The sequence below is a fragment of the Manis pentadactyla genome, chromosome 14 (genome assembly GCF_030020395.1).
Source record: "Manis pentadactyla isolate mManPen7 chromosome 14, mManPen7.hap1, whole genome shotgun sequence".
In the NCBI taxonomy this organism is placed as follows: domain Eukaryota; kingdom Metazoa; phylum Chordata; class Mammalia; order Pholidota; family Manidae; genus Manis; species Manis pentadactyla.
Window position 1 is genome coordinate 30,855,264 of NC_080032.1, and position 141,417 is coordinate 30,996,680.

The window sequence follows — 141,417 nt, forward strand, 5'->3', positions numbered from 1 at the left end:
TGTCTACTTTTGCTTATCAGCTGAAGAATTTTCCCCTCCCTTCTTGGCAGTCCAGAAGAGTTAAAATTTAATTTAAGGTTTTGCTTCAACATGGGGACAAGGACCCAGGGATGATGAAGCAGACCTGTGGGCACCCCCAGGAGAGCACCCCTCCCTGGGTGGATTGAACTATGTTCTGAGAGGCCCCCTACCCACTCTGCTGCTGTGCCTTTCGATGGTCCCCAACTCCGTGACGTCCTGGGGTCCCCACACCCTCCGCTCTCACGTGTGCATGCCGTCCTCAGGCCCAGAAGGCCAGCCTCTCCTTGCCTGGGGGGTTCCTTGCCACCGACGACTCAGGCCCTACGCCCTTGTTACCAGCTCGTGCAAGGCATGTGCTGCTTTGCTTTTCTCCACTCTGCATTCAAAGATTGAAGTACTAAGGGCCACGTCCTGGTCCTGCTCACCCTGGGAACAGCTCTGGGTCTGAGCTCATGGGCTGCATATAACAGATGCTCAAAAAGGATTCTGTAATATACTAATTCCACATGTCCATGTCAGAAACCAAAAATTCTTGGTGCCCTTTGCTCCAGTTATCCCCATGGCAAGGAATTTACCCAAAGGAAATCACTGAAGAGGAGAAAGGAAATTGCACAGCTAGAAATGCTGTAAAATATGTATTTGCTAAATATTAGAAACAAGTGAAATACTTATACACAGACACTGGTAAGTAAATAATAGTATGTGATCTTGACGGAACATGATTCATTTTCTCATGCACTGAGCAGGCGCACTGCCAGGAGGTATCAGATCTACAGCCATGAGTCAGCTGCCTTCAGCGAATACAACACCTGGCAAAGCCTTCTGGAGCCATCTGTAGTAAGAGAGAGCTATTTTGGCCTATGATAAGAAAAACAAAAGCAGATCACACAACTGTGCATTATGGTTACAGCTCTGTGGGCATCTGATACAACTCCAAACATTCTGAGTGGGAACAGGGTCTGGGTGGACAAAGGCAAAAATTGCATGGTTAGATTATATATAGATGACATTTTCTTCAGCACTATTACAATTATTCTTCAAGCTTTGAAGTGTTAGACCATCCGAACATTTACTGACAAAAGAAAGCTGCTCCAGTGACCCTGGGGCTCCAGGTTGGCAGGGATGTGAAGGACGGGGGGTTTCTCCAGATGGGCAGGGCTCTGGGGAGGGAATGTTCATGACAGCCTGGAGCAGTGGGTGAGGAAGGCTTACTAGGACCCCCGCCAGGGCCAGCTACGAGCCAGCCTCCCCCGTGTCTGAGTGACATCAAGCATCGGGGCCTGCAGCATCTGCCAACATCCCACTTAAGCACAGTGCCAGGTTGGGGGACAGCTGGACACCAGACATGAGGTTCGGGACCTGTAGGAGCTGGTGGCCAGCTCCTCATGCTGGAAGGGTTGCTGCCTTTGTGAAAAGTCCCATTACCTCCACTCTACAGATGAGGCAACTGAAGCGCTGTTGGCCCCAAGCTGCCCAGCAAGCTGGTGATAGAGCTGGGATTGGAGCCATCCCTTCTCAGCTGGGGCCAGAGTTCCCTCTATGTGTCCCGTGGGGCCCCTGGGTTCTGGGAGCAGGTGGTGATGTGTGAGGCCAGATGGAAGAGCCTGGGCTAGTGGGGCAGGTTGGGGAGGAGAGACAACAGGGAATCTGCTGGTGTGACCATGATGGAGGGTCTCAGGGGCAGGCATTGGAGTTTGGCCTTGATGCAGGGGGGCACAGGGGAACCCTTGTAGGTTTGGGGACACGAGAGCAGGGGTTTCAGGAAGAGGAGGCTGGTGGTGTGTGTGTGCTGGCTGGTGTGACCAGTGGGGAGGCTGAGCTGCTTTGCCAATGGAAAAGTTCTCTCTGATCAGAACAGTACCTGCCCACCCCCTACCAAGCTTCTTGGAACTATGTCCTCCGGCATCTCTACCCGTGAGGTTGGAATGGAAGCTTCACCTTGTGGACCCCTTCCCTGTGGATACCACCACCTGGCCGGAGGGGATCAGATACAAACTTGGTCAGTCAGAACCCTCCCTGGGAATTCTGACCTTGGGACCAGAGAAAGGGATGGGTCTCACTCGCTTTCAATGACAAAGCTGTGTTATTTGAGTCTGGGAGCTCTGTCACCTCTCAGAAACCTGAGAGTCAGAGAGGAAATTCTGGCTAGATGCAAGCCCTCATTTCCCCTCATGCTGAGGGCTCAGCCACACCCTTGCCCATGCCACTATGTGAATGATTCTCACCACCTCCCTTTTAGCTAAGCTGGTCTGATTAAATTTTTGTCCTTTGTAAACAAAAAAGTCCTGACATTTGCAGTAAGAGACAAGCCTACCCTTTAGCTTTCAAATTTTTAGGATAATTCTCAAAAAAACCTTAGGGCTGCGTTTTGGGCACCGGGTCCATCCTTTCTTGCATGTAAGAAATAAAGTCTGTCCCTGTTACCCGGTGTGCAACTCAGGAACCGCAGGCTCTGTAGGGATGAGGCTCTGGGGCCTTTCAGAGAAGGATGGATGTTTTTCCTTCACTGGTGTTGTGAGTGAGACTGCTGCTCAGCATGCTCTCCCGCCTGCTGCTCTGGGATTCCCACGGGGTGAAGCTGACGTGGGCAGGGTGGCCACGCCGGCCAGCCAGGCACCTCTTGTGCAGGTGCAACAGGTATCTTCTGAACTTCTCCCCAGCAAATGCATAGATAAGGGGGTTGAGGCAGCAGTGGGTGAATGCAATAGTCTCGGTCACATTGATGGCCAGCCTCAAAGTCCGCTTCACGTCGCAGCTGGGAAAGAAGTCATACAGATCGAGTGTGTCTAAGAAAAGCATGACATTGTAGGGTGTCCAGAAGAGGAAGAACGTGATGACCACCAGGAGGATCAGTCTGATGGCTTTGGCTTTCTTGTGGTTCTTGCAGGAACACAGTGTGCGGATGATTCTGAAGTAACAGTAAGTCAAAATGATCAGGGGCAGCAGAAAGCCAATGGAAACGACCTCCATGTTGCGGAGCACAGGCCAGATTTCCTCCAGGGCCTCGGGGAAGTTTCCAAAGCACTCATTGTCGGCTTCTTTTGTGAACATGAACTGGGGCGTGGCCAGCAAGGCTGCAGCTGCCCAGACACTGAGGCTGACGGTGACGCCGTGCTGCACGGTCCGGCTGTTCATGGAGTTGGCAGCCAGGACAATGGCCTGGTACCTGTCAATGCTGATGATGGTGATGAAGAATATGCCTCCAAAGAAGCCCACAAAGAAAAAGGCGGTGGTGAGTTTGCACACAGCGTTGTTAAAGCCCTGCTGGCTTATCAGATAGTGAGTCCAGAAGGGCAGCGTGGCTACAAAGAGTAGGTCTGACAGGGCCAGGTTCAGGAGGTAAATGTCGGTGATGCTCTTGGGCCCCCGGCTGTTGATGAGAGCAAACACCACCAGCAAGTTTCCCACCAGCCCCAAGGCAAAGACCAGGCAGTAGACTATGGACAGGAAGATATTCCTGAAGGCCACGATGTCCCCCATGTCACAGGCTCCTGCAAGCTCGTAGAACTCAAAATCTTCCAAAACCGAGTCAAGGGATTGGGTGGGCATGGTGAAGGCCTGGCGCAGAGAGGAAAACAAGTCACCATGTTAATTCTCAGGGAAACGGGGAATTCTGATCACATAGGCAGACTGGAAGACAAGCCCTGGATGGGTGCCGGCTGAACACGTTTCCCAGTGTCATGCACCCCGCCCTGTTTGACCCCCCAGTCCTCTGATGGAGACAGTGATATCCTTTGACAGAAGTAAAAGTCTCACAGGTCCCTGAGAGATTCAGCGACTTGCCCAAAGCTATCAATAAATGGCTGGGCTACCGTTTGAATCTAGGCCTTTCAAAATTTGAGACAGATCTTTTTCTCTTTGATTTTCAAAAGTCTACCCAAAACATAGCTAGCCTGACCAGCGTGTGGCTAGGGGGAGGGTGGGCTGTGGGCAGGAAGGGGTGGATGTGGGGTACAGCCATAGTTCACGCCTGTGGTCCCAGCCTCCCAGGGCAATCCATCAGCCCCCTTTATTTCCTCTTCCTCTGCCTGCTGCACCCCAGTTTCTCCTCTGCATGAGGCAAGATGGAAGAGAGAGGTCTCAGACATGCCAGAGGCCAGCCCAAACCTGCACCCAGAAGCCCTCCTCTTAGTTTGAGCCTGTTTATTTCACTCTTCCTCTCAGGCCCATCAAGTCCTTGTCATCCTTAAGGGATGAGATGGTCACAACTGTCTTGTCTTGGTTTGCGCAGGACTGTCCTGGTTTTGGCACTGGAAGTCTTACAGGTCAGAAACCCATCAGATCTGAGCAAACCGGTAGCCAGCCATCCCAGGACACCAGGTGAAAGCCAGAAGTGGTCTTGTGTCACGAAGGGGCTGACTGGTCCAAGATGGGGGGACTGGGCTTGGCCTGGGCCTGGGGGCTAACTAACCCATCATTACTGGTGACACCCCCACCACCCCACTTCATGTTGCCCTGGCCTTCCCCCCTGTTATTTCCTGTTTCCCTCTGGGCAAAAACTGAAACAAGGTATTTCTGCCCAGGTTGGAAGCAGCCCTGGTCCCCAGCCTCCCAGCCAGGACTTGCTCGTCACCCGCTCCAGGGGCAGCCCTTTGCCCTTTGCCCTGGCCCCCGGCCTCCTCCTTGTGACACCACTCACAGCATTCAGAGCACACACATCCTTGTCGCAGCCTCCCGCCCGACCACGACTACAGGCAAAGCTCACACTTCTCTGGCCAAGGGAGTTTCCACACCCTGGGGCCTCTTTTTCATGCTGGTTTAACCAAGGCCACGTCTGGTGAGGGCCCACCCAGCCAGGCCCTCCCTCTCCCTCTCCCTTCCCAGCCTCTGCCTGGTGTCCTGGCCCATCCTACCCAGACTCCCAGGAGGGCGTGGGCCCAGGCTTTCTGATGGGGTGCCCCGGGCTGAGGTGGAGTTCTCACCCCCAGGGAGAGCATGTACTTTCTCTGCTTTAGGCTGAATTGATAATATTTAGATTTAACCATATGAAACAGGAGCTACACAAATGCCAGTTTAAAATAGCTCAAGCTGAGATGTGGGGCAACAGGGGAATGGCTACCTGGAGCAGGTGGCTTGCTGCAGAGGCCTTTCTGCCCTGACATGCTGCGTAGGAGTGGGAAGAGTCAAGCCCTTGGTGGTTGTGCAGGAGGGCCAGCTGACTCTCCCCACCCTCCTCCCCGTGTCCCGGTGAAGGACACTGGCAAAGCTGACCTCGGCAGGCCGAGGCCGTTGAAAGTGATGTTACCTGCACTCAGTCCTGCAGCTCAGGCACTCTGTGCTATTGGATTAGCTTGATTTTGCCCTGTCTGCATAAGGTGGGTGTGATTTCACTCTTGGCCCTATGTGTCCACACAGGGACCTCTGCACACTTCCCAGCAGGGGTGCCTGGGTCGTGGAGGAAGGGGAGCAGGGAGGAGGGAGGGTAAGGCTGCAGTAGGCCTCTCCCGCGCCTGCATCCCGGCTGTCCTCTCTGGCCCAGGGACGGGTGAACTTGGGGCCTCAACCTGCTCATCTGCAAGACTGCGATTCACTCTCATGCCTGTTTGCAGGGCTGTTCTGAGGTGCGTGCCTGGCAACCTGCGTTGCACGCAGCGGGCACTTAATAAATGCGTGGAGTGAGGAGACAGAGGCCTTTGGACTTCAGGAATCATCCAGGCTGCCTGTGGACTGCACTGTTTGTATAGTTCCCTCCCACCCTAGGCATGTGGGCATTTGGTCTCTAAAGGTTGTTTCATTTCTTTTCCCCTGAAATATAAGTTTTCTTATCAGATTTTTTTTTTTCGTGGAGGAAGGGGGAGACAGTCATCCTTTACTGAGCTTTTACTGGATTGTCAGGCCCATTGCTAAATACTCCACCTTACCTGCTCGGTGCTCTTGACAATCCTGAAAGGACAGTCCTACATCCAATTCCCCTCCCTGCTGAATGGCTCCAGGGGTACTGGTGACAGGAGACGGGAGCTGGGACAGAGGATGGGGAAGGCAGGGAGAATCAGAAACAAACCCTTGCTGGGCCGAGTGGCAAGGAGGTCCCAGGTCAGCCCTGCCTTGCGAGTGCCCAGCCCAGGGTTGCCCTGGCACAGCACCCCCTTATCCAACTTGCACCAAGACCCCAAAGGAGCCAGGGTGGTCCTGGTTGGAGGGGACGAGTGACAGCCCCACAGCTTTGGGCTCAGCAGGGCAGGAGGGCACATGGAGACACCTGTTGGGAACAGTCTCAATCACAGAGGCCATCATCTCAATGGTAGGAGTCCAGACAGATGCGGATGGAGACAGAATGAGGGGAGTGTGTCCACCTGTCTTCTGCAGATGGGTGCAACCTCAGGTGGCACTCTGGGAGGGTGATTTGGCCTGACTGCTGACCTTATTTCTTATTAAGAGCAAATAGCTGGTCAGGGGGTATGGTCCAGCTTGGGACCACTACCTGTCATCCAGAAGGTCTGCTCAGGGCAGCTCAGCAACATCTGGCAGTCTCCTCCTGGCTACCTGCTGACCGGATTGCCCTGCAAAGACCCCTGAACTGTCCCCTTTTCCTGAGAACTTTGCATGCACACAGTTTGATTCCCTGGATGAGCAATTCTCCACCTGCCACAGACAGGAACAGGAGGGACACAGCTGTCAATGAGCTCCTACGTGAGTCAGGAACCACACTGGCCACTTCTGAGACCTGTTGTTCATACCATCCACAGCTCCATTGCACACACTCTGGCCACAAGAGGCACGGCAAGGGTTAGCACCTGGCTGTTCTCATGGCCGAAGTGGGGAGCGGGGTGCACACTCAAGTCCTGCTTGTCCACCTGAGAGGAGGGAGATGGGCTGGCACAGGGCCAAACCCAGCGGGGAGACGACAGAGCCAGCACAGAGCGAGGGGTGAAGCAGCTAGGGCAGCCGGCTATTCTGCCTCTCATGGCTCCCCCTCCCTGCCCCACTGCACTGAGAGCACGAAAATAAAAAGCATTTCAGTGGCTTACAGGAGATGGTGCTAGAGTCAGGCTCACACATGTGCTCAAGGGAACACGAGTGCCGCGGTCACTACAGTGAGGAAATGTGACGAAGGGAGACAGCCCATGTCCGTCAGCGGGGACTGATAACAAATACTAAACATCTGTTTTTCAAACAAACAAACGAATACACAAACAACCAATTTGTATGTTCTGTGATGAAACAATTAAGACATACTGGTAAGTGAAGAAAGCCAGGTGAAGCCCATGTGTGCAGTGTGTGGGGTGTAGGGTGCATGTGTGCATGTGCTTATATAAAGTCTGTGTGTCTCCAGAGGGACACACTACGAAGCGACAGCAATGCCCCTGAACAGGGGTCCTGGAGACCACAGCACAGCGGGAAGGAGACTTGGTTTTCACTGTAAACCTGTGGCATTTTTTTTACCATGTACACCTACTACCTATCCTGGGATAATTTTTCATTAACTGAGTTGAAATTTTTAAAATAAAAGTATAATATGAGTCATATGAAAAATTAAAATAAACCAGTGAGCAAATAGCCTTAGCCAGTCAGTCACTGGCAGCATGCGAAAGCTGCTCCATACACTGTGGCCAACACATGGAAGGATTATTACCTCTACTTCAAGGGCAGGTTGAGGCATCCGAGGGGCGGATAACTCAAGGCCACAAGCTGGCAGGTGACAGGGCGTCAGTCTGGGCCTGGGGGCTGCCAGCTTCAGCACATTCCTCCCATTTTCCTTGCATTCCCTGCCCCAGACTGGGGATTCCCAGACAACAGTGTCCCATCTGGCTCTGCCTGCCAGCGTTCACCAGAGGGATGGGCTGGCACAGAGCAGATGCCTCAGGGTGTTTGTTGAGTGAATATTGTATCTAGACCTTTGTTCAAAGGCTTCCATGGAGGAGGGATGACAGCAGCCTCTTTGCTGACAGTTCCCCAAGGTGCCCAGTAACGCCAATGTCCTGCCCTTTCTGCCATGGGCCAGGGCTCTTGAATTCTCTGAACTTCGTGGAAGCTGTGAGTTGGATGGGTGGGTGAGGAGAGGCTCCATCACCGAGTGAGTGCAGGCCCTCCAGCTCCCCAAGAGGGGCCCCGGGCACAGCGCCCTTCCCTGTTCCCTGCAGCTGTTGAGCACATCTGATTGCCACAGACACCAGCTCCCATCTAAGCAAAAGTGGAGGTCTGGTGGCTGCCCTGACTCCCTATTCTTGGATGGATGGGAAGGGGATTTACAGTGGGAACCCAGCCTTGTCAGCCAAGCCCTGGGAGTGTGGGCTGTTTATATCAGGAGGCTGACCTCTGGCAGGGCTTCCTCCACCGCTAATTATTCTGCTAAACCAGGCAGCCTTGTCTAGGTGGGCCCGAGTGGGAGGACCTTTCAGTTCTGGGTCCTCTGAGATGTGCCAGGACCATGAACAAGGCCAGAGGGTGAGCCTCCAGGGAGGCCAAAGGGCTGCTAGTGCCCTGACTGGTTGTCATGTAGGTGGACACAGGCTTTCCTGCCTCCGGGGCTCCAGGAACCAAGCGCAGGTGTCCAAGGAGGAGCCGCAGCAGCATCTAGATGGAGGGGAGCAGCTGCCCGCCGACGGGCCACACAAGGGACCGTGAGCCGAGGAGCCCTCTGCACAGCCAGGGCCTCCCACCCTGCATTCCACTAAGTCAAGGTTTTGCTACACGGTGTCCAGCTGGGCAGGTGGAGCTGAGCCCCAAACAGCACCGTGAGCCGCAGGAGCACATCCCATCCCCACCAAAAATCTCCACCAGCTCCCGATACTGTTGTGCTTCCTCCGTGCACTTCCTCTTCTCAGGCAGCTCATTTCTTTTTTAGCTTCTTCTGGTCACCTCACCCGCTGCTCCCTCAGCTTCCCTTTTCTGCACTTCCCACCCTCTTGGTCATCCAGACCCATTTTCTTGTGTCCCACAGCCTGTTCACGCTGCTCCCCTCTCTTTGGCTTCATGTCCACTGTTTTCTAGATCCAGGGCAGCAACTTCTGGTTTTTACCCTCCTTGGTCTCTATTTACGGCTTTTTAAGCCTTGAGGGAAGACCAGGTTTGAGGTGCAGTTTAATGCTGAGAAAACTGAGGGGTTTAATTTTTGTTCTTTGGATCAAAGAACCCCAGGGTAGGGCTTGAACCCTGATGCCTGTGTCACCTGGGAGATGCCTTTGTTCACTGACCACCCCAGCATCCGAGGTCCTCCCCAGAAAGCCCTGGGGTGGAAACACAAGAGTGCATGCCTGCTGAGGGTCATGCACAGAAGATCCTGGTTAATTCTCTGCATGATGCCAGTGAGAAATGACCACCGCCCACACAAATTAAACCACAGCTCAGAGAGATTTGGAAAGCCCAACCCAGGGGCCAGCAGAGCCAGAGGCAACTCCTCACAAAGCCACGGTCCCTGCACCGCACCACGCTGTCCCTCCTGCGGGGAGCCTGCAGCCACTTCTCCAGAACTAGATAGAACTGAACAGCGCAGGCACAGCCCACTAAGGGGAGTGGGGCCCAGGGTGCAACCTGAGCACTCTCCCTGGGCTTCTCCTCCCAGACTCAGGACCCCACAGGCTGACCCTCAGGGAGACAGGGGTGGGGCACAGAGGGGGTGTATTATTCTTCAGTCACAACTTGGTGCTCTTCACTGCCAGCCCTCCAAATCTAGCTCCCATCACAGTGGTGACAGAACTGGGATCCTTTCTTCTGGAGAAGGAAAAGGCTGCAGGGTCCTGCCTCCAAAGATGTGGGGAGGCAAGCTTTTCCAGACCCTGTACTTCAGAGGGGCCCAACCCATCATGGGCAGCTAGGAGACCCAGGCAGCTCACGCCCAGCTCTGCCTCAGTTTCCTGAGTGTGAAATGAGAGCATCAGACCAGAGCACTCCTAAGGGCCAGCTCTGGCACACTCAGCTTTTCAACAAGGATGGAAGAGAAGGAAGCATTTTTAAAGAGCAACACAGGTCCTGGGTCAGCTCCAGGGTGGCCTCTAGTCGACAGAAGTGTTCTCCTAGGGAACACGAGGCTTTGGTCTTGCAGCCGCCAGCATCCAGGTGAGGTTCAGTCTGGAGACAGAGCCAGAGCAGCTGATTTCGAGACCCGATCGACAGCCCGTGAGCCTCACCTTACAGTAGGTGGGAAGGTTCTCAGCGTGGCCCCAAACCCGACCTCACTGTCTGGGCCCCAAGTTTACCAGGGATTACCTGATGGGATTCATTTACAGTGGAACCTGTTTAATGACACCCCTTGGGGTGCAGGGAGAGTCACAGCTGAGAGGGCAGAGGCGGGGCCAATGGGGGCTCGAACCCCATGCCAAGGACCCTACGTTCCACCACTCCTACCCAGGGCCTGCGTAGGCAAACCAAGTTTCTATTCCTCAGCAACAAGCCCACCTGGAGCAACACGGAATTACCCCCCCATCAGGGGAAACTGCCCCTCTGCAGACCCTGCCGTGTTCTGGGTCTGAGCGCCTCCCTTCCATTCCTCTTCAGGGCGCTTTACAGCATTTATCTCTGTCAAAGTGACCTGAGAAATTTTGAAAGGAAATGCTTTGCCTTTTTTTTTTCAATAATTGGGGGAGAGATCAATGTTGCTCATGTAATTGTATATTAATGATACCAAAATAAAAATAAAAATAAAAAATTTTTTAAAGGAAAAAATTAATAAATAATTGGGGGAGAGATGGGCTTGTTTATTAATTAGTAATTAAGTCAACATCTTTAAATGTCTATCATGTGCCAGTGTAAGGGCAAACAAAAGTAAGGGGTGTAATTCTCCATGAAAATAAAGGAAGAGATTCCCTTTGCCTTCTTTTTCTGGGAGCATTTGCTTTAGCAAGCTTGTCCTGGAAAATATTTCCTCCTCTTTGAAACGTGGGTTTAATGGCCTTTTGAAAATAATGGTAGCTTCTTCTGGCAGCTTTACAACTTGGGAGTGTCTTTCTCCAGGACTGGGGAGCCATCTGTTTGAAATGGAGTCACCCAGAGCCCCTGATCGTAGTTTCTGTGGGGCTCAGAGCCTGCCTGGGAGGGTGCCTTGCCCCAGCTTCCTGGCTGCATCCCATCATGGACATGGAAGTTGATTTCTTCTTGGACGAAGTGCATCTGCTCATACAGACGACCCCCCAGCTGCCGTGGAGGAGGTAGGATGACTCTGTGGGACTGTCCAGCTCTCCTGAGCACCCGCCACAGGTACGCTGGGTGAGAGGCTGTATCTGCCTGGCTGTTCGAACATGGGAAGGCTTTCTGGCTTGGCCCTGCCTTAGCGAATTGCCTACAATGCACAATGCATTCCACTTTAATGTCTGCTCAGTAAGAAAACGGTTTTCTTGACTGTCTTAATGGAGAGGCTTTTGCGGGTTGGAGATTTTATTTTTAATTTTATTTCCCCAATGCTAGACACAGTGCTGAATCCTGTGGAGGTAAAAGTGGCTAAGATAAAGTGTCTGTAAATTGTTATTGTTTAGCAGGAGAATGTAAAGAAAATTGTGGGGAACGCAAGGTTGAGAGCGTTTAAGCAAAGTCTGACAGGCGGGGAGGATCTTCCAGGTAGACAGCGGTGGGAGAGGAAAGTGGGTGGGGTTCGGAGCCAAGGCACCAAGGGTCTAAGAACGGGGAGGCTTCCTGGGCTGTGAGGCCAGGCAGGGAGGGTGTGAGTGTGAGGGAATGTGCTAGAAGCAGAAGGAAGAGAGGGGGCTGAGTTGGGAGGGGCTGAGACATTCTGGAGCTTCCTGGAGATTCCAGTTAGTCTGAGTGGAGGTTCAGAAAGACGCAGAGAAAGCAGACTGGGGTAGACAGAGGGGCCTTGAATCCCACGCATAAGGAGCTGTGAGAAAAAGTTATAAAAGGCTTTGAAATAGGCAAAACTTAAAAATGACTGGGTGTTCTATCTGGCACACCCTCCGAGCTAGCTCCCCCTTTCACCTTCTAGGCTAATTTGCAACTTGAAAGTTTTGGAGGCTGACAGCAGTGCAGTAATTCTTGTTCATGGACACAGAAGTTGTGCCTGGTGGAGATGCACTGGAGGACCGCCCTGCAGACAGGGCTGACTCAGCGCTTGTCTGTGAATCAGCTCAGCATTGCTGGGAGTATCTCATCCTGGTTGCCACTGTGGTTCAGTCAGTTCCTTGTCGTTGCTGCGTGGACCACACTGTGTGAGTGCCCCACTGTGCCCTCTGCCCTGCTGTAGATGCACACCCAGGTGGCTCTCAGGTTGGGGTCACTGCCCTGGACATGTTTGTGTGTGCACCTGCACCTCCTACAGCGTACCTGCATTTTAGAGACACAGACCTACTGCATGGATTCATGTACCTGCAGGTCCAAAAAGGCAGTGATAATTCATATTGTGCAGGGATACAAACTGGGCAGGGGAGCGGCCGTGGGCTGGGGAGGTGTTGTGAGACTAGAAGCAAAGAAGCAATAGCCTGAAAAGCCAGGATTGCCGCAACTTCCCTGAGGGCCGGGATGGCGTTCAGGAAGGGCACTGAGGGAGGCTGCTGGGGGCTGGCCCATCCTCCCCTGCTGTCCGGATGATGGTTTGGTGGGAGATCGAGTCATGTAAGTCGAAAGCTGCTCACTGCTCTGAGTGTGCTGTGCTTCAGGGAGCACAGGCATAAGCAAAGTGCAAAGAGGGCACGTGGAAGGTGTCTCCTCCCTTCCAAGATGCTAATACAGAACGCTTGCGCTTTGGCAGGACCAAACGATGAGGCTGTGAGAGCCCCACTGTAGCCGGGGAGCCCAGAGCAATCCAGCCATGGGGCCTGTGCCTTCAGAGCCCAGATGGGATTCAGCGGGGAGCCTCGCCTGGGCAGAGTCGCAGCACAGGGAATGTGAGCCACGGGCGTCTCCAGGCTGAGTTGGGACAGGTTAGCGAAGTCTTTGTCGCCACCTGGGCCCTCTGACCTTCCAGGGGCAAGAGAGCCCCTCAGCCGGATTGCTGATCTCAGCTGGGTGAGAACTGTTTCCTGCTGCATGCCCCCCTGGGAGCGTAAAGCAAAGAGAAGGCAGAGGATGCAGCTCCACGTGGGCCGCCTCCCCCAGGGTGCAGGTGCCCCTTGCACCAGAATCCTCGGGCTCCAGCTAGCCTGTCCCTGAGCAGGCCCTCGAAGTCCTGGCACACGAGTTTCCCTGCCCTCCTCTTGCACGGTTCAATCTGCTTCCTTTTGGTTCCAAGTTTGTTCTACCTCCAGTTTTCTATCCTAATTTGAAAAAGAAGAAGAACTTTTGGGGAGCAGGGGAATCCTGAACTGCCCTGGCCCTTCTCCTGACCCAGCTGTGACTCTACAGGGCAGAGACCGCAGGGTCTGTGAGGACATGGAGGCCAAGTACAAGCCAAGCTAGTGGATGACAAGCCTCGGCCACCCTCACCGGCCGTGTGTCCTGATGCCTGGCACCTCATGTGTGTTTACTCATAATTTCTTCCTGGGGACCGTGTTTTCCAAACACACAGACCTTCCGGGCTGCGTGTCCTCACAATGATCATGACAGCACATGCCAACATTGAATGTTGAGTCTATGCCAGTGATTTAGTCATTAAAATAGCTTTCATGATAAATGCATGTTCTTTATAAAAAAAGTAGATGGCACAAAAAAGCATGGAAATAAAAGAAAAACCAAACTCAACTCTACAACCTAACTTCCAGAATCAACCACAGTTAGGTTTTAGCTTTTTCACATCCAATCATGATGCATATTTGATATTCATGTTAACTATATCCATCTTTAAAATGCAGATGTTAATTTGAAAGCCTTTTTTTTCTAATGAATTTTCAAGCACACGTCAAAGCAGGCAAACCTCCTGCATCCACCACCCCACTTCAAGTGAGCAGCTCACAGTCAGTATTGCACCTGCTCCTCTAATCCTACTGGTTTACTTAACAGTAAGTCCAGACCTCAGGGCATTTCTCCTGTAGACAGCTAAATGTGAGTCTCTAAAAGAGTAAGAACTCTTTGTAGAAATAGCAACTTCAATGCTCTTTCTCACCCCAAAAAGCTGAGCGTTCCTCAATATCACCCAGGGGCAGTTTGAACTGATGCTTTTCTGTAGTGTCTCATTGTGGGCATTTCCCCAGCCCTTGAAACATAACTACCACGTCCCTGGGCCAGCACATGACCAGTGGGCACCTGAGGCCCCTGCCCCCATGCCCCTTGGACATTCAGCCTGCAGCACCTTCAGGAGAATGGTCTGTCTTATCAGGGTGCAAAGCAAACCCACTTGCTAACCCACTTTGACATCTGACCACCGTACTCCACCCGCGAGCCCACAGGTGCCAGCCATGTCCTCTGCTCCTACCTGGGCTGAGCCTGGGAAGGGAACTCTGGTGTCCAATCAGCCACCCTGTCCCACGCAGACTCTGTCAGAGTGTCTCCCTCTCCCGGCTCCCAGGGCATCTTTATTTGCGAAGCCAGCCAATAGTGGCTGGTTTCCTGTGAGGTTGGCTATCTTTAGATGCTGCTGTGGGCAAGCTCGGAAGCTCCGGCAAGAGGCCAGCTGAGACAGGAGGGTCTGAACTCGAGGACCTGGCAGACCCCAGTGGGTGGAGACCACACGGCTTGGTGGGGTGAGGACTCCAGGGTGTTGTTTCCCCCACACAGTGGAGGGCAGGGAGCAGGGCTTTGCGAATGGCCCTGGGAGGTAAGTTGAGCCTGTTTTTTGCCCATGAGAGGGGACCCTCAGTACTCACAGGTCCATTGGGATGCCAAGTAGAGAAGCCTTGGGCTTTGCCCTCAAAGTGTGGTCCTGGGCACAGAAGAGATGCAGCCCCTCAGGCCCTGCCTGGGCCTCCGGATTAGACTCTGCAGGAAATCGGTAAACGCTCAGCCCAAAAAGCACCCAGTGAGCGCCTGGCTGGGAGACACTTAGCAGCTGTTCCCCTCATGTCCCTCCTTCCAGGCCCTTCATGGCTCTCTGAGCCCAGGAGCTCAGACTTCACTACACACTGGCTGGGGTCCTGTCCCCACACCCCATAGCTGCCCTGGCCCAGCTGCTGGGGAGCACAACCCCGACTCTTCCAGGCTAGAGTCCTGCTCCTGGTCCCCCAACTCCTCCTCTGGCTGCAGCTCAAATCCTAACCACAGGGACTCCCGCCTTCCTACCACTTCCTTACTGCCTGACTCACTGCTTCTGATCCAGCCTGCGCTGGTCTGACTTGGGTGGACCTCAGTGCACATATATTCAGTGTCCAGGGACCCACCATGGCCTGCCCACCTGCCTCCCCAGCTCCCACGGCCAGCCAGAACAGAGCCTTGGGCTGGGTGGCGTGCCAGCCTTTGAGAAAGTCCACCTCGGTTTCCTTTCCTTATTCCCTCAGCCTCAGTGTTTGGCCACTTTTCCCTACCTGTGGCCAGGAGGCTACAGCCTCCTCCTCTAAACTGGCCCTTTCTCATCCTTACCCCACAGCCACCTGTCTTGGATGCCCAATGGGGCCAGCTCCTCGGCTCCCTCCCCAATCCCCATGTCTTCCCCTTCTCAGGCTGCTCCTTGGCCAAGACTCTTGGTCCCTGTCTCTGGGTCCCACGGTCTCCTGGACAATCTCACCCTCTGCATCAACAAGCCGCTCTGAGATCTGATGCCCTCACCTCTGCCTCCAGCAGGCCCATGTGGCCTCTGGTGCCCATCCGCATCCCTTACCGCTCTTGCCATTTACCCATTGACCATTCTCCACCCAAACCAGGGGGCTCTTTCTGAAACCCACACCATAATTTAGCCCCTCCAGGGCTCTCCTCTGCCAGTTTAAGTCCTGGGCTTTGTGTGTGGCCATCGCCTGATCCTTGCTCACGTTCCCCTCCTCTCTTGCCCCTCCAGCTTGCTCCACATTCAGCTGCTCTTCCCTCCCCCCTGGGTGGGCTGATGGACCTGGGACACCCCTGTATCCTCCCTTGAAGACAACAAGTATGCCTATGGTTCCATGGATGCTGACAGAAGGCAGGCCTCATGACTCACCACCTGGCCAGTGGCATACCTGTGGCCACTGCCCCGCCTCCCAGATCCCACAGTGTGGGTGATGGGCCTGGCAGAGGGGCCTAGGGCTTGAAGACCCTGCCCTTTCATCGCAAGCAGTGAGCAAGCCTGCTTGTGGCCTCACACAAGCATCACCTCATCCCTTGACAGCAGACACCCAAGGAACGGGCCAAGGAAGGAGCAGCTGGACTTTGCATTCTGGGCAACTTGGTGAGATGGCATGCCTCCCTGGGCTTCCGCAGAGGGGTCTCTGGCTCTGCCCTGGGAACGTCCCCCTCCCTGGGCCCTGTCCGCCCCTCCCCTGGGCCAGTCCTCTCTCCTTATCTTCCCAGCCCCTTTGGTTCATCCTTGTGAAGGTGAGCAGAACACACCGTCCCCAGATATGCTGCCTGATATTGATAGATTGTTTATTTTGAACCGTAGGCACTTGAAAATGGGCAAGTGCAAAGAGAGATTTCTCTTTAACTCTTCTTATTTGCCTCAAGACAGATCCTCCAAAGTAACTCAGTTGTCATAAATGCTCCCCCTGGGAGGTTCATCAACCCAGGAAGATTGACCCTGAGCAGAGCAGAAGAGGCTACAGGTCCTGATGCCACACACAGTGAACTTTGTCGCAAACTATCTGTCTTCCATTTATTCTTCGAAGGGCCCATCACCTTTCCTAAAAATCTTTATTCTCCCCTAAGTGGTGTACGTGCCCCTGCCCTTTCCCTATCAAGCTGGTATTTCAGCCTGAATTCTAAAGCCATGCAGAAGTGTTACTCCTTTTTCTTGGGTGTCTGAGTGAGGTACACAAGTTAATAACCTTCTATTTATTTTTCTTCTGTTAATCTGTCTCTTACTACAGTGGTTTTGGCAAAGAATTCAGAAGATAGAGGGAAAGTGATTATTCCTCCCCTACAGTTTCTGGAGACCCAGTGGGGTCTCTGGGACACCTTCCTTGCTCTGGGGTCTGCAGATGTGATCCTGCGAAAGCCAGCAGAAGCCAGCGAAGGGTAAGAATGTGTTTCCTCCCCTACACTTGTTTACAAGTTCTTCATCACCCTCAGCTTCCCTTCTAATTGAGATGGTGACTGCCAAGCGCAGCCGGGCTGGCCGGGGCGCCAGAGCCATGGAGAAGCCAGTGATGGGCAGTCTGCAGGGGAGGGCAGCTCGGTGGGAGGGGCACGAGGATGTGGCCACGCCCTGCATGTCAGACGGAGCTCCTCCCCCTGGATGCTGCGGGCCTGGGGTGAGGACAGCAAATTTCTGCCCTGCACAGGTATGGGCTGGATGATGGGTAAGTGCTCTGAGCAGGTAAACTCAAGTCTCCGTGGCCCTGAAGCTGCTACCCTCCTTCTACAGGTGAGAAAACCGGGGAAAAGGGGAGGTTCTATAAGTTGCTCAAGGCCACAGAGCTGGTAGTGAGGATTTGACGTTAGGATTTAGCAGAGCCAGGATTTGATGTTAACATTTACATTTTGAGGTCTCTGCCACCCAGTCTCAGTGGGGGTGACATTGCCTCTAAGGTGGAGAAAACTGGTTCCTGTGCTTTATGTCTGAAGCACAGATGTGCACATGGTACATAAACAGCACTTCTATGCTGCTAAAATTTCATGAGAAAGTTAACATAACGTCTAGAAGGGCTATTGGGGAATTACGATGGGAAGGCTGAGAAACCCCTGTCCGTGCTTGGAAGAAGCCCGAGAAGCTGCCTCCTCTGTTAGGAGCCGGGGGCTGGGGTAACACTGCCAGAGGGCCTCCTCAGCAAAATAAACCCACAGTGCATGGGTGGGAGGGAGAGGGTGGGAGGGAGAGCTCCTAGGGTACGAGCCAAGGACCCAGGTGGCTCCTGGCATGTTGTGCGGGGCACTGGCCAGGGGCAGGCCATGATATCTCCTTTGGGCCTTCACCTTCAGGTTAGGTGCTTTTATTCCTGCTTTTTGGTGATGGAAGGAACGAGGAGCAGCTGGACCGCAGGAAGGATCCGCCAGGGCTTGAGCCCCCTGGTGCCAAGTGCAGGCAGGGAGAGTGGCGAGGAGGGTGCCCAGAAAGAGGGAAGCAGAATAGAAAGGGGGGATTTTGCTGAAGGAGAAGCACAAGTTGGTAAAAGATTGGCACATCTGGGACAAGTGAGATCCCAAAAACTGTTGGCCACCCGCAAGTCCACTGCAGTGCGCTGGGCTTCAGAGATGGAAAAGCCGCTCCTTCCTGTCCCCTCTCTAGCAGAAGAAAAGATCAGACCTGGAAAACAGGAAGTCTGGAAGGCATAAATCTGCACAAAATAAAGGTTACCTACTAGTTCCCAAATTACATTTGGACATCATTTGTTGCAATTCCCCAGGCTTGTATCACAGATTCTGGCCACAGCCATGAAAAGCATTCCTCCTTGATGCAAATGTAATAGGACCTACTAAAAATAGAAATACCATTTGACCCGGGAATCCCACTCCTTGTAATTTACCCAAAGAATACAACTTCTCAGATTCAAAAAGACAGATGCACCCCTATGTATATTGCAGCACTTTTTATAATAGCAAAGATATGGAAGCAACCTAAGTGTCCATCAGTAGATAAATGGATAAAGAAGAGGTGGTACACACACACAATGGAATACTATTCAGCCATAAGAAAGAAATAAATCCTATCATTTGCAACAACATGGATGGAGCTGGAGGACATTATGCTCAGTGAAATAAGCCAGGCAGAGAAAGACAAATGCCAAATGATTTCCCTCATTTGTGGAGTATAGCAATGAAGCAAAACTGAAGGAACAAAACAGCAGCAGACTCACAGACTCCAAGAAGGGACTAGCGGTTACCAAAGGGGAGGGGTGTGGGAGGGCGGGTGGAGAGGGAGGGAGAAGAGGATCAAGGGGTATTATGTTTAGTACACATCGTGTGGGGGATCATGCAGAGAACAGTGTAGCACAGAGAAGGCACATAGTGGATCTGTGGCATCTTGCTGCACTGATGGACAGAGACTGCATTGGGGTATGGGTGGGGACTTGATAATATGGGTAAACGTAGTAACCACATTGTTTTTTCATGTGAAACCTTCATAAGAGTGTATATCAATAATACCTTAATAAAAAATTAAAACAAAACAAAACAAAACAAATGTAACAGGACCTGGCAGAGAACCCCAGGAGTCTCTTGGATAAAACATTTTTAGGCATTACTGAACCATATTCTTTGCAATATTAACAAAAAAAAAATCTGTTTTCCTACCCCAAATATGGTGTGCATTCCTAATAATGTAGAATTCACCAATGGAGAATAATGGAAAATGAACAAATTAACGACAAACCTGAATTATAAAGATATTTCCATTTTAGCCCTTCAAACTACATAAGCAATTCAGATTAATTCCTAGACTGTCTTTGTATTGCTTTTTGATGTTCTAGAGTATCTAGTTTAAAAAAAATTAAATAGTAGTTGTCTTTCCAAGATCCAGCGACAAGGTTGTACCAGGTCCAAACTAAGAAACTAATGCCAGGTAATGTTATGGGGTCATATTGTGCTTTTTGGGATGGATTGGATGCCATTCAATATAAGACTATAACTGGACCACAAACAGATGGCGGGATTCGGGGTCCAGTGCAGCAAAGTTAACTTCTGATAAACATCCTTAATTTAAGGATGGACTTGGACCAAGAATTTAGACATCTTGGGTACACTTTTAAAAATTAAGGTACATACAATAACGTGCATGAATCTTAGTGTACTGCCTGATACACTTTGCACGTGTGTGCACTCATGTAACCATCACCCACATTCAGGTACACTTTTTGTCCTTCAGAACCAATAACTTCACCAGAAGTGACTGACTCTTGTTTCAGAAGTATATGATAAGGCATGAAGCCACCAATGGCTGTGAAAGACACGTTTGACCATCTAATTGCTCAGCATCCAGAATATCCACAATTAACAGTTTCTTGGCTGCTGTTGTCAATTAAAACTTGGACACTGTGACCTCGTAGCTGTGGCTGCAGGTGAATCAGGTGAACCAGTTTGGCCAGAGTTTCCATGACAGTCATCCTGGTGTTACAGTGAGAAACTCTCTTCTTGGGTGCTTTTATAGATGTCTTTATAGTGAAGAAATATATATGTCATGTATTTTATTCTGTATTTTAGAACAACCTCTATTTTATTCAGAGCCAGCATCTAATCCAAAACAGAGTATCAGTAGTTAGCTCTGCTTAAACCAGCTGCTCAGAGCATCAGTTCTGAGTAAATGAGTTACACTTCCATCCACATGGGAATGTAATGGAGTTCTGTGTCTGCACGTGGCTGTAGAGGATATTATCTGACTGTTTACTGTCTTGCTGGTTTGGTCAGTAGAGTAAGTAGTAGGTCCTAAGTGACAAAATGGCAAAAAGGGAGTGCCTGGCATCCTGGGAGCAAGGCCGAGTCATTGCACTCAGCCATGGGCTTGATGGGGATGCAACCTGCAGTAGCCCTTCACTGAGAAAGGGCCACAGGCTGACTTTTGCATCAAAGCCTCCAGCGTTCTTCTTGGTAAATAGAACTCAGGTTATTCCAGTACCTTTAGCATTTCAAACACTGCAGACAAATTTGGAATACCCTCAAATCTGAACTGGGCACAGGAGACATGTCTTTCAGTATTTTGAATGGCTTAAATGGAAAATATACTTAAAATTCCCTTTTTGAAAGTGTTTTCGATCAAGGATAAAGATTTTGTATACCTACAACACCAAGTCAATTTAACCTGCCTGCAAAAGAAGCTAAAAAGGTATATTTCCTCAAAGCCAGTACACATCTTATAATGTAAGTATATGTCTGGGTCCATAAAAAAGCCAAAATTTGCTCAAATCATATGTCCAGCAACATGGCTGTAATTTCTGGATTACAACCTCTCTCCTTATGAAACATTTAGGATGTGAATTAGGCAACATTTTGTCATATTCTAAAGTTCACGTGCATGGGCATGAGTGTGGTGTGTGTGTGTGTGTGTGTGTGTGTGTGTGTGAGAGAGAGAGAGAGAGAGGGAGAGAGAGAGAGAGATGATTAGTGTGTTTTTTAAAAGTAAATGAAATCCATCTGTGATTCATATGCAAAATGTGCCTGTCAGGGACAAAGACTGTATGATCTCATTTACATGTGGAATCGAAAAACATTTAACTCAGAGAAATAGTAGAATGGCAGTTGTTGGGGAAAATGGGGATATATCAGTCAAAGGTACAAACTTTGGTTGAGATGAAGCTCCAGGGACCCAGTGTATGGACAGTATGGTGACTGTTGTTAACCATATTATATCTCATACTTGAAAGTTGTAGAGAGAAAAAGCTTTAATGTTCTCACCACAACAAAATGTGAGCTGAAGGATGTGTTACCTAACTGTATGTGGTGAGCATTTTGCAGCAAACATGCACCAAACCACACACTGCACACACTAAATTTATGTAATGTTACATGTCAGCTATATCGCAATACAGCCGAGAAAAAATTAATACTGGAGATATTTTTTAAAGGAAAATGTGTCTGTCACTCTTCTCCAGGAGCCTCATTTGCATTAAATTATTTCTCAGCCTTGTTACAAACTAAATTAGAACATCCCCTCTATCATTGCTGGTCAACCATCAAGGAGTTACTGGAAACCCCATGTCCTGCCAGAACACCAAGTGGCTGATTTGTTCACTCCCTCGCACATCAGTTGTTTATTGTGCACCTGATGCATGCCATACATTCTGCTCAGGGCTGGTTATTGTGACACAGATAAATGGGCAGGTCCTTACCCTGACCCTCCACGGTCTCTGGCTTCCAATCACCTAGGTTGCAAAAAGGGACAGCTCAGAGAATGTCAGTGACAGGCAGTTATCAGAGGGACACAGTCTTGCCTCTGCCCACCAGGCTGTCTTTCCCTTCCAGGAGTCTCCACATGCCTCCATCTTTCCTCATGGCTGGGAGCTTCAGGCTAGGCAGCTGCTCAGTGGACAGGGCCTAGCCCTATGGGCCACCTCTGGCTGTGGGACTCCCCTCAGTTCACAGCTTTCACTCAAAACTCATGGCTTTTCTGACCAAACCAGCCTCGGCTCCTGCATATCCCTGGAGGGGGTGATAGGTGCAGGTGAAACTGGCAAGGCTTTGGGTCACAATTTTGAGCAGAACCTGCAGACCCACAGTTAGTTGGAGTCACATTGTCCTGGTTCAAATCTGCCCCTGCCAGTCTCTAGCTGCGTGACCTTGGCCAAGTGACTTCTCTGAGCTTGGGTCCCCTTACTATGAAAATCAGGATAATAAGGCCTGAGAGGTGGACTGGTGTGAGGATGAGCAATGACACGTGGGCACTTCACATGGTGTTACAAGCATTGTAACCTCAGGAAATGGCCAGTTACTATCAAAGCAAGAAGTCCACGTGGGCAGTGAGAGCTTCCTGGGGACACCTGGAGGGAGGGACAGTCCTTCCTAAGGGGCCTTGGTGGATGTGTTCACCTGGGGGTGACATGCCAGGAGAGGGACCAAGAGGGTGAGAAGCCCCACACGTTAGGGGAGCCTCTCGAGGTGGCCCCTCTTCCTGGGGTCTCCAGGGCTCCGGTGATGGGCAGTTCCTGTCCCCTTAGGCTCCTCGACACTCTCTGTAGTCCTGCTCCAGTCCATGCTTCTCCCTTAGCAGTTACGGTTAAATGAGGTCATAAGAGCAGGGCCCTGATCCAATAGGACTGGTGTCCACACCAGACGAGGAAGGAGCTCCACAGATGGGTGGGTGCAGAGGAAAGGCCACGTGAGGACTGGGCAGGAAGGTGGCTATCTGCAAGCCAAGGAGAGGGAATTCAGGAGAAACCAGCCCTGGCATTGGTCACAGGCCAGGTGCTTACTAAGCCAGCTGCCGCTGTGGGGTGGCCTGAGCATCTCGATGTTCAGGTGGAAGCATCTTGGTCAGGGGGATAACAGGTGAGCTCTCTTTCTTTTCTTACAGGAGGAAATCCCACATGGTGCCCCACTGCACGGGACCAGATGAACAGGGCAGCCAGGACATGCCTGTGCAGCACTGGCCACCATCTGCAGCGACTCCCACAGCCACCAGCTAACTTCCAGGCCACATGGTCCAAGGGGTACCAGAGGCTCCTCAGCTGACAGGTTGGGGAGCTGACAGGGAGTCCCCCCCAGGTCAGAAATCTACCTTCATGCCCGTGTTTCCCTCCAGAGTGGATGCCAGTTGGGGGGCACGACCCCTCCCCAAGGGCCATCCTCCTGGCACTGGCTCAGTCGTAGGTGGCACCAGGGAACCATGTCCTAAATGGCAGCTTAGGGGCTCCCCCTCCTGATTGTCACATGAACTGCTGCCCCAGGCCTGGGCTGACAGATGGGCACAGGTGTGGGTGCAACAAGGATCCCCCCATGGCCATGAGGGCACCTGGCCTGCATCAGGCCCGACACACCAAACTCAGAGGCCCAGTTGACCCTCAACCTCGGAGGCCTGCGAGCTGGGTGTTCTCAGTCCTCCACAGACATGCAAATACAACGAAGTCAGTTCCCCTGGGAGAGGGCGGATGCCGGGGTTGTGGGCCTCGGCACACAGCCTTGCTGGTGTTGCATAGAGCTGGTCACACCCATCACCAACCTCTCCTGTGTGGAGGGTGCTGGATGCCATATCCCCCAAAACAGGGGTTCCGTGAGGGCAGGGGCTGTGTCTGCCTACTGCCGTATCCCAGTGCCAACATGGCCACCTCTCAGCAATGGTCTGTTGATGACAGCTGGCCCAATTAGGGGACAGGAGGTGTTCACCCATGACCAACCCTGTGCCAGGACCTTGTGACTATGCATCAAGTCCCACAGCAACCCCTGGGAGGAGCCATGGCCACACTTCCGTTATGGGGCAGAATGCCAGCTGCGGATTGGAAGCCGCTTGCCAAGGCCCCATGTGTGGTGGGTGCCTAAGCAGGACCAGGAGCCAGCCTGGAGGGCCCCCACACCTCAGCAGGGTGGGCTGCCATCAGTTCGCACCTCAGAGGGCCTGGTCATCAGGCTGGCTCTGCGCTGGCCTTGGGAGATCCCGTGCTGCCCCGGGTGCTCAGGGGCCAAGCCCTGAACCCTCACAGGGAACCTGGGGGAGGTCACCCCACAGCCTGGATTCGTTGTGGAGGCAGAGGCAGCGGTCCTGCTGGGCATGGGAGCTGTACCCAAAGAGGATCTGAAGCAGGAGCAGGTGGTGCACCCCAAGAGGAGAGCTGCAGGGTGGCTTGCTCCGAGAGGGCTTCCACACATGCTGGGCAAGCAGGGGACCACAAGGCCAGTGCGGTCACATAGTCCCTACAAAATGGCAAAATGCCCGGCTACCATCTCTAGCTTAAAAGGACAAAGGGAAAGAGGTTTCTGGAAACTGGGAGACAAGGGCTGTGTGTAGTACATCACCCTGAGAGGAGCCCAGTCAGGCTGAGGCAGCTCACAGACAGGACCCAGAGGCTTAATGCCTGATGTGGTCCAAACAGGCCCAGGCAGGCAGAGGGCACAGTGGGGAAGGGTGCAGTGCATCTCAGTCTGCAGGAGGGAACAAAAACCTGGCATATCCCACAGATAAAATTCCAAGTAATATGATTTTGACCCATAATCAGAATTAGCAAAAACATCCAACCTCAAGACAAGGCCCATGAAGACTCCAGATGCAGAAATTACAAATAAAGACTACAAAGTGAATACATTAATATGTTTAAAGAAGTAAAGATGCTAGAATATGATAAATAAAAGGCTGTTAAAAATAGTTTGAGTGAAATGAAAAACATCAGATGTTCTGGAAATAAAGAACACAGACTGACTGAAAATATAAAATGCTCCAGATGAGTTAAAATTAAGCACAAGAGAATAATTGCTGAGCTTTAAGAAAGACCTGAAGATGCCGGATTGCCGTGCAGAGAGAGTGCAAAAGGATGGAAACCACGAAGGGCAGGTTAGGGACATGGACACAACGAGGGTGTGAGCATAAGCATAGCCGAAGTCGCACAGGACTGTGGGCACAGACCTCTAAAATGGCCCGATGACCCCCTCCTTGTTGCTCGCACCCGTGTGTGAACCCTTCCTCTTGGTGCAGGCAGGAGACCTGTGACTTGCTTCTAACCAATGGCATATGGATGTGGTCAAGCTGATGGGCTGTCATTTCTGTGAATTATGTCATCTAAGACTGTAACATCTGTCTTGCTTGTGGACTCTCTGGAGGGACCCTTGCCCCACAGGGATCAGGGATGGCAGTGGTGTCTCTTGTAAACACCATATTCTGTGCTTAAGTGTCCTGGAACCAGAGAAGATTGGAAAGTGCCTCAATTTCCAGATGTGGTTAGCAGCTGATTCCCAGCAAGGAAAAGGACCAGACAAGGAAGGTCCACTGGCATTGCAAATGTTTGGGAGCCATGAAACAAACAAAAGGCTGAAAAGGTTGGAGCTTTATGCTTTGGAGTTGGGCCCGAAGGGATGGGGCGTTCAGCCACGAGATTCCAAAGCCAGGTGCACACACTTTGCTCTCTGGTATGAAAAATTAATCATAGCAATGAGTAGACCTTAACAGGTGGATTCCACCCTGCTCCCACCCCACGAGCAACCACTAATATCACTGAGCAGGGTGCCATTGTTGGGGAGATAGAGTTTCAGAAAACAGAATCTTCTCCCAACCCAGAAAACCTCTCCACAGAGAGAGTAGAAGAGGAAAACAGCTTTATTACTAAGTGGGCTTAAACTGCAATGTGATGTTCATCAAAGGCAATCCACTAAGAGACTGCAGAGACAGGAGGTGTCCCATCCCCTTGCATAGCTGAGCAGATACACCCTGTACACACACATTCTCAAGATGAGCAGTAACTGGTCCTCAAGACTCCACAGCACCTTTTGTCACATGAAGTTTGTTCTAACTTTACCGAAGTCAGTGGGAATGACGCTTTGGGTTGGCTCTATCTGGAAGGGAAACACATTTCTTGTTATAAATTGGAGTAGGGTGCCCATCAAAGTTAGGTTCTTCTCTTCTCACAGAAACTGGATTATGTTTGCATTTCAAAAAGGTGGCTTCCAGGTCACTGAGGAAGCTTCCTTGGTTTCCAGACTGGTCATTATAAAGATTTACGTACATTTGAAAAGGACAAAGAGGCTCTGAAACAGGAGGCAGAGGGGAGAGAACTCTCTTCCCCTACTGTAGGAAGACTAGGGCTTTCTGTTTTTATTTTGTATTTGCTTTACACTATCCCATGTATTTTTCTGGAGCTACTTTTTTCTTCAAAGTTGACAATATGCTGTATATAGACTTCAAAGTCCTAGGGATTTTTTAAATGTCACTGACAACTCCCTCATAAATGCCACTGTAATGCACAATAGCTGGTCATACAGAAGTCTCTAACTTAACTTTATTATTTTTGAATTTTGAATTTGGGTTATTTCAAATTTTTTCTATTGTAAATAATGTGGTAAAAGTGTACTTGAACACACATTTAAAAAACATGTTTTGACATCTGGAGATTCCTAGACCTAGATATAATGAATTCAAGTACATGTGTTTCTAAAATTTTGGTACACCCTGTCAAATTGCTTTCGGAAAAGTTGCAACAGATTTTGTTCCTCCTGGACCTGCGGCATTGATAGAACTGAGCACCATCAACCCAAGAGGGTCAGCATCTGACTAATAAGAGTTCCAGAGAGGAAAAAGAGAAAGCAGAGGGAAAAACATTGTCAAAGATATTGGCTCGAAAATATGAAACGGCTATTTTTATGGTTTCAAAAAGGTAAGATATCAGCAAGTTCATATGATTCAACCTGATACATTACAGAAAAGATTTCTCAGAACTGAAAGGCGAGAGTTTCCATACTGAAAATGTCAAATGACTGAGTATGAATAAAAGCAGAACCACATAAAGGCACAGGGCCATGAAATGGGTAAAGGAGAAATCCCTGGGGCGGGGCGGAGTGGTGGGGAGGGGAAGGAGGGAGCATCAAGGCGGTGGCCACTTCAAAGAGCTGAAGAACCCCTAAATGCCATCAGACTTTCTACCAGCAGAAGTCAAGTGTTTGGAGGCAGTGCAGTCAATGCCTTTAAAATTCTAAGAGAAAATGATATTCCACCTCAAATTCTTGACTCAGCAAATGATCAACCAAGTGTAAGAGTACAAGAAAGACTTTTCAGACATTTAGGAACTAAATGAAACTCCCTCCCAGGTGTCCTTTCTTGAGAAGGTGCTGCAGGGTGTGCTTCAGCAAAACAGGAAGGAAGCCCAGAGACAGGAGCTCAAGCCAGTGGCGTAGGGAAGGGAAGTCCAAGGATGACAAAGAAATACTTGGTTAAAGAGCAGATTTGGGCGGGAGGAATGGGGGCTGAGCAGGCTGGTTTGGGTAGGAGAGGAGAGGGAAAGAACCAAGGGAATGTTTGGCATTTAGAAATTGTTGAAAGTCACCCGCAGATTTATAGGAACATCTGGAAAAAATTGATAATAGGCACATTGAAGACTAAGAAGGTAAATAAAAGGAATATATTCAATAAGGGAAAAAAAACACTGTAAGAAATGAAACATAACACTTTCTATGTTGTAATTATTTTGAGAGGTTGAAGGGGAACAAGGGTTAAAGAAAGAAACCTTCAACCATCTCAACAGGAAATCAAACTAAAATAAATGTTGGGGATTGAGAAACAGCCAGATAAGCATGCTATTTAGAAATGTTGGTAGTAAACACCAGAGGGGATGACAACTAAACATATTCTTGGTGGTCTTTTCTGAGTGTGGGACTAGTATGGGGGCTGGGGCAAGGGGCAGCTTTATTTTGTTGTAAACGTTTAGCACTTTCTGATTTTTTGTATGTATTACTGGGATAAAAATTAAAATTAATTACAACTTTTAAATACCCTACCTACTTTTATCCCCCCGACCCCAGAGAAAGCATATGAACTAACCTTTGTGTATCATAGGTCAGATAGCTATTTTTATTTCTGTTCTGATGCTTATCTAGAAATAAAACTACCTTGATGTTCTCAGTGAGTCCTCTGACTAATCCCTGGAGAGCTGTCAGCATTTATAACCTCAGAAATTTCTAGATCTCTCCTGTTTATGTGAAGGACTTGGCGATTCTCCTCTCCCTCTGAATTTCCCATCTCCTGGCAGTTTTCAGGTGCTGGAGAGAAAGCCCCTTCCAAACCAGAGAGTGTTCATGGCGTTTGGCAAGAGTGTTGAGACATGGCTTAGTTTTAGAAGGCATGGTTAGGGTGATGGCTCTGATCTATAGCAGGTCCCCTAATATTCCCTGACACCTAATACTTTCAAGAGCTTTGGTGTCTGGGCAGCTGGGTTTGAGCTGTCTTGCCATTTATTAGCTCTGTGACCTTGGACAAGTTATTCAACTGTTTTAAGTTTCTTTTTCCTCATTAACAAACTAGGGATACTAACCCTACCTTCTTAGAGTTTTGGTGAGAATTAAATAGGACAGTGTATGAGACAATGTATGTAGTGTGCTTACTTGGAGTGATCAATAAATTAGCTATGATGAGTATTATTTTTGAGAACAATGTTGACACATGCAAATCACCTGCATGTGTACTTAGCATAAGTGGTACTGAAAATAATATAATACAGCTAAAAAAAATCTCAAGGGGTTGGTTGTTAGACAGACTGGAGTTCAGATCTGGGCTCAGGTACTTGCCTTCAGCATGATTCAAGAGATCAAACAATGGTGAAGTGCCCAGTGTCTGCCGTAGGGGCTCTGGTCCGTGAGGGCCTCACACAGCTGTGTCCAGGATGACCAGAACGCTCTTGCTGAGATTTTTGAAACTTGATGAAGGTCTATGTAGGGGTAATAAAGGTTAGGTGAGGGGATATGGGTGGGGCCCTAATCCAAATAAGATTAGTGTCCTTGTAAGAAGAGGACCTTGTAAGAGCTCCAGAGAGCTCTCTCTCTGTTCCCCGGAAAGACCATGTGAGGATTTAGCAGGTAGGCAGCCATCTGCAAACCAGGGAGAAGCCCTCACCCGACACTGAATTGGCAGGCACCCTGGTCTGGGACTCCTGGCCTCCAGAACTGTGAGAAATAAATGTCTGCTGTTTAAACCACCTGGTCTGCAGCAGCCCAAATGGACTAATAATATCCTTTCCTACCAGGAGATTACAAAAATGTTTGCCTACATTAACTTTTTAAGGTTTTATAGTTTTTCATCTCATGTGTACATCTTTAACCTACCTGGAATAATTTTTTTGTAAGGTGACAGGTAGGTGGTTAAATGTTTTTTCATGTGAATAATCAATTGAGTCAGCATTTATTGAAAAATTTCTCCTTTTCTCACTGAGCTTAATTCCAACAAAGTGGGTTGTTTTTATCTTCAGTGTCTTTGATCTCTCTGTCATTCTCAGTATAAAACTGTGTGGTCTTAATTATCAAGACTTTGTAATAATTACTGGTTTCGAGAGATTTCACATTGTTCTTCAGCATTATCTTGGCTGTGTGCAGGCATTTATAAACTTATAAATACATTTTAGAACTAGTTTGTCAATAACAGAAAAATATTGGGAGGGATTTTTATAATTATACAGAATCCTTAGATCCATTAGGGGAGAACTGACATCTTTTGGTATTTAGTCTTCTAAAACATGAATATGACATATCTCTACACCTATTTTGAAGTTCTTTAATATCTTTTAATCAGGTTCCATAATTTTCTTTATAAACGTCCTTGTTCATTTTTGTGAAATTTATGCCTTAATACTTATATTGATGCTATAATCAAAGGAACCATTTATTAAAAATTACATTTTATATAATTGCTGAGGTATAGCAATGCAATGTATTGTGTATTATCCATTTTTCATTCAGCAGTCTTATTAAATTCTCTTGCTAAATTTAATATTTTATATTTAGACTCTTCCCACATTTGATGTATGAAAACATGTAGGGCTTCCTACATTTTTTGATTCATGTGGGTTTTCAACCCATTTTACATTTCTCTGTAAATGACATTTTTGTTTCTTCTTTTTGGGACCTTAAGCCATTTACTTCTTGTTCTTATGATGCACATTAGTATCTTAGACACCAGATCAAAGCTGTAGTAGAGGAAGCATACTTTTCTTATTCCTAGTTTCAGAAAGATTACTTTGACATTTCCTCAATAATAATGGTATTTGCTGTAGGTTTTTGTACCTGTATTTTCAAGTTAAAGAAGTTCTATCTTTAAGAACTTTTTCTGTGAAGAGATGTTGTTTTTTTTCTTAAAATGTTTCATGAAGTAGACTATACATGTGGAAAATGTCCTATATCATGATACATGAATTTCCACAGATTGAATGTATCTGTATGACCAGCCCCAGATCAAGAGACAGAATAGGACCAGTCCCTGAGAAGCCCTTTCTGTGTTCTCACTCACCCCACAGAGGTCACCAATCTTCTGGTGCCTGAAGCCATCGATCAGTTTTTTGGTCCCTTCCATAAGTGGATTCATAAAGGATTCTGGCTTATTTTGTGCAGCAATATGCTTGTGGGACACACCTGTAGCATTTTGTGTAGGTGGAGCTCATTCATTCTCATTGCTGTGGTTAGTATATTCTATTGTGTGTGAGTCCTAGAATCTATTGATGGGCACCTGGGTAATTTCCAGTAGTCTATTATAGAATAACGCTGCTATAAATATTCTAATACATCTCTTTTGTGAAATATATACATTTGTGTTGGCTCTATACCTCAGAATAGAAATGATAACCATAGAATATGTACTTGTTTCACTTTAGTAGAAAATGCGAAACCATTTTCCAAAGTGGTTTCAACAGTTTGCACTCCCACCAGCCCAGATGCAGAGTTTCACTTGCACCATATGAGGCTGAATTTTATTTAAGTTTTCCTGCATCTATTGAGATGACATGCAATCATCTGATTTTTTTCCATTAACCTGCCACTGTGGTCAATTACACTTATGGATTTTCCTAATGAAAAATCCACCTTTCATTCCTGGGATAAATCCAACTTGGTTGAGATGTACAAATTGCTTTCACATTGCTGGATGCGGTGGGCTGCTGTTTCGTATAGGGCTTTTACTTCTGTCTTCACTGGTGGGGTCGGCCTATGTTTTCTTTTTGGTGGTCATCCGAGCCTCCTGAAGGATTACGAATGCTAAAATAAACTCTTGACACCCTCCATCTCTACCAATCTTTGGCTCCCAGATTCTCCCATATTGTTCGGAAAACTGCAGATTCTATTTTCTCCCTGTTAATCTGACAAATGCTTAGGCCCAGGAATCCATGGTGATGTGTGCCTGTCTGCTACAGCCCTGGAATTAGATGAGATCTCACGCCACCACAAGGAACAGACGGAAAGGAAGAGGGGAGGGGCAGAGAAAGAAAGCCTCTGCACCACGACCGAGGTCCACTCTACCGGGTCGGCCCTGGGTGCCTCCAAAGTGCCACCAGTTTGCTTGCAGGGAGCTCCTCTCCTGCCACCCTGCTGCCCCCGGGCCCTGGTGCTGGTGCAGAGGCTGGGCTCCTGGGCCACAGACCACAGACACCCACCCTCCCTAGTCGCCAACCGCACAGGAAGCTGGTGAGAATGAGAATTCATGCCTCCTGAACCGAGGCGGTGCAGATGGTTTCCAGTGTTCATCTTTGAGAGAACTCCTTCCTCAAAAGGCTCCAGAACAGCGGCCCCGACAGTTTTGTGGGAAATGGGATATTTTTAGGGTCTCAGAAAGGGTCTTCACAAGTGGCTTCTTAATACAAAGAGGAAAATAGAACCTTTACTGCCAGCAGACATCTTAAACAAGTGAAACCAGTCAACACCACCAACCCTGGGACTGACCGACATCATGTGTCCCCCGAGGACACGCTTCTGCCATGTTTCTCAACAAATATTTAACCTGGACCTAACTGAAAAACAACATCAGAAAAGGAGCATTCTGAAAGGTCATTCTGAAAACATCAGGAGCATTCTGAAAGATAACTGGCCTGTGTTCTTTAAACAAGGTCAATGTCCTAAGAAACAAAGAGCAGCAGAAACACGGTTTCCAATCAAAGCCAATGAAAGGCCTGGACCGCCACAGGCAGTGTGTGGACCTGGACTGAATCCTGGGCCAGGGAAAAGGTGCCATGAAGGACATGGCCGCGGGTACCATCACGTAATGTTAAATTTCTTGATCTTGAAAATGGTACCATGGTGATGTAAGAGAATGTCCTTGTTATTAAGAAATTAGCACTGAAATATTTAGGGATGAAGGAGCATGAAGCTTACAGTTTTTCCTCAGATGATTCAGCAAAAAATATGCACATATCATATATGAAGAGAAAAAGATGAGACAAGTGTGTCAAAATGTTAACATTGGTGAATGTGGGAGAAGATTCTTTGTATCTTGAATATACAACAAATATACGGTGAATATACAGCGTTCTTTGTATATTCTTGCAGTTTGTCTGGATATTACTTCAAAATAAGTAAAAAGACTTCTACCTCTAACAATGGGAAATCACAAAGGTAAAATGATGAGGGTGTGGCGAGGAATATAAAGTGCAGTTATGAGCACAGACTTGGTGCTAGACCTCCTGGAAGGAAATTGCTTACCTTCTTAACAACTCCTGAGACAAACAGCATCACCCCTCTTATACTGATCAGGATGGTGATGAGAAGGGACCTTGGGCATAGTTAAAGTAGGGCGAGGGCCTCCGGAAAAAGACCCCTACCAAAACTCTGTATTAAACAATTAAGCAAAGTCAGAGTCACATTAATTCTCTAAAGTAAAATATTAAACTAGGAATATAAGCATTCTTCAGTGAGATTAGTTAAATCTAAAAAGCAAGGAGTAACTTGGCCTGGAATGTCTGAACAGCCCCCAGATAAGAAAATACTTCAGCATAGCCCATGTCTTCACTGTGTCAATTAAATGAGGCTATTGTAAAATTTACTTTAGCCTGCTAAAAGGCCCTGCTTATCTTCTTTAACTTTACCCAGATGCTGCTTTTCCTCCTCCAGCCCCCTAATCAAGTAATATATAACCTGGGCAATTAATATGACAACCAAGCCCAGTCACAAACAACATAGTAAAAACAAGAAAGATTCCATCTTAAAGATAAGATTGCATTTTAAAGCCCAAAAAGAAAAAAATAGGTTTCTTAACATAACAGACAATAACCCAGCCCACCTTGGGAGCAGGACAGGCAGTCTTGATGAATGTGCTCCCAAACAAAGAAGCTGCTATTCTGGGAAAGAATCAGAGCAATCAATTTCTTGTGTTAACTCTGCAAAATCATCCAGAAGACTGATATGAAACTTAGTGTCTCCTCAAAGTTAAACATTTGGGGACCGTTTAGCAGGTCTGTATCCCTAGCCCTTTGTCTCTCAATGGCCTATAAATCCCCTAGACAACACACCACCACGGGCTCTCTTGTCCCCTCCTGGCATGAGCCAGGAGCTCTGTCCTCTCACTTTATCTCTAAATAAAAGCCTCCACCTTGCTCTCCTACTTTGAGTGTTCGCAAAGTTCATTCTTCGTGTCTGTGAACAAGAACCCCAGCATCAGTGAGATCTAGAGACGAAATAAGATGTTTCAACTTCTCTGGCTGGGATTTCACCCAGGTCTAGAGACTCCAAATGCCCTGGGGTGTGACCCTGGCAGAACACCCAGAATAGCAAGCCACGTTTAGTTCTCTCTGCTGTGAGCTGTGGGGTTTCAGGATTTTCGGAGCCCTACCTCCTGCCTGGCACTGCCTTGGATGTAGTGGGTGGGGACCAAAAAAGAGCAAGACACGAGGAGAGCCTGGTGGGGACACGGCCCGGAGAGCACCAGCATGGATGCACAGGATGTGCGGCGAGAAACAAGGTTCCTGGTGCCACGGAGGGGGAGGAAGCGAGCTCCAACTGCCCTGGTGGCTTTGCTGTCTTCAGCAGCTCAGTCCGTTTCTGGTGAGGATGGACAGAAGTCAAAGCAGGGGCATCGGGGTCCCACCTGGACTGGCACCGGTTCTGCCTCTCAGGGGCTGTGCAGAACAGTGGGTTACTAAGGGCCCCCAGGACTGGACGAGGTGCAGGGGAAATGCTGCTGTGCACTGGTCTGGGTCCCTTTTAGGAGCTGTGGCCTTTGGGGACCCAGAGGTTGGTGGAGATCATAGTGATGTTACTGTGTCTTCTGCTCATCGAGGAAACTAGACAGAGATGCCCCCAGTCTGGCTCCAAAACAGGTATTCCTAGCCAAGTTTAAATACTACAGAAAAGACATTATTTCACAAACTCCCTTTGCCTATAAATCCCCTAGATTTGGGGACAGGGATGAATATTATCAGAGAGAAAAAGAGGTCTTCACACTCTGCTTCACCCATAAATGGGGAGCACTTTTCCCAGGGCAAGGGGGGAAGTCCTCCTGGCCTGCCCTTTAGCATTCTCCAAAGGCTCATAGCTCTGAGGCATCTGGTTCCTCCCTCAGGAGCTGGAGTCAGCAGATCAGACAACACCCCATGTACAGAGACGCAAGTGTGGACCCCTCAGTGCATGCAGCCTCAGGTGGAAATGCCCAGTGCCTGAGACATGTCATTATTAATAAATGACAACATGTCATAATTAGGGAAAACTTTAAAGATAAAGAGGAATAATCTAGTATCTGACTGTTTTAGTTTCTGCCTATTTCATTCTGGAACGTGATCACATGCATCTGTGAATTGGCACAGCCATAGTATATATGCCACCTTAATCTGCTTTTCTGATCATAAATATTTTTCTGGGTTTCAACGTAGGTTTTATGATTTTTTCCTTTCATTGTCCCTCATTCTTCAGAGAGCCTCTACCTCCTGGGTCTCCTGGGGTGTAAGTGCCATTTCATTAACTGCTCAGCTCCTTAAGGGAGAAATATATAATTTTGCCTCTTTATCCTGTCTAATGACTAGACAGTGCTAGAACACGTGAAGTCTTCAGCAAGTGCTTGTAGCCTTGTGGGACAAAAAGGGATGTTAGCAAGAGATAAATTCTGGAAATAAGAGACCATCAAAAAAGCTGAGAGATCTAATCGGTTCTCCTTGCATTCAGCATAGCCTAAGTTTCCTGAAAATGCAGCTAAAAATATAAATATTGTGCTATTAACCACACACACTTCTCCATCTTCAGCCCTTCAAAGCGATACTGTGGTTGTACTTTGTCTGCATGCAGGCAACCCTCCTGACTACGCTTATACAGGATATAAATATTTAGTAATAAGACAAAACCTGCTTATTGCAGCTTCTTGGTTATCTGTGTGGGGAATTAAATTATATAGATGGCAACAATTTGATAAACTGGCGTTATTATTAAAATATTATTATGAAAGTTATTATTAAAATAAAATACTTTTATTAAACTCATGCTCCTGTTCTCAGATTCAAAAAGACATATGCACCCCTATGTATATTGCAGCACTATTTATAATAGCCAAGATAAGGAAGCAACCTAAGTGTCCATCAGTAGTTGAATGGATAAAGAAGATGTACATATACACAATGGAATATTATTCAGCCAAAGAAAGAAACAGATTCTACCATTTGCAACAACATGGATGGAGCTGGAGGACATTATGCTCAGTGAAATAAGCCAGGCAGAGAAAGACAAGTACCAAATGATCTCCCTCATTTGTGGAGTATAACAACGAAGCAAAACAGAAGGAACAAAATATAGCAGCAGACTCACAGACTCCAAGAAGGGACTAGCGGTTACCAAAGGGGAGGGGTGTGGGAGGACAGGTAGGGAGGGAGGCAGAAGGGGATTGAGGGGTATTATGTTTAGTACACATGGTGTGGGGAATCACAGGGAAGACAGGTTGCACAGAGAAGGGACATAGTGACTCTGTGGCATCTTACTACACTGATGGACAGTGACTGCATTGGGGTATGGGTGGGGACTTGATAATATGGGTAAATGTAGTAACCACATTGTTTTTCATGTGAAACATTCATGAGAGTGTATATCAATAATACCTTAATAAAAAAGAAAAGAATTGAAAGCAAACAATAAAATAAAATAAAAAATAAACTCATGCTCCCATCTACCACTTTTTGTTAAGCCAGTGCTTTCATACCCTGAAAAATCATTGAACTTACAGTTGGAAAATGCAGGAAATCCAGAGTGCCCTTAGACTTACCCAATTCTCTGGTCTTATGAGAGTTTAAAAAATACAGTTTACAGCCAAAGAATGCAGGCTATTTTTCAGAAGACCTGAGTTCTGGCTCTGGCTCTACACCCAGCTTGCTGTGTTTTGAGGTGAGATACTTTACCTCCCTGGGCCTAAATATTCCCACTTATGCTAGGTTAGTCAGATGACCTGAGGTCATTTTCTGCCCAATGCTGTATGACAAATACCTGGATAATAAGTTTTACATTTACACTTCGAGTTGATTTCAAAAGTCTTTTTCTTTTTTTCTATTTGTGGGGAAAGAAGGTAGAATGTGCTGTTATTTATTGCTGCCATTATTGTTGCCAGATGGAGAATCGACACCCTCTGGCCACATAACTGACTCAGGTGAGGTCATTACAAGATCTTAAAGCAAGAGAGGACTCGCCCGTTCAGAGCAGGGGGAGCCGCCGAGGGCCCTCAGAAGGTTAGGAGGGCCGCGCAAGCTGGGGTGTTCGGGCCCATCCTCCTCCCACCTTCCCTCCGTAAAGGAGCTCTGCTGGCTCCGGCGAGGCGCTCAGGTGAGGGCTCCTCACCGGGTGACTTCCTTGGATGCACCAGTCAAGGGAGATATCCGTGGCTGCCTATTAATTTGGTCCTGTGGATCCTGCGAGCCAATCCCTCAGCCAGAGATCCTGGCCCAACATGCCATTCCCAGCCTGCGCCTCCCATGCTCCCGGCCGCTGTCCTAATAACTGTGGTTAGTGGCCCTGCCTGACTCGTCTTCTCCGTCCCCGCTGGGTGCAGGACAGTGAGCCCATGGCACCTAAAGCCCACCCTGCACAGCACTTGCTAAAGATGGTGGAGCTTCCTGCATGGGTCCACTCCATTCGGAGGTGAAAGATGGTTTTAGGATCCCTCAAGGGACACAGTGGGGTTGGATTTACAGGGCATGTCCCCAGTAGACCTAGTGGAGTTGGATTTACAGGGCATGTCCCCAGTAGACCCGAGCCAGCTTGTCTGTGTCCTGGTAAATTTAAATTATTGCTTCTATTTCTGTCAAGATATTTTTGGCCATTTGGTGACATTTTGGCAGATCCAGCAAACAGCCCAGGTTTGTATTGGTCAACTCAGCAAACTGTTAGGACTTGAGTTGGCCACAAAGCTTATCTCTGGTCAAAGGAGACATATCAGGAATCCATCGAAATCCCGAAATTTCACTCTGCCCTCCTTGATTCAGCAGCTATTCCCACATATTCCTCAGGATTTTGATAATTAAAAAATGAATGAATTCCTACAAGTCCTTCAGCATGCAATGTTATCTTCTAAATTCTGATTTCCTGTTTGACCCGCAGGGTCAGGAAGAGTTGGGACTCTGGAGAGCCGGCCTAAGGGGAGTGTCCTCTGAGGTGCAAGGGGGTGTGGGGACTCCTTCAGGCCCTCACAGTCTCCCAGGTATCATCATTCCTACTGGCAGGACCCCTTTTTGTAAAGTTCAGTGTTGTGCATCTCACAAAGGGACCCAGAGAAATAACATGTTCGGCTGACATCATGATTGAGAAACCCGCAGAATCAGTTTCTGAGTGCAGACCTCCATCACCTGCCTCACCCGCGGTGGCGCCGCTCCTTGAAGGGGCATTTGGAAATACTGACGGAAGTCTAGTTGTCTGGTTGTCCGTAGCCAAGGGCTGCTATGGGTATTTAGTGCCCATTAAACATCCTGTGAAATCATGATTTCGGGGTGAAGTGGGTGCTTTTGGGTTCTCTCAGAACTCACTGGCAATCTTTGGCTGGAATTATGGAACCCCCTCTGTGCCGTGGTCATTCTCCTCAAGATGCAAATTCTCAGGAGACAAAGTCTTTTCCTGGGCTCGGAGCCAAGGCATGACAACTGGTGCCTCTCGGTTCCCAAAGGAAAAGAGGGTTTTCATTACTAAAAGAAGGAAAACACATACTGAATGGGCACAGAAATGGCAAACAAGCCCATGATTGTCAATATCAGCCAGGTGGTCTTGAATGGGATCACCTGGAGGTGATCAGAATTCTGTCAGTCATACGGGACAGAAACTCAGCTGAAGCCAGTTACACCCTGAGCTTGCACAACTGTGAAATCCCCCTTAGTTTGGGTCTATCTTCATCCATCCTACCGGGTACATGATGGGCCCTTTCTCTCTGGAATCTGCTGACAGTTCTGGGGTATGTTCTCAATTTATTTCTTTGGTAATTCCTTCTCCTTTGCTTTCTCTGTGCACTTTGTGGAATTCCTGTAACTTGGATGTGGGTCCTGAGAACAATCCTTGTATTTTTTTCTCTCTCCTGTTTTCCCGTATGTCATCTTTATGCTCTCCTTTATGGGAGATGTCCTTGACTTCACTTTCTAGCTCTTCTGCTGATTTTTAAAGTCTCGTATCATGTACTGGGGCTCTGGGCAGGCTGCCCTAGGAGTGTCACAGTGGCGCATCGATTATTTTGAGTTAAATTTACATAGGAAGCAGCCAGTGCATGAAAGATACTCTGACCGTCTTCTGTTCCCTTGAAAATGGGAAATAAACCTCTCAGGGGAAAGATACCCTCCCTGTACCAGGAGGTAGAGAGATGTCCTTACCACCAGAGACAGGGGATAGGGGCTGAGAACTTTGTTACTTTTTACTAATTTACTATTCCAGCCCAAATTATATTTAGAATTCCTTACTAATTTGAAGCTTATGAACCTAAGTTTTCTTTGTCCTATCAATTCCTTACAGATTTATGTTTCTATCTCTAAAACATATAAAGGCTGCCTCCCTTGGTCACTTCTTAGGGCCCTTCTCTATGAGACCTCCATACGTGTAAATTAAATTTGATTTTCTCCTATTAATCTGTCTCATGTCATTTAACTCTTAGACTGGCCAGAGGAACCTTGAAAGGCAGAGGAAAATTTTTATTCCCCAATATATGCTTTTAATGTCTAGAGCTCTTTGTATTATACCTGTTCCTTTTGATAGCACTCCATTCTTGTTTCGTGTATGTTGAATCTTCTCTTTTTCTGGGGTTAGGAGCACTTATATTTCTGAAGTTCTCTTCTCTCTGCCTCACCTCTGATTCCTTGAAATCCTTGTTTCCTGTCCATTTGCTTTGGTCTGTCTTTTATACCAGAGACTTTCCTCTCTGACCTGGTGGTTCCTTGGAGTCTGTTAGAAGCCCTGAGTGCTTGGAAGGGGTTGGTCAGCTGTGAACTTCACTAAGGGTTACTGGTTTGGAATGTTTGGAGGGGGTGCTCCACAATGCCTGTGGCCTTGGGAGTGTCCTCTCAAACTCATCAGAGTTTAGTGGGAAATTCTTCTAATCTGCCTGCTGCCAGTACTCTGAGGGATGCAGGTGGGGGAGCCTTAGCTGGGTAGGCATTGGGTCCCTCCTCCTCCCTCCTGGAACCCCACTCTTCTGTAGGGGGGAGAGAGGGGTAGCCACCTGTTACACAGAATAGAGAAGGGGCCCTGGGATGAAACAGTTTCTTAAACGGCTTCCTGCCAATTCCCCTTATTTAAACTAGCCTCCTACCCTTGAAGACACCTTTCCCAGACACTTGGCCCAGCCCATTCCAAAGACTTTTTCATACTCTGCAGAAAAAACGGGCTGGTACTTGGCTTAGCATTTGCATGCTGGGTCCTGCCAGGTCAGTGAGCACTGGTCCATCTCTTTCCCTGGTTCTGAGCTTCTGTGCTTACTGACTTCTAATTTTTCTTGTGATTTTATGCCTTAATTTAAAAGAACAAAACCAAACTACTTTACTGTAGTTTCAGAGTGTGTCCAGAGGGAGCAAAACTAGACTTTTATGTTCAGGCTGTCTCTTTGCAAAGTTCTCATGCTCTTTTCTGCTTCAGGGACTTTAAATGTACCATTCCTTCTGCCCTCCACCCTTCAGGGGGGAACAGCTTCTCAGCGGCTGGCTTTGCCCCAACACAAACTGTCAGGAGGCCTTCTCTGGTCGCTCCCCTCAGACACACAGCACCCCGTCACCAGACTGGACCCACCTGCTCTAAATGTCCTTAGTACTGTGCTGCCCATTCATGATCATAATTAGCACCAAATATTTGTATAATTAGCTTTTCTCCTGTCTCCCACAGACTGGATGGAAGCCCTGGCTATATTGTCCATCACTGTATCCTTACGACCCAGAACAGGGACTCACACGGTAAGTACTTGATAAATATTTATAGGATTAATGAAAAAAATGAAAGCACGAATGGGGTCATTACTTCCAAAAACAAACAGCTTGAAACACTTAAATGCTAGTTTGACATTTTTCTCATCCTTATTTCAAATGTCTTAAGGTACAGTCTTAGGGTAATTCCATTATGCCAGCATAACTTAAATATTAAATATATCCATTCATAGGAAATACATGGGTGTATCTACTCTATCCCCCAAACTCCAGCAATGCTCTATTGGTGTACCCCACCAAACCACAGGATGTGGTTGGGCAGGACAGGTCTGTTAAATTGCACAAATTTAAGATGTCCCAGCCAAAAACTCACCATGTAAGTACATGTGCTCAGACTGTAGAAATTGATGGGGCAAGCTCCATGTCACACCCAACAGAATACTGACGTGTGGAAAGTATTGCCCCTTAAAACTGTAAGATGCCTAGACACCAGCTTTCACCAGGGAAGCTGGTCTATTTCCTAAAGAGAGCACTCTGAGGTCTGCAGTGTTTCTGGCTGTCAGGGAAGCCTCCGTCAGCTGTAGGACTGAGCTGGAGCAATTTCTTTGGAGGGCTTGGTAGTGATTCAATGTAATAGTGCATCTCAGTAGTTACACGCGACTCATAAAATGTGTAGCCAGTCCTCAAAGACTCAACACTACTCTTTCCTAATCTTGCTAGTTTGCTTTTGCCACTGATTATGGTGTTGTTTGTTCCATGGTTTGCATAGCATATGAAGGTTCTCCAGAGAAACACAGCCAAGTACATAGGTAGAAAGATTTATTTTAAGGAACTGGCTCGTGTGATTATGGAGGCGAGGCTGCAGGCTGGGCTGCCAGACTGGAGACCCAGGGAAGTTGCAGTTCAAGTCCATGGGCCGTCTGCTGGCGGACTTCCCTCTCCTTCCCGAGGAGCTCAGTCCTTTTTCATTCAGGCCCTCAACTGATTAGATGAGGCCCACCCATGTTATGGACAGTAATCTGCTTTATTCAAAATCTAGTAATTTAAATGTTAATTTCATCTTAAAAATCCCTTCACAGAAATGTCTAGAATGTCTGACCAAACATCTGGGTACTGTGGCCCAGCCAAGTAAACACAAAATTACCCGTCACCTGTGGTGATTATTGACCGCTCATGGGATTTTTGTTCTGGAGACAGCATGAAGAAGAAGGCAATGGATTTCCATTAAGACCTTCCAAAAGACTTGGGAATTGTACTAATGGTAGAGGTTGCAAATGTTTTTGAAAATGCATTTTCAAACTGTGTCTGAGGGCATCCCTTCCAGAACCCATCAGTTGTGTCTGTGGAGCAGCTGGAGGCCTTGAAGCCTTCAGTGGCTTTGGCTGTATGCCATCTGGAGCTCTGGGGTCCCACCGTGTGCCCAGAGATGAGGAGCTAAGGCGTCTGTTTAGCTCGTCATGGTCTGCCTGTCTTTAGAGCCAGGATATGGTAGCTTGAATGAAGGCCACACAAAGATACCAAGTTGTAACCTCTAGAACTTGTGAATGTAACCTTATTTGGAGACATGATTAAGGATCCTGAGACAGGGAGGTTATTGTGGGTTATCCAGGTCGACCCTAAATGCAATCATGAGTCTTTATGTGATGGAAGTGGAGGGAGATTTCACATTGCACCCTGAAGAGATGGTGGACGGGCAGGCTGAGACTGGAGTGTGCAGCCACAAGCCTAGGGTGGCAGGCAGCCTCTGAGCTGGAGGGGGCATTACTCCTGGATACCAGGAGAGCTGGTCCTGTGGGTTTCAGCTCACTGGCCCTCAGAGCTATGAGGACACATCCCTGTCATTCCAAGCCTCCAACTTTGTGGTAATTTATTTTACAGCAGAGTCAGAAAAGTACCCCCCAGAGTCAGAGCAGATGGTGCCCGTTCTGCAGACCATACCAGCCCCAGGCCTTAGCCAGGACCATGGCCAAGGGGCGTCCCTCTTTCCTGGAGGTGCAGTCCTTTCCCTGGCTCTTCACCCCAGCCCACATCATCCCACTTTGTGCTCCATTCAGCAAGTTATTGAGCAGCTGCAGTGTGCCAGGCGCTGTGCCAAGTACAGAGAGCAGCAGAGGGCAAGATGTCAAGGAACTCACGAGACTCCTTGGGGCTCAATCACCCCCATGGACAGGGCTTGCCTGTGCCCTTGTCTAGCTGTTTAGTAAACTGAAGCCTCTACCGAGTGGCCCGGCCATGTGACCTTCAGGAAACGGGGTGGGTGGATGCCTGATCTGCCCCATCTCCCTTGGCCTCCACATGGTCACCTGGCTCCATGCTCCCCTTCTGTGCCAGGCAGCACCCTAATCCTGGCCAAACCCAGGAGTGGCCTGTGGGAGCCCCCTGAGTCCACGGGGTGCCAGGCAGGGAGGCAGGCCTTGTGGGCCCTGAGGGCCGCCACCCGGAGCCACCTATCTTTCGTACCACACTCACTGCTCTCCTGAAGGACCTGGGCTTTCCCACCATGAGTGGGAACCTGAGTGATGGTGGCCAGGGGCTCATCAGCATGAACTCAGGCACTGCTAAGTTTTTTTGTGAGATGACTTTGGAGAGCACAAAAGACTGGCTTCAGGGCCACGCGCAAGACTGAAGAATATTTAGCATTCTTCTGAGCTGCTTCTAAAGAAGCGGGCGTGTAACAGGGAAGTGGGTGTCCCACGTGCCCCTTCCCCATTTCTATGACAGCCAGGAGGAAGCTAGACGGGCTCCTCTGCACCCTGGCTTGCAGCTCTTCACAGGGGAGAGTGTGTCCTTCATCAGACCACGTGAACTGGAGCGATGGGCCCACCTCTCTGTTGCCTTCTTGGGGGTTCTGAACCCCACAATAGTGGTGCTGTAGACCTCCGTGGAAAGTGACCAAGTGGGTCTGTTTTTGCCAGGCCCAGTTCAGTCCTTGCTTCTTGCGGTGAAGACAAGATACTGTCCTCTGTGCAAATACCTAAACTTACTCCCCTTGCCTGGCCTCAACCAGCAGAAGGAAACCACGTTTTATCGCTCATGATCTTGTCCCTGCAATGACTATCGCCACCACTGTGTGGGAGAATGGGGTGAGGCAACCATTCTAGACAGAATGGAGATAAAATGTAGTATTTTTCAGCTAACATTGTACCCTTCCAATGACTAAATATTTGTGCAGGTACCATAGTAGAATTAAGCAGTTTGCTGTCTTTTTTTAAAAGAAAGCTTTGAAGTGCTTTCCAAATTGTTTCTATTATAAATTATATCACATTGTAGCTTTGTAGATAGCTTTCTGTCCCTTCTGCGTTTTGGATTATAGCAATAATCCAAAGCTACATTTCCAAAATTTGGCTCCACGTTCTCCCTGAGTTTATATTTCCTTTTTAGATTCCCGATCACCCTTAGCTGTGGCCTGTGTTCCTTTGCACAGGGGCTATGTTCAGGGTGGAAGCAGCTCTCCTGAATGTCTGGGTGGTTTTCCTCTTGTTTCCTCTTCTCAGCATGTTCTTTGACTTTTTAAACACATAGTTGTACAGCAAATTTCCTCCCAAGTCACTATGTCCCAAGGAGTGATGACTCCTGTTTGCCTCCTCTCCAGATTTGGGTGAAAAGATGGGAGGTGAATTCCAGAGTTTGGATAGGAGCTCCTATTGGCTAAAGGCCTGTGGCGGCTCCACCCTTCACTCCCATATCTCCTTTTCCTCTCCAGAACTCCAGAAGCAAGCTATAATCTTCATTCTACATTCAAGGAAGCTAAGAGCAGGGCACCGATGAGCTCTGAGAATGACTGATTTCCAAAATTAAGCAATATGATACTGACAGTTTTCATTGCTCCCATGTGTTCATTCTCCCAAACTTCTACTTCTAAGGGGTTCTCTGCTGACACCCCAAAGAATGTATTTAGTCACAGCAGGCTGCCTTGTTCCCTAATCTGGCAAGACCCTGTATCAGTTAGCTTTTGCCATAATAATGCTGCGTAACAAACAGTGAAGAAAAACTTCAGTTGTATTAAATAATAACAAGCAATTTTTGCTCATACATCTGGGCTGAGTGAGGCACCCTCATTGGTGTCTAATGGCTCACCCACAAGCTGAGTTCTCTGAGTTGGCTACTGGTCTAGGTTTGGCCATGGCTGGATGACTAAGGTGGCTTGATTCTCCTCCACTGGCTAGCTTGGGCATGTTGCCATGGTATTTTATGAGAATGAGAGTGCACCATTAAGCCAGTGCCTTTTGAGTCTCTACTTGCATCATGAAACCCTGGAGCCATGAGTGCAAGGAACTCTCTGCATCCTTCCAGAGATGGGAGCATTGGAGATAGGAGGCTCTGGAGCTTCTGGAGCTGTCCCCTTGCATTTTGGGGGACTTGTGTTCACTTGCTTGGGCCAGGAGAAATGGACTTAAGTGAGTCTCAAAATACTTTCATTTTGAAAGAGTTAGCCTCCTGAATCTAATGCTTGGTTTTGACCCAAAACACACAGTAACAAAGGCTCTGACATTTGCCAATTTTAAGATGATGAAATTAAGAGTTTGGGCTTTGTAATCCCTTGGACCTAAGTTTGAGGTCCAGGCTTCAGTTTCCAACTTGTGTGGCCATTTTCAAATCACCTAACTTCTCTAAGCTTTAGTTTCCCCACACAAAAACAATAACTACCATGCAGAATTTTCATAAGCTCAAATGAAGACGAAGTACACAAAGCAACTGGCACATAAAAGGCGCTCAACAAATAGAAGCTATTGAATTGATCTCCTCTTAGTTGTGCCAGGAACCCAGGTGAAACTGGCTGATCCCTAAAAACAGGGTTGGGGGTGGCATGAACAGATGATGCAGATATCCCAGAGCCACAGCAGTCTCATCAGAATGCTATATTCCCTCTATCTCTTGGCTGTCATTTTCACAGCCTGGCTTCATTCTTCAAATTGTTTTCTTGTACACTGGGCTCAAGGTGTGGGAATATCTGAATCAATCATGACCGTGGGCAGGAAGATGAAACATTCTATTTGACCAGACCTGAATCATGGGTCTCCTTTTAATGATGCACATGTGTGTGTAGCAGGATGACTGACAGACTACTAGTACTGCAGGGAGCCGGGGTCGGCCAAGTGCTCCCACGTCTAAAGACCCATCTAAAGAAAGGATGTTCACAGACACACGCGACATGGCCATTACATTATTCTGCTTATCATAGGATGAAACGAAGGAGTATGTAATAATAGTGATGTTATTTGCAATGTACAGCATGTGAATAATGGAGCCATGCTTATAAGAGTTGTCACTGCTACCATTATAATTCAGGTATTTATGTACATGTGCATACACACATACATACCTGTGCACACACATATATACATGCATGCTTGCATGGCTTGAAGGAAGGCCAGTCCAGGTAGCAGTGATATACCTTCAAAGTGGTGATGAAATTGTTATTTTATTTTAATACAGTTTTCAATTTAAAAAGTTAATATACAGTTCTTTAGAGAAGTTTTAGGTGTATAGTTTGGGCAGCAAATATGGAGAGTTCCCATGCCTGTTTTCTTTCCCATGTTTCTCTAATTTGCACATCCAGTAGAAAGCTCTAATCTTCCAGCATCTAAGGCCACCTAACTTCCAAGTTCTAGATTACCTGGTAGCAGAGCTTTCTACTGGATGTGCAAATTAGAGAAACATGGGAAAGAAAACAGGCATGGGAACTCTCCATATTTGCTGCCCAAACTATACACCTAAAACTTCTCTAAAGAACTGTATATTAACTTTTTAAATTGAAAACTGTATTAAAATAAAATAACAAAATAAAATATGTTAGGCTGCCATAACAAAACACCACAGGCTGGGTAGCCTAAATGACCGAAACGTATTTCTTAGTTTTGGAAGTTGGAAGCCCAAGATCAAGGTGCTGGCAAATTGGATTCCTGGTAAGAGCCTCCTTCTGGCTGGCAGACAGCTGCCTTCCCACTGTGTCTTCACACCATCTTCTCTCTATGCAGGTGCAGAGAGAGGTCTCTGATGTCCCTTCCTCTTCTTATAGGGACAGCAATCCCACCAGATAAGAGCCCCACCCTTATGAACTCATTTAACCTCCCTAAGGGCCCCATCTCCAAACATCATCACTTTGGGGATTAGGGCATCCACATCGGAATTTGGAGGGACACAGTCAGTCCATAAACACCGGCCTCTTGCAGTTTCCTCTATTGTTAGCATCTTGCATTCATGTGGTACATTTGCTACAACTGATGAATCAACATACTGCATTATTATTATCTAAAGTCCATGCTTTACAATTTTGACAAATGCATAATGACATGTTCACTATTACAATATCATCACCCAAAAAATGCCCCGTGCTGTACCCGTCTCCATAGTTTTCCCTTTTCTGTAATGTCATATGGTTGGAATCATATAGTATGTAGCCTTTCCAGCTTGGCTTCTTTCACTTGGCAATATACACTTAAAGTGTCTTTTCCTGGTTTGATATCCTTTTAAAAAAAACCCTGGGTGATATTCCATTGACTACATCACCGCAGTTTGTCCATTCATCTACTGAAGGGTATTTCGGTTGCTTCCAGTTTTTAGCAATTCTGTATAAAGCTGCTATAAGATATTTCTGTGCAGATTTTTGTGTGGACATGTTTTCACCTCATCTGGGTAAACACTCAGGAGCATGATTGCTAGGTTATAGGGTAAGACCATCTGGCTTTAAAAGAAATTGCCAAACTGTCTCCCAGAGCCGTGCCATTTTGCATTCCCACCAGCAGTGGACAAGCATCCCTCTTGCTCTGCATCCTGTCCAGCACTTGGTGTCAACGTGTTGGATTTAGCTGTTCTAATAAGTGTGAAGTGGTATCTCATTGCTGTTTTAATTTACATTTCCCTAATGACTTGATGTGTTGAGCATATTTCCATATGCTAATTTGCCATCTGTACACGTTCTTTGTTGAGACCAATTCTTTTGAACTTTTTCAGTAAGTGTACCCCCCCCACCACTCACCACAGATAAGACACCTCCGGAGTTGCTGACTGAGCTGCACACAGGACAGAGCAGACTCTGAGCAGGAGACATTAGTGGCACTGAACGCTCCAGAACTAAGGCTCTAATCAAGGTACGTGGTGACAGGCATCCTTGGAGAAGAAGGACATAAGGAGGCAGGGACACTTTCATGTCCTTGGGGAAGAGACACAGAGAAGGCCAACATTTCAGAGGTCTGGTGCAAGAGGTGAATTTAAAAGAAACCTTTGTGTGTCCCAGCACCCACAAACCCTACATATTGTCTTAGCTGCTGCCTATGGCTCTGGCCAAGGGAAGCAAGCCAGACCACTTTCTCTGCAGGATGCTAGAGAGGAGTCCAAGCTCTACAAAAGTAGGAAGAAAGACCCCTCATCTCACCAGACATGGGGGCACCCGTCCTTGGGCTGGATACCATGGGTCTATCACAACAAAAGGGCTTGTGGGTGTTGTTCCCAAGGAAGGAAGCTGGTGAACAAACCATAAATATATGTTTCCTTTTAATCATGTTGTTCATGTCCCTGACTAGATGCTAAGAGGAGCTCACCCCCATCCTGCTAAACCCTGAAAAGCACCAATAGCTCTTGGCACAGAAGAGGAATCTGAAACTCAGCTTGAAAAACAACCCCAGCTTTGCTCTGCTACCAGGTAATCTAGAACTTGGAAGTTAGGTGGCCTTAGATGCTGGAAGATTAGAGCTTTCTACTGGATGTGCAAATTAGAGAAACATGGGAAAGAAAACAGGCATGGAGTAGACAGATGGGACTTCTGCCACACTCTCTGTGTAACTTGTGTCAGTGGACTGAAGCTCTCTGAGATTCAGATCCAATTGCAACTCCAGAAATAGAAGGGAAATGTCAGTGCCTGCCAGGAAATAACTAGGTCATGAGTCCAAAGTGCCTGGTTCACTGTGATGAACGGCACTGGTAACACTTCCTGCAGGCTTATCGATGAAAGTGTGGGGGAATGGGGACTGGGTTGAGGACCTGATGGGATCATTTTTTTCTATTATGTAATATGTATTAAAATTAGTTATTTGTGATGCTTGTGAAAGCAGTTAAAAGAACGCACTAAAGTTTTTATCATGTGGCTGAACACAAACCAATATATATATCATAGATGGATACATATAAGTAGGTAAAAGTACTGGAGAAACTGTGTGGAAGAAATACCCAAACTGGTTCCAGTAGCTGCTCTGGGGTGTGGGGATACAGTGCGTAGTTGGGAGGACTTTAGTCTCCCCTCTACTGTGTTAGGAAGGATGAGAAACAAAGAAAAAAGAGTCAAAAGCAAATATGACAATCAGTGGGCAGAGGCCAATTCTTGGGGTTGCAACTGCAGGTATTTAAGTTTTCTTTGTAAATTTTGGTTTTTCTTGTTTCACCCAACCCCTCTGCATCAGTCAGCTTGGGCGGTTTTCAATTTTTAAAAATGTTAATAGGTTTTACTTCTTGGAGAAGTTTCAGGTCTACAGACAGCATGGGCAGAAACTACAGAGTTTGCATACGCCCCTGCATTCGTCTGTTTAGACTGCCACAATAAAATACCATAGGTGGGGTGACAGAAATGACAAATGTATTCCTCACAGTTCTGGAGGCTGGGAGTCCAAGAACAAGGTGCTGGCAAATTTAATTCCTGGTAAGAGCCTCCTCCTGCCTGGCAGACAGCTGCCTTCCCACTGTGTCCTCACATCACCTTCTCTCTGTGCAGATGCAGAAAGAGAGGTCTCTGGTGTCCCGTTCTCTTCTTACAGGGGCACCAGTCCCATCAGATCAGGGATCCACCCTTACGACCTCATTTAACCATCACATCGAGAGTTAGAGCTTCCACATTGGAATCTGGGGGGACACAGTCAGTCCCCAACATCCTACCCTTTGGCCTCCTAAAACTTATGTCCTTCTCATACACAAAACACATTCAGCACATCCAACAGCCCCCAAGGTCCTAACCCTCACCAGCATCATTCTGCATGTGTCTGGATGTCGTCTGCACCAGGTATGGCTGAGACTGAACGTGTGATCCTCCTGAGGCCACTTCCTCTCTGGCTGTGCACCTGTAAGCCAGACAACGGATGTGCTCCCACAAGGCAGTGGTGGGACAGCCAGAGGATAGACATTCCTATTCCAAAAGGACAAATTGGAAAGGAAGAGCCGATGGGTTCCAGGCAAGCCTGAAACCTAGTGAGGTGAATCCCACCAGACATAAAGCTGGAGAAGCACCCTCTTTGTGTTCCGCCTTCCGGCGGGTGGGGGCAGGGTGGCCTGGCCTACTGAGACCCTGCCCTCCCCACCCCTCCTCCGTCCCCTGCGAGAGGCTGCATGCTCCAGCGTCACTCCGCCTCCTGAGCACGTGCAGAACGTGTGGCCGGTGAACAGCTGGTCCCATCCCGGATGATCCTAGAAGTCCAACGCCTTCCCTTATTTTGTCTTGTTTCTGCGTCTCTGACCCAGACTGGCAGCCCGTCTTCCTGGCTTCTGCTGAAACAGCTGATAGACTCCGCAGCAGTCTCTTTATGGCATGATTGTCTAGCCTGCCCTCTTGTTCTCTCCGGATGTGCCTTCCTGCTTCTGCAGTGTGGACTGAGCACTTCCCAAATCTTCACGTTCTGGTTCCTTTTGCTTCACAATTTTTTCGATTTATCACTCTGTTCTCATCTTTTACTATATGTAGCAGGGACAAACCGTGGCCACACTTCAACCTTTAGTTTAGAAATCATCTCAGCTAAATACCCAAGCTCATCACGTACATGTCCTACTTTGTACAGAACACTACAGCCCGACCGGGTCAGTTCTCTGCCACTTTGTAACAAGGTGGCCTTTCCTCCGTTTTTGATAGCTTGCTCCTCATGTCTGTCTGAGGCCTCACCAGAAACAGCTCTAACATTCATATTTCTGTTCATGACGATAAACGTGTCTCTAAGGGGATGGACGCTTTCTCTACAGTTCTCCTCCTCCTGAGCCCTCTGCAGGATACCTGCCATGTCCTAGTAAATACCTACACCTACATTCCTGCATAAATGTTGCACCTACAACAGCCTCCTCCAGGCAGCTGGGCTTTCCCAGCACACACGGCAAAGCTCCTCCAGCCTCCACCCATCCCCTGCTCCGGAGCCACTTCACAGTTGTAGAGATCGTTGCAGCAGCACCCACTTCTCAGTACCAAAATCTGTCCTACTCAGCTTGGGCCACCATGACAGATAGCACAGACTGGGCGGCTTCAACAACAGAAGTTCATTTCTCACATTTCTGAAGGCTGGAGGCCCAGATCAGGGTGTGAGTAGTCTCATTGAGCGCTCTCTCCAAGATGCACTCCGCTGTCTTCACAGGTCCAGAGCAAAGAGAGGAAGCCAGTTCTTTTGACTCTTGCAAGGGCACTTGTCCCATTCATGGGGGCCCCACCCTCGTGATCTCAGCTAATCCAATCACCTCCCACAGGCCCCACCTCCTAACACCATCACAACAAGGGTAGGGGTGCAACATGAATTTTTGGAAGACAAACATTTATTGCATAAAACAGCTTTCAGGCTTCAACATAGGAAATGGGAGGGAACATAATTCAGTCCATATTTTAAGTAAAAATATTTTTAAAGAAAGAATCTCTCAAATCTTCTGCATACGTGGATGTTTTATTGCCCTGGTCTAGCTTGGATTAACACATAGTCTACAGGCACACACCTGATCATCTACATTTGCTCTCTTACAACACTAAACTATGTTTTCTACCTTTATCTTGTATCCACCTACCACTTCAGCATTTTATTAAAAATAATAATAATAAAGAGAGAAATGTGGTATCCACATATAAATCAAGTATAAAAACCAAATGAGTATTCATATTTGAACTGACTGTTTAGAGTTCATAATGCATGAGCAAAACCGAAGGTTTCTGTGATGACTGCCCTTGTACTGTTCACTATGTAACTTATTCATTATGTAAGAATTTGTTCTCCATGTAAGAACTTGTTTGTTATGCCTCAGAAGATTGGAGACTGACGAAAATTAGGCTTGGGGTGGATTAATGATTGTGCATTGAGCATTGACTCCCCTATACAGAATTTTATTGTCGTTAACAACCATTTGATCAATAAATATGAGAGATGCCCTCACAAAAAAAAAAAAAAAAAAAAGAAGGACAGACTTCCAATGGTAAAATAAATAAGTAACCGGGATGTAATGTATAGCATAAGGAATATAGTCAAGATATTGTAACAGCTTGGTAGGGTGATAGCTGGAACCTCGAATTATGTATATAAATGTTCTACCACTGTGTTGTACACTTGAAACTAATGTAATGTAATACTGTGCGTCAACTACCCTTCAATAAAAAATAATTATTTAAAAAAAAAAAAAAGATGCTTATAAACTTGAAAAAAAAAAAAAAAAGAAAGAATCTCTCTTAGGTGCCTCTGTGACCAGGTCCTCCACCCTTGATGGATTATATGCTGGGGCCCAACGTGACAACAGTAACTGATGACTATTAATCCAGCACCATCTCCAGCCCCTGCGACGGGGAGCTTATCCTAGGAGATCGCAAGGTGCTTCTTGCCATCCTTTACTGCCTCCTGTTTGTGTTTGGTCTTCTGGGGAACAGCCTGGTCCTCCTGGTGCTTCTCACCTGCAAGAGGCCGAGGAGCATCACGGACATGTACCTCCTGAACCTGGCTCTGTCTGACCTTCTCTTTGTCTTCTCCTTCCCCTTTCAAACCCACTACCAGCTGGACCAGTGGGTGTTTGGGACAGTGATGTGCAAGGTGGTCTCTGGCTTTTATTACATCGGCTTCTTCAGCAGCATGTTCTTTATCACCCTCATGAGTGTAGACAGGTACCTGGCGATTGTCCACGCCATATATGCCATGAAGGTGAGGACAGCGCACACAGGCACAGTCCTGAGCCTGGCCGTGTGGCTGACCGCCACTGCGGCTGCCAGCCCGCTGCTGGTATTTTACCAGGTGGCCCCTGAAGACGGCGCTCTGCAGTGCTATGCGTCTTACAGTCAACAGACTTTGAAGTGGAAGATCTTCATCCACTTTGAGATGAATGTCGTGGGCCTGCTGATCCCCTTCTCCATCCTGATGTTTTGCTACATCCGCATCCTGCAGCAGCTGCACAGATGCCGCAACCATAGCAAGACCAAGGCCATCAGGCTGGTGCTCCTTGTGGTCGCTGCATCTCTCCTCTTCTGGGTCCCCTTCAATGTGGTCCTCCTCCTGACTTCTCTACACAACCTGCACATCCTGGATGGATGTGTCATGAGCCAGTGGCTGATTTATGCCACCCACATCACGGAAACCATTTCCTTCACTCACTGCTGCATAAACCCAGTGATCTACGCTTTTGTGGGCGAGCAGTTCAAGAGACACCTCTTAAAAATATTTCAGAAGAGCTGCAGCCCCATCTTCCTGTATATGGGGAGACAAATCCCCAAGGAGGGCTGGCAAAGGGCATCCTCCCTCCATTGGCCCTGCCCCCATTCCTCCAGCGTGGACTACATTTTGTGAGAAGGCCCCTCAAAGCTGGCCTCTGCCTCCCTCTCCACTCTTCTTCCAGGAGGCAAAAATGATGCATCTCAGAGCCTGAGGCAGGCTGACGGGGCACTTGTAGAAATCTGGTTGCAGACACAAGACTTATTTCATGACATTAAGTGAATTCCTACTATTAATCCCAGCTTTCAAAGACTCTTGTTACTATTTTCTGGAAATAGTCTATATATTTCACTGTTAGGTATAATGCCAGCTATATGGAATTTTTCCCTTAGTTTTTGGAGTGTCTTTTTTTATTTTATTTTATTTTATTTTGGTATCATTAATCTACAATTACGTGGAGTGTCTTTTATATACCAATTTGAAATTACATCAAATGTCCTTTCCTTGTCTGTGAGGTGATCACATAATTTTCTTCCATTTTTCTGTTACTTTGGTGAACTACATTGATTTTCTTATCCTAAATCAACCTGTATTTTCCCTGGGAAAAAAATGACCACTTGGTCACAATCATTTTCATAAATAATTGGCTTCTCTTGAGATTTTTATATCTCCATTCATGAATATTATCCTGTAATTTTCCTTTCTTATATGTCATGTTCAGGTTTGGCCTCTGGAAGTGAGTTGAAAATTATTCCCTTTTCTACCACTCTCTGAAAGAGTTCATGTAGAATTTTTGGTGTTATTTCCTCCTTAAATGTTTTGTAAAATTCATTAGTGAAGCTGCCTGGGATTTCTCTGTAGGAAGATTTCAGATTATGTATTCAATTTCTTTGGCACATAGAGATGTTTTCTATTTTTGCTTGTGTCAATTTTGGGAAGTTGTGATTTTTAAGGAGTTTTTGCATTTCATGTAAGTTATCAAACATGTAGATTAGCATAAAGTTGTTTTTAGTATCTTCCTATAGTCTTTTTAACACATCGGGATCTGAAGTAATGTTTCTTTTCATTCCTGATATTGGTAATTTGTATTTTCTTTCTTTTTTTCCCTGATCAGTCTTATGGAATTTACCAATTTTACTACTCTTTTTAAACAACCAATTTTTGGCCTTATTGATTTTGTTTTTGTCTTTTCATTGATGTCTGCTCTTATCTTTATCTTACCTCATTTTTTTGGTTTCTTTACTATTTTATTCTAGCTTCTTGAAGTGGAATCTTAGATGATTGTCAACCTTTGTTCATTTCTGAAAGATGTCTTTAAAGCTACAAAATTCCCTCTAAGCACTGCTTTGGCTGCATCCCATACATTCTGATATAATAGAGTTTCACTAATTTTCAATTTATTTTCTTTTTGTGTTGTGAATTCTTCTTTGAATCATGAGATTTTTAGAGACCAATTTAAAATTTCCAAACATTTGGGGCTTTCTAATTATCTTTATGTCTTCGTTTCTCTAGTAGATTGACTCTACTGTTTTCAGAGAACATACATATACGTTCAGATATTTTAAATTTATCAAGAACTGTTTTACGACCCAGAGTATGATTTCTTATGCGAAACGTGCCATGTGTACTTGAAAAGAATGGTTGTATTGTGCAGTTGTTGATTATAGCTGGTTAATCAGATTGTTCAAGTCTTCTATCTATCTATCTATCTATCTATCTATCTATCTATCTATCTATCTATTTTTTGAGAGGGCATCTCTCATGTTTATTGATCAAATGGTTGTTAACAACAATAAAATTCTGTATAGGGGAGTCAATGCTCAATGCACAATCATTAATCCACCCCAAGCCTAATTCTCGTCAGTCTCCAATCTTCTGAAGCATAACGAACAAGTTCTTACATGGTGAACAAATTCTTACATAGTGAATAAGTTCTTACATGGTGAACAGTACAAGGGCAGTCATCACAGAAACTTTCGGTTTTGATCACGCATTATGAACTATAAACAATCTGGCCAAATATGAATATTCATTTGATTTTTATACTTGATTTATATGTGGATCCCACATTTCTCCCTTTATTATTATTATTATTATTTTAATAAAATGCTGAAGTGGTAGGTAGATGCAAGATAAAGGTAGAAAACATAGTTTAGTGTTGTAAGAGAGCAAATGTAGATGATCAGGTGTGTGCCTGTAGACTATGTGTTAATCCAAACTACACAAGGGCAATAAAACATCCACGTATGCAGAAGATTTCTCTCAAAACAGGGGGGGGTGAAGTTCTAAGCCTCACCTCTGTTGATCCCCAATTTCTCACCTGATGGCCCCCCTGCGACTGTGCCTGTCTTAGGTTGTTCCTCCCTTGAGGAATCTTACCCTTCTCTGGCTAACCAGTCATCTTCCGGGGCCATACAGGGAAATGTTAAGTTGGTAAGTGAGAGAGAAGCCATATTGTTTGAAAAGGTTAGCTTTTTACTTCTTTGCATATTTATGCCCTGTAGCTTCTATGCCAGCATTTGTCTTGAGGTATCTTTACCACTTGGAGGGATTATGATACTCGGTAAATTCAATATGAGGCACAAATTCTATTTAAGGGTTGTAATTAGGAAGGAAGAAGAAAAGCTATAGAGGTAGCAGACATTAGAAAACATGGGAAAATTATTTCTTTGACATATCTTCTTGTAGAGTAACTTAAGCATGTATAGGTTTTAAACTACTATTTAAATTGCGCACACACATTAACATAATAGGAATACAGTTACCTAACCAAAGCAGATCTACAATTACCAGCCATCTCCAGTGAAGCCAAGAAAACTAGTTAGGCACCTTAGGCATTTGTGAAAATTTGTCTATGATATGATGGACATTGTCCAACTGTACTTGAACAGTCTGAGAGAAATCAGACAAATTAAAACAACCCATTCCTGGGAACTGTTCACATCTTGTATGCTCTTTTAACAGTAGATAGTCTGTAATTGTAAGATTTTGGAGCGCTACAACTTGCACTTCTCCTAATTCTTGGTTCCAACAGTGTAGATCCAGTCAAATTTGTTGTTTTACTGTATGCACAGGCCAGCTTAGATATCTCCTTCTTCATTCCAATGGCAAGTCCAGGAACCAGTGGGATAAATGCAGCTACAACTGCAGCACCGCCTGTATCTTTGTTGAGGTTTTTTGATGATCATCTTCTGGTATGACTCTTCCAGAGTGCTGATGTTGGAAGTTCTTCTTCATATCGTATCTTAGTTCATTTTCTGGGTAGCCAAATTTATCTATATATTTTTGCTGATTTTTTTGTGTTTGCTTATTCTGAGTCACTGGGAGAAGTATGCTAAAACCTCTACCAGTAATTGTGAGTTGTCTATTTTTCATTTTAGTTATGTTAATTTTTGCTGTATATATCTTGAAGTGATGTAACTTAGTGCATATAAATATAGGATTGTTATGCCTTTCTATTGAACTGACTCTTTTATCATTATGAACTGTTTCTTTTTCTCCAGTAATACTTCTTGTCTTAATCCTGCTATCCCTAGCATTAATATAACCAAATCAGCCTTCTTTTGATTAGTGTTTGTTGTGTCTCTCTATACTCTTTTACTTTCACAGGTGGCCCATTCTCTGCCAAGGCCCAAGGGGCTGGGGTCATGGCCTCTGCAGGACAGTGCCAGCCACCAGCTTCTCCTGGGTGAGTTACGGCACAGGAGCCTGAGGGACAGGGCAATACCCCTGAAAGACTTGCCCCTAAAAAAACTGCCAAACACTCTGAAAAGAAGGTTTCTGTTAACCTAAGGTAAGCCTCCGTTTGTGAGACAGGAAAACAAGAGGAGGGTTATGCTGAGTAAAGATTTCTGTGAAACCATGTTCACTGCAGCACACGCTCTAAGTGCACTGCCGGGAACACTCTCAATATCCAAAAAATAGGAGAGTGGGTCGGCAGATTGCTATAGGCCCATACAACAGGGGATTGGCTTTATGTAGACGTCCAAAATGACATTTGCTTATTACAAAATCTTAAATGAAGAAAAAGAAACGAAAGGATCAGGTGCTATATGATTACAACTGTCTTAACAGTGCTCTCTGCCACTCTGCAGAGGGCGTTGGCAGCTGACGGCTCTCAGGGAAGCCTCCCTCTTGGGTCCTGGGGCTGGAGCGAGATGCCTGGGCCAGGCTGCCCCCTCCCAGGGCACCTCCACCTAGCGGCCTGTGGGTGGGGGCGGTGAAGGGCCGGCCCAGCCTGCAGGCCTCAAGCAGGCACGGAGCCCTTTGCGGAGCCGCATCTCCACCAGGCTCCTCTCCTCCTCTTGGGTGCTCTCCCAGAGGCCTCCTGAGCCATCATCCCCGAGGCTTCTGCTTCCGGAAGGCCATCCCAAGGCACATCCTGGTCCCATGCACAGAAAATAGACGGGAGACACTGACCTAGAGCACTGACAGCAGCTGTCTGGAGTGGGAGGGCTAAGGATGTCGTCTTAATTCATCCTTAGACATTTTCAGACTTGTATTTTAAACGAGTGCATATTGATTTTATAAGAAAGATATATACAAACAGAGAGAGGAGGAGGATAGTTTTCCTCTCATAGATTACTTCAATGCGTGTTACAAAAGAAGAAAGGAACTTATAGGGGGCGACTCGATAATAAGGGTGAATGTAATAACCACATTGTTTTTCTAGTGAAACCTTCAGAAGAGTGTGTATCAATGATATCTTCATTAAAAAAAAGGGACTTAAGTTGAGAAAATACAAAACATATACCGTGCCCACCTCCTCTCACTACATGAATTAACAGGTGGGAAGAGAACCTGAAAGACATAGAGGAGAGGGACAAAGAGGCCACAAGAGCCAGGGGACAGGGCCCAGGACAAGAGCCTGAACTGCACAGGGGGCTACGTGGGCCGGGCTGCTGTGTGACCCTGACCCCTCCCGGCCCTGCTCCTCACCGGCCAGGCTTCCGGGGCACAGAGGGCGGGCTCCTGGGGCAGCCCTGCTGAGAGGTGTCTGCCCGGGGCGGGCACCTCTCTGGAGCTGCTGGAGGCCTTCAGGGTGCAGCTGATGTATTCCTTGGCCTTGCCGTGCTGGCCCGTGAGCCAGAGGAAGAGGCTGGCGTAGTACAGGGCAGTCCCGCTGGGTGTCTGGTGCATTTCCTTCAGGCTGCTCTTGAGCGCCTGCACTGCTTCTTGGTCTGTGGATTCAAGAGAAGAAAGAGGATGAGTCAGGGGGAGGAGGTCTGCCTGGTTCTGTGGGAGGCACTGAGGGCCAGGGAGCAGCCTCTGGACACCCTGGGCTCGTTCAACACGCTGAGCCCACAACACGCTGGTGCAGGGCCTGGAAACCAGCAAACCCGGTCCCTGCGGTGCCACAGCAGCTGCCTGGGCCTGGATTGGGGTTGCTGTCTGAGACTTATCTTTTCTCCTCTGCCCAGTAGTTTGCTGAGCAAAAAGACCAAACCTGAATACCCACACTCAGTCTGCAATCCATTCTGGGTGGGGAAATAGCAGTTTATAGTGTCTTGGAGACCAGGGGTAGAATTATTTATATTGGCTAGATTATTCTTGGCAAGATCTTGGCCAAGGAAAGCAGGTGTCGCCCAACTCCTGGAATCTGGGGGAGGAGCCCTTCCACTGTCGCGTTCTCTGCCGGTCGCTCCTAGTCAGTGGAACCGGGCATGGATCTTCTCTGAGGCCTTTCGGGGAGGGAGCAGCAGCCACTCCTCACCAGCCCACAGCAGCTGGGGCCAGGGGCGTACACCCCCGAGGGGCTGTGTCTCTGCTGCCAGCCGCACTCACCTATGACTTCACAGTGCTTGTGAGCATAAATGAGGGCCATGGTGGAGCACAGGGACACGTCTGGGTGACTTCGGATTCTCTCCAGGCTGCTGATGGCATCCTGGGTGCGCTCTGTAAAGAAAGCCCACATGGTTATGCTCCTGGGCTCCAGGCCTTTACAGGGCTGAGCCTTTATAGGGCTGAACCAAGGCTTGGTCCCATGCAAAAGGTCCCCAGTGGCCCATTTTCCTGAAGACTGAAGCTCTCATTAGGGGCCGCTGCCACTGTGAGTCAACAGCCAGGGACTGAAGGGCTTAGAGCTGAGACACACACCTGTGTGGACTCACTGGGGTACCTGTGAGGCCAGGACCTTTGACTGGGGGTCAGTTCTGAAGAAGGACCTTAGGGCACTCCCACCTGGCTGCTCAGTAGCCACTGATTTCATTTGTCCCTCCATGTCCTCTGATGTTGGCCATGGGCAGCTCAGCCAGACCCCAGCCCAGGACCACCGTCTGAATGTCCTTGGTCAGCACCCACTTGAGCCCCACCTCTTTCTGCCCTTGTACTTTACCTGCCTTTACCCACCTCCTGGCACTTCTTCCTTTTCCTGCACAACTGGCTCTCAGCTCCCAAGCCTGGGACTCACTCAATACCATGCAGTCGTCTCTCCTTCTGCTCATTTTGCAGACAGGGAGACTGAGGTGTGGAGGAGGGGCAATGAACTTTCTGAGGTCTCAAAAGTCAGCTGGAGATGGAGTACCCGTTCTGTGGATTGACCTGGGAATCTGGCCACTGCGAGCAAGACTGTTTCTGTGAGGACGGAACTAGGGTCTAAAGAGGCATCCAGGCAGAGCCCGGGGTGCTGCATCTGGGTCAGGAGGCCAGCACTGATGTGTCCTTACCTTCCCTGAGGACTCCGTAGGCTTTAAAGAACTGCAGCACAGGGTCGTTACTGAATTTTTCCAGGCCCACAGCAGCGGCCTGCTGTAACTGGTGGAAGTACTTTTCCTGGCTGTAGTAAACAATCCCAGCCTGTGTGGAGGAAAACACAGTTGTAGGGCTGCAGGCCCTTCTCTGTCTCTGTTCGGACCGCCCCCCGTTCCCTGCTCCTCCTCAGAACTACAAAGCAGAGGGAAGGAGAGCATCCAGGCTTCACCCTGTTCACTGGCCCCAAGAGGCTCCCTGCAGTCTCCCCGGGAAGGAGTTCGGAAGTGTTTGTTTTGGAAATATCCACAGATTGTGGTTCAGACGTGGTGGAGAATTCCACCCAGACATGGTCTTCATTAGGGAATGAGGGAAAGGAGAGAGGTGCAGTAACAAGAGCATCGCGCCCACAGTTAGGGCGACAGGTTACTGTGGGCTAACCGTCAGCTGGGAGCCGCTGTCAGGCTCTGCATCCTTTATCTTACGCATCATCTCTGCATATCCTCCAGGTATGGAAGCTGGAGCCCTTGGGGACTGTGGCCTGATAAGGTCACACAGCCATAGGGCTGAGATTTCAAAGCCGTCTCCCTTCCCCTAAGGTTTGTGGGTGCTGGTGCTGGGGGTAGATGTGGTCGGGTCGCATGCAGCCTTGTGGGCCATGTGGAAGGGCATAAGCCTCATCCTGGGGGCAAGAAGCTGAAGAATCGTTTTAAGAAGGGGGACGGTTGTGTTCAGATGCTGGGATTGAGGGGTGGAAGGGCCAGCGGGGTAGGAGCTTGGGGCCGGGGGCGGGGGCAAGCGGGGTCGGGACATCCTGGGGCGGCCGGGCGGCGGCTCCAGAGGTCAGGGGCTGGCGGGGCAACGGGGCAGGAGGTCGAAGGGCAGTGGGGCTGCTGGACTGGGGTTGGAGCCGTTCGGGAGCGGGTTTGGGCGATGTGGCGGCACTAGGGCGGGGTTCGGGGCCGGAGGGAAGGCGGTTCGGGGGACAGGTTGGGGGTCGGGGCCGACGCGGGGGCGCGGGGGCCTACGCACCATGAGGTAGGAGGTGCTGTCACTAATGTCGGGGTCCGGGGCTCGTAGTCCAAGTTCGGGGGCGCTGCGCGGCTTTGGTTCCAAGGCTGGGTACCGTGGGCCTCCCGCGCCGGAAGTGGAGGCGCGCGCGTCCTTGGAAACGGGGCCGACACCGGTTGCTAGGGCGGCGGCCCTGGGGCGGGACGGCGGCGGCCACGTGACGAGGCGCGGTAGTCGATCGCCGAGCCGGGTAACCGCGCTGGGCTGGAGCGGGGCTGCCATGGGCCTGGGCGCCAGCGCCGAGAGGCCCGCGGGCGGCGCCGAGGGCTTCCACCTGTACGGGGTGAGCGGTCCGCGAGCCGGGGCCGGGCCGGGGTCGGTGGCAGTGGCAGGGTGGGGCCTCCTTCTCGTGGGTCGCCGGCCCCGAGTCGAAGCGGGAGCCCGAGCGTCCAGGGCTGACGCTTTTCCCAAGGGCAGATTGGTCCACGGTGACTGGGTGGACCGGGGGTCAGAGCGACCCGGGGTCGGAATGACGGGTGGACTGGGCCGGGGTGATTGGGTGGACTGGGGGATGGGCTGACCAGGTGGACTCTGGCTGTAGGGGAGCCCGCCTTGCACCCCGCCTGTGGTGCAGTGGGAAAGGCTCCAGGGGTCAGGGTTGGCGAACAAGTTTGAACCAGCTAGAAAGGGTGGGAACATTGGCAGCAGGGGAGGCCCCTGGTGGAACAGTGCAGAAGGCGCGGTGAGGTCCCCTCCGTGTCACAAGGAGGTCTGCATAAGCGGTCTGGGAAAGCGGGGTTCCTAGAGTATGGAGGCGAGGAGGGGCCCACAGCCAGTGGAGGTGTCGGGTGGAGAGCCATACTGGGGGAAGGCGGCTGTAACTTCGGTGAGGACCAGAGGAGGTCTGCCCTAGAGCGCCCCGGGGAAGGACCCCTCTTCTCTTGTGCATAGCCAATGGCTGCTGGGACCCATAAAAAGGCAGGCAGGCTATTTGGGGCCTGGCTTTTGAGTGCCCTGTACTGTGATTGGAGGCTGTCATCAACTATGAGGAGGTCTAAAGAGGGGTTTCCTGGAAGGAAAGAGCTGGACAAGGCCCAGAATTGGCAGGAATTGTGCTTGGAGATGGACATTCTCTAGTGGACGTCATGGTGAGACACCGGACAGAAGAGGTAGACAGTGGAATGCATCCAGCCAGGAGTCTTCCAACAGGCTTGATGGAAGACAGAGGAATTGAGGGTACTGGCAGGAGCAAGGGGTGAGCGGTGGTGGCAGGGGAGACAGGGGTCTGCTGGAGAGGGACCACCAGAGATCAGGGTCCGGAGGTCCTCACTCATGAAAACAAGCCTGTGCTCTGTGGCAGGCAGAGTTCCAGCAGGACACACATCACCCTGTTCCCGTGGAGCTGGTGTTTGGATGTTAGCAGGCGGAGAAGGGTGACACAAAATGTAAGGGGATAGGTGGCAACCACTGCTATGGAGAACGCAAAGCAGGGCAAGGGGTACAGAGTGACCAGTGGCTGCTACTTTGGATAGAGGGGTCAGGAAAGGCCGCGGAACAAGGAGCATTTGCACACACCTCAGGGAAGTGCAGAGCACAGTGCAGGCGGTACATTTGGAAGAAGAGCGCCTTGGGCTGGGTTTGTGCATGTTGTGTTTGAGGCCAGGCCAGGAGGCGAGGCTGCTGTGCATGGAGGGGTGGCTGGTCTGAGGAGGAGACCAGGGAAGAATGAGGCTGGCTGTGTTGTCTGATGATTCGGGCCTTATTCTGAGATCAGAGCTGTGGGGGTTTAATTGGAGGTGTGACTCTAGCTACTTGCATTTTTAAAACTGAAGGGCAAGTGTGCCTCCTTCTGTGAGGACTGGCATTCCCGTGAGGCATGCCCGCTGTGAAGTCCTGTCCTTATGAGCCTGGAGCCATGGACTCCCCAGGAAATGGCTGCTGCAGGGCATAGGGGGGAGCGGGTGCGGGTTGGATCTCCTGGGGCCAGGTTCCTGAGTAACCGAGTGTGTTCCTGTGATGTGAGTAGGGTGGCAACAAGGTGACGTGGCAGGCGTGGCAGGTGTGCAGTGCTGGCACCCGCCCAGCTGTGCAGCGTGTGAGCTGCCCTGGTAACAGTTCCCCGATGGCGAGATAGCTGGAGTGTTGGGACAGCTTCCGGGTCAGTGTCATACTTCCCAGTGGGGAGCAGCCAGAAGGCTGTGCTTGTTGCGGGGTGGGGGTGTGGTGGGCCGCCATGTACTTATTTCTGCTGTAGAGCCACAGTGATGGCCAAGCCCTGGGGCATGGGCCATAGAGTACAGCCAATGGAGGACAAGGCCATTGGAGAAGGGGTGGAGTTGCTGAGCCTGGGGCTGGGGGGCCTGAGCCCCTGGACCTCTGTGGTGGTGGAGGGCAGCCGACACAGTGTTGATGAGGGTAGCACTAGCCTCAGGAGCAGGGCCCTGGGCTGAGGGAGGTGGATTGGGTTGGAAGTGGCCCTGAGCCGGGAGGAGCACCTCCCCACAAGCTCTCCCTGGTTAACTGCCCTATGGTTTTCCGGACACCTTGTCCTTCTTTCCCTTGAAGGGAGGTGGGAGGGCTCAGAGCACCCCGTAGCAGGGCCTCCAGACCAGGCAGGCTGGGGCTGGAACTGGTTTCTGGGCTCACTCTCATCAACGGCCGTGGCAGCTTCTGGAGGTGGCAAGCAGAGACTTAGCTGGTGACACTACCCAGAGAGGCCGGGCGAATTGGCCTTGATCCAAAGGTTCGGTGGTAAGCTCTCCTTCAGCGTGGGGCATCGAAGAGTGGCAGGGCTGCTGGGTGGCATAGCACCCCTTTGAGGCACCCAGGATCTGAGGCCATGTGAGTCCTGTGCCCCTGGGCTTGACTAATGCCTGTCCAGCATCGGGTGCTCACAGCCAAAGGCCTGAGGGTGTGAGACCTGGGACAGAGGTCATTGTATTGTTTGAGCGAGGCTCTATAAGTGGGCCTTTGCGGTGGAGTTCCACTGAGGCTGCAAGGCTAGTTGCTGTGAGCTCAGGGCAGGGCCGGAGCACTTACGGCTGGCATGGCTCCTGGAGACACCCTAGGCTGGGGGGTGGGCACCAGGCTCAGGCCCAGTCCTGTTCCTGGGTCTGCTGTGGTGTGCACCCACTCCTCAGCAGCTCCTACTGCCTGCTGGCCTGGGCCCGGCCTGGCCCGGCCTGTCAGCATGGTCAGGACCCTCTGGGGTCTGGCCACAGCTGCCTCCTGAGCCCAGCCCTGCTGTCCTCCGCCTGTGCCACCCTTCTGTGCACAGCTCTGCCTTTTTGGTAAGGCACCTCTGGGTTCCTGGCAGCCCCAGCCCAGCCCTCTGTGGGCAGCAGCACCGTGGCTGTGGCCTGTGCCCATGTGGCCTCCTGGTAGCCCCAAGGCTACCTTGGTTCTCCTGAGGCGTCTCTGGAAGCGTGGTCTGTGGATGGCAAACAGGAAAGAGCCCTTTATCTAAAGGAAAATGTGTGCCCAGGAAGGGCTTGGGAGGTGGTGGACTGGCCCTGGTGTGCCCACGTGGTGTACGTCCTCCCCGGGACATGGCATGCTGGTGTCTCCTAAGCCTGGGGGTGGGAAGCTTTGCAGAGAGTCCCAGGGCTGGCGCGGTGACTGTGGCCTCTGCCGTGGGACAGGTGCAGGAGAACTCCCCAGCCCAGCAGGCCGGCCTGGAGCCCTACTTCGACTTCATCATCACCATCGGGCACTCGCGACTGGTGAGGCTCCATGACCCTGCCTCTGCCGTGCACATCCTGGCCTGGGGGAGGCCCCCCACCAGGGCTGTGTGCTGTGAGTGGCACCCCTGCTCCAGCTCCTGCCCTACGTGGGGGCCCTGGAGTCAGTGTGCTGTCCCCACAGAATAAGGAGAACGACACGCTGAAGGCCCTGCTGAAGGCCAATGTGGAAAAGCCCGTGAAGCTTCAGGTGTTCAGCACCAAGACCATGAAGGTGCGGGAGGTGGAGGTGGTGCCTAGCAACATGTGGGGCGGCCAGGGCCTGCTGGGCGCCAGCGTGCGCTTCTGCAGCTTCCGCCGGGCCAGTGAGCACGTGTGGCGGGTGCTGGTGAGTGTCTGGGCAAGGGGGTGGTGGGAGGGGTTCGCCTTCATGACCAGTGCCCAGTCCCCTGCTGAGCACAGCTGGTCGTCCCTGAGGGCACCCTGCTGCTTTCAGCATCAGGCTTGCTCACCTTCCACCTCGGGCCCCTAGGCTGGGACGAGACCCCGCCTGCTGCTGGGGCGGCTGCTGCTCTGGGTCTTCCCAGGGAAGCTTTGTCATCTCCCAGCGGCGTGTTCTTTCCCTAGGTGCTGGGATGGGACTGTAGTGAGTCTCGGGGAGGGGGCTGTCCCAGGCGCTGCTTCAGTATCTGTTCACACAACACGTACGTCTGCTGACGTGCCAGGCTCTGAGCTTGGTCCTTCCGGCTTGGAGGACAGAGGACAGGGTCCTGCATGCTCCCCGGAAGGCAGCTCCCCTGCCCTCCTGGTCCAGTGGCAAGGCCTGGCTCGGCTCTCTCCCAGGATGTGGAGCCCTCCTCGCCTGCCTCCCTCGCTGGCCTGCACCCCTACACAGACTATGTGGTTGGCTCAGACCAGATCCTCCAGGAGGTGAGGAATACGCAGTCCCCAAGCCTGGGTGGGGTGGAGAGGCCTCCTTTTTGGGGCTTCCAGTTCTGGCGTGGGGGCAGAGCTCAGACACGGTGTTTGTCATAGTCCGAGGACTTCTTTTCGCTCATCGAGTCCCACGAGGGGAGGCTCTTGAAGCTGATGGTTTACAGCTCTGAGTCCGACTCCTGCCGGGAGGTGACTGTAACTCCCAACGCAGCCTGGGGTGGAGAGGGCAGGTACTCTGGGGTCTCAGGGCTGCAGGGTGGGCCTAGGTGGAGGCTGAGTGGGCCTGGCCAGTGGGTGTGCTGAGGCCGGTGGTTGGTCCAGGAGGCAGGCTTTCAGCCCCTTCCGTGCCATGGTGGGTGGGGTGGCAGAGGACAGGGAGGGCTGTGGGGTGACTCTGGACTGAATGTTTCTGCCTTTGGCAGTTTGGGGTGTGGTATCGGCTATGGATACCTGCACCGGATCCCAACTCAGCCCCCCAGCCACCACAAGAAGCCACCCAGTGCATCACCACCTGTACCCACCGCCCAGGAATCTCCTGCCCTTCCGTGCCCAGAGACAGGCTCCAGGCAGGGTGACTATGTGGAGGTATGGGGGGAGCATCTGCCTGCTGGGGAGGAGGAGGGCTCCGTGTGGGCAGAGGGGCTCCCAGCAGGGGAAAGAGAAGGTCTGCAGGCTGCCCTCACCAGGAGTCATTGCAAAGTCCATCCTCTGGGTCCCGGTGGGAGCAGGTGGCCCCACCTGGGACAGTGACACCCACTTGGGTCTGCAGGTGAGGGTAGCGGTGAGTTACTGGTTGTCAGTTCTATTTCATGGGTAGGAAACTGAGGCTCAGAGGTGGTCAGAGCCCTCCTCTGAGGCTCTGAATCTGGCAAAGCTGGCTTGGGGCTGGACCTGCCTTCATCCTGCTGAGCAGGTCACCTGAGTGCCTTTGGGCACTGGGTTGGTGCCAGGAGGCGGAGGGGACTGCTCTCCCATCATGGTGGTATTCAAAGGCCCTCTTTTTTCGGGGGTCATTGCTGGAGCCTGGCCAGGGGGGTACCTGGGGCTCCCCAGCCGAGCAGGAAGTGCTCCTCCGTGTCAGCACCACAGGGAGGCCAGCAGGCTGCCTGCCTCCATGTTCCCTGTGGTGCTTGCGGGCATGTGTGAGCTGGGGCAGGTTGCGCTGCCCTGTCGCTGCCCACTCCTGTCCTCTCTTCTGCCCTGGCTCCCCTAGGCTTTTCTGCAGGCACCTGGCTCCCCTGGGGAGGGACAGCTTCCTGAGCCTGGGAGTCCTGGCCGTGGTGCTCCAGACTTTGGAGGACTTCCATGTGGCCTGGAGACCCCTCTCCAGCCCCCACCTCCAGTACAGCGAGTCATGGACCCAGGTAGCACACAGGCCCTGGGTGGGCTGAGGAACCCACCGCCAGGGTGCCGATGTGGGTCCCGGGCTGGGTGCTGCACTCTGGCAGGATTCAAACTGCTGTTGGATGCACTGACCCTGATCTTATATATGCCGGAGGATTGCAGGTGGTCCAATCCAGTGTACAGTCCAGAGAAGAGGGCCTGCTCGGGTCACACGTGCTGGGCACAGAGCAGGGTCTGGGTTCACTGCTGTCTCCCGTGATGCCTAGCCTCAGACCCTTGCCTTGCTTTCCTCAGAAACAGGCAGTGGGAGGTCACTTCGGGGGTGGGAGTGGTCATCACCATGGGCTGAGGAGGTTCGTCTCAGAGTAGGTCAGATGTCACCAGACCGCATCTCTCCCCTAGGTTTCCTGGACGTGTCGGGCATCTCCCTCTTGGACAGCAGCAATGCCAGTGTCTGGCCCAGCCTGCCCTCTGCCTCTGAGCTGACGTCCACAGCTGTCTCACCCTCAGGGCCAGAAGACATCTGCTCCAGCAGCGGTTCTCAGCGTGGTGGTGAGTGCCTGGCACCTTCAGGCACTTTCTGGTTGTTGGGAAGGCTGCCCTGTTTCTCAGACGGGTTGGTGGCTGGCCTGGTGGCATACAGCCACATAAGGCATTTGTACGTTAGTGCTCCCTCCTGAATCAGTGATGGGGTGGGAGCTGGGAGTAGTGGGGTTCCTGCCCCAAGCCACACTGGCTCCCTCAGCCCCATCCTGTTTTCCAGGTGAGGCCACATGGTCTGGGTCAGAGTTTGAGGTCTCCTTCCCAGACAGCCCAGGCGCACAGGCCCAGTCAGACCACCTGCCTCAGCTGAGCCTGCCCGACAGCCTCACCTCTGCAGTCTCACCGGAAGATGGGCTGTCTGCCGAGCTGCTCGAAGCTCAGGCTGAGGAGGAGCCGGCAAGCACTGAGAGCCCAGAGAGCCCAGATTTGGGGGCAGAGGTTGAGGGAGTGGCCATCCAGGGCCAGCCCTCTGCCCCTGAATAATGCCCTGGGCTATGACCCGACCCCTGCTGGTATCTCATGAGGGATGTGGGGGGACAGCTCAGGCCACACTGCGGCCCAGCCTCCAGTGAGGTGCAGGGGGTGGGGCTTTTGTGTCCACTCAGACCCTACCGGTCTCCAAGACATGACCTCCCAGCATTAATTCTGCCTGATGGTCCTGGCTTTTGGGGAATGTCAAAGAAGTCCTTTTGGGGTTAGTGGGGCCCGAATAAGTTTGCAGGAGCTGGGGTGGGAGAGGATTCTTTGCTGCTCCAGCAGAGCAGTAAGCAGCCATGTACCTTAGGTCCAGTGCTTGATCTGGTCACTGTGGCTGCCAGGTGTGAAGAGGGGGAGAGGGAGGGAAGGCTGGTATGGACGTGTGCTCATCACTCAGCAGGGCCCCCCTTCAAGTCCTGCATCGCTCAGCCAGCCCTGCTGTCCTGGAAGGTCCCCAGGCCCTGGGACGCCTGAAGCTCCAATCAGTGTCTCCTGTCATGTGCCCTCATCACCATGTCACACTACACAGTTGGAGGGAATGGCAGTGACCTTGGCTCTTCCTGGGGTCGGGGGGCTGGAAATTCCTGGTTGGTCAGCAGACTCACCTGTGGTTGGACCACAGTTCTTCCCTGGGGCCTACAGCCCACAGTGCTAGCATCTCCAGGGGTACTCCTGTCTGCTCCCAAACGTCCTCAGCCATCTCTTCTACATATATAGGGCACCCAGCTAGCCCCAGTATTGAATCCAAGATGGCAGTTTTAAGTTCACCACCTAGGCAGACTAGAGCTGGTCCACCCGATGGATCTCTCCATGCACAGCTCCCACCCCGAGGGGGAGTGAGGAGCCTAGACCAGGGTGGGAGGGGCTCTTTTGCTCTCCCCTTAGCATTGAGGGAGGCTATCCCCTCCGGTGTCTTGGGAACGTAAGGCCAGGTTGGATCTTCCGCTCAGGAGGAGGGCTCTATCCTGGGCAGCCCCCATCCCACAGTCCTCTCCAGGCGTGGAGTCCCTCACCTTCTTACTGTGAAAGCCGCTCTGGCCTCTTCTAGCCTCTACCAAGTTGGAAGTTCCACCTTTCCCCGCTCATTTGTACTGTCCACACCTACCAGGGACTCGGCTCTGCTAGGCCCATAGAACGAGGGCTGGCTGCTCTGGGGGCGTGGGCCAGGCGTATTAGCAAACGCTTCGAGTTTCTCGTGTGGTGACTGTGTTAGAAGCAAGCCCTTGTCCAGCCTACCCCAGTGGCTGAGCAGCCGCAGGACAGGCAGGCACTGTGCCCAAAGCCGCTCTTGGTACCTGGTTCCTGGATAGTTGGGGAGCCCGGTGCCCATCTGCAGGAACCCAGGAAGTAGAAGGGAATCTCATCTCAGCCTGACCCAAAACCACCCTCACCAGGTGTCCTGCACTCCCCCCCATTACGCACATGCAGAAGCGAACACATTCCCCTACCTAAACTAGGGACAGTGGATGGCAATGTTAATTATTTCCAAGGTACACAGAACTAGGAGTTTCTTGCTTTCTCTGTAATCTGCTATGAAGGAAAATGATAGGTGAAAAATAAACATATCACTTCAAAATATTTTAACTAAAGCCTTTATTCTATACAACTGTGAAATACAGATTTTACCCTGGTGGCACTGCAGACTGTCAAATTTTTTGGAAACTTACTGGTTTGACTGGAGGAAAAAAAAGTATAACCATGCTGGGTCAGACCTGATGGGGGCTGTGCAGCACCCATGGGGCTCGGCTCAGGGCGGACCGGCCCAGCTGCATCCGTCCCTTCAACCAGTGGCTCCTTGCAAACAACTGAGGGCTGGTAAATGAGTTTTTTTGTTTTTTTTTTCATTAATTCACAACTATTACTAAAAAATGTGCACCAAAAGTGCACTGTTGTATCCAACAGATAGAAAGGATTTTTTAAAAAAGCTGGCTGCTCTTGTAAGGGAGAAAGACTCATGGGAAGATGGCATGTCTTTGCTCCCTTCTTCCAAGTGCCAGAGGCAATGGCCTTTTTGGAGGAGGCTGCCTGCCTGGAGGGATTATGTCTCTACAGTTGTGTAGATCAGAATGTCTCCAACAGCGAGGTCTGGATCCAGGCTCACCCACTGCCTCCCACTGGGCCTGTGAAGATGCACAGAAGACCCCCATCCCTTCCACAGTCCCTGCCATGGGCACAGGGACACAAGCTTGGAGGGAGCTGCCCACTGAAGGCACTTGGGCTCTGGCCTCACCCCAGCTCGTCCCCTGCAGTTTGGGGGGCCATCACTCCAAACACAAGTGACCTTTGCGGCGAACCCAAAGCATGTTTTTCTGCCAAAAGTTGAAGTGTTCATCCCTAATAAGTTATGGTCTGTACAAGATCCAAGTGATTCTAGGAAAGCTTAGACAGAACAGTGAACAGAAATCTGGATGTAGGTACAACAAAAACCACATGAGACTTTGAAAAAACAAGTATGTATATATGTATACTTCCAGGATATGAGCATCAAATCCATTCACTGTGATGTCCTTTTCCTCTGACACCATATATGTTAGGTAGCATGTAAATGAAGTCCAAATTTCATCGTGGCCTTAAGTGTTAAATGGTGTCATGCTTTTGACCCAGAGTAAGAACCTGTGTCATCTGGCTTTGCCTGTAAATAAAAGGACACAGTGGAGGAAGTGGAACAGCTGCGTGTCCCTGTTGGTGCAGAATAACCTGCAGCGTGGGGCAGCCTTGCTGGGCACGTGTCAGGTGAGCGCTAGTCTGGGAGTCCATGCGCTATGATCCAGCACCTGGGATTTCAACACATCTTTCTGCAGGAACACATCTGAGATGCCATTTGAGCACAAACCCAACAGTCACTATTTACTGTGAAATGGGTTGGCTCTTGAATTGTGCAACAGCAAATTCCTATTAAAAATAACTCTTGAATGGTGAAAACTGTTTTAATGACAAACTAGGAAAAAGCCCTCATAGGTACTGCACGCATGGAATGTACTCTCAGCAGCTACAGAGTGCCTGGGTTTGAAGTTGAAACACAGTGACAGGTGTGACCCTACCCGTGTCTCTAACAAGTGCTAACAAAGATGAGGTCCTCTGAAACGAGAGGAGGAAGCAGTCTGCGCTGGCCTGCCGTCAGTTCTCTGTACATCTCACAAGACAGTCTGTGCAGGGGCTCTTCTGCCCTGCTGCTCTCCTCCCAGGGGACAGCTTAATCTACACAAGGAGAGTGGTTCCTAGTTACATCTCAGATAGTCACTGCAACTCAGAGACTCTCACCAAACTGGCCGTGAGCGGTCTCGCTCTGTCGGGGCTCAGCAGCCTGGTCATAAATGAACACCCGGGAACGCCGGCTGAGCCCTCACATGGCCTTCTGGCGGTAATGCAGGGTGAGGTCACCACCACTCTTCCATATGAAGTGTTTCACTGTTCGAAGGTCCATATTTGGATCCAAAACCTGAACAGCAAAATGTGAAGAATAAACAATGTCAAAGCCTCTAGCATCCAAGATCCTCCTTGTTAACTCAGGGACTCTGCCCAGGAGAGCTGACTGTCCTCTCACCCACACCTGGCAGCTGCTCTTGCTGCCACAACTGCCATGTGCGCACGCAGGCGTGAGCTGGAGCAGCAGCAAGGGCAGCTGGTGTGGCTCGGCCAGAAATGCCACCGTCAGCCATTCGGCTGCAGAAACGCCTTGGGTGCATCTTTATAAGAGAGCTCCACATCAGGTTGTAAACTAACACAACAGATGCTGCTCGGCCAATCGAGATGATCCTTTGTCTTTCTCTTGTCATAAAAAAGAATGCCTCAGCACATTCTGTGAGTATCTGAATCTCCATGGCCCTTTCTCAAAGACTTCCCCGGAAGTGAACACACGGTTTTAGGACAGGGCCTCACTGACAAGTGGCAGACCCAGTGCTCCTTTGTCTCTCTAAATGCAGAAGCCCCTGAAAAGCAAAGACTGGGGGATCATGATCACACTAATTTATTTAACTCTCTGAGCACCAGCATGGAGAAATGAGACTGACCTGGTCCTGGCATAAAAGTTCAATTTTCTCCTCTGCCAGCACAGCAATATCCTCTTCCTTTTCCTGTTCTCCTGGTTTTTCATTACTTGAAGAGCTAGTGGTTTGAGACTCATTATCCAAGTTGATGATTTTCTCATAAACATGTTCCATGACTTTCCGGACCTGGAGCATGTCACTCGCAGAAAGTCTATCTCTATAAAAAGCAAGGGCGGATTGTGACATCAGGAAATCACTAATACTATCTCTTTCATGTTTTTTGGTGTTAACATTTGATAAAAACATACCTTAGAAACATAAACCAATAAATGTGTTTAGTCATTGTAATTCATTCATAGAATTGCCTACAAATTTCCAGTGTCCTCCTAAGATACCTTATGTGCAACTGAGTTAAATACGTATCCTTAAAACTGACATGTGCATGAAGAATGGCCTTGGTTTCTGCCCCCGAAGACCCCCAGAGCAGGGGCAGACCACAGGCTCCTGGAAGTGCAGCCCCAGTGCCTGCCAGGCCCCACTGCACTTGGTGCTCATTTCTCCCACAACCTCAAGCCAACCACTGCCTGAGCTGCAGACTCAACCTGGCAGCAGGCTGGGAATCCCAGCTGGATGTCCCACAGACACCACGTCAAACTCTACATGTCCAAAACTAGATTCATCTGTTTCCTCACCCCCAAATCTACTTTTCCCGTATCTCTGATGTCAGTTAATAATGGTCAGATCAAGTAGCTCAGGTTCAAACTCTGAAAGCCATCTTGGACATTAGCCATTAAATATAGGTAAAGTATTTAGGCTTGATTTAAAGTAACCCAGAGTGTGTGTGTGTGCACTAGCACGCGTGCATGTGTGCTCAGGCAGGTGGGTGGGAGGGTAGAGTTACATGCAGATGAAGCAAACTGCTTAGCCATGAGTGGACAATTACTGAAGCTGATGAACGCTTTGCATGTTTGGAGTTACCCTGACAAAAGATTTTAAAGCCTTCCTGAGTTTACTTGCTAAGATTATACCAATCAAATCTCTAATTTCCTTCCCACCATCCCTCCATCCTATACTGCAGCTACACAAGTCCTCACTAGTTGTCACTATCTTGAAGGCCTGCCTTCAAGCCTTTCTGGAAAGTTCCAGCCAAAATACATTTCTTTCCCTATAAAAGCAGTTATACACAGACTGTGTCCTAAACTATGAATTACGGCAAGAGATAAAAATCCATGTCTTACTTACTTTTGAACATCTGCAGCCTACCCCAAGTAGGTATTTGGTAAATAGTTAAACTGTATAAACTTTCAATATTATAAAACTAGCCTTAGATCTAGTACTTACCTTTTTGTTATTAAAAGCAACCATAAGGAATAAGAAGCCTGGTAATTAATTAGATCAAGGCATCATATGACACCACATTTACTTACTTTTTTAAGGTTTTTGCTCCCGAAGATGCATGAGGTTGGAGGTAGAAAGGAATTTTGTTGAATTTGGGCATATTTTTCTGAAATATTAAAAGTAAAAAAAATATAATAGTTCTGTTAGCTGATAAAATGGTGTCAACAGGAAAAACATGATTCACAAGTTAATTGTTATTTTACATTTAAAAGTGACTTCCTATAAAATTTATAGTAAGCTATGAAATTAACCAAGTTAGCCTTAGAGAAAATGGGTCAGAAAAGTGTAACATTTCATTTTGTAACAAAAGATATGTGAAGACAAGTCACATGTCAGGGGTGACACAGGGCTGCCGCCCGGCTCTTCTCAAATCACAATTCAAGGCATTAAAGGGAACAAAGTTTATTTTAATTCTTTAAGTTATGCAAACCTAAATCTCAATTCTACATTAAAATATTGGGGCTGATATCTAAAGGCCCAAACAAAAAATTAAGTGTCTTGAGAGAAACCCATGATGTTCACCTTTGAGCAAAAGGGCACACTGCATGCAGATGAGGCTCACCACCCAGCACAAGGGCCAAGCAGGCTCTCCCACTTTCCTTCCTTCCCTCTGACATCAAAGTGAGGTCGGAGGGTTTAAGCAAGAGTGGAAACTTCAGCCAGCCACCTAGATGTCTACCATGAAGTAAATCACATACTTACTAGATGAAGGATAAAATTAACTGGTCATCTTTGATCTGGGTATTAATCCCCTCCGAGCCTCCATGTCATATCCTGTCTACATGTCTCCTTTCAGGAATAAGCCATAGGCTGAAAATCAGCAATTCATCCAGGTGAGCTTCACACTAAAGGAAGTAGTGGTTTATGGGGAGCTCGGGCTGACCACAGAATATTCATATCCACCAGGTGTCACACTAGCTTCAAGTTCCTGGAGGAACCTCTGGGACAGACAACTAATGTTCTGAGGGTTCTAGAGATTAAATCTCTTTTCATACGGCTTTAGTAATATACAAAATGGGTCAATAGCACATGAGAGTCTAGAAACAGACCCATGTGAATAAGGAAATCTAGTATATGATAAAGATACCATTTCAAATTAGTAAGAAAAGGACAGATTATTCAATAAATTGTGTTGGCACATTGGCTATCCATTTGGAGAAAGTTAGCTTCCTACTTCATACCAAACAATAAATTCTAATAGAGGAAAGATTTAGATATAAACAATTATTATAAACATACTAGAAGAGAATGTGGGAGAACATTTGTGCTACTTTGGCATGGAGAATATCTAAGCAAAACATCAAACTCAGAGCCATTAAGGTTCAATCTGATTATAATAAAAATTAAAAATTCTGCCCAGCAAAAGACACCAGGAACAAAGTACAATTTCAACTGAGAGGCATATATAGTCAAAGGGTTAATGTTCAACATGAAGAACTCCTACAAACTGGTAAGAAAGACAAATACTCCCAACCCTGTCACCAAATGAGCAGAGAATACAAACAGGCACTTCATGGAAGAATCACCAATGGCCCATGCCTGTCTACAAGCACAGATCAAAAGTACACAGGTTGGTGAGGATGCAGGGTGCAGGTGTAAACTGGCACTGCCTCTGTGGAGGGCATTTGGCAGTATCTGTCAAAATTTAAATGTGCATACTCTTTGATCCAGCAATTCCACTTGTAGGAATTTATCCTAAAAAGATGTATGTACCAGGATGTCCACTGAAGCATTGTTTGTAATAGAAGACACTGGAAACAACCTAAATGTCCATTACTAGGGCCTGTTAAATAAAGTATAGAACATTTATGTAACGGAATACTGTACAGTCACTAAAAAGGAATGATCCACACGTACAGACATGAAAAGATGTCCAAGACATATTTTTAAGTGAAAAAAACCCCAGAAAACAAACACAAAAACCACCCCAAACCCAAGTTGTAGAGCAATATGTAAAACAGATTTTATACAAAATAAATGGTACATATAGATAAGATATATATATATATACACACATGTGTATGCATAGAAAAAAAGTGCTGATGGCTCTGCATTCCAACTCTTAATGGTTACCACCTCTGGGAAGAAGGGTAAGGAGTGAATGGGAGAGAAGGACTAGGAAAGGGGTGGGAGCTTCACTTTATTCCTTTACTATTTTCTTCAATAAGCATACAACATTCTTGTAATTAAAAACCAACAGATAGAACCAGATAAACAGTTATCAATACTTCTGTAACTTTGGAACCACAGGGAAGAGGACTCCACTTGGCAGTTTAGCTCTTGTTAAGGTTCAAGATTACACAGTCCAAAGAGTTCTTGACTGCGCAATTTGGAAACATAAAAGGCAAAGTGGGAGTGGAGGGCACTCACATCCACAGTGATGTCAATTGCCCACTGCGGCGCCGTCTCGTTAAGAAGCACTGACTCAGTCTCGCCCCCGGAGTCTCGGCACAGCAGCCTGAACAGAATCCACAGGGGGCAAGTGAACAGTAAGCATAGAGGACAAAATCACTGTCAACCCGCATCAGAGGACCCAGCGTGTTCTTTCAGGACAACCCCACTCAACAGCCGAGAAGCGAAGCACAGTCAGGCAGAATGGCTTCCTCAGCTAAGGACAGCAGGCCCTAACACTCAGGCCCCAGGTGCTGAGGCCAGGCATACCCTACTGCTGCCTCTCGGGGCCCTTGGTGATAACAGGAAACCAGGTCCAGGCAAAGCATGCGAGAAAGGCCCTGCCAGTACTGCGGTGCTCAGCACAGGCCTCCCACAGAGGGCCAGGGTGATTTTGGCAACCACACTCTCAGGAAAGCACATAAAGGATGTGAATTCTGTGCTCAAGGGCCAGACAAGTACTTTTCTTACTACTAACCTTACAGAAGAGTCTAGTGAGCTCTCCCCTGTGACTCCAGAGGCCAACCTTGCTGGCAAGCTGGAGGCAAAGCCAGTCTAGCTCTTCCCTGAAGGGCTGCGAAGAGCCTTGTGCCTCAGGTTGGGCCACTGTTAGACACAAGACTTCCCAGGAGCAGCCCAGTCCATCCTCAGGGAAGTCTCCTACACTGATGCTGTCTTTTGGGCAGGGACTTCTGGTGGGGCCATCACCCCCTGGCCCTGTCAGTCATGCTGGCTAACTGAGAGAAAGTAAGTTCCTGCAGAAACCACTAGAGAAGCTGCCTGGAAGCAAGGTATTGACCTTGCTGTAATACTAGAGGCTCAGCTCTCAATGAGAATGTACTTTAATAGCATGAGACACTTAACTAGCTCACAGGGAGAAGCAGCTTCCCATCCCAGCACCCCGGAGTTAATAAGCAATCTGTGATATCCGTTCAGATCAGTGCTTCTCAGCAGATGGGAGGCTTTCCTAGGCAGGGCCGGCAGCTCCCCTGCCATACCTGAACAATGTGCGACCTCCAGCTTCACCGAAGATCACAGGGGTGTGGGGGGGCACTTGAAAATACCCATTTCCCTTCTGCACTCGGTTCTCCTGCTCCCCATTTACTAGGAAAAGAGGCAGATGGTGTTGGTATCCAAAGTCAGTGATAAACACACAGATTCTACACATTTTGTTTCCACAGCCTTCCAGCATTGCAAGAATTTTAAAGTAAAAAATCCTGTAAGTCAGCCAGAGTCAGAAATAAAGGTAAAAAAACAAATACAAGGTAAATTCCTGAAAATAAGAAATATGGCAACCAGGGATGTACCTCATGAGAAATAACTGCATTTTAGAGGATTTTTAATAGAGGAGATTAATGTTTGAGATTTGAAACGAAAACACAACCACCTACTCAGCCAGAGGGAAGTTACGTAGGACAGACTTGTTTAAAAATAGTGATCTGCTCTTTTTTTGGTACAATATCAGGCTCAGAAAGATTTCTTGGGCCAGAAGAAAAAGTTAAATTTAATGGCAGCCATAACCAATGGCAGAGGCACTAGTGAAAATAACATCCTCAGAGCTCACACTCATTTTTATTGTTCTCTGCAGGTCCCACTTCACTCTGTTTTCTTTCTATCTCTGGGCCCGAGTACAGCTGACTCCCACTCAGGTGCCAACCTGTCCACAGGTAACTTCCCTAATGAATCTGGAGCATTTCCCTCTGAAGCCCTACTGCTCTCGGACCCTTGCAGAGCATCCAACCCTCATCTCTGATCCCACACTGTTTCATATAAGGAGCCCTCTGCCTGACCAGAATGCCAGGCCCTGAAGGACAGGGCCCAGGCCTATTCATGGTCATTACCCCACTGCAGCTTGCTACAGGCCTCTGAATATTCGAGCTGCTCCCCAAGTGCGATCCAAGCAACCCTGGGTATCCAGTGAGCACGGTGCACATGCACATTACCAGACAGGTGGAGTGTACAGTTCCCTGATGTCTTGGGAAGCAGGAGAGTGGGCCCCGCTCTGCATTTTCTAGGGCAGTTTGAGTTTAAGGATGATTTCGGGTTTCCTATGACTTCTTCCTTACCCCCCCATCCAAAGCCTGGATCCAAGGGGTGCTGACTGTCCACTATTTTTTGATTATTTAATCTTTATTGTCTGCTTGGGACTCTGAGGGCATCCTGTCTGAGTGTCATGTTATAGATGGGGAAGGCCAAGCCAAGAACAGGAAATGACATACCCATAGCTACAAAGCTGATAAACAGTACAGTCCACACCAGAACCCAGCTTCTTTAACCCTCTGTGGAGAGATCTACCTAGTTTCTCTGGCTCACTGTCCACTGTACAGTTCTGAAGGGGAATGAAGCACACCAAGTGATAGAAAAGCCACCATGGGTGGTGGGGTCAGTGCCCTTTCTGGCAGGGACATCAGGAGACAGGCGTTCAGAGAAGCATGTCATCCAGGACCAAGTGTCTGGCAGGAGGTCCTCACTGCTGCTGACCACCGCAAGTGGGCCATCCTCAGCGACTCTGCAGTTGAGTAAGCCCTCAGGACGTGGGGCTCAAGGACTTCCACAAGCTGTAGGTTACATATGAGCTGTGACACTTAAGTTTTCTTTTCCCCCTTTCTCTAATCAAACTGAGCCAAACTCATACATTCAAAACGTGTTCTCCTCTGCTGCTACAGAAGCTACTGCCACTGCCTGTGGCCCACGTGGCTTCTGAACATCCTCAGTGACATGAATTCTTACCCGTCCTTATTCATTCACATGACACTTCTTAAGTTGGAGTTAGACTTTTTTCAAATAGTCAGAGCCAAGATCAGGTAGGTCCCAGACTAGGTAATAGTCACCTTTCAGGCCAGTGTGAAGTATGGCTACAAGGACCAACCTGGCTTCCTGATGCAGCTAGTTCTCTAGCTTGAGATACTCTGAGAAGTAACTTTGGAATAAGCCTGCTAGGCTGCCTACTTTTAAGGACAAAGGTCATTCGACTAGATAGGGTTTATTCTGTCTGCCTTTGGCATCTCACTCTAGAAAGCTCTCTGGGAATCTCAGCTGGGATGAGATGGATATTCTACTTTGGGATGTCGGAGGGATAAATTGGGCACACCACAAATATTTATCATGTCACAATTTAGCAAATGCTTAAAATATTTCTTAAGCATTCTTAGGATAATAAGCAGTTTGAGAATCCTTAATTGCCAAGTAATTTTTGATCAACTGTCTTGATGTTAAAACACGAACCATGGTTTACTTCATTTTCTTCTTCATCCATTGGATTCACATGTGTTCTAGGCCAATATTCTAGGAGTGCCTGGAGTAAAAGTCCTCCTAAGTTCACTGCAAAAGAGGTCATTGAAAAGAAAAGACATGGAAAGGAGTTTTAAGATTTAACCTAAAGATGGAGGGAAAGAAATAAAAATTACAAGTTTCCACATATTCTGATGTCAAATTCTTAACCCAATGCAATGATGTTTAAAAGCAAGACTTTATAGATTTTGCCAAGTCTATTATAACGTTATCTTAGAATGTTTAAAACAGTGATAATATGGAGCAGATATTCTATTTGGATGTTCAGATATAGCCATTCTTTATGGGAACTGTATTCTTTAAAGGGCTTTTTCCATATAAAGCGGCTAAGACTATACTAACATATATGAGGAATTTCTACGTGCTACATTCTAAAGAGAATACTAACCAAAGATACAATCAACAGACCCTTATAAAGATGTGTATCTTCTCACTATACACAAAAATGAACTCAAAATGGATTAAAGACTTGAATTTAAGACCTGAAACCATCAAACTCCTACAAGAATGCATAGATGGTAAGCTTTTTGACCCTGGTCTTGGCAGTGCAAAGGTGAAAAAAAAATAAACAAGTGGGACTACCTCAAACTAAAAAGTTTCTGCCTAGCAAAGAAAACCAACAACAAAATGAAAAGGCAACCCACTGTATGGGAGAAATACTTGCAAATCATCTATCTGATAAGGGGCTAACATCCAAAATATATAAAGAACTCATACAACTCAATAGCAAAAACCAAGCAATCCAAATGAGCAGAGGACTTGAATACATATTTTTTCAAACAAGACATACAGATGCCAACAGACATGTGAAAAGATGCTTAACGTCACTAATCACCAGGGAAATGCAAATCAAAACAACAATGAGATGTCACCTCAGACCAGCCAGAATGGCCACTATCCAAAAGACAACACTAACAAGTGTTGGTGAGGATGTGGAGGAAAAGGGACCCTAGTGCACTGTTGGTGGGAATGTAAACTGGTGCAGCCATGACAGTACAAAAGCACATCAAAAAGTTAAAAACAAAACTACCATATGATGTAACAATAACACTTCTGGGTGTTTATCCAAAGAAAATGAAAACACTAACTCGATGTATGCACCCCTGTGTTTAATGTATTTACTATATATAATGGCCAAAATATGAGAACAACCTAAGTGTCTACTGACGGATGAATGGATGAAGAAAATGCGGCATATCAACACACAATGGGATATTATTCAGCCATAGAAAAGAATGAAACCTTGCTGTTTACAACAACATGAATGGGCTTAGAGGGTGTTAAAGCTAAATGAAATCAGACAAGGACCATCTCATCTCACTTATATGTGGAATCTAAAAAAAAATTAAAGAACAAACAAAAAAGCAAACTCAGAGATAAAGAGCAGACTGGTGGATGCAGGGAGAGGCCACAAAATGGATGAAGGAGGTCAAAAGGCACAAGCTTGCAGTTATAAAGTAAGTCACAGGCTGTACTGCACAGCATGGAGACTATGGTACCAGTGTTATAGAGCACATCTGAAAGTTGCAAAGAGAGTAGATTCTAGACGTTCTCATCACAAAGAAAAAAATACTATGGTGACATGTTAACTGGATTTAGTGTGGTGATCATTATAAAATACATACAAATATTGCATCATACTGTACATCTGAAACTAATGTAATATGTCAATTACACATCAATAAGACATTTTTTATAAAGAGGAAAAAAACAGATCAAAGCTGTTTCCCAGCTTCCTTTTGTCCTAAATGCTTTCAGATTTCCAGAATGCTTCAAGAGTGGAGAGTGTGCTGTCTGTCAAAGCTAAACCACAGATTGTGAGAAAAAACCATATATATAAAAGCACAGAGCTAAGCCCAGCTCAGGTCTACCTTCTTTCTGGGAAGGAGGAAGAGAGGAGGGCCACGCAGACTCACGTTTTGGATCTGACCCATCAGGGCTACTGAAGCCGGCGTCTTTTGCAGAAACCCAAGCAGCAAAGCAGTCACTCTCATCCAAAGTGATAGTCAGCATCTGTCAGCAAGAAACCATGGTTAGCGGCACTCACCTGAATACAGCCTCCAAGTAAGTCCTTAAACGTCTGTCATCTGTAGTATTGGGCTGACGTACAGGTTCAGAAACAAATGTGCTTCATATGATTCAATGCAAGTACAACTTAATTTACTGAGATACCAAAAGGTATTCAAACTGCATTTTGCAAGTTATCAGCTTAAAAACATTGTTCCTTTCATTTAAAACATAGGACTTCGTAAATAATACTTTGAGCTAAACTGAAATTGTTCAAGGATCTCAAACTGTACACACATCAATTACTAACTTACCCCTGTTTTTAAGTCTACTGAGAACCAATTTGGCACATATACCATCTTAAATCTTTTCTTAATTTCATCTTCAAAATCCACTTTCCCCAGATCTTCAACTTTACATGCCTATACATCAAAAAAAAAGTGTGACAATTATCAACATTAAGTGGTGAATTGATCTGATGCTAAGCTATCCAAAATTTATACACATTTTCACATTGGTCTAAATAAAACAGAATCTAAAATACATTTCAAAAAGAATGCGGTCAAGTATTTTTGTCTTAAAGCAAATTAACCTTTAAATAACTAGCTATTGAAATTTTAAATTAAAAAACCACAAAATATTCTTTCTGGAAATTTTAATTTCAATTTTGCTGATACTGACAGAACTTAGTGGGAAGCAATGTCAAATGAAGCAAAAAAGTCTTCAAGTAACCAAGCCTTTTAAGAGAACTACGAAGCTGCCCTCAGGTGGCAGCTATAAAATAGGTAGCGATTTTAAGTTTCTCCTTCAGGACCACTATAATCCTTCTTTCTCTCATTCCCGAAATGTGTGTTGTGTGCTCCCCTAAGTACGTCCTGAGCTTCCTTCCTCAGGCGGTATGGGGCATTCTAATTACAGCTCCACCCCGGTCCTGAACCACATCACAGGGGGAGCCTTCCTCATGCTCCAGCGCCCTGGCTCCTTGCTGAGGGCTCCCCTTTGCCAGCTGTCTTAAAGGGTGACTCTGCTGCCTCTCCTACAACCAGGCTTCCTGAAGACACAGATACCATAACTCCATCTCCCCCCTGTAAAACCTTCTACTTCTTTGAGGCCCATGTTTTTAGCCGCAGTAAACCAAAAGGCATCTAAACTTCAGTTTGGTATTGAAGCAAGGGAGTTTTCTTTGCTGCCATCTTGCCACCTCTGTGGTCTCTGCCTCGCTCACTGCCAAACTGTCTCACCCAGAGACCTGGCTCCTGTCTGCGGTCCATCTTGAGTTCTTGCTTTCATCCTGGACAATACCGACAATGCGGTGGCTTCTCGAATCCTTGACGATATTCCTGCTACAAATGTATGGCTCCTGCCTCAGCAGGGCCACTCTGTCACTTGGATCCCCTGTCCCCACATGCCTCTGCCACATCTTTACTCTGCCCTGATCTCTGGCCTTGCCACCTTCCACCTCCCTAACTATCCCAGCTCATGACCTTGACCTTTACTCCTCAGAGAGGGAGAAGCCTAGACAAAAGCCCTCATATCTCTGCTGCCATTCCTCCTGGTACAAGGAAGAAGGGGCCCCTTTGTGCTGTGCTCTGCACCCCTCACATCTGCTTCTTGGGAGACCTTGCACCATCCATCACTACCCTCTTGTGTCTCTACTGACTTCTCCCTAGCAACAGTGAACCATGCTCAAATTTCTTCCATCTCAAAATCACCCAAACACCAAAACCCAACCTTCCCTTGGCCCTCTCATCACCCTGAGTCCTCTGCAGCCTCTGTCTGCCCACCTTACCATGGTAAAGTCTAGTCAGACATCTGCACTTGGCCTGTTTCTTTACCTCCCAGTCATGCTCAACCCACTGTGTGGGAACTCCTCTCCCCAGACACCACCCTTTTACTGGTTAAATCCACATGCACGTTACATCCCGTATCTTACAGCCCTCTTACTGGTTAAACCTGCAGGCACACTGCACCCCCATATCTTGTGGCCTTCTTACTGGTTAAATCCACATGCACATTACATCCCCTATATTATGGGGACTCTCTTAGGCCAGTGCTGCGAGCCCTGGGCTCCCTTCTGAAATACATCATCACTTCTGAGCCTCCATCGATTGGCTCCTAGTTTTCTTACCCCTTTTTATTATATACCTCTGTGGCTTCCTCCTTTTCGATCTTCCTAAAAAGGTGATAATGGTTTCTTCTCTTTTCAGTATATTCCTTGGAAACTCTTGACATTGCCCATGACTTCCTGCAAATCCATGAGTTGATGACCCTGGGTCTACTTCTCCAGCCCAGCTTTCGTCTGTGTGCTAGGCTGCACCACTGTCTACCCAGGATACAACCTTACCCAGAGAGCGCATGTTGTCGAAGAATCTCAAACTCATTATCTTTTTCTGACAACCCACTTCCCTCTGACATCCCCTGTACCACTCCACTCGCCAAATTGTCTCACCCAGAGACGTGGGGCTCACACAGCTCCTGCCTGTCTCCTACAATAGTCGGTACTGTCCAGGATGAAAGCAAGAACTCAAGATGGACCGCAGACAGGAGCCAGGTCTCTGGGTGAGACAGTTTGGCAGTGAGCGAGGCAGAGACCACAGAGGTGGCAAAATGGCAGCAAGGTGGGCATGATTCAACCACACTTACCCACAGGCCTGCATATCTGATGACATTTCGCCTAGAGCACTATAACAGCCTACTATTACGTGCCAGCCACTATGATACATGCTTCTTGAACATCCCCTTGATGTCACCAAGAAATAGGAGCCACCCACATTTTAGAAATAACAGATAGAGAGATTCAGCATGGTCTGGAGATCACTTGGCTACTGGCTAGCAGAGCCAAGATTAGGATGCAGTTCCTCCCAACCCTGAGCTGACCTTCCTGCCTCTCTGTTGGATGTCATGTGTGCTACACCCTATCACTCCACCTCAAAACCTTAAGACCTAGAGTATGGGTATGGGCAGCTGCTAGGGACACAAAAACACCAATTGTGGTGCATGCCAGCTCAGTCCCCATTTAAGCAGCCTACCTCCCATTTACACAGCAGGACTCTACTAAGGCTGCAGCTGATTAGACCAAAAGAGGATATTAGACCATGGGCAGAAAATCAGTAAGTCAACCTAAAGGGTAGCTGGCCTGATTAGGTTTTGCTGGCTATCCGGACAGCACCAGATGCTGGGGAGTAGGGGTACAGCCCAGCCACAAAGCAGGGCTAGGCCACATTGCAGTGGGCATCTCAGCCATAGTTGTGCTGAGAGGTCCATGGGGCTGCTCTGGCCCCCCTTTCCCCCTGCCATGGGGCCCCTCTCTGAAAGAAACGTGACTTCCTGGTCTCCTGACGAGCACAGCTCTATTAAACAAAAGCCAACCAGACTTTTGGAGCCTACTGTGATTAAATTTTCCAGCCAACTAAGGCCTCTTTTCTGGAGCCATGCTCACCAAGCAACTGTTCTGTAACATGGCTTCCCACACAGCTGCCCACAGGGAGAGAAAATGCTGTCAGGCCAAGGTTTCTGTTTCAGAGACAGTCCCTCTTCCCCAGAAGGAAGCTTATTTATCTTACTCTTTAGATCCAGAAGGTAACTTAGTGAATCTCTAAGAGCTTGGCCTATCCTTTCAGCCCTTCCTTTATAATACCCCACGCCTGTCCCTTCCTTGAGGCCCACGCCCCACCCGCCCACCACCAAATCATTATGCTTAAGACAACTGTCTTCCAGCTTCTTTCCCATTAAATGTATGACTCTGAACACAGAATTTTTCGGTTGAAAGTCATCTAAGATTAAGGTTCTTTAGGGAGCACCAAAGATAGGCCAACTCCAGGGCCTGCAACTCAAGATTGTTTGGGAAATGACTTGAATCTCGCTTTTCATCCTTAGACCCCTACTGCCCCTTACACTCACTCTAGTCTCCAATTCCAAGAAACTGCTCACTTTGCCCTGAACAAACACACACCTTCCCTCTTGTGCTTTTGCTGTCCACTCTCTCTTCCTAAAAATGCCCTCCCATTAGCTATGTCTTGCCAATGGGTTTCAGCCCCAGGCAAGTTAGCTATGGATTCAGTGTGACCAAAGAAACTGACAGCAAAACGTTCTTGGGGTGAAAGGGTTATACCCAACTTTATTGCCAATGGGTTTCAGCCCTAGGCAAGTTCACTATGGATTCAGTGTTACCAAAGAAATTGACAGCAAAACGTTCTTGGGGTGAAAGGGTTATACCCAACTTTATTTCCAGGTGGCAGGTCAGTCACTAGAATCCCATTCATTCAGAGCAAGTCTGTATGCAGCAAGTCAGTCTCTGCCTCTGGGCCTGTCTGTCCACACAGTCGTCCTCTGGGCCTCTGCCTGCAGCCGTCCCATACAGCCGTCCCACACAGCCTTCCTCTGGGCCTCTCTGCACAGTTGTCCCGCACAGCCGTCCTCCAGGCCTCTGTCCTCAGCGCTAGCACCACTCCAGCCTCTGCTCTGCTCTCCTGCAGCCTTGCAGCCCTGCCACCATGTCGCACCCAGAACACTGGGCGGAGCTCTTTATATAGAGTCAACAGCCATGTATTGCCCACAGGCGTGCAGTGAGCCAGTCAACCAGGGCCAGGTGAGAATACTGGCCACAGGAACTCTCATTTTATCCACACTCCACCCCTCCAGGATTCTCTCCTCTCAATCTATGTGCCCTTAGTCCTCTGCGATGGTCCCTGTGCAAAGAAGCTGGGACACTGTTCTCCAGCCTCTCCAGCAAAAAGTCTTGCAGACACACAGGCCAGACTCGTGGCTCTGTCTCTGACTTCTGCCTCTTTGCTGCTCTGGTTTCAGGTGTTGCCATAGCTCCTGTAAGATCCTATTTGGCTTCCCGTCTAATTTCCTTCCATCTACTCCTGCCCATATCAAATCAACCCACATCTGGGTCCTCGTAACCCTCACGAGGCCCCTCACATTCCTCCTGTGAGCAACAGATCTTATTTCTTTCTGGGTTCTCATTGCTTCAGCTACTGTATGTGTCACCTTGCACTTTGTAATCGCTGCCTCAAGGTGGGCTGCACTGTCAGGGAAGACAGCTTTCCCATCTCTGAGCCCAAAAGAACAGTTCCATCCACCCCTAAGTCCCACAGCCACCAGCTCAGCCTGAGTATAGGGGTAGAGCATAGAGTGCTCTACAACCTGGGGAGGGGGCTGCTCCTCTCCTTGGGGAACTTTCGGCTGCTGGGTCTTTATTTTCTTTACAACCACTGGGCATGTTTTTAATACAGGAGGGGCCAGTGCCTCTGGCACCACCCCTTCATTCTTCCTCAGCCCCTCCATTTCTGGGGCTGATGGCACCTTTCTCTCCACTCCCCCAAGTGCCTCCTCTGCTACAGTGCCTCGCAACAATGCCAGCTCAGTCTTCAGCAGCTCTCTTACTTCAGCTCAATGCTTTGCAGCTGACGTTCTCATGCCACCTCTGCCTGTGCTTCCCTCAGGAGTTCGTCTTTTTCCCTGATGGCCTCTTCCTCCTTCAGAGCACCTGGCAGAACTGCCATCTCATCTCCAATGGCACCTTGCTGCTGGTGCTCTTGTATCAATGCCATCTCTTTCTTCAGGGAATCCACAGAAGTTTGCACCTTGCATTCTTGTGCCACCTCCTCCCGCATCAATGCCATTTCCCTTCTCAGGGAATCCACAGAAGTTTGCAGCTCGTGTTCTCGTGCCACCATTTCTTGGGTCTCCTCTGTAGACCTTTTAAAGACTGTGAGAGGCAGCCAACCCACAGTCCCTGCTGCCTCACGGGCACTCTGCTTCTCAAAGGATCTGCTTACTATACCAAGAGCCACCCTTACTGCCTCAGGTGTCACCTCCACTTGCCTCCAGTCCTGGGGTGGGGCCCAGTCCTCTAGGAGGCAAGCCACCTCAGACCACATACCCATTGGGGGACGATCCACTGTTTCCCCACTCACAGGGGCAGCCCACTGAAGCACCCCTCCCATAAGGGCACCCTGTCTTTTCCCTTGGTCATCAATGAATCCTGCCGATTACACCAATTGTCTTGCCAATGGGTTTCAGCCCCAGGCAAGTTCGCTATGGATTCAGTGTGACCAAAGAAATTGACAGCAAAACATTCTTGGGGTGAAAGGGTTATACTCAACTTTATTTTCAGGTGGCAGATCAGTCACTAGAATCCCATTCATTCAGAGCAAGTCTGTATGCAGCAAGCTGGTCTCTGCCTCTGGGCCCGTCTGTCTGCACAGCCATCCTCTGGGCCTCTCTGCACAATCATCCAGCACAGCCATCCTCCAGGCCTCTGTCCTTGGCACTGCCACCACTCCAGCCTCTGTTCTGCTCTCCTGCAGCCTTGCAGCCCTGCCACCGTGTTACTCCCAGAGCACTGGGCGGAGCTCTTTGTACAGAGTCAACATCCATGTATTGCCCATAGGTATGCAGTGAGCCAGTCAACCAGGACCAGGTGAGAATCCTGGCCACAGGAACTCTCATTTTATCCACAGCTATCTGCTGGAATCCTTTAAAACCTCCCCCTCAATGATTTATCCACGATGAAGCTCTCCTGATTTCTCTGGTTTTAAGTAATCACCCATGTCCACAAGCTATCCTATCATCTGCTTATTCTATTTCTCTTTAAGGCTTTCATGTTCCCCCACTTCTGTCCCTTCCACCAGAAGGCATCATGGGATGACTTTTCAGTCATCTATGATGCTCAACAGTTCTTTGCACACAATATTCACTCAACCCAGGATATATTTTTTGAGCTAATATACTAATAACACTAAGAAGGGACATCTGTCAGAACTCTAAAAGCAACCTTTTCAATTTGCCTATAAATTCTTTGGTGCTATTTGGACTGTGGTTGAATGGCTTAATACATCTCAACTATCCCAGAGGGAGTAGTCGTAACATGACCCAGAGTTGTAACTGATGCTCACAGTGATTTATTTCATGCCCACAGCTGCAGTGACTTTGTATCTCCCTTCCCCCAACACGTGGCCATATCTGCAGACACTTGGTTGCCACAACTGAAGTGGTGGGGAGGTAGTTACTGGCATCCAGTGGGTAGGGGCCAGGGCTGCCGCTAAAAATCCTACAAGCACGGGACAGACCCACTCTACCCCCCACCCTGCTATTGACCCCCAAGGAAAGATTTTCTGGCCCAAAATGTCAGTAGTGTCAAGGATGAGGAACTCTGATTTACACATTTTAAGATAAGGCAGCATATAACACAGTCTATAATATACTAAACAGAGAAAATGGTTCCATTCAAATTTTAGGTGCTTAGAAAGATAAACTATAGTCTTATCTAATATTCACATAAGAAAGTATCCACCCCCAAAATAGGGTAGGTAACAATGCAACTAAATGTACTTACTATATGTACTTACTTACATGTATGTTATGTATGTACTTACTGTCTTGGTTATTTCACATATATTTTACAATAAAAAATTAAGTGGATACATGATCCAATAACCTGTATTTAATACAAAAAGACACTCACCTTTAACACATCCCAATATGCCACATTATTGTTGGTATCTTTGGTTAATATATGTCTCTTATCATTGAGAATGTGGCACTGAATAATACTAGCACCCCCTAAAGGAAAAAAAAAAGACATTTAGCAAAACAATCCTACTTTTAAATTCACAGTATGGCAGTAACTAACTGGCATGTAACAAAATAAACCATACTAGTCACCAGGAAGGAGATAGTGAATCAGAAGACTATATTAGGTAAGGTGATCTAGACCAATCAAAGGAAAGTTGTCTGATTTTAGTAATATAGATTAGAAGACTCCTTACTTCAAGGGGTTCCTAGTGGAAAAGCATGAAGCACAAATGGTTGTAATCCATTGGGAAAAGACCAAATGATAGGAGATCTCTATTAGTCCACCTCTTCTTAACTTTTGCTTCCTACTTTCCTTCTCTTTTATGCATCCCAAGTGGACATTCTATGCCAAAAGTAATAGCATGGACTCTAACTACAGATGAATGAACCCTTCATTGTTCTGACACTAATCTCAAACTCTGACATTAAGGTCAGAGTTGCCACTCCCAGTTGTAGCATGCAGAAAGCAAGGACCAGATCTGACCTTTTCTGGCTTATGCCAAAAGACAGCATTAAATCCTATATATTGTACAAACAGTGCTGACTTTACCAAGACGATAACTATTCTGATGCTGGGTGTAAAGATTAACTCAGCAAAGTCCACTTTTTTAAAATTTTGGTATCATTAATCTACAATTACTAGGTTCCCCCCTTCACCAACAAAAGTCCACTTTTTAAAGTCACAAAACAGCATTTTTAAAATGTTTGTCTTCTATTAAAAATCAACCAATAGGTGACCAGTCTTCTGTGGATATCAGAATTACATTTCCAGGAAAGTCATGTCCTGTATTTTTGTCAGTCTCTCAGTCGCTATAATTAGAGTCAATAGAAGGTATAATACCTGCCCTTCTTACTCACCTATAACAGCCTGGTCAGGTTGCGTACAGAGGGGTGGAACAGGGTTTGTGCAGTCATTGTCATACTCTCCAGAAGCTCTAAAGTTATGAATTCCCTTCAACGTCTAAGGAACAAAATTCACTACTTAATCATTTCATGCTTTATAAGCTTTGCTGATCTGCTTGAAGTGGCAAGAAATCAAAGAACAAATGAGAAAAACAAAATCAACCAAAAAACACGTAGTCACGAAGTACAGTTATCTACCATGATTTAAAAAAGCAAAACCAATATTAAAAAGGGAATGTAGTCTTTCTGCAGATAACACTAGGCATCGTGCCTTCCAGGTAAAGCTACATTGAACTTAAACTGGCACGATGAAATTTAGACCAGATATATTTTTACAAGCACCGAGAAAGATCACTTGACTGGCATATAGAGAGGAATAAATGCCAACACTTTCTTTTTTGTTATCCACAGTCTGGGGAGTAAGAAAACATAAATCTTCAATTAGCATTTACGAACTAACAGTACTTTTGATGACTTGTCCTCTATTTCTCTGTGTTTTCATGCGATGAAGAAAAAGAAAATGGATTTGGAAGCACAATTTTCTACTTTCTTTTATGTTTAGAAAAACAGAACCCTAATAAGATTTCCTGCTGTGCTGGTAGAGTCTCGCCAGCTGTTAGAGGACAGCACTCCTACAGACCTTTCCTAACCCGAATGGTGTAAATCAGAGCAGCAATTACCATTTTGTAATGGCAAAAATCCTCTCTGCTCTCTTCGGGTTAGAGAAAACAGGTACTAACGTTCTTCTTCTGTAACAGTGAAGCGGCATAAAGCAAACTCTGGGGGTCAGGGGAACCTATAACCTGGCCTCCTATTTTCAAATGCAGCTTCACAAGTCAGAAGCTGTACTAAATAATATTTACAGTGCCTATTCTAAGCACTTTAAATGTGTATCTTGGTTGCTGACAAGTAAGTCGGAAGTTTTATTTTCACTATTGCCTTAATTTTAGTAAAATCCTTGGGATCACACCTGCATTCAGGGACTTTCAGACTTCTGTGACTGTCCAACAGCATGCTGAGTCAGGTCCACACTGGGCATTTGCTACTGATATCTGGCAGATTGGTGGTACCAAACCACTTGTTTGCCAGGTATACAGTGGCTCACTTACCCATTTATTTACCGTGGACTTAGTTGTTGCAACCCAGATTGCAGGAGGGGGATCTGCTGATCTATCAAGCTCCATCTAAAACAAAGCACAGAAATATTGCTGCAGAATGCTGACCCTTCTGAATTGCCAGGACTAGCTATACACTATTAAATATCAACTGTTTCATTCAACATTTGTGCATTGACTACACCATGGCTTGTGTTAAAAAAGCTAGGGGTGCACAAAAAATGCGGGAGTCTCTTTGCTAAAAGGATTCACTGCCCTATAAGCTGTGATAGGGCTGACTTCTCATGAATAACTTTAAAACTCACAGTTCATGTGTGGTTAATTAAAGAGATCTAAATAGGTACAATCCAAGGGATGACTTACCATGATATTTTGTTTATATGTTTTCTTAGTAATAAGTACATACATTTTTTTTCTTTGAAAATGTGTGTGGTAAAAAAACATTCTAATGATACAGCAAAAGTGAAAGGCACCCATGTAATTCACCCCCTTGCCTAAGGACAGAACACTTGTGAACAGCTTACTGTGAGTCCTGTATTTTAAAAATACTATACATACGCCTATGCATATATCACGCAGATGAAATCACCCTGCATTCACCCGCTATTCTTCCTGTACCACCTAACTGCAGGCTTGGAGTCCTAGGGACAGGGCTGAACTCCCAGCAAGTAGGAGCCCTCTTTAGTTCAAAGTGCTGTTCCTGTAGCATGTGGTCATGTCTGCGCCAAGCTCTTTTAGGCATTGCTCCATAGCCAGGAGCTCCTGGCAGCTGCAGGACTCGCGGTGCTTGTCCTGTCAGCCTGCATCCACACATGATGTGCCTACCATCTCAGCCTCAACTCTCTTGCTTCTCTAAAGGGTGAATGGTTTTGCCCAGTATAGTATAGTTCTACCTTAAAGAGCTGTATGCGGTCCCTTCTGTGTGAGCTCTTGGGCCACAGGCATCCTTTCAGTTTACCTCTATCTCTTTTCAGCCCTTCCTCCTACACGATGGTCCAGGTTTCAGATGTCACTTAATTTCCCAGGCGATGGGTACCCGCAGTTCTGTTTCTTGCTTTCTTTGTTTTCAGATGACTTCTAAGAAGAGTGTGTAGTGCCCATCTTTATGCTTCTATTTTAAATCTGGCAATTTCCTCAGTATTGTTTTAACGTGAGATTCTGTGATTATCACTGAAGCCTAGCATCCTGCTGTATGATGCCTGGGCGTTTTTTAGTCTAAGCTTCCCTTCTAGCAGGTGTCAGTATGGATGGCTCCTCAATACCCTTTACCCAACCCCAGACCCTGGTCATCAGGACTCCTTTGAGGTAGTAATGGTTTGGAGCATGAACCAGCTTGCCTTCAGGAGACTTGCTCACATCCTCCCTCTTGAGGCAATGGACACTTTTCCGCTATGCTGCCTACTCACAGATGACTGAACTTCCCATACTTCTCCTCTAAGGACAGGCTAGGAAAGCCAGGCTGGCTTGGGAGCAATGAGGGGCCATCTCCCTAGGGCTCACCAGGGGAGAGCTATATGCCCCTGATACACCCAGGAAGTCACAAGTTCTCCTACAGGCCACTAATACAATTTAAAAATATCTTTTCTTTACAATAGTTGATTCATGTTTTAACATAGATTTTGCTGTGTTTGGCTAGCAAGTATAACAATCTTAATTATAAAACGAAAATACATGACAAACCTTGAGAACTGGCGCTTTTTCTTCACAAATTAGCACCCGAATGTCAGGATTTCTTAGGTCTGTACAGTAAATCTTCCTGTCCCTTCCTCCAGAGTACACATGTGTGAAGGCATCATTGACCTGCAGGGCCCAAACACCTTCATCGTGGACCCGGTACGTAGCTATACATCTCTGCTGGCCAAGGGACCAAAGGCGAATCGTCCCATCAGAACTGCCGGAAAGGCACTGGAAACGAAGGAAGTAAGTTTAGACACAGCCAAACCACTTTCCTGGGCTTTGCACTTGGCTGCTTCTGACTCCACATGCCTGTCACATCTGTATTTTTGCCTCTGATAGACTTCTAGAGTCATGCACCTTGGGCTGAGGTGACCACAGGAGACATTACAGGCGCAAGGAGGGGGAGCCTTTGAGCAGAAAGGCCCCTGTCCCCTCCTGGCTTTCCACCTGCAGCATCTGCATCCCTGGGGAATTGTTGAAAATGTAAATTCCTGAGTCCTATCCCAGACCTAATGAGACAGCAACTCTGGTGGGGTCCAGCAATATGTGTTTTGACAGGCAACCTGGGTCACTCTGGTACACTATGTTCGGCAAGCTTTGCGCTAGGCCTGCAGGCCTTTTGGGGTCCTGGGTCACAACTCTCTCTCATCTGTTCCCTCATAGCTCTGGATCCCTGATGGCCTGCCAGGTCTCTCGGATTCTACTGACAGGAGTCGGAAGCAAAATCTAGTCCCAGGCTTACCGCTCACTCTGTGACCTTGGATATTTCCCATATGAGCTTCAAGCTCAACATCTACTAATATACATGCTAACGGCATTCAGTTGACATTATCAATTCTGACAATTTCTAAAAGCTCAGGAGATCAACTATCCAGAAGTTGCTGGCACACAATAAGGGCTGAGCACAATTGTGAGTCTGACAGAAACAGGCTGAATCAGCTACCCTGCACTGACATTCAGCATGCCTGGTGTTCTCTACTAGTTACCGTGGTGACCTGCAGAAGAGGATAAAAACTTATTTCTTAGGGAGAAAAAGGCCCTGAGGAGAAAGCAACTGGCACTGGTGTATAAAATTAAGTTGGCAAAGAGCTTCAAAAAAGAGAAGATAGTTGTGGGCTTGGAGATTTGGGAAGTACTTGAATACAGGAGGCCTTTAGGAATATTAAGGATTTACTGGCATGCCCTGTAACTCGACGGGACCGTCAGAACTCTGGTGAACACAGACTGGGAGACTCACCCATGAGCTGCCAGGAGCACGAGTGTTGTAATCACCCATTCCAACTAGTTCACAGGGGAACCAAGAGACTAACCAATAATGAAACTGCCAGGAGGAAGGTTACAAACAGACCTCCGGCATGTGTGAGAACTCTGACAATCTGATGGGAGGAGGGCAAACAGGGGCTCCCCATTCCAGGCAGAGGTGCTGCTGAGGTGGCAATGCTGTAAGTAAAGCTTTGATCACTTAGCCCAGAGACCCTGTCTCTATAGGGAGTAAAGTCTGATCACTTTATGGTGAGGAAGGCAAAGATGATGGGCTGGAAGTCCTCACAGCCCAGCGAATTGCAGCAGGAAAGAGATTAAGTCCCAAACCCAGGTGCACAGCTGAAAGCGGATACAGAACACAGAACAGTCTGTGATGGCAGTCAGTATCTTGAGAGTGCTGACAAGCATGCCCCCATATATACTGCAGCCACTTTTAAGCACAATGCTAGTGAATGCTTTGCAGAGTTTGTGAAATGGGAGAAGGATGTACCTAGCTTGTAAGCGCTCTAGTCCCTGATCTCTCGTAGGAGCTAGAGTGGTCATGAAAACATTTCCTACTGCCTCCACCCTTCCACTGGATAAACATGAAGACCCATTAGGAGGTGGCTCCTGGGACTAGGACAGAATGCCCCAAAGAGTTCTGCTAAATCAGACTAGGGGCACAGTCTAGCCCTGACCAGGTGCTCTGTTTTTGCCACTGGAAATGAGAAGGACTAGTGTACTGGCCGGCTGCTGTTGAACAATATAAGTGTTTCTCATATACAACCCCAAGTGCCAACAGCAAGCAGCCAGGGGTCAGGGACAAGGAGTGGCCGAATGCTCGGAGACCCCTGAACCCATTAGCTGGGTTCAACAGGACTTGCATTACCAGGAAAACCCTTTAATTAACACAATGGCATGACTGACTTAAACCAAGATGGCAGGCTGTCCAAGCTCTTCAAGCAATTGTCTGAGCAATATAAGGAATGAAAAGTCAGGTGGCCTGGCTTAGTAATGTTGGTGCCAATCAAAACAACTGCTCTGGTGACAGACCTCAAACAGCAGGATTTGCTAAATGAGGACCTTAGTCTGCGACAGGGAAAGAAGTGTAGGCTGGCATCCACGGGGCTCCACTGGTCTGTTATATGGATACCTTGCCACATGTCCTGACTCACAAAGCCACCAGAGACCTTACATTAGAAGTGTGCAGGGCAACTCTGCAGGTTGCAGTATGCACTGTGGTCCAGTAACTGGTAACTATCTCTTTCGTATTAACAAGAGTTCGTGAGTCAGTAAGTAAAGGTTTTCCCTCCTTTCTTTTTCTCAAATAAGTAGTTACCATAGTTGTTCTGTTGACCAACTTCCTAATGTCCTAACCTAATGTGGCACAGGTGGTTAAATTTACAGTATCTCTAGTTGCTGACAAGGAAGACAGATAGAGGAGGAGACACCAGCTCAGTTGTGCACTCGAGGGCTGACAGCAGGCTTACAGTCAGTGTGGCTGACTTCAGGAGATGTGCATCTGCAACCACAACTGCAGTTTAAATCATCTTAGGTAAAAAGCCCAGTCTTAGTTGTATACTGTTGACCCCTGAAGCATGAAAGGGCTAGGGGTGACAAGCCCCCATGCAGTCAAAATTCTGAATATTGTTTTGACTCCCCCAAAACTTAATTACTAATAGCTTACTGTTGCCAGAAATAACAGCTGATTAACATGTATTTGTATATATATTATATACTGTATTCTTACAATGGATTAGAAAAGAAAATGTTAAGAAAATCATTAAGAAAGGAAGATGAATGACATTGACACTACTGTACTGTATTTATTGATAGATCTGTGTATATTACATGGCAGTCTTAATTTTTTTGATATTTCTAGGCTATGCAGTTTGTGTGTTTTTTCAAATTGTTGCAAATCTCCAAAAATATTTTCAAATACATAAATACATTTACTGAAAAAGATCTGTGTATAAGTTGACCCACACAATCCAAACCCATGCTATTCAACGGTCCACTGTAAATAGGAAGCATGGCTTGGACTGCAGCAGACAGGAGGAGCTATATGAAGTCTGCCAGGCCTACAGCCTCCTTCTGGAAACCAACTTATCTACAGTCCCTACTCAAGTCTACATGACCCAGTCCAACCCTGGACAAAGCTGCAGAACAGGGAGCAGGCAACCATGCTAAGTGCAGCCTACCAGCTACACTACATAACAGTGAGGAGCTGCCCACACTCGGTTCTCAGACTCACTTGAAGTGGGCTGCACAGTTACTCCAGAGCCCTGGGGTGTGACGTGGCTTACAGACCAGAAGTATGTACCCCTTATGATCTTCTCACAACTACACGAACTGGACATGTGAGCCCTGCTTTGCAGTTGGGCAAACTAAAGACCGGTGAGGTACAGGCCTCCTCCCTAGGTCACATGGTACATTAACATAAGCTCCTCCCACCCGTCCAAGGACCTCCAGGGCATCTTCAAGCCTCTCTTCACTGGGTTTGGAAAATCATTTCCTTCCTTTGGCTAGTTTTCCAAACCTTCCTCACATCTGCAGACAAAGGTCCCTCTAAATCATGGGTGCGGCAACCTCTGTGGCATAATTTTCACAGGAGGGCCAGGCAGATGAGGGTGTCTTATCTCACCACCTGCTATGCTCCCTTTTTTCACCCAGCACGATCAATTCTAGTTAGTTCTGAACTTATCCCTGGCCTGTGGAAGGATGGCTGGGGGTGGAAGGGGTGCATGGCAGAGGTGTCATAACATAAAATGGTGCTCAGTTTCTGTTATTTAGGATCTACATTGATGAAATATCATTTTCCCACTGCTACAGAACAAACAGAATTGTGATTTACAATTCACAGATTATGTAGCCAACAGAGTACCAGTACATGCTCAAACATCACCAAAATGTTTTCTTCAAAATGCTGACCCTAAGTACTACATTAGACAACAAACTTACAGACTGTATCTACACTAGGGTCAACTAACAAGATATGCCTTCAAGTCAGAGCCTCTGTGAGGAGATTTTCATACACTTCATAGACTGGCAGAAAGCCTTCAATATCACAACTTCCTTCTGCTTTATACAAGGTGACATTTTAATATATTTTAGCCTATTTGTGTCATAATTGCACAGACTCATCTGCAGAAGAATTATTCTGAGGAAATTCCTTATTTGGCTTTTATTTATATAAACACAGTCATTTCAAGCTGTGGATTATTTATGTGCAACTGAGTATTCTGAGGATTTAAAATAAGAGCACAGTTTATAATACGTGTGGCTTTGGTTCAAACCAATCTACACGACAGCACACACAGTGGAGAAGCCCAGGCCAGGGCATGGGGAGGCCCACGGGGTCACCTACCTGCGCGCCGTCTCTGTTTAGCAGCAGCGCTTTTACGTTATCGGTGTGTCCTTTCAGCTTCATGAGCTTTGCACATGTTCTTGGATCCCATACCCTTAAAACCTGTGAATTTTAACAGAATATTATATAAACTAAGTATCTCCACCATCACATTTAAATGATAGATGACTTTTGTAAGTCAAGTGACCACCATTAAATTCTGAGAAGGAAATGCTATTTCTGCCTGCAGGCACTGTATAGGCTCCCACATTTCCAGGGAGGAGAAAGCCTTTCTAATGCCAGAAAACACACAGGCCTCCCCGACCCCATCTACCTCATTCCCCAACCCTGTCACCACACATGACAATAATTATATAATCATACTTGTTTGTTCAAACAAACCTTTCTTCTAGCATCTACCATGCAAAACCATTGTCAATATACATAGTAGTTACACAGATCAAATTACTTTGGTTTCTTTGTTTTTTAGTGTTACAATACATCCCTTAAGGTCCCCCTTACCTTCTCAGTGGACCCTGAGACAATGATTGTTCCCAGTTGATTCATTGCCAGGCTATAAATGGAATCTTTGTTCCCACTTAAAGAAGAAGCTATTAAGCATAAACAGAGCTAAATGTTAACAAAATCATCAGCTGTTTATAGTCATTAGTCAGCAAAAGTTGCAAGTTTAATTGCAAGTTTAATTATTTGATTTAGAACATCTTATCGTTATGGTGCTAAGGAGATAATTCACAACACTAATATTATCAAAATTTATAACTCTTCTGGATTTGAGTATACATAAGCACTCAATAAATATTTGCTGAATTGCACTAACATTAAAAAATTATTCACATAAGTATTTCTGAAGATATGTGCTAATAAATTTGGAGAAATATCTCCAAATTATTTGCAAGTAAACACAAATCAAAACTATTTTCACCTACCAAATCAGATAAAAAAAACAAGATTCTATTTAATCCTCAAATAAGACAGTAAAACGACACCCTCATATGTTACTTGTGGGAGGGTAATTTGGTACAACTCTTCTGGAAGGAAGTTAGGAGATGTGTAGCAGGAATCACATTCACGCCCTTAGATTTGAAACTATCAGTGATGTAAAAACACTTGCATATAAAACTATGCATACAGTATGATCCTAATTTTATAAAAAAGAATATAAACCAACATACTGAGAAATTATGAGTAAAGGAGTTAACACATGTAAAATACATAGAAAAGTAATTGCTTGTAGTAAATGCTCAATAAATGTTAGCAAATGGTATTAGTTCTCTAATTATAAAAAAAAACTAATGTGATATCCTCTCTAAACAATTCTAAGCAAGATGAATCTGCTGCAGGGTCTATAACCACTAAGCCTGGCCTCTGACCTTAGGATAATATTGCTTTTTTCTGTTTCCTCTTGCTAGTGTCTCTTTGAGGCAGGTCTTACATCTACAGAGCAAAATAATGAACCATGACAGCCTCCAGCAGAGACCAGCTACTGAATCAATGAGATGTATGGTTGAAAAATCAAGGAGAACAAGGGCAGAATATGCTTTAGACCTTCACATATGTATTGGAAAAGAGGACAAAACTATATTCAAGAAGCTATAGACACCAGTCTCCCAACTTGCCTTTCTTGGCATGTACTGGGTTATATTAGAATTGTTTTAGCTCTGTTGATGTGAATATTCCACACTGTCATGACAAATTGGATCTATAGGGGAGGGATCTAGACAGTTCAGGCCCATGTCCTTAGCACAGACTTCCCAGGCCAGGCTTAGCCAAAAATGTGCTTTGAAGAGTCTCCCTCCTGACATCTGGCCTAGAGGACTCTAATGGGCAGGGCCAAGTGTGGGGCTGAGTCTCCAGTCTAGACTTGAATAGGTCTGACCTGGTAATATGGTATCTCTTAGCTGATGAGGCATCCATGCTATTAACCTGTCTCTGAATCGCCTCTAGAAGCACTCTGGCCTCTGTGAACTCTGGAATGGGCTGGAGTTTTCTTTCTTTTTTTTTTTCTTTCAGTATCATTAATGTACAATTACATGAACATTATGGTTACTAGACTCCCCACCAAATACCCCATTGCAGTCACTGTCCATCAGTGTATTAAGATGCTATAGAATCACTACTTGTCTTCTCTGTGTTATACTGCCTTCCCTGTGCCACTGCTCCCCACGTTATGTGTAGGCTGGACTCTTTAGGGCTGCTCTCAAGGATCCCAAAAATTGGCCTGGAAACCTTTCCTTTCTTTCCTTTGGGTATTTTCCATTCTGGCCATTAATTCAAGGACTCTTAATATATAGTAAGTTAAGAGTTAAAAACTATCTACTTTGTCAGGCTTAAAAGTGTGGCTTAGGGTGAGTCAAAGCAGTAAGAGACTCTGCTGCCAGCAGGAGCTTCTACTTTAGTTAGGGAGCTAAGACATGCACATGTACAGAAATAACCAGGCTACTCCTGGAGAAGTTACATTTTTACTCTGCAGTGAGAAACTAGTTCCTTGTTGTTCAATACTCTTGGGGGCTAGAACATTGTAGGTAGAAGCACTCTCAAAATAGAAACCACTGTCCTGATGCAAACCTATCAAATATGTTTTATCAACCATTTTTTATTTATGTTAATTTAGATCACTTTCAAAGAAATTCATTTCAAACACCTTACTTGTGACAGTGTTATTTGAGGCAGTCAAGGCTGTTAGGGTATTCACATCCCAAAGGAATATTTGTCTGTCCAACCCGGCCGATGCTACCAGTTCTTTATCCTTGGCATATGCTAAGGCCTTTACATAATCCTGTAACAGAAAACACATGCTGATCTACTCTGCAGACCAGTAAGAAAATGAGCCACAGAAGGTACTGAAATCCCAAGGTTATGATAAAGACAACGTAAATCATGTTAGTTGTCTTACCTTATGTGTTCTTAGCGTTGACATGCAAAATCCCTTATGCGCATTCCATACTTTCACTGTTGTGTCAGAAGAGGCAGATATTACTAGAAGAGGCAAAGAATTACCCCTCAGCAGCATGACTTACCATCATTTTAAAGCATCATCTTAAAGCACTGTAACACTGTTTTAGACTAATGTTCACACACACATATACTTGAATACTTACAATATTCCTAACATTAATTCTGACATGTTAATGCTCATAAACACACACACACACACATACACACACACACATCTAAAAGCTCTGTCTAGAACCTATTATATTTTGTCTCAAGTACTTTAAAAAATAGGTTTTTAAAACTTTTTAAATATTCCAGTTGAAGGCACACTAATTTGACTGAGAAAAATTGCTGAGAGACTGTAAAACCGAGAAACAGATTTTACCACAGTAAAAACAAAATGTTATTAATAAAGCTAACAGAATACATACAAATGAATCTTTTTACATACAGTTTAAATGCAGACAAAACTAATCTGTAGTGTTTAGAAGACAGGAGAGCAGTTACCTTGGGGCAAGGCGTAGTGACTAAAAGGGAGGCACAAGGGGGCTTCTGGTAATCTGTTTCTTGATAGAGGTAGTTTGGTAAAATTTTATTGAGCTATACTCTACAGGAATGTGTGCTTTTCTGTCTGTATACTTCAATAAAAAGGCTTATGTAAAAAGTGAAAAATATATTGAATTGCGTTAAAAACTTGCAGAAACCCAACAATACAAAGAAATACTTACAGGTTTTCCCATTACAACAGAGTACAATGTCGTTTACCCAATCGGTATGGTGTTCCATAGAGGCTATATATGGATCTTGCTGAAATTATAAGAAAAATCTTAAGAATATCATTCACTTATATGATAGGAGAAAATAGATTACAAATTATAGAAATGCTTAGATTCTTCAATTAATGTGACTCACTGCTTCTAAAGTCTTAAAATTGACAACTGAACTCAGAGCAGAGTTTCATCATTAGTTGGAAATCAATGCTTTGTTTCAGGGGTTTTATTATTGATGAAAGCCTAGGTTTCAAGGATGAATTTTTATGCCTTGAGTTAGTGAAGGCAACAAGATCAGGGGATTACTGGAAAGCACAGGACGTGAGCAAATGCGCAGGCTGGGGAACCCAACGTAGCAGCCTCTGCTAGAGCAGGCACCAGGGGTGGGAGGCGGGAGGGGTGGTGAGGGGCCCCGCCTGACTGCACAGAGAGACAAGCACCTTTGCTTTGAACCTCCTACTGCTGCTTTGACCTGTGAATGACATGTTCTCCTCATGCTGTCTACCGTCCTTCAGAGTAGAAATGGAAGCCAAGGGCTAAGGAGTATGACCTGTGCCACCATTTCCATTCAGTAACTTCCTACTCTTCTCATCTGGCTTCACTACTATGTGACCTTTTAAAGAAGAGTATTTATTACATCGTACAACTAAGACAGGCAAAGATACGTCATGGGCAAAGAAGAAGCCCTCTACAAACCTGTCTGAGAAATGGTGCTATTCAATCTTACAAGAAAAGACCAGAACAAGGACGTGTGAGGGGAGAATAAGCAGTTTTCTAGATTCTTCCAGCTTAGTTCTTGTGTTTTCCTTAATATGTTTGAAATACTGTCAATTCCCAGAAAGCTGACATTCCAAATCAAATTTAAGTTCCAAAAAGCATTTCGAAGCCATAGTTTTCTTATTCTTGATGGTGGGCAACCACTGTTTCCACTGGTTAAAGATTCAAAGCCCCCTGGACCAAAGTCCATTTAAAGAAACATTATCCAGCAACTGTGCAACTACTGGTTCTTTCTGGACTCAGTATCTGATTTACAGAGCTTGCTGAAAGGACACAAACTTTCAAAACTACAAGGTCTAGCACCATGTTTCTCTCTGTCATTTACTAGCTATTTAGCCACGGATTTCTCTGAGCTTGTTTGCCCATCTATGAAATAGATCATTATAGCTGCCCCAAAGGACTACTGTGAAAATTAAAACCATACTAGATATGAAGGTGCTAAGGCTGTCTGATACAGAGCTGGGAGTTCAATAAATGCCCCTCTTCTCCTGAAGCTTCCTTGATACTCAGAGCAGTTACAGGCATTCAAACAAATGCAAAGAGTGCCTCCTGTCTGAATTTATCCTTACATAGATTTAAATCCTGTTTCTTGTTGAGGAAGCAGACTTCAAACCTCCTGGAGAAGGGGAGCATGCTGTCTTCACGTTTTCACAACAAACTTGTATTTGTCTAACAATGTCCTGTGGATTTTGTTGGTACCATAATCACTTTTAAATGAAGACGTCAAGTACTTGTTCAAGATCAATTATAAATGTAAAAGCACACAAATGTTTTTTTTATTAAAAACCTTTTTTTAGTATAGCATGCAAAAGGATTGCTCAGAAGCCTCTGGAGAACGTATTTACAACAGAAAGAATTGTTGAATTGACAAAACTAATCCTCCTGCCCGGCCTCCTCGTTCCTTGGTAGCAGCGTGCTTAGCACACACCCAGTTTATGGGGCCCCTACCTTAGCAAAACTCTTCCAACATTCCTCCAGCAGGGTTTCTCAGGCCTTAGAGAATGTTTTTACACAGTGTACCCAGTAACTCAGTGCTCAGAGATTACATCTGACACCATGAAAGGTGCCACATCAGACCAACATTTACTGGGTCCAGATTTAAAACGTAAGCCCACCCACCTCACCTTGTGCTGACTGACACTCCATATCCTGATGATGGAGTCTCGACCTGCGGTGAAAAGCCTATTGAGTGCGGGATCCAGTTGTAGGGCATTGACTCCATTTCTATTGTACTTCTCCACTTCATCTCGAATAACATAGGAGACCTGACAAACATGTCAACGTTTGTTCAAGTTATGAAATGTGCAAATAATAAAATGGAGCCTCCTAGTAACCAATCTGAAATTCAAAACCCTATGTTTTCCAACATAAAACTTAACTCTTCAATCCCACAAAACTGTGTTTTACACTACAGAGACCAAAGGGTCGGGGAGAGGAAAATGATGCTAATACCTAGGCCAAGATCAGGAAGTCTGATGTGAACCTCTGAAGGCTTCCGAACAGGGCTCCTCTCCCATTCTTGTTTGTCTTTAATCCATTTCCCACAAAGCAGCCCAGTGGTCTTCTTAAAATGTAAACTGGAATTTGTCTCCTGCTGCTCCAAACCCCCTAGGTGCTCACTCCACGAGAAGCATGCTTTGATAGGAACTCCCCAACACGGCGTCATGTGCCTCCTCACCCCTCCTGTTGCTCAGGTTTGCTCATGGCCCTGCACACACTGTGCTTCCCACCGTCACACATGCCCATCCTCTCTGCTGGGAGGCTCTCCTCCTGCTCTGTCTGGCTAACTCCTACTGCAGTTTTTAGATTTTTGTTTAAATGATGCATCCTCAAAAAAGCCTTCACTGACCTGCGAAGAAATGAGGTTCTGCGTTCCTGTAACACACTAAAATTTCCTTCTGAGTACTTTCTCCTACTTTCCTGGTAACCTGTCTGCTCCATGTGAAAACCCAAAAGAACCAACCAAAAGAAATTACAATTAAGAGAAAGTCAACAAAGTAGCTGGCAGCGAAAAGCAAAACTTTTCTAACCCAATGAGATAACCAATCAAGAATAAATGTGGGGGAGGCACTTAATAGCAATGAGTAAATACCTGGAAATATATTTTGCAAGGAAGATACATGACAGACAAGAGAAGGTATATAAAAGAAAAACTTGGCTTAAGGAGACATGCCATACTGCAGCACAGGAAGATTCTGTCCTAAATTTGTGAATTCAATCCAACCCATTAGATTTCTTTTTAGAACTTGACAAAATACCTAGTACAATGTTTGTGTGGTTTTTTTTATTACTAATCTACAATTATCATTAATCTACAATTACATGAGGAACATTATGTTTACTAGACTCCCCCATCACCAAGTCCCCTCCACATACCCCTTTACAGCCACTGTCCATCAGCATAGTAAGATGCTGTAGAATCACTAGTCTTCTCTGTGTTGTACAACCCTCCCTGTCTGCCCCCCTATATTATGTCTGCTAATAGTAATGCCCCCACCATTTTCCCCCCCTTATCCCTCCCTTCCCACCCATCCTCCCCAGTCCCTTTCCCTTTGGTAACTGTCAGTCCATTCTTGGGTTCTGTGATTCTGCTGCTGTTTTGTTCCTTCAGTTTTTTTCTTTGTTTTTATACTCCACAGATGAGTGAAATCATTTGATACTTGTCTTTCTCTGCCTGGCTTATTTCACTGAGCATAATACCCTCTAGCTCCTTCCATGTTGTTGCAAATGGTAGGATTTGTTTTCTTCTTATGGCTGAACAATATTCCATTGTGTATATGTACCACATCTTCTTTATCCATTCATCTAGTGATGGACACTTAGGTTGCTTCCATTTCTTTGCTATTGTAAATAGTGCTGTGATAAACATAGGGGTGCATATGTCTTTTTCAAACTGGGCTGCTGCATTCTTAGGGTAAATTCCTAGGAGTGGAATTTCTGGGTCAAATGGTATTTCTATTTTTTCTATTTTGAGTTTTTTGAGGAACCTCCATACTGCTTTCCACAATGGTTGAACTAATTTACATTCCCACCAGCAGTGTAGGGGGGTTCCCCTTTCTCCACAACCTCACCAACATTTGTTGTTGTTATAATGTTTTTTGAAAGGATATTCTTTATATAAAAGGATCAATGGAATAAAACAACCTGAAAACATTCCTACTATAAATATTTTTTTTGATAAACAAACATAGTGCTTCCAATCAATGAGGACATGGTAAATTAACAAATTATCCAGGAGCACTTCGTGATTCTATTGGGGAAAATTTGATCTTTTCTCCAAATCTTAAACCGAAATGAATTTTCATATGGATTAAGACTGGAATCTAATAATTTAATCATAAAACACTTTAAAACATTTAAAAATATTTATACAGTCTCTACATAGAGAAGGCTCTGTTAACAGGGTAAGAAAGTCAGTCTTTACAAAGGAAAGAAGCAATGCTGATCCGACCAAAACACAAGCCAAAACTTCCTTTTGTATGTAACACAAATGTTCAGAGCAGCATTACTCACAATAGCCAAAAAGTGGAAACAACTCAAACACCCTTCGACTGACAAAAAAGATAAACAAAATGTGGTACATTCCCGCAATGGAATGTTATTCAGCTGTAGAAAGAAGTGGAACACTGACACGTGAACACCACAGCGAATCAGAAAAGTATCACACTAAGTGAGAGGCCAGTTACTTAAGGCCACATATCAGTTCTTTTTATATGAAATGTCCAGAACGGGTAAATCCAGAGACAAAAAGTCGTGGTTGCTAGGGGCTAGGAGGAGAGGATAATGGGGGTGACTACTAATGAGTATGGGGTCTCCTTTTGGAATGATGAAAATGTTCTGGAATTAGACGACCTATGCACAACTTTGTGAATATATTAAAAACTACTTAATTGTACTTTAATGAACTTACGTGAATTTCATCTCAATAAAGCTGTTTACAAAAAAATCTGAATGTCAAAAAATAACTAGAGCAAGGTTAAAAGGCAAACATCAACCTGGGAAAGTAATAAAATAAATAGGAAGACAGAAGTTAATCCTGACAATATACAAAGATTTCTTACAAAACAACAAGAGAAAGTCAAACTGTCCAACAGAAATAGGAATAAATATCATGAAGAGATTTTTAAAAAGAAAAGAAAATGGCCAACAAACTCATGAGGACATGAGAAGGGCCAGGGCAGCACACACAGACAATGGTATAGTCTTAACCCAGTCTTCCAGGTGCAAGCAGCCAATGCAGACCAGCTCAACATTTTTTTCCAAAGAATTTAACATTAAGGATTAGAGCCCAGGGCAGGAAATACAGTCACAACTCACAGTAGATATTTTACAAGTAAAAATCACAGGGCCTCACCAGGGGCTTTGAGCTGCACATAGCCATGTCCACGGTCCCCATGTGCTCTGCTTCTACTTTGCACCCCACCCCCAGCAAACTAACTTCTTCAGCTTCCTTCATGACAGTCACACCAAATTCCTTTCTCACCTTTAAACACACAAGCTCCTTCCCATTCCAGGGCCTCCAAATGTACAGTTCCAATTCCCACAGGAAACTCGTCCCTCAGTTTTATCTATCTGACTTACTCTTACCCTCAGGCTCAGCAGAAGGACCACCTCCTCTTTAAGGCCCTCCCTGATCTCCTTCCCCCAATCACTTACCCCCCATCCTTACCACACTCCATATTTACCTCCTCTGTTACATCTTCTCCTTAGAATAAAAGCTGCACAAAAGCCAGGGACTTGTCTGCCTTGTTCCTCCCAACCCGGTATCCTCATTAGAGTGTCTGGCATTTAACGGACATTTAATAAATATCTGTTGTGTGACTCAGATGCTAGAAAGCCACCAGGAACCTAGTTGGCTTCAGTTTCAACTTCAGTCTCTCCCAAACTTTCTGGGGCTTCAAGGCCGTTTATCTGCTTCTCTCAGTACATTTCCTTTATTGGAGACTCTCAGTATATATGAATCTTAAGTTTTAAATTTCTGAGAGATGATCTGGTCCAGGGGGAAAGGGTCAGAGATAACAATGTAATGTCAGATCCTCATTCCAGGTGGAAAATAATTCTTAGCAAAATGAGTGGAGACCAGCCTCTTCAAGGCTAGCTATCTGCTACAGATGTGTGATTAAAAACAGCAAATAATTAAAAGTGTCCTACTGGATACATTTTGGCATACATATATAAAAGAGAATACTATTTAATGACTAAAAACACTGGTGTAGATCTAGACTGACACAGGAAGAAAGCTATGGTATAGTTTCAGTGAAATATGTGTGGTCCAACTCAGCAGTGTATAATCATTATTGTAACAATGTTTCAGGATATTAAACATATACTTAAATATAAACACATAAATTTGATAGGATAAATACATATAAAACTCCCAGTAGTTGTACCTGAGTGATGACTGTCCCTCCCTGGTGCCCTTTTTATATTATATGAATGCTTTACAGTGAGCATATATTACTTAATTTTTGAATTCATAACTCAGTTTTTATCCAAGGAATTCTTGACTGTACTCAGAAAATCACAGAGTACTGGGAGACTGTAATGAAACCCACCTGCCTGTTGTCTGGGTGTGGCTCCCCACTCCCAGTCTTAACCCCAGAGGTAACTAATTTCAACCTTTGGATGTTTCTTCTGTACAGTTCATAGCAATCTCAAAAACTGTGCTTCTCCTACCCCTTCCTGACTCACCCTTTTTGGATATGGCCTATTTACTCATGATGTGGCAGAGTCGGGTGCAGCCCTGAAATGTCTCAGTAACCTCCCCTACTCTTCTAAGATGGATCCATCACTGATTTTGGCTGAGCAAATAATCAGCACCACACTGTGACTGCGATTGCTGTGCACTGACTAGCCAGGTACTGTGTTACACATACATCTCCTTCCTCAGAGAGCTCTTTGGTTTCCCTAGGGTCCCATCTTTCCTCTTCATGGCTTTTCTGTTTTCACTTCCATGGTCTTTAAGAGCTGCACCCTCTCAGATACTCTGGCTGGAAGCCACCTCCCTGCTCCCCAGAAGGCTTTCCCTCAGAATCATCCATCTCCTCATTCCAGTCTGGGCTGGCTGCCCTCCAGGTGTGCTGGCACAGCTGTCACACCTTTGGTGTTTTCCCTTTACTGCTTCTCTGGGTTAGAAGCACTGTTTCCTGAATTCTACTGTCTCCATTCTTTGTTCACGCCCCAGTCTTGCTGAAGTACATTCTCAGGACCATGAGACACTAACACAGAAAGGGTACATGGGTGGTCACTGCAGCCCTTGCATGCCTGGAAAAGTTGTTACCTTTACACTGTATTCCACCAGATACGGAAGTCAATGCAGAACAGACTCCCTGAGCTTTTGAAGGCACTGCTCTAACTTCCTCTGGCACCCAGGAGTGCCCCGTTATTCAGTGCCACTGTTTCATTCACCTCTAAAGTGATCCCATTTTCATTCTCTCCTGCACTACCATCTGCCTTCCTCGACAAAGCTTTTAGGATCTTCTCCTTTTTCTTGTGCTTCTTGGGTCATTTTATCATTTCTGGTCCCTTTGTCATTAATTTTGATATGTGTTAGAAAGCCCTTTCAATCTAGATACTTGCAGTACTTCAGCACCAGGAGATTTTCCTAAATGGGTTCATTTATAACTATCTGTTTTCTATGCTCCTTCTTAAGCTACCATCAGTCAGATGCTGGAACTTTCAAACCAATTCTTCATCTTTTATGCATTCTATATTATCTATCCCTGTCCTTTTGTTTACTTTTGGTGAGACTTCCTTTATTATAACTCTATTAATTTTTTAAAGTAAATTTTAATTGATAGACAAAATAGAAATAGTATCTTCAATAAGGAAATGGTTAGATAAATTATGGGACATCCATTCTATGTGATCATTAAAGAATGAAGATGCACTTATATACACTGGTATGTTCTAAGACATATTACATTAAAAACTTTAAAGAAAAAAAATTGGATGTAAATAGAAGGAAAACAGGATTCAATTCTTTCAACAAATACTAAGCATCTACCAGTTGCCAGCCTCTATTCTGAACACTGATAAAAAACCCTAAAGAATTCACCCCAAAACTACTAGCACTAATAACTGAATTCAACAAAGTTGCAGGATACAAAATTAATATACAGAAATCTCTTGCATTCCTACATACTAATGATGAACGAGAAGAAAGAGAAATCAGGAAAACAATTCCATTTACAATTGCATCAAAAAGAAACACGTATCTAGGAATAAACCTAACAAAGGAGGTGAAAGACCTGTACCCTGAAAACTATAAGACACTCATGAGAGAAATTAAAGAAAGCACCAATAAATGGAAATATATCCTGTGCTCAAGGATAGGAAGAATTAATATCATCAAAATGGCCATCCTGCCTAAACCAACCTACAGATTTAATGCAATCCCTATAAAAATTCCAACAGCATTCTTCAATGAACTAGAACAAATAGTTCTAAAATTCATATGGAACCACAAAAGACCCTGAATAGCCAAAGCAGTCCTGAGAAGGAAGAATAAAGCTGGGGGATTACACTCTCCGACTTCAAGCTCTATGACAAAGCCACAGAAATCAAAACAATTTGGTACTGGCATGGAACAGGACAGAGAGCCCTGATATAAACCCAAACATATATGACCAATTAAAATATGAGAAAGGAGCCATGGATATACAATGGGGAAATGACAGCTTCTTCAGCAGCTGGAGTTGGCAAAACTGGACAGCTACATGTAAGACAATGAAGCTGGATTATTGTCTAACTCCACAGACAAAAGTAAACTCAAAATGGATCAAGGACCTGAATGTTAAGTCATTAAACCATAAAACTCTTAGAAGAAAACATAGGCAAAAATCTCTTGAATAGAAACATGAGTAATTTTTTTCTGAACACATCTCCTCAGGCAAGGGAAACAAAAGCAAAAATGAACAAATGGGACTATATCAAGCTAAAATGCTGTACAGCAAAGGACACCATCAGCAGAACAAAAAGGCATCCTACAGTATGGGAAAATATATCTGTAAACGACGTATCTGATAAGGGGTTAACATTCAAAATATATAACATATATAAAGAACTCACACGCCTCAACACCCAAAAAGCAAATAACCCAATCAAAAAATGTGTGGAGGACCTGAACAGGCACTTCTCCAAAGAAGAAATTCAGATGGCCAACAGGCACATGAAAAGATGCTCCACATTGCTAATTATCAGAGAAATGCAAATTAAAACCACACTGAGATATCACCTCACACCAGTTAGGATGGCCAATATCAGGAAGACTAGGAACAATGCTGGTGAGAATGCAGAGAAAGGGGAACCCTCCTACACTGTTGGTGGGAATGTAAATTAGTTCAACCATTGTGGAAAGCAACATGGAGGTTCCTCAAAAAACTAAAAATAGAAATACCATTTGACTCGGGAATTCCACTCCTTGGAATTTACCCAAAGAAAACAAGAACCCAGATACAAAAAGACATATGCACCCCTATGTTTATCACAGCACTATTTACAATAGCCAAGATATGGAAGCAACCTAAGTGTCCATCAGTAGATGAATGGATAAAGAAGATGTAGTACATATACACAATGGAATATTATTCAGTCATAAGAAAACAAATCCTACCATTTCCAAAACATGCTCAGGGAAATAAGCCAGGTGGAGAAAGACAAGTACCAAATGATTTCACTCATTTGTGGAGTCTAACAACCAAGCAAAACTGAAGAAACAAAACAGCAGCAGACTCACAGACTCCAAGAAGGGACTAGTGGTTACCAAAGGGAAGGCAGTGGGAAGGGAGGAAGAAGGGGATTAAGGGGCATTGTGATTGACACACATGGTGTGTGTGGGGGTCACATAGCATAGCACAGAGAAGACAAGTAGTGACTCTGTGGCATCTTGGTATGCTGATGGGCAGTGACTGTGGTGGTGTGTGTGGGGGGGACTAGATAATACGGGTGAATGTAGTGACCACAATGTTGCTCATGGGAAACCTTTATAAGATTGTATATCAATGATACCTTAATAAAATAAATAAACAGAGGAAGTACAACAATGCTATTAGGCAAACAATTTAAATAGTACAATATATAGATTAGTGACAGATATTAAAGTCTACTACAGTTCTGCAACAGAGTCATTTATATGTTCATATAATTCTGTTATAGAACTATTCACATTTAAGACACCTCAAAACTATCAACGTATTAGTCGTTTATTCACATGAAAATGATGATTAGGTCAAATTTGTAACATGTATACCTTTGTGTAAATTCTGCCTTTAGATCTTAGTGGCAAGTTAACAAACTTTCTATAGGAATGCTGAATTTTTTTAGTAAAATGAGAGAGGTGTGTGAAAAAAAAAATGCATGTGACAGCCCCTCCCACTCTACCCAACCCCATAAAGAATTATCCAGCCCAAGATGTGAGCAGTGCTCAGCATGCAAAACCCTGGTCTGGGATTATATATCACACTGTCTATAGTAGCTTTCTTAGAAGAGTGGAAGACAATTATTATTTATACTTTTGTATTGTTTGTAGGTTTTTTGCAATGAACATGTGCTAGTTTAAAAACACTTCCATAAACAAAAGTTCTCCCTCGTGTTGAGATAAAATCAATCTCTGTAGTTTCTCACACTGGTTCTACACCTTGGGGACACATTCTGAAAGCAGCTAACAATGTTCAAAGAATCTTTTTTCTGCAGGCTAATCTCAGTTTTTTTGAAAGCTCTACATAGGAAATAGTTTCCGAGGGTTATGCATATTAAGAACAATGTGTTCAGTGCTGAACCTCAAATTCTACTTCTGTACTGGCCAGCAAAAAAGAGTGGAATTATCATCTTCCTTCTACATAGATGGCTCACATTAAGCTTATTAAAACACTCAGTCTTTCCATACAAACTGCAGTTCATTCTTTATATTCCCTTTTAAATCTACATGCAAGAAACTGAGAGGCCTGGTTAACTCTCCTGACTATCCCAAGGAGTGTACCACTCTAGTGCCCAGAATGCAACTAGGTTAGAATTTTGAGTCACATTTTAGTCAGAAGCAGATATTCTCACTGCCTGGCTTGAACTCTCGGGTCACTGAAATCCAATCTGATGCATTTAAAAATCACCTAACAAGACAAATTATTTTAGATTCTTATTAATTTCATACAATTCAACAAACATCTAGTGAGTGCTTAGGACACTCTACTGATCAATGAGATGAATAAAACGAAGACGTGAACTGCCCAGAAGTTTATGGCCGACAGCCATTTCATGGGGTTCCTTACTGAAGAAACCATTTGTCCTGACTACCTATAAACTCATTACATATAATGTAGAATCACATAGAATGCTGTATTTCATAAAGAAAGCCTGGGTGCTACTTATTTCTATTCTCTCAATTCTTTGCACATCTTGGGGATTAAACCAATGTTCAGCAAATGTGAGTCAGTGCACCGTGTCGTCATTACTACTACAATATACCTGCAGGCAAACACCTGTAATAGGCCTTTTACTCCTCTCCTCGCTGAAAATAACAGTAGCAATAACTTTTAAATGTATCCAAAACAAATGTATCCAAAACAGTAGCAATAACTTTTAAATGTATCCAAAACAAAAGTGGATTCACAAAGGCATAAAGCACACACAGAAGGATCGGTAACTCTTTACCCCTGGATACAAACAAGAAAGATTCAAGGAATCACAATAAAGAAATGGTGAAGACGAAATTAAATTCCTAAACAAAAATTATTTCCCCACTAACACCAGCGCACTCCCACGTCGTCCCCACCTCACAGGGAGGAAGCTCCCACATAAAGAAAGGCAGGGGGCTCCCACGTACGGCCTGTCCCCAAGGCCTCCTTTCCGACGGCGGGGGCAGAGTCTGCAGGAAAGTCAGGGAAGGCGGAGGCAAGTGGACGGGCTGCGAGACCATCCCAGCCCTGCAAGCCACGCCTGCCCCGAGTGGGCGGCTGAGGACCTGGGGTTCGAATCGCGCCCGAGGTCCGGCCCGGCCGAGCTGGCCGCCCCCCGCCCCTTCCTCAAGCGGTTAACGGCGCGGCCCCACCCCTCCCGCCGGCCCACCCGGTTCCGCCTGCCCCAAGCCGCCACCCCGGCCGGCGCGGCCCGAGGCCTCTGCTCGCTGGCGGTGAGCCTGGGGCTGCCGCGCGTCGCGGAGGTCTGGAGCCGGCCTCCCGTACCTGCACCTTCCTCCGCCCCGCCGTGTTCTGCCGGTGATGGGCCGCCATCTTGCATGTTGACACTCCTACGTCACTTCCGGAAGTGGCGCCGACTCGGCGGAAGTCCCGCCTCTTGCCAAGGGCAGGTGGAGGGAGTGCGGGAGATCCTCGCCCCGCCGCTTGTCGCAACGGCACTTGGCATTGTGGTGAGGTAGCGGCCCCGAGTAGCCGCTGAGTGAGTTCGGCGCTGGCGAGAGCGGCCATTCTGGGTCGAGGAGTAGTATGCGTCCACCGTCGCGGGCAGGTGTGGGCGCCTCCCCTGAAGACCTGAGCACGGCGGAGGGACCGGGGGCTGGGCGGCCGGGACGGGCCCTACGCCAGTACCCCAGACGTGCGGAATTATAAACTGGTCTCGAAGCAGGAGAAACTGAAGGGTTTGCAAAGGAGGTGGGCTCCATCTTCTGGAGAGCCAAGTGTCCATTTAAGTAACAGAAATGTTTTGGGGAAGGCCAAAATACACACTAGTTAAAATTGTTCCCAGAGACACTTTCCTAAGGTCCAGATCCTGAAGGATATGGGTCCCTCCTAGGATCCGGGTGGGACAGGGACACCCTCTGGGCGAAGGTCTGACGTAGGAAGTTCTCCTGACACTAATTATAGGTGCTGAGGATGCTCAGAACCTTTCCTGGGGAAGTGAATCCTTTAAAGCTGCACTGTCCCATGCAGCATCCTCTGGCCACCTGTGCCTGCTGAGCACTTGAAATACAGCTAGTTCAAATTGAGATGTGGTAAATAAGACAAATTGAGATGTAAAGGTCACCAAATTTCAAAGGATTAGGATGAACAAAAGGGTATAAAATACTTCACAGTTTTTCTATTGATTATATGTTAAAATGATAATGTTTTAGATATATTGGGTTAAATAAGATGAAGATTAATTTCTTCTTATAACGTAGCCAGTAGTATATTTAAAGTTAATATGTAGCTCATATCTATTGCATTGTGCTAATATAGAAAAAATGCTCAGAAAAGTTCTTGTCCAGATAAATGCCTTTTTAAATTAATGCATGTGAATTAGAGTAGTAGAAACTGATGGTAGAAAGCTTCATAAGCAAAACTGACAATGACAACTTGAAGATAAATTACCTATACTGTATTTTATTACAGTAATGCATTTATTTAATAATGTATTCATTCAGCACAATATTTAGCACCTGTTATGTACTAAACACTATATTAAGTGTTCAGGATCCAGTGGTGGTACACATAGTTATAGAACTAAGAGTCCCAGGGTAAGGCAGGAATAATTAAACAAATAAATGAAGAAAGATAGTTATAAGATAGCAAGCGATCCCTAAGATCTGAGGATGGAATTAACTAGGCAAGAGAGGTAACAGTCTGAGCAAAGATCTTGTGGCAGTAGGAAGCATGGAACTTTCCAGGAATTAAGGACCAAAGCTTGGTGTACAGACAGCAAGGGGAAGGAGTAGGCAGAGGCCACACCCAGCAGGGTCTTTTAGATCAGTGAGAAACTTTTGAAGGGAGTTGGGAGGAACAAGATCTGCAATAAAAAAAAAATTTATTTAAATACCTCTTGTGCAGGTGGGAAGGGCCAGGCGCCAGCAGTCCTGTTGCTGTGCCCAGTGTGCTGCTACCTGCCCAGGGGATTGTTAAGTTGTGGTCCGACTTTGGACCTGAAGAATGTGGAAGCTGTGAAGTCCTCTTAGTGGGCAGAATGTCCAGCAGTATGTTTTGAAGTGCACTTCACCTGAAAGGAGAGATGGCCTTGGGTATAATTCATGGTCTGAAGCTAACTGACCAGTTGGTCAAGGACGTAGATAGAGCAAGACTGGAGAACTGGTGGCAAGAAAGATTTGGGAAGGACTATGGTGATTAACTTGCAGAGTGGATTTGGGAAGGACTATGGTGATTAACTTGCAGAATGGATGAAACGAACTGTTCTGTCGTGGAAACTCAGCCTCCTTTTCCAGGCCCAATGCTTGCTCAGTGGAATCATGGATGCAACGGCAGTACCAGGATTGGAGATGTGCATGGGATCATCCAACCACTGCTGAGGGTCCAGGTCACCAGTAGCAGGACCAATCCTGAGCTGGTGATTCACTCCATGCTCCCAAGAGGATCAGCCAACCACTTGGAGGAAAAAAGATTACATTGGCCCTCCCTGGTCACTGAGGGAGTAGTTACTTGACCTTTCTGATAAACATTATTCTAGATTTAGATCTGTCTTTCCTGCTTGCCTGTTTTCTGTCAGTGCCACCATTTGGGAACTTAGTAAATGCTTTATAGACGATTGTTGTATCTGACACCATATTGCTTCTGACCAAGAAATTCAGGCTGTAATGAAAGAAGGCAGGGGTCTGCTGCCCATAGAATTCATTGATCTAACTGTATATTCACCTGGAAGCGCTGATCTTACTGAACATTTAGTTACGGTGTCTTCTAGGAAACCCTTTTCGATGCTCTCATAGGTGCAGCATATACTTTGAACTAGTGTCCAGTATTTGGTACTCTTTCTTTCTGTTCCTGTTGTCTGTTGCTGTATAACTTCCCCAAATTTACTGGTCTAAACAACTACAACGTTTGCTTTGCTTACAAATCTCAAATTCATGCAAGGCTCAGTGGGAATAGCTTATCTGTCCGTTTTCCACTTGTTGCCCACTGGGGCAGCTAAAAAAGCTGGGGTTTGGAATCATCTACAGGTCCAGTCCTTCACATGTATGGTGACTAATGCTGACTCTGTGGCCGGACATCTGCTCATGGCCTTTCCACAGTGCTGTTTTGTTCCTCACAACATAGTAGCCGGGTTCCCAGGGCAAGGATCCCAAAAGAGAGATACCTGGGTGGAAACTCTAATGCCTTTTCTAAACCACGAAAGTCCTGCAGGATCTCTTCAACCCACATTCAGTTCATTAGGACTTTGTCATTAAGGCTGGGTATATCTAAAGTAGTTCCTTTTTTTAATGGGAAAAATGTCAAAGTATTTGTGGTTATGCTTTAAAACCATCACACTTCCATAGGCAGAATTAATGGATTTAGAAACAAAGGGATTATACCCAATGAACCCTACTTAAAATTTTTTTATTTAACTGCCATTCTCTGAAATTCTGGGCTTTGCTGGTTTAGGGGTTTCTTACAAAACAAAGGAATCTTCTAACAACAGCTGGACAGTGGTTCCACTGATTTGTAGCGAAGACTGCCATGTAACCATTTTGCATGTGTTGTGTCCCTGGACTGGCAAGAGAAGGAGAAAAAGGAGGTAATGATATTGGCCGGAGTGGATAGCCCTGGTCATCAAGCAGAGATAGCTTTGCTGGTGTACCTTTAAACAAACAGGTCCATCAAACTCTCAGATCCCTTAGAAATGAAGGTATTCGTTGAAGGTAAAGGGAACTTGGAATGGTTGGAGAAAGGAAGCCATAAAGGGAGGTGAAGTCCTGAAAGGGGGAGAAATGAGAGCTGTCATCTTGTACTTCCTTTTGTGATGGATCATGTATACTTGATATGTTTTGATTTTCATTTTCTTTCTTTACCCTTTATGTCACCATTGTATGTAGGGTGTGCTATTGCTGAAACCTCATTAATTAGCCCAGAAGTTGCAGAGTAGTAGATACCACCTAGATGTTCTAGACTTAGAAAGGGATAGATAGATGGAACATCAGGTTAATTGCCTTGAGGGGGTGATAGAGTGCCTCTTTGATTGAAAGTGAGTTGCAATATTTTAAATGACAATTTTTTGTGAAGTGTTAAATAACAAAAATTCAACAGAGAGAATATTAAAGATGAAATTAGCTCTATTAATCATTTCATGAATTGTGCAGCAGCCCATCTGGAAAGTAGTAGGGATCTCTGCAGAGAAGGAAAGGTTTTCAGAGGTAGAAAGGGAGTGGAAACCAGAAAATTATTAGCAGAGAATCCATTGTTCTAGGCAAGGTCACCTTCCCAAGGGTAACAGAAGAGGTCTATCAGTAAAATGCCTAGTGTTGACCAGGAAATTCCATGTTGGCTGGTTAAAGGTTACATTCCTGGTGGGGGCAGGGGGGGGTGCTAAAATGCAGTCAGATTAGGTACTAAGTCTTGACTTGTTGCTGTGTGTCCATTAACATGAGTGAGTGCATCTTTTGGCCTGTGGTTTTCTTTTAACAGAAGTGTGAGCATTGAACAAATGGTTATTTTGGTGTTGGGCAGCCTAAGGGGTGAGTTTGTGCTTGATGTTTTTGTGGGTTTTTTTTCCTGCTTCCATCACTGAGTTCTCTTTCTGCACTGCAAATTCCCCATGGTTTGTCCTGGTAGTGGTGAGCACTGCTTACAGAAAGTGAGACACTTACTTTTTGTAGCCTTCTTACAATAGGAGTATGTGCATGTGCCCTAAGCTTGATTAATCAGATGATGTCTGGACTGCAACTTCATGAGAAACTGTAGGCCAGCACCATTCAGCTAAGTGGCTCTCAAATTCCTGACCAGAAACTGTGATAATACATGTTTGTTGTTTTAAGTGCCTTAAGTGGTGGGACAGTTTGTTATGCAGCAGTATGTAAGTAACACATCCTCTTCTTGGTGCAGAGGGGAGATGTCACAGTACCTTCACAACTCTGCAAAGGTATTCTCACACCAGCATCTCATTCTGCATTGAGTTCTTTGTCTCACTGGTGTCAGTACTGGAGGCTTATCCAGCTGGGAGTCCTTTGTCAATCTCAGCATTTCCTGCATGGGAAGATTGGCATCTTTATTTAAAATGTGAGCAGCCTTGACACCTGTTGTATTTATTTTCAGATTTTGAGACCTCTGCCTAAAGCCTGGACAACACTAAATTTTAACATCCTGAAAAAAAATTCCACACACCCATTAAATAAAAATGCAGTACAATAAAAAGTAAGTAAGAGTTCTAGAAGGGTTTGTTCTAAATAAACCAATATGTTCTCATTAATCTTGCTCTAGAGGTTGGCCCTTCCCTTGGCCAGTTACTTGAGCTGTTAGCTTCTTTCCTCTTCAGTGTCTTTATCTGTAATATGGAATAACAATGGTACCTGTCTCATCTGAAATAATGTTAGCGTAGCATCTGGTATGTAGGAAACAGTGTATTCTAGGTATTATCTTGAGTCATCGCCTGGCTCTGGAAACATTGCCAAAGTGTTGTGCTTTCCTGGAGTAGGTTGTCTCATAAATTTTATGTAGTCTAGGCTCTGTCATTTTTTGAAGTTTTCAAACCAGCTTGAAATTTTTTATCTTTTGTTCTTAGCTCCTCTCTTGTTCTCAGTAGTCTGGATAAGGGTTTGTGAAGTGGTAAGGGCTTTTCACAGATGGTCTGTGTGCCTAAACACATATCTTCCAGCTACATGATCATCCTACTTCGTGAAGTGAAGATAACCGGGTATGTCTTTGTATCATCCTCAGTCTTGCTATCATTGGGGGAGATGTGAATGTTTTTGAATTTTTTATTTTAATTGTTTAAGAGTAATTAATATGTTTTGAACATTTGTTTGAAAACATGAAATCATATGGAGCCTTGGTTTGCAACTACTACTGTCTGCTAGTGCTTAGTGAATTAATTTGGATATTTTAAAGATAAATTTTAAAAGAGCAGAATTTTCAGCTTCATGTAGGTAATGCAGAAATGCTAAATAAATTTTTTAATGCAAGTCTGTTATGGTATCAGTCAGATTCATGGAGAAATTGAGAAGCTCCATGATTTCCTTGTAACTCTAATGATTCTGTACTAAGAAGGGTGTCACGATATAAGAACACAAGCTCCTAACTAAATGAGTATGCATAAGTAAAGCAATATAATGTAAATGCATATGGAAACTCAGATTGTATAAGGTGGTTATGTCAAAAGTTGTGTGCTCTTTTATGGTTTGTCAGCAAATCCTCAGGTTTAAATACAGCCTTAGAAGTTAGAAGACTCATTGAACAGTTCGCTTGTTTCTGAACACGCAGGAAACAAAAAACCTTTAATTCTTGTTATCTCTTTCTGTTTGAATATTTTACCTGCCAGTGTTAGAAACATAAACTGGTCTTCCATTCCAGAAATGTTTCCACTTCCATCTAGCTTTCCCACTGGAGGGCAGTAGAGAACCACCAGGACACCAGTTCTAATGGGACAAGAGAGTCTACTTTTTTCCTACTGATTTTTCACAGAATTTTTCCTGCTGATTTCCTACAGCTTTCCTACTGATCAAAAGTCATAATCAAGTACCTTTTCAGGAAACCTACTTGCTCCCATAAAAAGCCACAATTGATTGTGAAAGTAAAAGGAAATAAAGCAAATTATGCATTTATGACATTTACTAAGTGGGCAGAAAAAACTCCTAAGACAAATCATAAATGTACTTTTTTTGTGGTGGGATTTTTTGTTCAGGAACTGAACTGGCTGGGGCTTCCTAAAATACTAGTCCAAAAAGGTGCAGTGGCTGTTGATGCTGGGGTTCTTGTTTGCAGAGTTGAAGAATGAACTTAGCAAACACCCAAGGTAGGAGAGCCAGGGTGAGGCTTTTATTTAGAGATACAGTGAGAGGATAGAGCTCCTGGCTCATGCCAGGAGGGGACAAGAGAGCCCGGGGTGGTGCATTGTCTAGGGGATTTATAAGCAGTTGAGGATTTGGGGGAATTGAAGGCTTAGGGTGTGGACTTGTACCGCCTGCCCTGCCCACAAGGTGGGCTGGGTTGTTGTCTGTTTGCTAGGGCTGTTTACAGTGAAGTCACAGGTTATGCTGAGATACCCTTGCAGAACACTCAAATATTCCAGGCCAAGTTGCTGCTGGCCTTTTGACCTTTAACTGATCTCACTGAAGATGTCTATATTCCTAGTCTGGTATCTTTACCCTAGAGAATTAGTGTGACCTTGACTTTGCATAATGCTGAACACAGAGTTTCAATAGGGACTTTACATTGTTACATTGCATTGACTGTAAATATCTTGCCTTGCTTTTTCTGGAGGCTCTCACCCCACTCTGTCTAAGCCCATGGTTCCTGTCTCAGCTGTGACTGGTGTTACTTCACAAACTCTGATTTGTAAAGTTACCTATTACCTGTTAAAATTAAATTAACTATAATTTTGAGCTCACAGCCAGTCAAAATGATGGAAAAATCAGCCTCAGTCCTTGTTAAGACTCCTCTGGCCACCCTGACCCCTTACGGTCACTCATAGATCCCAGGAATCACTTACCAGGAGGCACTAACAATCCTTAGGCCACAGTGGTTCAGACTGAGTGAGATGCCCAGTGTTCCTGGGAAGTGGCCAGACCTGTGGTCTTTTTCTGCATTGGGACTGGGATTTTTTGTTAGGGCTGGAAATCCCATGCCTGGGGCCCTCCTCCATAAGATCATCAGCCATCATTGATCAGGTTCTGTCACTACTGGGCAGGAAAAATTTTCCTACCCTCAAGGTTCTTTTGGCTGGTCTAAGAATGAAATTGCCATGAGACAGATTAACAGGAGAGAATTAAATTTAATTATGTATGTATGGGGGCTCCATAAGACCAGGAGGCCTGCAGGCAGTCAGGCAGCTGAGGCTTTTATGCCATCCAGCTAAAGGAGAAGGGAAGAAAGGTCTGGGACTTGAAAGGGAAGGAAGACAACTCACAGGAATTGTGAAAAAGACTAAATGTTAGGTAAACAGATGTTTGCTGGGGTACACAGAGGCAATGGGGCTCGGAGAGGACATTTAATGGACGGCTAATTCTCCCCTGTCCACCACCCCTAGAGCATTTACACTGTATGTCTACAGTGATGGCTCCCTTCCTGGAATAGGTTCCGTATTTAAATCTGTTTAGCAGTTAGGGGGAAGGTCCAAGTTTCTTCCTGAACTTTCTGGTTCTTACAAATAAGCCTAAAATAATCCACATGTCCAAGAGACATTTTGGGATGGCAAATTTTGCTCCCCTATAGTCACCAACCTGGATGCTTTTAACAGTGGTCACAGGGCTTCATTCCTTGCACACCCCTCCTGCTTTCACCGACTTCTCTGCCCTCCAGCGAGATGTATTTCTCCACTGCTCTCCCTTCCCATCCAGATGCGCAGCTTGACCTCATGGTGTTTGGGTTTTCACTAAAAACAACAAGAAGAGTCATATTTAAGCCTAAGGCCCAGTAATACAACAGCTCCTGAGATCAGCAAGCACTGTGGACTGGCTACCATCAACAGAAAGTGGGGAAGAAGGAAAACAAAATACACTCTAATGTCCCAATAAATTACCCTGCACAGAAGCTAGAACTGAAGACAGTTCTTTTCCTAGTAACCTCCCTGCTGAAATCACAGGCATTCTTTAGGCCTCTAAATACCTTCAGGCAGCATTCAAAATTAGGGCTGTGAGCTTGGAAGTCTTCCTTTGTTAATTGGTTGTACATGATGCCTGTAGAAGCCTTTGAGTGGCAAAGCTTGGGGGGGGGGGGCAGTTTCCATGGTGATTTTTCAATGCACCTTTTTCTTGTGCTTCAGTTAGATCTTGTTTGCTGAGCTTCTGAATGAGAGGCAACAGCCAAGTCACTTCTGGAGGGCAAGAGGTGGGAAGGACGCATCCACGTTCTGAACCCACTGAGTTGAGCTACGCTTGCCTTGTCCCCACTTCATGGTTGCTTCAGCCCCACATTTGCAACACACGTGACAAAGGGCCGATTTCCTTAGTATATAAAGAGAGCTGACATGTTAATATGAACAATAACAAAACACAATAGAAAAAAATGGGGAATGGACATAAATAGAATAAAATTGATGGCTTACATTGTATGAAAATATGTTAATCTCATTCATAATGAAGGAAATACATATTTAAGTAAGATACCATTTTTCACCTACCAGACTGGAAAAGAGCTAAAAATTTGATAATGTACTGTGTTCCAAGAATGTGGAAAAATTATTTTATATACTCTGAGAGGGTAAATTGGTATTTTTTTCGCATGGTGATTTAGCAGTTCCTCTTCGAGAAATTCATCCTACAAGTGTAATTACATTTGACTTTAAAGCACAAGTAAGAGTATTTATTGAAGCATTTTTGAAGCAAATGCCTGGCGCAGATTAAACGAGTTACCCCCACATCCAGACAGTTATTCACAGGCAACGAGGGGCAAAAGTAAAGTCTAGATTTTCCTCCCCTCCCATGAGTTGTGGATCAATCTATTTGCTAAACACTATCAAGGGATAATTCTCAAAAAACAAAAAAAACGTGTTAAAGATTTTATTTTGCTCATAATGAAGGAACTAGGCAGATGTCATAACTGTGTCAAGGAGGAGTGGGAGCACAAATTCATGTGGAATAAATGTTGAAATGAATGTGCAAATGGGGCAAAACTTGTTTTTCACAAGTAGGGATGTTGTGTCTGCACCTTACAGAACTGATTTGCGTGTGGACAGAGGAATTACTTTGCACTGTTAGCAGTGACCTATAACTTCCAGAGTTGTGAGATAGCGGTCATAGAAACAGTAATGCTGCAGAGTGTGGAGCAGTTTCTTGTTGAAGCCATTGTCGCAGATTTAGGTGGAAAATGTAGAGTCTAACAGCATATAAAACAAGTGTCCCAAGTATATGTAAAAAGGACATTCAAGTGTGTACATATATATGTTCACATTCTCATTGACTTCCTCGGGAGACAGAAGAAATTGGTAACTGTGGCTGACACAGGAAAGGGACTGAGAGTCGGGAATCAGCTGAAAGGGGCTCTGTGTTTCACTGCAGACCTTTACGTACAGCTTGATTATTTTCTTTACTTTTACCATGAGTGTAGGCTATTTTTTCAAGAAAAATAAATCTCTCACAAACATTAGTGTGACAAATAATAAAGCAGTAAAACATGTAAATCAAGCATTGCAGAAAATACAAGGAGAAATGGGTAGAAATTTAATACGTATGGGAGAGGGCCTGTAACAACCTCTTTCAGGTTTAGGCAATTGAGCAGACAAAAAATAAGGCTGTGGAGGACAGTTTTCAGTGTGGCTGCATAGTAAGGACAACTAGGTTGCTTCTTTAGAAAGACTTTTTAAATTTCAAACACATGCAAAAGTAGACTAACCTAATGAACCCACACGACCCACCACCCAACTACCACTTAACCAATTCATGGCCAACTACTTCCCCATCCACTTGATTCCTTTCAAATTACATTGAAGCAAATCCCAGAAATCATATCATTTAATGTATAAACATTTCCAACAGTGAGTATCTCTAAAAATATAAGAAATCATTTTTAAAAACATAACAATACCATTATCACTTTTTTAAAATTAAAAATTCATAAGCACTATATCATCACCTAAAACAGTAATTCCATAACTTCATTGATGATTTAGTGTTAAAACCTCCATCTGTTTCATAAATGTCATTTTTAAAATCAGTTTTGTTTGAATTAAGATCTGAGCAAGGTCCACACATTTTGATTAGTTTATATGTCTCTCGAATGTCTTATTATAATCTATACCTTACCTGCGGAGCTTCTAGAAAATATTGTCCAGGCTCCATCCTAACAGTGTTGAATTTTAGTTGAGTCCTGTGCTCCTGGAAAACAGTGACAATTAAGAAACACACATAGACACACATGCCCTCTGTGTTCTGGAAAAGACTAACCAAAGAACCATCCTTTGCTGTGTGACTTCGGTAAGACTCACATATGCCCCCTTGTTTATTGTCAAAAAGAAAACCACAGGCCCCAAACGGAGTCACTTTTGCTAGGCCATGTCCCAGACTGGCACGTAATACCTACCTTAATTTCACTATCACCGTCCCCTAGAAATGTAGCCTTACTGACCCGTCAGGATTTTCTGGTAAGCACTAATGAATGAGGTAATCTGTCACATGGGCTCTCTCCATCTACCAAAGAAAGATGAGGTAATCCACTTAATAAGACTCTTTTGTCCCCAGAGGAAGGTGACTTCACCTGAAATAATCCTTTTTTCTGTTTATGACTTCCTCATCCTGCTTTAAAAGACTCTCCCTTCTGTAGCCCTTCGGAGCATCTCTCTACTTGCTGGATGGGAGTCTGCTCAATTTGCAAATCCCTTAATAAAGCCAGTTTTAGGTCCACAGATTTACTCAGCTGAATTTTTGTTCTTTAACATTACCTAGGACAAAACTAGAAACCGATCCTCTAAGTTCTCATTCTTGGCCTCATAAATGATTAGCTGGACTGCTTGGTGATCCGGTCTCTGGTGGATTCTCTCCTCCCGGGCCCCTGAGCTCCGGCCCACCTTCAGCCTGAGCCAGCTCACATGTCATTCTTATAGCCTCTCCTCAGGAAAGGCTGGCTTCACTCTCTTATCTGCTGTCCCATCAGGCCACCCTTTCTCCTTACTTCCCTTCTTATCTGGGTCTTTCTATCTTGTTCATTCCACTCTATAAAAGAACAACTCTTTTTACCTAAGCCTTCAGATCTATGGTCAAGAGTTTCTCCCCACTGCAGTGGCCCCCCTCCCCTTTGTGCTGTGGTCCCTTCCACCCCTCCCTGCAATAATCCTTTCAGTAAAGGCTCTCCTTACTAAATCTGGGTTTATTTTTTATTTGATAATCCCTAGAAATTCAGATTTATTTTTCTCTAGTTGATTATAATATGAAATGAGATTTGAGAACTACTGCTTAGAGGATGTGAATACAATTATTAGGATAATCTAATACACATGTATCTTTGTTAGTCTATGTTTCTCCAGAAAGCAGATTCCGAGGCAAGGTTTTGGTGCAGATGGTTTATTTAGGAGGTAATCTCAGGAGCAAAGGAAAAGAGCAGAGACAATGAGATAGGAAGGAGGAAAGTCCCACCATGGATGCACAAATGAGAGGTTTCTCCTGTGGGCAACTGAAGCTCAGTTCCTCTGGGGATTCCGTGAGGACCATGTAGAATGTACCTTAGATTTGATCTCACAGGAGACAGCAAGCTGGGGCATTGTCCACTTCATCCTGTCCCTCACTGGTTGAGAATTGTCCCTGAGAGTTTTAAGTCCCAAACTCAGCCAGGCACCTTCAAGCAGAGAAGCAGAGATGTGCAGGTCCTTGAGGGGACTGTCAGCACAGCACACCGTCCCCTGCAGCTGCAGGCAAACTCAGGGCTAACGGGTTTGGAGCTGGGATCAAGAGCATATGCTGCTGTACTGAACTTTACACCTATAAAGCATGTCCTCTGTTAATAAACACAAGTGCTAATTGAACAGCAAAAATTGACCACAAAGAATCCCCCAAAATTCCCCCAGTAAAAATTTTAACCAAGACTTGTTGAATACTTACTGTGTGCGAAAGGTTTTACATGTAGTATCTTAATTTAACTCTCAGTCACTTGAGATAGTATTAGCTCAATTTTATAAATGAAGAAACTGACTCTTGGGTTAAATACTTTGCCCTAGGCCATATAACTAGAAAAAGAGCAGGGATTTAAACCCTAGCCTTCTGGCTCAGGAATGCAAGGTGTTAACCACTAGAGTATGCCTCCCAAAGTCTTAAATCATGTGGGAAAACTACAAGTTAATATAGCAATCATATAAATGATTTATCAATAAATACCCCTACCATTTGGGAATTTAAAAAATTTCTCTACAGAGAAAGTGAAAGCAATGATAACAAAAACTCCATATGGCACACTTTATGAGTTAGTGGTTAAAGCTTTGATAAAAAAGAACATCATCATAAATAAGAAAGAGTAATATATGACTTAAATATTCTACCAAAAAAGGTTAGGAAACGAACAAACTAACCTTTGACAGTAAGAGTAAGCAATTAATAAGATGACAACAGAGAGGACTTTCAATTCAGGTCGAGGTGGAATAACAGGAACTGGATATACCTGCCTTTCTGGACAACCAAAAAATAGACAAAACATATGAAACAGGGGTGTTCAAGATGCTTAATATGAGGCAACAAAGGACAGTGACTCCTGACAGAAAACAAAGGAGTGAAACCTACCTTGAGAGAATTTCCAGACCTTGGTACTGGAAGGGGAACCCAGGCAAAACCTGGCAGCCTTGCTGAGTTGAGGAGAGGGAGCTGGGATTCTGGAGGAGAATAAGACAGCTAATATTCTTAGGCCAGGCTCTCAGGAGGAGAGAACGGCACACAGAGAGGCCAGGGACCTGCAGAAGGTTCTCCTCAAGAATTTGGCAGGATCCTGATCAGTGAATGTACGTAAGGAAACAATTTGAGGTCTGGGTCAAAGCAGCCAAAAGGATGAGAGCTAACAATGCCCAGTGCTCACACAGGGCTGGGAATAGTGCCTGCTCCCACCAGCCAGACTGGGAAACCACGATTCAAAGGGCCCTGGGCAGAGTGTACAGAAGAATCTTGTCTCAGTCATGGGATATAATTAGCCCTAAAACTAGCATTGTTGAAGTCCCACCTAACAAATCTTAAAAGCAATACCTAAAAGGATCAAACTCTTTTCCAAGTAACTCAGCAGTGTCCCAGAACAAAGTGAAGGAATATTTATAGAAAGACAAATATCCACACCTAACAAAGTAAATTTTACAATGAAAAATTTTCAGGCAATGCAAAGAAGTTGGAAGATATGACCCATAATGAGACAAATTATTCAGTTGAAACCATCCAGAATGGATAGAGGCATTATAATTAGCAAAGGATATTAAAAGTTATGTTTACTGTATATGTTCAAAAAGTTAAGTAGAGACATGGAAAATGTTTTTTAAAAAGATTCAAATAGAGCTTTCAGAGATGAAAATTACAATGTAAGCAGACTGTAGGACAACTTCAAGCAGCCTAATGAAAGTGTAGTTGGGGTATCCAAAGAAAAGAAGAGAGGAGGAAAGACAGAAAAAATACTTAAAGAAATGATGGCTGAAAATTTCCCAAATTTGATGGACACTACAAACTTATACATTGAAGAAACTCAGCATATGCTCAAGCACAAGAAATATGAAGAAAACACTAAGGCACATAAATTTCTTAAATCAGTAATAAAGAGAACATTTTAAAAACAGCCAGAGAAAAAAGGCATGGTACATATAGAGGAACAAGGATAATGATGACTTCAGGTTTCCTGCTGGAAACAATTGAAGTGAGAAGATGATGGAGCAATATCTTTAAAGAACTAAAAGAAAAAAAAGACCTGTCTACCTTGAATTCTATACCCAATAAAAATATCTCTCAGTGATGAAGGTGAAATAAAGATGTTTTCAGACTTAAAAAGCTGAAAGAATCACTACCACATCACACACAACAAGAAATACTGAAGAGTGTGCTCCAGGCAGAAGGAAAATGGTACCAGAAGGAATCTACAGAAGGGAATAAAGGCCACTAGAAATGGGGTCCTTGTGATGCCTAATTTGTGTGTGCATCTCTGAGCTAACGGGGCTGCTCAGGCAATGCTTTGTACTTGAAACTTTCTCAGAAGGATTACCTTTGAACAGTTGGAACTTTATCCAGAGGTACCCAGGAATTAAACTGCCATCCCTACCCTGGCAGCCTACAGCCAATAACTGACTGAGATGAGGATACAAAAGCTCTTTCCCTGAGCTCAAGCTGGGTTAATGTCTGTGGTACAGTTTATCCTCTAGAGCTCCCTGTGGTGTCAGGATGAAGTTAGACTGCACCTGAAACTACATTATTGCATAGCCCCTTTCCCTCCCTGCTCTGCTTCCCCTGCTCCCATATCAAATCCTTCCAAGTATGCTTTAAAAATAAATCACATGTATATGAATCTCTGCCTCCAGCTCTTCTTTCAGGAAACCTTACCTAGGCAAGGCACAGAGTATGAACATATTTGTACCCAATGCAAATACTGCCCAGAAGGTATGCACATTGGGGAGCCTCGCAGTAATGAGGTACACGAGACCACCCCCTGGGTATAGGTCAGTTCTCTTTTTTCAGCCACTGTTGCTCACTCAGTGAACTCATGAGTAAAGTGCCATGACATCAGAAATGCAGGCCACCCTTGGGCTTAACAACATAGACTTCCTTACACTAACATTGATCTGGCTACTGCTGCTGCTGAGAGCACAATATGTCAGCAAAAAGGCCAGTGCTTAGTCCCTCCTATGGCATCATTCCCTTGGGGGCCAGCCAGCTTGCCTGGAGCAGTTCAGCTACATTGGAGCCCTGACCATTAAGTGGTCAGCAGTTTGTCCTCATTGATTCTTTCTGAGTGTGTATTATTTTTCTCTGCCATTAGCTTCTGCCAACACCATTACCTGTGGGCTTACAGCATTCCTATTCACCATCAAGGTATCCCACAAGTTTATTACAACCAGGGAACTCATTTTACCCTAAGTAAGTGCAGCAAGAGATTCAACTTGTCTTATCACGGGTCCCCAAATCCAGAAACAGCTGATCTGAGAAAATGTTGAAATGGTGTGCTGAAGAATCAGTTATGGGACCAGCTAGGAGACAACATCTTACTAAGTTGGACTGTTGTTTTATAGGATATGATTTGAACCAATAATTAATGTATGTTGCATTTCTCTTATAGCAAGATTACACAGGTTGGGAACCAAGGGGTGGAAGTGGGAGGGGCTTCTCAGAACTAATCCACTGGTGGCTTCTCCATCTGGGTAACCATGACTCCTCTTGTCTAGAAGTCTTAATTCCAAAGAGTGGCATGCTTCTATCAGGCCAACGTGACAATGAGTCCATTGATGTAGAAGCATTTCTGCACAGTGCAGACAGATAAGACTATGTCTGGAATCAGGGGAACTCACTGGGACATTTCTTAAGTCTTACATGTTTAATAGGAAGGGTCAATAAGGGGAAAAGGGGCAGTAGTAACCCCAAAAGATGGGGTGATTAAGGACTGAAGCCCATTAAAAATGAAATTTTGGGTCACCTTACTGGGTAAAGAATCCCAACCAGTGGTTAGATTCTGACTGAAGCAAGGATTACATGGACTATGTTGTGGAGGAAGGATATGATAAATATCTACTATGGCCTTCAGGGATGAAGTGGGGAACTGAGGCTGCTATATATGTGTATTTTAACCAGTGATTGTCCTCAGACAATCCCCCTAGCACATTTCCTGTGGTTTTGCATGAAGAGTTTTGGTGTTGCTTAGCTTTATAATTTAATTTAGTGGCAATCAGGTTATAAGGAGACACAGCCAGGCCTGATGGTGCTGCATATGTCTTGGAAATCCTAGACCTGACAGGCATGACATGACAGATAGGATTTTTGTTTCCCCTTGTTAGGGAGAGGTTGAGAGCATCTTTGTTTGTAGGACATTTCTTCTGCCCACCATTTTGTCGTATTAGTCCCAGCTTATCCATAGTGATGATATTGGCTAGGAATACCTGAGGCACTTGCCCAGGCCCTCTTCCTCTTGACAAGCCACCACAGACATTTCCCCCACCTGGGCCGATGTTGTGGCTGGATCAGCCCCATGGTTCTTATGACTGCAGGATGTACCTCAGCAAGAAACTGTAGAGAACTTTGAGGAACAAGATTTTTACTCAAGTCCTGGAGGGCCACATGGTAAGGTCAACAGGGAGGGGTGGGGATCTGGGGATCTGCCTTTATAAGGGTCCAAGGGCAGGGTGTCTAAGGTTCCATGGGCTCACTCTCCTTTGGCTAATTTAAAGCACAAGAGTGGGAATGAGTGCATGGAAAGGGAGAAGTGGGGTCACCGAAATGGTCAGTTATCTAGGTCACCCAGGTTCTCTGAAAGAGGACCTTCATAGGTGTGGGTTGTCATCTGGTGGTTTCTCCAGTAGCTGTGTCATGCAGCTGGCAATGTGTGTATTCAGGATGGATGTCTTTTGAAATGGATGCCTGGACAGAAGCTTGATGTCAGGCACTTACACTGTGTTTTTGTGTTAGGGAGAAGCAGAAGTGGTTTCAGAGAGTTAAGTGTGAGCAGAAGGGTGGGAATGAATGCTGAGTAGCAAAAGGGATGGACTCTGCTGGTCCTGAGCTTTTTATGCCTTGCCCTGTCCCTTCTCTGGTCCACTTGGGCTTGTCCCCTGCAGGCTACATTTTTCCAGACTCATGTCGGCTGGCTTCTGGCTGGAGTCAGCACTACTGGGAAACTGGGGGAAGGAGAGGAAGAAGGAGGGGAATTTCTGTCTCTTCCTTTCATTCTGGGCATCATCCCTGCCTGGGGCCTTGTGTGTTTCCATATCCATCTGTGCCACATACAGATGTTTATGTATGTAAAAGCTCGTGTGTGCTGTACCTTTGAAATGCACCTCTGGACCATTATGTTTGCTGTATCTGCCAAGAAAAAGGATTGGAAGTCACTATTAATGATGCAATCTATTAAAGGTGGTTTTCTTTAAGTGGTGGCATTTTTTATGACTTTTTTTTCATTTGGTTACTTTTAAAAAGGAGAAAAAGTATGCCCCCTCACACCTCCCTTCATGCTCTTTGATGAATAATGCAAAGTGCCAAAGATATTTATTTTCATGAGCTCCTAATCTCAACTAATCAAGCATGTAGCTTGCATGTGCAAGCTCTTGCAGCAGTACATTTTTAGCCATATTCAGGAAAGAAATATAATTGCAGTTGAAGCCACATAAATGCACATAAGAGAAAGTAAGGGGAATATCATCACTTATTACCCATGCTTCCATTTTTCTAGCCAAGTAGAGATCAGGAAGGGAAACAGCATCTTAAAAGAACTCATAAAGCAGGGAAGCTGTTGACAAAGAACCCAGATAAAAACACCATGGCACTTGCATGTAAAGAAACTATCCAGGACACCAGTTTTATTCAATGGATGTCATGATATATTATTCAATTTGTTAATCTCAAGGCCCAAATCAATTATTCTCTTTTCCAAAACAGTTTTATTTCTATTTTAAAGAAAATATATTTCCTTGTCTGTATCAGTTTGGCCTGCTTTTGCTATTCAGAATATTATTGGTAGAACATACAATGATTTTTAGACTTAATTGTCATCTTAGTGACCATCGAGTGCAGCCTCTTGTTAGCAGGAAATTGAGACCAAGTAGCTTGGCTTAGGGGAGTAAGGGACAGAGCCAGAACCATAGACTGCCCTCTTGACTCTACGTCCACTGCTTGCTTGTAAATATTAGTGGTTTGAAAGCAAACTGGTTTTTCTTCAAACCACCCGTAGTTCTCCTCAGCTTTTCCACCCTTGTGATCCCCAGTTGAAAACCAGCAAATTATGATCTTCCACTTCTCAAACAAAAGTTTAAAACCCCCAATTTACTATGATGTTAGTCTCTGAATCATAAGATTAACTTGCTCTTATGAAGTATTGATGCCATTTCCCAGATTCCATTCTTTTTCCACAGAGAAGTAGATGTGCAAGATACGGAAATAACTTGACTATCTTCATGTCAATCTTAAACAAATTAGATCATACAGGGGCTAAAGATAACTTAGAAGTCCTGTTCTTAAGAAAACTTGTTTTTGTTTGCCAAAAGTCATTCATTTCCTAAAAGTTTATATTCACACCCTAGGCTGTGTGATGGGCCCCTCAGGGACACAGTTCCTGTTATTAATTCAGGAGCTTGTTAATGCAGAGGTTTTCAAAGTGGAGGTCAAGAAAAAAAGTACTAAAACTACTTGCATTATTTTTTTTTTTTTCAGTTTTTACTTTTAACAAAATAATACATGATTTGAATCAGAGTCAAATAGCTCTACAGGGCTTCTGGGGAAACTCCAACCTCTCCTCTCTCTTCCCCACCCTGCCCAGAGGCTCCACTTCTGCCCCTTTTAGCAGGGCTTTTTTCTGATTTACCTTCATATGTCTAAGCGATATGCTCGTATTTCTGCATCTTCTTGTTCAGAATTAGTTATTACCTGTCGACTTCCCACAGCATGAAGTGTGGATTTAGCTCTCCTTTGTCAACCTCCCTTTACCCCCCATCATGTCCCCAGCCCCTAGTATAGTTATATCACACTTTACATTAGACAGTAACAGTTTACATTAGATGACTACGTAAATGCTCTTCTCAGCTGAGCCATGGATATGTATGCTATGATTACTTTTCCTTTTCTGTTTAATTTTTTCTTTTCTCTGGGGTTTGCAGTTAACCCTGCTCACTTGTTTGCTTAGGTCAGCTTCAGACTGATTCAATCCAACATGCCACTGGTTGTCTGAATCAACAGTTCTCAACCTCTGTGGTCTCGGGACCCTTTCATTCTTTGAATCATAATATTACGGAGGGTTCCATAGAGCTTTTGTTTATATGGTCATATCTACTGACATGTTCCATATTAGAAACCAAAACTGAAAAAGTACATATTATTTATACATTCAAAAACAACATAAGCCCATTTCATGTTAATATAAATAACATTTTATGACGCATAACTATATTTTCCAAAAACAAAACAAACTTAACAACAAGAGTGGTATTGTTTCACATGCTCAGCTTATCAGTAGACGGCTGGCTTCTCATTTCTGCTTCTGCATTCAATCTGTTGTATGTTATGTAGCCCCTGGAAAACTCCACTGTATACTTGGGAAACAGCAAGATATATGAAAATGATTTGACCTTGCAAATTCCCTGACAAGGTCTTAAGGCCCTCCTGGGGTCACTGGACCTCCCTTTGAGAATTGCTCATCTAAATATATTTAGATGCAACAGGTTGTTCTAACAATTTAACCTTTTAAAAAGAAATTGGGTATGGATCCTTCTGACTGCTCTAGTATGGTCTGATTTCCCACTATGCATGTTCAGATATCCTGGCATCTCCCTTCACTAACATCCAGGGCATTCTCTTTGCTTCTGTCTTGTGCTGGATCCTATGCTTCCTGTATCTCAAATCTTCCTTTTTCTCATTTTGGGGGAGTATCCTGCAATAGCTTTCTGTGAAATGATGCATGGGAAATACATTTTTCCAGACCTTGCATGCCTGAAAAAGACTGTATTCTACCTTCATACTGTATTGAGAATTTGGTTGACTTTATATTAACTTGGAAATACTTTTTCCATCATTATTTTGAGTGCATTACTCCACTCTATTTTAGCTTCCCATGTTGCTATTCAAAAGCCAAAAGCTATTGTGATTCTTGATCCTATTGTTTTACCCTCAGGGAACTTTTAGTGTTTTCTCTTTGTTCCCAGTGTTCTGAAATTTCAGTGACATGTATTGGTGTGAGCCCACTGTGCTGGCATTTCCTCGGTTCTTTGAATTTAGAAATCCATATTTTTATGTGATATTGTGATATAATTGGAAACACATATTTGGTCTTCATCCCTAATTCCTGGTACAGAATTTCTATGGACGCTCTTGGAGTTTCCCAGATTTTAGGGGCAAGAGGAGCATCTTTTGTTATTTGCAACAAACCCCTTTTATCTATCCCTGAGTTTGTGCTAATGAGGTAACTCTTGAAAGATAGGGCTGGCTGCCTGAGGAACTGACCTTTGATGAGAGGGCTTCCTGGGAGGAGAGAGGGACTGGGGACTAAGTTAACCATTAGCAGCTAATTATTTAATTAATCATGCCTACATAATGGAACCTCCACAAAAACCCCACATGAAGGGGTTTGGAGAGCTTCTACATTGGTAAAAATGAGAGGATAAAGCACCCCAAACTCCACAGGGACAGAAGCTCCTGCACTTGGGGCCCTTTTCACCCTATGAACCTCTTCATTTGGCTGTTCATCTGTATCATTTGTAATATTCTGTATAATACACCAGTAAGATTCAATAAGGTGTTTCTCTGAGTTCTGTGAGCCATTATAGCAAATTTTTGAACCTGTGAAGAGGTTGTAGGAACCTCCAATTTGTAACCAAATCAGACAGAAGTGTGGGTAACCTGGGTTCAACTACCTGTGATTAGTGTCTGAAGTGGGGGAGTCTTGTGGGACTGAGTCCTTAGCTGTGGGGTCTGTCCTAACTCCAGGTAGTTGTCAGAATTTTTTGGTGCAAGGAAAAAACCCCACACATTTTGTGTCAGAAATGGGAGTATAGAAAAACAGCTTTCCTTTTACTTTTCATTCTGTGAAGTTTTCTTGACTTTCTCCTTGTGATAATACTCTCACTTACATATCTTCTCTCCTGAAACTATTATTCACATGTTGGGCCTTCTGGGTTAGACCTCTAATCCTCTCTCCCTCTTTTTTCCCCATGTCTTGTTTATTTTTGCTTTAATTTTGTTGAGATTTTCTCAATTTTATTTTCCAATTCTTATATTGAATTAAAAAAATTTCTAATAGCATTGAAGTCCTCTGAATGTTCCTTTTTAAAATTATGTCTTTTAAACACAATTTTAAAAGAGAGGTAGACATCTTAGCATTCAGCAAGGAAGTGTTCTGTCCTCCTAATTTCAGGTTAGTCCTTGTTGCAGACACTGTCAGTCCACCCAGAACCCCGCAAACCTTTATCTTATTTAATGTCTGCAGCATCTTTTCCCAGTGTTCTGAGGATCTTGGTGATATATATTTTTTCTGTTTTCTTTTCAGAACCTCTGTTTCCTCCAGTTTACTACTTTTTTTTGCTCTTTCAGCCATTTTTTTATTTACGACTCATGTTTAATGTAAATTAATTCCATAACATGAGAAGTTACTATGAATCAAAGCATAAAAACAGAAACAATATACAATCCAAAATAAAACATACAGCATTCAGGAGTGAAACAAAGGGAATGTTCATTCATGCACACAGTAGCTTGAGATCTGTTGGATATAGTTGTTCCAGTGTAGATTTCTAAAGATGGAAAAAAATGACTTTGCTTATCAAGACTACTGTGGCCATATTAGACATTGGGACATCTAAGCATCAGTGGGTGGCCATGCAAACAAAAGACTCTAGGAAGTGTCTATTTTTAAAAAGCTTTCTGTGCATGGAGGCAGTTGTAAAAGATTTACTTTGCAGAATCAAGTCTATTTTGGACTTAAGAAGGTTCTTATCATCTAAAAATATTGCCTAATAACAGAAAGTATTCCAAATGTGACTATTCTGATTCATAGAGTTTTTTTAAAAGAGTATTTACAGAAAGAGTATAAAAGTTTCTCCCAATTCAATGTAAGCTTCCAGTCTTTACTTCCCAAATACTTGATTTACAGTTGTGGCTCCCTCTCATATTTGCCTTTTTAATTTCTTTTTATTTTATATATATATTTAAAATTTTTTTATTAAGGTATGATTGATATACACTCTTATGAAGGTTTCACATGAAAAAAAATGTGGTTACTACATTTACCCATATTATCAAGTTCCCACCCATACCCCAGTGCAGTCACTGTCCTTCAGTGAAGCAAGATGTCACAGATTCACTATGTGCCTTCTCTGTGCTACACTGTTGCCTTTTTAATTTCAATATTTTTCAATTTTACCTCAAAATAGATTATTTTTTTAAATTGTAGAAGGTATTCAATAAATTCAGAAAAGAAAAGCATTTTGAAATCAGTCAAGGTCAATGTACTTCTACTCTTTGGAACCAGTTTAACTAAATGAATCTTGTACTGTTGTTGAATAGAAATAGGTGATAAGTATATAAGCAAAATTTACTCATTATGCTTGGATTTGAGGTAGATTCAATCCATCATTGCCCTGGCACATGTATAAAAAATCAAATGCAGTGTCAAATTTAAAGCCTATGAGGAAAGAGTTCAGTTCCCAACAGAACAATGATAGCTTTACAATGTAAAAGTTTATCTTGAGTAGATCAACATTAAATTAGTATTGCTGAAAGAATGCATTGAGGATGTACAACAATATCTAGAAGTTCCTTCTAATGTACATATAAGTAGGGTCATGGAAGCTTTTATGAATTACCTAACTTTTATGTCCTCATTAATACTGGCATTCATCATCTAGTCAAACTCTCACATGCTCTTCAAACCAATCAAATTTTGTATCCTCAACATTTTCTGTGTCAATTAAGTAAAGTGTGAAGTTAGCAGATTAAAAAGAGGCCTGTTTTTTCTTGTCACACTGGATGTGTAGATGCCCTTTGGATTAGATTTAGAAGATGGGGAAGTATAGATGTTTCTTGGCCTGAGTTTCCTAACAGTAGAGATGTAGACAGGAGAATGAGATTGTGAAGAGACTAGCTGTTGGCTGCAGAGCACCATCAGCCACCTTGGGGGTAGCATTAGCTGGATTTGGGGCAGCGGAGGAATTCTGGAAGGAGTTACTTGAAAGTGTTGCAAGAGTTGTTTGATTTGAATCAATCTGTGTGGGTAGGAGCAGTGCCGGGAGCAGCAGCCCTCATCCCAGCCTGGCCACCATCACTCTGCCCACATCCGCTCCATCAGTGCATAGCCCGTCTCAGCGGAGGCCTGGTGTGTGGAGGGAGAATTGCCGGCTTGGGGCGGGCACAGATGAGGTACTCCAGTTTACTTTTATCTGTTAGTTTTGCTTGTCTTCATCTTTCATGTTAAAAGTTCTTCCTAGATGTCTGGTGATTTTTGGTTGGTTATACAGTGGTGGGACATGAAAGCCCTAGTTGGACATATCAAATGTGTCCTTCACTGTTGGATTATCTAGCTAGGCCATTGATGTCAGTAGTAGATCTCTCTTCTTCAGCTGGTCAGATTCCCCAGAGAAGCCTCTTTCAATCTCCTTGCTAGAAGGTTGTAAAGGAGAAATACTTCTTGCTATGGTCTGAGTGTTTGTGTCCCCCTAAATTCATATGTTGATAACTTAATGTTCAATGTTATGGCATTATAGGGTCTTTGGGAGTTGAATAGGTCATGAGAGTGGAGCCCTCATAAATGAGATTAATGCTCCCATAAAAGAGACCCAAAAGAGCTCCTTTGTCCGTTCTCCCATGTGAAGATACAGTGAGACTTGCAACCTAGAAGTGGCCCTCCCCAGGACCCAGACATACTGGTATTTTGCTCTCTAGCCTCCAGGACTGTGAGAAATATGTTTCTGCTATATATAAGTCACCTGGTCTGGTATTTTGTTATAGCAGCGCAAATAGACTAAGATGCCCCTCTTTTTCTTCTATTATCCTCAGTTCTAGTCACCAGATAGGGTTTTTCTCATATTAATTATCCAGCTTTCTGGGGGGCATTGACCAGGTATCCTATGACTTAACTCAATTGTGATGCTATCTACCTTGAGATAACATCAGATCGCACGGGTAAGGGCTCAGTCCCACAAGACTGTCCTATTTCAGATCCTAATCACAAGTCCAGGTTGTCACCTGTGTTTCCAACAAGCTATAAATTGGATGTTCCCATACTCCTCTCCTTGGGTTTGATAATTTGCTAGAGCAGCTCACAAAACTCAAGAAAACAGTTTATTTACTATTACTCATTTTTATAAAGGCTACAACTCAGATGGAAGAGATGCAGAGGGCAAGTTATGGGGAAAAGGGTGTGGAGCTTCCATGCCCTCTACAGATACACTTCTTTCCCAGCACCTCCATGTTGGTGACAGCCTGGGAGCTCTCTGAACCCTGTCCTTCGAGTTTTTGTGGAGGCTTCATTATGTAGGGATGACTGATCAAATTACAGGCCATTAGTGATTAATTCAACTTCTAGTACCATTCCTCTATCCGTAGGTGAGGGAGTGAGGCTAAAGGTTCCAACCCTCTAAACACTTGGTTGTGCTTTCTGGCAACCAGCCCCCATCCTGAGTGTATCTGGGGCTTTCCAAAAATCACCTCATTAACATAAACTCAGGTGTGGTTGCAGGTGGCTTGTTATGAATGACAGAAGACACCCCTTTCATCTTTATCACTCTGGAGCTATTTTAGGAACCAAGGACAAAAGACCAAATATTATACCAAAGATTCTCCCTTCCCTCTTTATCACTTAGGCAATTGTAAGAGTTTTAGAAGCTCTGTTCCAGGAATGACACAAAGACCAAATATATCCTTTATTATAAATCATAACTTCATGGGAGTATTTAGGTCTGGCTGCCAATGTTGTGGAGCCTGTGAGGAATAGCTCTAGACATCTTAGCTTTCAGCAAGGAAATACTCGGTCCTCCTATTTCAGGTTGGTGCCTGTTGAAGACACTGTCAGTTCACCCAGAATTCCTCAAATCTTTAATTTTAAAATTATTAATAAACTTTATTTTTTAGAGAAGTTTTACTTTCACAGCAAAATTAAACAAGGTACAAAGAGTACCCAAATACCTCTAGCCCAACACATGCATAGTCTCCCTCACCATCAGCATCCCAAACCGCTGGAGTGTGCATTTGCTACAATCAATGAACCTACACAGACACATCATATCACCCAAATCCATAGTTTACATTACAGTCACTCTTGGTTGTGTACATCCTATGGGCTTTGATACATGTGTAATGCCATATATCCACCATTGTAGTGTCATAGAGAATAGATTCACAGCCCTAAAATCCTCTGCACTGGACCCTGTCATCCCTCTCTCATGCCTAATCCCTGGCAACTATTGATTTTTTTCATTGTGTCCATAGCTTTGCCTTTTCTGGATGTCATAGAGTTGAAATCATGTAGTATATAACTTTCCAGATTGGCTTCTTTCACTTAGAAATGTTCATTTAAGATTCCTCTCTGTCTTTTCATGGCTTCACAGCTTATTTCCTTTTAGCCCTGAACAGTATTCCATTGCCTGGATAGACCACAGTTTATCTGTTCACCTACTGAAGGACATCTTGGTTGCTTATAAGTTTTTTTTTTTTGGTATCATTAATCTACAATTACATGAAGAACATTATGTTTACTAGGCTCCCCCCTTCACCAAGTCCCCCCTACATACCCCTTCACAGTCACTGTCCATCAGTGTAGTAAGATGCTGTAAAATCACGACTTGTCTTCTCTGTGTTGCACAGCCCTCCCTGTGCCCCACACACACTATGCATGCTAATCGTAATACCCCCTTTCTTTTTCCCTGCCCTTATCCCTCCCTTCCCACCCACCCTCCCCAGTCCCTTTCCCTTTGGTAACTGTTAGTCCATTCTTGGGTTCTGTGATTCTGCTGCTATTTTGTTCCTTCAGTTTTCCTTTGTTCTTATACTCCACATATGAGTGAAATCATTTGGTACTTGTCTTTCTCCGCCTGGCTTATTTCACTGAGCATAATACCCTCTAGCTCTATCCATGTTGTTGCAAACGGTAGGATCTGTTTTTTTCTTATGGCTGAGTAATATTCCATTGTGTATATGTACCACATCTTCTTTATCCATTCATCTACTGATGGACATTTAGGTTGCTTCCATATCTTGACTATTGTGCTTATAAGTTTTTATGGCCTCTTTCACCTCTAGGCTTTTGCTTGTATGAATCACCCCTGATGGTGAAACTCAGCTCTCTTATTACTTCACAAATATGTTCCATTCATACAAAGCATCTGTGAGTAAGGAGAATTTACTATAGCACTAGTCATGGGGCATATTATGACAAAATAAACTTGTAACATGATTTTACAGTATTTGTATCTCATTTAAACTTCTTTATACCTTATTGATTAAGAATTATTGGTCAGATTTGAAAAATGTACTACAAAGATAGTAATCAAAACATTGTGGTTCTGCCATAAAGATAGTTATAGATGAATGGACTAGAAAGTCCACAAATAATCTCATACATCTGTGGCCAATTGATTTTTGGAAAGTATGCTAAAACCATTCTCTGGGGAAAGAATGGTCTTTTCAACAAATGGTGTTGGGATAAATGAATAACCACATGCAAAAGAATGAAGTTGGACCCCCTACCACATGTCATGTATAAATATTAACTCAAAATGGATGAAAAATCTAAATGTAGCAAATGAAGCTATAAAACTCTTAGAAGGTAATCTAGGTGTAAATCATCACATGACCTTGAGTCAGGCAATATCTTAAATATGATGCCCAAAATAAAAGTGGCAAAAGGAAAAATGGACAAATTGGAGCTAATCAAAATTAAAACTTGTGAATCAAAGGACATTAACAGGAAAGTGAAAAAACAGCTCACAGAATGGAATTTAAAAAGTTTTTGCAACTCATAAACTCTTTTTAAGTGCCTCATATCCAGAATATAGAAAAAGCTATTATATCTGAAAAAGAGACAAACAACCCAGTAGACATTTCTTCTAAGAAGATAGACATGCAGGAGAGGAAAAATAATTTTCCCTCTACCCTTCTAGGTTCTTGGCTAAGACCTTCCTGTAATAAAGAAAACAGATAAACAAGAGAAAACAAATTTATTATGTATGCATATACAAGAGCCCCACAAAGATATGAGACTCAAAGAAGAAGTCAAAGTGAGAAGCCTTGATTCCTGTCGACGAAGAAACAGTAAGTCTGTGAGGATGCGACAAGTAGAGGGGCTTGGGCTAACGGCCGTCAGAGGAGAAGCAATAACATGGTTTCCTTATGCAGGCTTCTCAGCTGTAGATTCTCTTCCTGGGACAAGGATGACTTCTACTTTCTGGCAGAGGAAGGGAGCCTTTCATAGGTGAGATCTATCTTCTATTTTCAGAGGGACACAGGAGGACCAGAGGGTCCATCTTGCACTGACTGTTTCTCAAAAAAATAATATGCCAAAGTAACATATTTTGGGGTGACATAGTCTATCTATAGATATGTTGAACCCCTACATAAAAATAGCCAGAAAGTTGCTCAACTTCATTAGTCACTAAAGAAATACAAATTAGAACCACAATGAGATACTGCTTCATGGCCACTAGGATGGCTATAGTCCTAATGGACAACACTGTGAACATACTAAAAGCCACTGATAATAGACTTCAAAATGAATTAAATGAATTAAATGGTGAATTTCGTGTTATGTAAATTTTACCTCATTTAAAAAAAAACCTCGAGTTCAGGAGGCTGATGTAACCTTGGGCCCATTGGCACAATTACGGTATTTATTCATTTAATGTTTAGTGAGTATCTCTCATGTGCTAGATAGTGGAACACATGCCAATAAGATTAAGTCATGACAGTTGTACCCCAAAAACTTGAGTCTAGAGGGGAAATCCACAATTAATAAGTTGCATGTGGTAAGCATTGTAACAGAACTGAGTAAAACTTGTTTGAAGCACAGAAAAAAGGGAGGCCAACTTTGGGGGAGCTGAGGAAGTATTTCTAAGGGGATGTGTGAACTCAGTCTTAACAGTTTGTCAGGTGGAGAACTAGAGCGGTCCGGCAGTATAAAGAATGTGCATGGAGTCAGGCCTGAGGAACAAGTCCTATTCCAGGAACGCATTTCCCTGTTACTGTACAAGCCTTGAGGATGTGAGGAGCAGACTCCAACTGGTACAGCCAAGGCCAGACACAACTCCAGAATCCCCCAACAGACTCCCAGTAAGAGGAGGGGGCTTAGGACTTGCCAGACTCGGAAAGCTGCTCTGCCTGCTAGAGCGAAGCTAGCCTCTCCCAGTCACAGGCTGCTGAGCACTGCTCCAAGAGGTGGTCATGATGCCAACAACAGTGGAATTGGAAATTAAGCTTCTTTCAATAGATGGCAATAGTCAAAAGCAGATTTTTTTGGGGGTTTTTGTTTTTGTTTTTCTCAGTGCTTCAGCTTTAGGTGTTGACCACAGCTGTGGGGCTTTCACACAGTCTGGAAGCCAGAGCCTGGAGGGACCTTAGCCAGGTCCCTCAGTCAGCCTTCCATAGGCTCCAGCTGGCCACCTTTACCTGCGGCAGGCCTGGAGGAGGCCTTTTACCCAGAAACTGCAATGCTGATTCCTGCTTTTGAGTGCAGGGCACCTCATCTGCAGAGTACTTATTGTTGGAGTGCCCATAATTACAAGGTGGGAACAAAGGTCACCCCGAAATGAAATGTTCACTAGTGAACAAGTCCGTATACAGTAGGTGTCCCTTCCCACCTGTCTCTGGCTTATATGGCACCTACCCCCACCCAACAGCCATGTCAGAGGTTTCCACTGTGAGGACTGTGCTGATCAGTGGTAAAGGGAAACTGCCTGTCTTGCACAAGATGAGGATTTCACTGAGATAGGAAAGGAGAGATCCTGGGAAAAAGATAAAGCCCTGGTCTGTTTTCGAAATTTTGCTTTCTTTAAAACCCAGCTGCAACAGTCCAATGAGAAGTGGTGGATGTCATATTATGCTCTATTACCATTTTTTTTTTCAGAAAAAAGTGTGCCCAAAACAAGTGTTGATTCATTTTCTGCTCTAAGAATTAGTCCATAATTGCAATTATAATAAAAATGTAGCTAAATATAAAATAAAATTTATGATAATTTTAGTTCTCTTTAAGATAAAGCCCTCATCCATACTCCCTGTCACCCCCAACTCTTTACTATGAAATGTTGCTCCCCACTTAATGAATTCACTTAAAGGGAACTTTTCCCAGACTGATTATCCTCAAAAACCTTTTCTCTAAGAAATGCCTTCATTCTACCCTGTAAGAGTCTCTCAGGCCCAGTAGGCATGACAGCATTTCAGATGCGCTGTGTGTTTGGTGAGTGGAGATTTCACACCTGGCTCCACATCACTGGCCTGCTGCCTCCCCAGGAAGAGTGAGGTTTCCCTATGCCTGGGCATCTGTTCGCTCCACACTTGAGTCATGGAAGTACTTCTGGGCCTCAGGGGAATTCCAGCTGCTAACATGACTAGCTGTTCTTCCCTCCTTTAACGCTGCAGCCACATTTCTCCTAAGTGACACATAAATAAAATGTTTATGAAGTGGATCAATCCTAAGGGAGAGGGGAAATTCATATTTAAGAAGCAAAGAATCCACCTTTTATGGGAGGAGGTTGTTAAAGCAACCTTTTAGAAGGGGATTGTGAAAATACTTCCCTTTTCCATCCCTCATTTATGGATACTTAATGTATTTACTTTGTAAATTGGGTGGCAGGGGTGTAAGCAGGGAGATTGGTTAGGAGGTCCTTACAGCAACTGAAGCAGGAACTGATGGTCCTCTGTACCCAGGTGGAGGCAAAGAGAGTGTTAAGGACTGATTTGCTTTGAAGGTAGACTCAACATT

General features: G+C 45.6%; 4 protein-coding genes and 2 long non-coding RNA genes across 15 annotated transcripts; 4 read left to right on the forward strand and 2 right to left on the reverse strand.

The window, feature by feature from the left end:
- Positions 1–1,759: 1,759 nt before the first annotated feature.
- Positions 1,760–14,975, reverse strand: CX3CR1 (C-X3-C motif chemokine receptor 1). 3 transcript variants are annotated; one of them, XM_036921680.2, is made up of 3 exons: positions 14,255–14,975; positions 10,357–10,489; positions 1,760–3,579 (listed from the first exon to the last, which is right to left on the reverse strand). In XM_036921680.2, exon 3 carries the CDS (start codon positions 3,568–3,570, stop codon positions 2,500–2,502), a length of 1,071 nt encoding a protein of 356 aa, XP_036777575.2. In that variant the 5' UTR covers positions 3,571–3,579; positions 10,357–10,489; positions 14,255–14,975; the 3' UTR covers positions 1,760–2,499. The 3 variants fall into 3 exon arrangements, with proteins under 3 accessions (XP_036777575.2, XP_036777574.2, XP_036777573.2); XM_036921679.2 differs by lacking the exon at positions 10,357–10,489 and having other exon boundaries at positions 14,255–14,973; XM_036921678.2 differs by lacking the exons at positions 10,357–10,489; positions 14,255–14,975 and adding an exon at positions 4,875–5,167.
- On the forward strand, positions 3,125–5,791 carry LOC130680610 (uncharacterized). The gene is made up of 2 exons (XR_008993630.1): positions 3,125–3,253; positions 5,571–5,791. It is a non-coding gene; the product is annotated as an uncharacterized LOC130680610 (long non-coding RNA).
- Positions 14,976–51,481: 36,506 nt separating the features above from the next.
- On the forward strand, positions 51,482–56,364 carry CCR8 (C-C motif chemokine receptor 8). Its single transcript, XM_057492006.1, is given in 1 exon segment — positions 51,482–56,364. A coding segment is annotated over 1 exon segment (1,068 nt). The 3' UTR covers positions 52,550–56,364.
- A 3,939-nt stretch (positions 56,365–60,303) lies between these two features.
- Positions 60,304–68,670, forward strand: GORASP1 (golgi reassembly stacking protein 1). Of its 4 annotated transcripts, none has more exons than XM_036921671.2 (9): positions 60,304–60,455; positions 63,754–63,834; positions 63,977–64,180; positions 64,552–64,722; positions 64,828–64,958; positions 65,151–65,313; positions 65,942–66,092; positions 66,475–66,624; positions 66,836–68,670. In XM_036921671.2, exons 1-9 carry the CDS (start codon positions 60,393–60,395, stop codon positions 67,096–67,098), a joined length of 1,377 nt encoding a protein of 458 aa, XP_036777566.2. In that variant the 5' UTR covers positions 60,304–60,392; the 3' UTR covers positions 67,099–68,670. The 4 variants fall into 4 exon arrangements, with proteins under 4 accessions (XP_036777566.2, XP_036777569.2, XP_036777570.2 ...); XM_036921674.2 differs by having other exon boundaries at positions 64,636–64,722; XM_036921675.2 differs by having other exon boundaries at positions 63,977–64,066; positions 64,636–64,722.
- Positions 68,669–111,814, reverse strand: WDR48 (WD repeat domain 48). 4 transcript variants are annotated; one of them, XM_057492004.1, is made up of 21 exons: positions 111,712–111,813; positions 101,659–101,799; positions 99,716–99,794; positions 98,947–99,029; positions 98,700–98,829; positions 98,509–98,618; position 97,040; positions 96,555–96,643; positions 96,054–96,155; positions 91,448–91,672; positions 89,762–89,836; positions 88,608–88,710; positions 87,640–87,737; positions 80,480–80,587; positions 80,075–80,171; positions 78,093–78,188; positions 75,866–75,971; positions 74,847–74,934; positions 72,506–72,582; positions 71,103–71,295; positions 68,669–70,531 (listed from the first exon to the last, which is right to left on the reverse strand). In XM_057492004.1, the coding sequence occupies exons 1-21, from the start codon at positions 111,757–111,759 to the stop codon at positions 70,436–70,438; spliced, it is 2,145 nt and encodes a 714-aa protein (XP_057347987.1). In that variant the 5' UTR covers positions 111,760–111,813; the 3' UTR covers positions 68,669–70,435. The 4 variants fall into 4 exon arrangements, with proteins under 4 accessions (XP_057347987.1, XP_036777563.1, XP_036777564.1 ...); XM_036921668.2 differs by lacking the exons at position 97,040; positions 98,509–98,618; XM_036921669.2 differs by lacking the exons at positions 78,093–78,188; position 97,040; positions 98,509–98,618.
- Positions 111,815–111,870: 56 nt separating this feature from the next.
- Positions 111,871–118,221, forward strand: LOC118930423 (uncharacterized). 2 transcript variants are annotated; one of them, XR_005032045.2, is made up of 3 exons: positions 111,871–112,137; positions 113,293–116,580; positions 116,948–118,221. It is a non-coding gene; the product is annotated as an uncharacterized LOC118930423 (long non-coding RNA). The 2 variants fall into 2 exon arrangements; XR_008993798.1 differs by having other exon boundaries at positions 113,293–118,221.
- Positions 118,222–141,417: the final 23,196 nt, after the last annotated feature.

Bases quoted from the DNA above. Each gene is read 5' to 3' on its own strand.
- CX3CR1 (XM_036921678.2), bottom strand. From the start codon at position 5,006: ATGGTTAAATCTAAATATTATCAATTCAGCCTAAAGCAGAGAAAGTAC. The intron at 3,580-4,874 runs GTAGGATGGGCC...TCTCTGCGCCAG, and splicing joins ACGCCCTCCTGGGAGTCTGG to GCCTTCACCATGCCCACCCA.
- GORASP1 (XM_036921671.2), top strand. From the start codon at position 60,393: ATGGGCCTGGGCGCCAGCGCCGAGAGGCCCGCGGGCGGCGCCGAGGGC. The intron at 64,723-64,827 runs GTGAGGAATACG...TGTTTGTCATAG, and splicing joins CAGACCAGATCCTCCAGGAG to TCCGAGGACTTCTTTTCGCT. The intron at 65,314-65,941 runs GTATGGGGGGAG...TGGCTCCCCTAG, and splicing joins GGCAGGGTGACTATGTGGAG to GCTTTTCTGCAGGCACCTGG.
- WDR48 (XM_057492004.1), bottom strand. From the start codon at position 111,759: ATGGCGGCCCATCACCGGCAGAACACGGCGGGGCGGAGGAAGGTGCAG. The intron at 101,800-111,711 runs GTACGGGAGGCC...CATGTTTGTCAG, and splicing joins CGGGGCGGAGGAAGGTGCAG to GTCTCCTATGTTATTCGAGA. The intron at 98,830-98,946 runs GTAAGACAACTA...TTTCTGTTACAG, and splicing joins CAACGCTAAGAACACATAAG to GATTATGTAAAGGCCTTAGC.